Below are 144,179 nucleotides of genomic sequence, written 5' to 3' on the forward strand. Positions count from 1 at the left end.
AGGCCACCAACACTTCTCACAGAAGCTACTAAACAGGCATCAGATAGAAACAACCTTCAGTCTGGAGTCAAACAGACAGCCCAGAGATGAAAGTCTCTGTATTTCATAAAATCATACAAATGTAGAACTGGAAGGGCCCTCAGTACATCATCTAGTCCAGTCCCCTGCAGTGAGGCAGGACTAAGTATTATCTAGAGATTCTAGACCATCCCTGACAGGTAATTTTTTATCCTTAAAAACCTCCAAGGATGGAGATTCCACAGCCTCCCTAGTGCTCCTGAGCCATCTGGTCCCCCTTATGTTTTATGTCCAAGAGCCACAGGCACCGACTTTCTTCTTTCCAGGTGGGCATTCCACCCCTGCTCTGCACCGAGGTCCCACTCTGCCACTTCCCTGAGGCCCAGCCCCCATTCCTCCCCTCGCTCCAGAGCCTCCTGCCCGCCACTGAGCAGCTGATTGGCAGGTAGCATGTGGGTGCTGAGCACCCACTATTTTTTTTCCATGGGTGCTCCAGCCCCAGAGCACCCGTGGAGTCGGCGCCTATGGTCACACCTAGTGTATTACTGGGAGGATAAAGCTGTTGGAACCAGTGAGTCAAGCTGTCAGAAGCACAAACCACTGAACACAAACTACCTCTCGGGGAAGAGTTCTCTATTTGACGAGGTTCTCGGGGTTTTCAGGATTGCATTGTCAGCTTGGGCGGAGCTGGCATTGCTGTTGGAAAGGAGTTAGCATTTTGGGGTGCATGGGTGCATTAACTGGCACTGCCTTGGCTGGAATTTCATGTGCTCACAGAGAGCTCTAACTCAAACAGGGAGCTGCCAGGTGACTGATATCACAGAGTTATTTCCTGTAAGACAGAGATGAATATTGTAGACTATGGGGGAAGATGCTCACTGGCATACTTCCCCCAGGTGCATGAATTAGGAACAACATTGTAACCAATGAGTCAACATTGCCCAGAAGATGCTAGTAGGAGACTGGGAGTCCGGACTCCTGGGTTCTATTACTGACATGCTGCATGATCTGGGCCAAGTCCCTTAACCAGGGGTGTCTCAGCTTTTCCATCTATAAAGCAGGGATAAGAATACTTCTCTACCTCACAGGGGTGGCGGGACTTCAGTCAAGTCCTGCCTCTGTTACGGTTTTTAACCACTGAGCAGTAGCTACACAGTTAAAACTCAGCTGTGGCAGCAAATTGTTTTCTCACCCTTGCTAAGCTGTACGTAGAGTGAGGAAATGTAGGGGACTCTCCCAGCACTGCCTTAGTCCTACTGTGGCTACCCTGGTGGTAGCAATAGCGAGAGCACTAGTGTAGACAGACTTTCACCACGGTGTGGTCAAGCTCTATTAAGAGCACGCCTAGATGAGATAGGGATTAAACACCAGCAGAGAGTGGTGGGACCTCTGCTGTTGCACTCGCCTAAAGAGCTGCACCAGTGGGCAAATTTAAGAAAAATGCCTAGTGTAGAGAAGACTTGACAAAAGCCATGTGGTAAGTCAGTAGTGGGACCCAGGAGGCAATGGGACCTCAGGACCACATGGCAAGTCAGTAATGGAACCCAGGCATCCTGCTCAGGGGCGGTGAGTTGTATGGGCCCGTGGTGCCCGGGCTCCAGCAATATTCAGGGCCCGGGGGCCCGGCTCCACCAATGTTTGGGGCCGGGTCTCTGCCCCGGCCCTGCCTGCTGCCCCCACATGGCTCCCCCAAGTGTCCCCCGGCCCCAACTTGCTGACCCCGCGCACCTCTTCCCCGGCCCCGGAGCCTGCAGCTCCACGCTGACTCTGTGCTGCACCGGCTCCCAGTATCAACTGCTGCCGCAGGGTCCTAGTGCCACCCATCCACTAGTGGCAAGGCAGGCTGCCCTTACCCTGCCCTTCTGCCTCAGACCCTTCCCTTTTCTGGCGGGACCCTCCACCAGCACAGGGGGTCCCCCTGCCCGTGCTTCTGCCCCACGCTGGGCAAGGGGCAGCCCCATCCCCCACCCCCAGTGAGGCTACAGTGAGGGGCAGCAGCAGGGAAGGAGGTGCACATGTGATGGAAGCCCTCCCCCCCCAGCACCCACCAGAGGAGAGACGAGGGGGCTTCCTAGACCTGAGAGTGGCCCTAGGAGCACGTGCAGTGACAGTGGTGCAGGGTGAGTGTGCTGCCGAGGAGGAGAGGGGGGCCCTCCCCCATAGCTCACTGCTGCCAGCGGAGAGAGGGCTGGGGGGAGTCCTCCTCTCTGGCCCCAGCCCCAGGGCAGCCTGTGTGCACCCCAAACTCATCCCCAGCCCTGTCCCAACCCAGAGCCCGCACCCCCAGCCAGAGCCCTCACCTACTTGCACCCAAACCCTCTGCCCTAGCCCTAAGCCTCTCCAACGTCCCAACCCCCCCAGCCCCAGCCCCAGACAGAGCCCTCACCCCCCCGCACCCCTACCCTCTGCCCTAGCCGTGAGCCCTTCCCAAACCCCTCATCCCCATCCCCAGCCAAAGCCCTCATCCCCCTGCACCCTAACCCTCTGCCCCAGCCCTGAGCCCCCTCCTGCATCATGAACCCCTCATCCCCAGCCTCACCCCACAGCCCTCACCCCTGCACCCCCTCTCATCCCCAAACTCCCTCCCAGAGCCTGCACCTCCTCCCCCTTCCCACACACCCCCTCCCGCCCCCAAACTCCCTCCCAGAGCCTGCCCCCTCACCCCTCCTACGCCCTCACACCAAGCCCAGAGCCTGCACCCAAACTCCCTCCCAGAGCCTGCACCTCCTCCCCCTTCCCACACACTCCCTCCTGCTCCCAAACTCCCTCCCAGAGCCTGCATCCCCTCCCTCCACACCCCCCACACCCCACCCCCAAACTCCCTCCCAGAACCTGCTCCCCTCACCCCTCCTATGCCCCCACCCCCAGCCCAGAGCCTGCACCCAAACTCCATCCCAGAGCCTGCACTCCAGACCCCCTCCCCCACCAAACTCCCTCCCAGAGCCCAACCTCTCACCCCTTCTGCACCCAAACTCCCTCCCAGAGCCTGCACCCCTCCTGCACCCTAATCCCCAGCCCCAGCCCAGGGCCTGCACCCCAGACCTCCTCCCCCTACCCAAACTCCCTCCCAGAGCCTTAGGCAGGTAGGGGGCGGAGTTTGGGGGAGGCAGGTTCTGGGCAACACCAAAATTTCTACAAACCTGCCACCCCTGATCCTGCTATATCCTCTAGGCAACACAGTCTCTCATGAGTTACATTAAGCAGGGTAAGCTGAACATGGTGATCCAAATACCAGCGGCTGCTCTGTGCTAGGGCTGGTTGAGCTGCACCAGTGCTGACGCAATGGTAGGGGGACTTCCCTACATTTCTCTGCATAGCCAAGACCCTGGAGGCCTCGGCTGGCATTCAGCTGTCTCCTGGAATGGGTTCAGCAGACTGGTTTTGTAGTGTGGGCAGGAGCCCACCATGTTTGTTGAACCGGTTTGGCCAACTGTTCTTCCTTCCAGTTCCCTGTGTGGTAGGACATCCCCAAAGTCCCGCTAATGCCGCTCTCTGTGCATGTCCTCCAGGCACTCTGTCATCCTACTGACACATTATGGGGTAGGTGTCCAGCATCTTCCCACAATGCACTCATACACACATGGTTTAGGCAGCATGGTGGGTTCAAACATGCAAACACAGCTGCAATTGCAGACAAGCCATTGTGTGGACACACAGGCTAAGGTTCTCAAAGGTATTTAGCTCTTTGAAATCGATGGGAGCAAGGTGCCTAAATACTTTTGAGGGCCTGGGCCAAACTGACCCATGTTTCTTGTAACTGGTTAAGATGACCGTCCCTGTAACTAGTTACAAAATCACTATGATAGCCGCAATATAGATGGGACCTTGTTGTTTGTAATGAGCTTTGAGCTCCTTGTAGGAAAGGTACCATAGAAATGCAGTGCACAATCCTGCCTACAGAATGTTAACAAACCATGTCTGTATTACATGAGCTTTTGCCTGACTTCTATTTATACTGGGTCTATTCATTCTTTGCCCGGGCAATGATTACACATTCTAATGGATTGCAGACTAATTGTCTTGACATGAAGACCAGTGCTACCCTTTATAAGGGTAGGTCCCATTAGCAGAGTTTATTAAATATGTGCATAGTAACCATCTATATCTGGTGTAGTCCAAATCAGGGGTGCCCAAACTGCCTAACTGAGGGGCCATCATGCCAGGAGCCTGGGGCATTTGCCTAATTTGCAAAAAAATTGAGCAAATTGCAGCTTCCTTACCTTTGCTATGGAAGTGATCTGTTCATCTAGACATGACCTTAGAAAAGCACACTGACGGCAATCATCCCTCACTCTCCTTCTCACAGAAAGACACTCTGCTCCTCACAGAAGATGCTCTGCACTTTACAGGATCAGGTCCTACGAGTGTGACCTCCAATTATCCAAGTTAGACCCAGAGTTAGGGCGTGCCCCTGTATCAACTCCTCTTCCCAGTGCACATTATTAAAGCACTTATGAAAGAAGAACAGAAATTAGTGTGGCAAGAAATCATCAGACTTGGTAACACAGAGGTATGTATGAAACCATTGATAAAGTCAGCAGGCCAGGTCCTCAACTAGTAGAGTTAGGTTTAATCACAAAAGCTGGGGATCTGTAGTGCACATTTCCGACACACTACAGGGTAGGGTGACCAGATCACAACAGTGAAATATAGGGACACATTGGGGTGTCATCAGCCCCGCCCACAGTCCACCCCCACTCCTCCCAGGCTCCGCTCCCACTCTGCCCCAGGTCCTGCCTCCTCCCCGCTTGGCCCCCCACCACCATGCCCTTCCTCATCCCCCGGCCTGCCGCTGGCTTGCTGTGTCTCTTCTCAGACCCCCACTCACCGCTCACCTCCTCACCCCTGCCCTCCCCTGGCTCGCTGCTCGCCTTTTCAGGCCCCCTGCCCACCGCTCACCGGGGTGCTCGCCCACGCCCTCGCCTCTTCCCGCCCCTGCACGACCCTTGCCCCGCCCCCATTCTACCCCCTTCCACCAAGTCCCCGCCCCTGCCCTGCCTCTTCTCCGCCTGAGCGCGCTGTGTCCCCGCTCCTTCCCCTCTCTCCCGGAAAGTCCAAAGCGCCTTCAAACAGCTCTTAGGCGTCGGGAAGCGCTGGGAGGGAGGGGGAGGAGCAGGGACGTGGTGCGCTGGAGAGGGGAGAGGAAGGCGAGGAGGGGGGAGCTTGGCTGCGGGTGGGTGCGGAGCACCTGCTAGTTTTCCCCCGTGGGTGCTCCAGCCCTGGAGCACCCATGGAGTCGGCACCTCCCTTCCGCTCGCCTCCTTACCTGAATATCAGGACAAATGGCATTCCGATCGTACATCGATCGAGACAAAGGGTTAAATATCGGGACAGTCCCGATGTTATTGGGACATCTGGTCACCCTACTACAGGGGAAGGAAAGAGGTTAGGCTAGCATCTTTAGAGGTGCCTTTGTTCTGAAGTACAAACTCACCTCTGTATTTCTTGAGTTTCTAAGATTTGCTATTTGTTCTCCTTTTTACCTCTGACATTCTTGTAAAGAGTATGCACTCAAAACACAGCTATGTATCTGCAACCTTCGATTCAACCTAAAAGTACAGTAATTGGTGCAAGAGTCCATATGTAATAGAGCTATTGGAGATGGTCAGAAGTGGTATTTTTCATGTGGAAAATTTCAATTTTTTTGGCAGAAATTAAAATACTGAAAAGTTTTGGTCAACATCTAAAATTTTTCAGGAATTCCATCTTTCAATGGCAAATCAAAAATTTCAGATGCTTCTTGCAAAAAATGTTGCTGAGTCAAAAATGCAATTTCCCATCCACAGCAGTTAGATGGAAAATGTTCAAGCAGTCCTAATACATACCCACATATTGCGTGTCTGTCTTTTTCATAGGCATCTAGCAACAGAGAAGGAACACAGAGCTTCACAGTGGTCACTTTGAGGGCAAATATAATCTGTATTTTTGGTAGATTAATTTGTTTTTCTGTAATGAAGGTTAATGCTGAATCCAGTGAGTTTTTCCAATTTATAAAGAAGAATTTCTCCCCACCCAACCTCTAACTAAACCTGAAATTCAAATCCAAGCTGAAACTTGCTCTGGAGTGGCACATTTTGTTTCATATCCTGTGGATCACATTCCTCCCTGGTGAAACACCACAGGCTTCAAGAAAGAGAGACCAGGGATTAACATGGCCCTGTGTGTCTGGGTTGATTTATGTCAAAGCTCTCCGTGTTTCAGATAGTGAAATGGGAAATCCATTCACAGAACCACCCGCTGAGCGTCTGACAACAACACACACTAAAAATGTTGAAGGTGTTAATTTTTTTAGACATCTGAGTTAATTGCTTCAATATTAAAGTCCATGTGAAAGGGATTTTGTAAGGAGTATAATGCTTAAAAAGATCAATAGAGGATTTTGGCCAGCTAATCCTGCTATAGACCAATGCCTAAGATGTTGGAATCAGTACTCTGTTGGAGATCTTTTCCTTGCTATTAACAGTTATCCATGTGAGGATGTCTGAAGTTAATGGGAGGCATAAGTCGTATAATGATGATGGGAAGAAAGATCCCTGTTGATAGTAAAAGAGGAGTGGCTCATTACAGGAGGAGGGGTAGTCCCTGGCTACTTGCGATGCCACTGAGATCTCGTGTCCCGCCAGAGATCACTAGGAGCACTACCGATAAGGTCTGCTAATTGCTACAAGATTAGATTTGAGACACTTGGGCCTGATCCTCAGCTGCATTGTTGCTGATCTACATCATGATATGCCAGCGTGGAGGGGTCTTAAAGCCAGCATATTCACCTGCAGGAAGATCACCCCAGTGTAGGGAGATCCTCCAGTGGTGAGGATTTGCCAATCCCTCCCAGCAGGGCCCATAGGAAAAGGGGGCATGGTCAAGGCTTCTGTATGACCTGGTGATCTCCAGTCAAATATCAGCCCAATTCTTAGACTGCTCTAACTTCTACCAGGGAGCCAGCCCTGCACGCAGTCGGCCTAGGATCTTATTGAAGAAGTAAAAAGGCTGCAAAGGCAATCTGTCCCCCACTGATACTGCCCCATTCTGGGCACACTGCACCTTTCCCTGACAGACAGCTGGGTGCTCTGTTTCTCTGTCACCACGGCAGCACTTGCATAGCTTGCCTTGCCTGAGTCTGGGTCCCTGTGTCTCTGGGAGTGGAGTCTGGGAGAGAGGCTGGACTTTAAAAACACCCATGTGGAGGAGATAGAAACAAAGGGAGGGGATTGAGACCACTGTCAGGAGTGGATACAGCTATGGATTATGCCGGGGCAGTCACTAGAGTGGCCAGGCTGCAGAGGGAATCTGTTTTGACATCTTGTCCGAGGGCCTGTAAATCTTGGCTATGGCCCTATAGCCATGCATTCTCCTTTAACTTCAATGTAGTAAAATTCCTTCCCAGGTTAGGGTAAAATTCACCCCTCGTCAAATGGCACAAATGAAGAAGGTTATGGAGAGACATGTAAGTATCAGATGCAACACCTGCCTCCTCCTGGAGATGCTGGCCCAGATCCTCAGTAGGGGTAAATCAGCAAAGCACCCTAGACACCAGTGGATTCACCAGCTGGGGATCTGGGACAAAGTCGTTATTAAACAGGAGGACCTCACTGTAACTGCACTCTTCAGTGCTACCTTTAATTACTGTGAACTTGTCACCAGTGCTCATTATAGGTGAACCTGGTTACCTGACATTTTCCATTACAAGACTCCATTTTCAGGTACTTCTAATTTTGCCAGACTTCAATAGTTTGGGCTGAACTTTTCAATGCTTGGTGCTTCGGGCTGGATTTTTTTGAGGGAACGTTTTAACCAGAATGGTTCAGTCATTTCAGACGTTCCTGTGCTCCTTAATTTGTCCCCCTGGTGCGTACGCATTATAATACAGCCTTTCATTATTTGATCACATTCTGTTTTTCCACAGGCCCCTCCCCCATTCAATGGACAGGCTGGATAGTGTACTGCGGATGAAGCAGGGTTGTGCAGCGAAGGAGTCTGTTGTTTGCCTCGTTTGTGGCAGCATTTGGAAGCCCCCAACCCCTGCAGCTTGAGGGTGTTTTACTAGGCAGCATTCCCCAAGGGGTGCCTGGGATACAGGAGACCTGGGTTCTAGTTAGGGTTGCCAGGTGTCCGGTTTTCGATCGGAATGCCCGGTCGAAAAGGTACTCTGGCGGCTCTGGTTGGCACCGCCGACTGGGCTGTTAAAAGTCCGCTTGGTGGCGCAGTGCGGGCCTGGGGCTAAGGCAGGCTCCCTACCTGCCCTGGCTCAGTGCGGCTCCCAGAAGCGGTCTGCAGGTCCCTGCGACTCTAGGTGCACAGGCAGCCAGCGAGACTCCGCACGCTACCCCCACCCAGAGTGCTGGCTCCGTAGCTCCCATTGGCCAGGAACTGCAACCAATGGGAGCTAGGGGGCGGCACCTGTAGGCACGAGAGCAGCGTGCGGCGCCTCCCTGGCCGCCCATGCGCCTAAGGGCCACAGGGACCTGGCAGCCACTTCCTAGGAGCTGCAGTAAGCGCTGCTGGGACCCCATACCCCAAACCTCTGCCCCAGCCCAGAGTCCCCTCCCACATCCAAACTCCCTCCCGGAGCCCGCACCTCACACATCCCCCATGCCACAACCCCCTTCCCCAGCCCTGAGCCCCCTCCTGCACCCCAAGTACCTCATCCCTGGCCCCAGTCCAGAGCCCCCTCTCCCAACTGAAGCCCTCATCCCCCTCCCGTCAGGAGTGCCGCCAGCTTTTCTGCCACCCTAGGCGGTGGAAGGTCCCGCCTCGAAATGCCGCCCCCCACAGAGGCGGTGGAAGGTCCCGCCGCTGAAATACCCCTGCGGTCGCCGCCCCCCAAATTGTGCCCTAGGCGACCGCTTAGGTCGCCTAATGGGTTGCGCCGGCCCTGCCTCCCGCACTCCAACCCTGTGCCCGGTTAATGTGAGTGAGGAGGGGGGAGAGTGAGCGAGGGGGGGATGGAGCAAACAAGGGACGGGGTCTCTGAGAAGGGGTGGGACAAGATTGTTCAGTTTTGTGCGAATAGAATGTTGGCAACATTAGTTCTATTCCCAGCTCTGCCATTGGTCTGTTGGGTGCCTTTGGGTGACTTGCTGCCCCACTCTGTGCCTCAGTTTTCCCATCTGTAAAATTGGGTTAAAGCATGGGCTGGACTGGGTAAAACATCCCTCAGACCTATGACTAGAACAGCATCAAGGCCCTGGAAAACTACAACTCCCAGCCTGTACCGAGAATCTTGGCCAATGGCTGCCAGCCTGAGGGTTGCAGCGATGCATGCTGGGATTTGTAGTTCTAAATGGGATCCAGCCGAGAGCTACGGTGTCCCGCGGACTCGCTCACCCAACCTATCCTTGGGTCACAAAACCTCTCGCCTTCCCCCCCGCCCATCCTTCGCAAGCCACCCCTTTATTTTGCCCAGGATCAGGAACGTTCACCTTCGGGGACCTCAGCTCCCACCAATCAGGGCTCAGCTTTCTTGGGGCAGCCCCTACAGAAAGCCTGAATATAACTAGGTCAATACTGCTACCAATCGCCTGGAATTTTTTATAATTATTTTGTAACTTATTTCGCGTATCTGTATATTTTTGTTGTCACTTCTATTATTAATTCTTCTAAAGACGCCTAAACCGGTCCTAGCTTTGGGGAGGGCACCCCCAGTTCGCCGCTCTCTGAGAGGGAACGATGCCGAGAGAAGACTACAACTCCCAGGGTGCGAGGGGCTTTTGAAGAGGCCCGTCCGTTTTGTAGTCCAATCACAATGGGAGTTCTGACTGCGGGCCGGGGATTGTATCGAAGTGGCCCCTCTGAGCCAATCACTGTGAGGGGAGGGAGGAAGCCGTCGAATGCGCAGGGCCAATTGTGTTCTGGCGATGGGGGAGGCGTGGTTTATGTGTGGGGGGGTGACGTGACGCGTCTTCTTCCAGCTCAGCGCGTGAAGGGGGGGACTTGGGGGGAGGGTAACGGCTCCGCTGGGTCTGCTCGCACCGCGCTGGAGATCGCCTTGAGACAGGGGCAGCGGCTGTAGCGGCTGGGCGCAGTCTCGGGGCGGCGGCGCGAGGCGGGCGGGAGTGTCTGAACCCCCCGCGAGGCTCCGTCCCCAGCGCTCCGTCCCCCGGCCCGGCCGGCTCCGCCGCTCTCATCCCCCTCGGCAGCAGGCGGGAGGATGCGCCGCCGCCTCCTTGCCGGGGGAGGCAGAAGGGGGAGACGATGAGGAAGCCGCCCCGCCGGCTCTTGGCCCTGGGTTCCTGCCTCCTCTTCTGCTCCCTTCTCTGGTGAGTGGGTCTCTGAGCCCGGGGGGGTGGGGGCTGAGCCGGGCTGGTGGTCTCACACCGACTCCTCTTCACGCCGGACTCTATGGCCACTCCGAGCACTCCCCCATCCCGAGCCCCTTCCCAAATGGAGCATGGGGGTTGCATCTGTTGTGTATGGCGGACTCCCCACTCCAGTGGGGCCCTGGTTATGGGGGGTGACCTCCCCCACCTGTGCTGTGTATGGCAGGCTCCCCACTCCAATGGGGCCCTATAGCCCTTGGTATGGGGGGTGCCTTCCCCCACCCATGCTGTGTATGGCAGGCTCTGCCACTCGCATGAGGCCCTATAGCCCTGTATATGGGGGTCATCCTTCCCCACCTGTGCTATGTGCTGGGCTTTCCCTGCTTCTTCCTGGTCTTATAGCCCTGGGAATTACGGGTGTCTTCCCTTGTGCTGTTTGGTAGAATTCTCCACTCCCATGGGGCCCCGTAGCCTGGGGGGTTGGGGTGGCCTCCCCCCCGTGCTGTGAGTGGTGGGTTCTCCTGCTCTCAGTCACCCAGGTTTCCAGAGGAGGTTTCCTTCCAGTTAGTCTCTCCTTTCTGTGGCGTGGATACCTCTTCCCACAAAGATCCTGTGCTGCCCCCATGACCTCCGGTGACAGGTGTGTTGACTTTCCTTCTCGGGGACACTGTGTTTAAATTGCTGTACCAAAAAGCAAGTCCCAATAATCAACTCCTATGTCTGCTGCATTCACGGTGGCAGGAGGAGCAATGCTAGTGTAGTTTGGAAAGTGCTATGGGGGACTTTTAGGATGGAAGACCTCGTCTAATCACAGAATGGGATTGCGTCCCTGTTACAGCTAGGGCTGAGCTTAATGGGTTACAAAGTGATTTAAGATCCTTGCTTGGGAAATATGCAGTATGCATGGGAAGGTATCTCTTCTCCTCCCACCCATTGTTTGCTTGAGGTGACCAGGAACCATCACCCCTTGTGAAGTAATTGACTGTTCTGTTTTTTAAACTCTGTGGAATTCTGCAAGTGACTTACAGCAATGTTTCTCATCCTTTTTGATACCAGGGACCAGCTTGCTGCCTTCCTAAACTGTCAGGAAAATCTCAGAGACCGGCACCGGTCCACGGGCTGGTTGTTGAGAAACGCTGACTTTCATTTATCTATCTCACTTTTCACTTTGGCTGAATATCATTGTGGTGACCATGTCCTTTGACAGGGCTACCATATTTTCTTCATAGCCTGTTTGTAAAGAGTTTTGTGATCCTATGGCACCACCATCCTCTCAATACCTTAGTGTCATCTTCAACTCTGCTGCCTCTCTAGACCACACATTTAGTCCGTTTCAAATTCTTCCGGTTTCTTTCGCTAACATTTTTGAAATCCAGCTTTTCTTCTAAATTCATATTACTAAAACGCTCATCAAGGTCTGTATCTTCCATCCAGGCTACTGTAGCCTTTTCCCCTCTGGCTTTCCTGACACCCATTTCCCACTGTGTGCCCCCTTACTCTTCAGATACATTGCAGCTAAAATAATCCTGTTTTGTTTTCTGATCGTGTCACCCCCTTCATCACATCAAATGTCTCTTTGTCTTTAAATTTTAAAATTGTGCACAACATAGCCTGTCTGGACTTCAAATCTTTGTGTCACATCCTGACCTGTTTGCTGTCAATTATGCCAGCCTCTATTTTTCCCCACAAGCACTTTTGTGCTTGCTTCTTTATGCATGGAATGTACTTCCTGAACTAGTCTGTAAAGCTTCTTCCATTTCTTTCCAAGTCCTTGAGGTCCACTTCTGCTGTAATGCCTAAAATAAGGTGCCAACCAATAATGACTAGACAACTGACTCACAGGGACTTCTAATTTTTTTTTTTTTTTTTTAAAGCTGTGTATATATGTGGCCTGTTAATGTGATCTTGCTATTTCCTTTGGCCTCTCTTCCGTTGTTCCAACAGTGGCATCTTGTTCTAAATTATTGTAAGCTTTTGAGGCAGGGACTGTCCTTCTGCTTTTTTTTAAGTGCTATTGCTATGTAGAAGATAAAATAATCTTGAAGCTGCAAACAGAAGTAAATAGGAAGCAGCAATACATGTAGAGAGAGAATGGGGTAGACTTCACAGAAACCTGTGGAGAAGGAAGGTGGTAAATGCACACCTCATGTGGGATTTTACTGAATGTTGAGGGAAAGTGAGAGAATTTGGGGACGGGATATTTCCATGTCTTCCTTTCCAGTTTCATAAATAATCACTGGACTGACTTAGTCGCTTGCTTGTCACATTTCACGTATGACTGCCAGAGGAGTGTCACTCTGTAGCCTCCTCCCATTGATGCCCCCAAAACACCCAAAAAGCACACGTTAGAAGTTCTTTAAGAAGTTGCAAACTTACGTTGAAGTAAGATTTTTCTTGGTATATATTTTTGCTGCCAGTCAATCTTGTAGACAGTTACTGTCGGTATGAGCTCTTGGAAGTTATCGCCAGTGGATCATTGCTTTCATTTTCCTCTGAAATCTATTTCATTTTGGTTACTTTTTTGAAGGATAACTGGTGATGCCGGATTCTCTTTTAAAAACAAATTAGTTCTTAAACCACTGAGCTTCACTTTTTGAAAAATCTTAGAATGAAAAAAAATCAATATAGCATTTTTGTACTAAAACTGTAAGGGGGTTCTCTACTTGAACAACCTACAAACATTTAGAGAATTAACAGGGCAATTAACAGGCATTGTTGTAAGAGATCACAGTGCACAGAGTGCTTCATTGTGTAACATTGTAAATATTTTGCTGCTTGTGAAAACAAACATTAAGTATCTGTAAATGGACAATACAGTATGATTAATAGCTGAGGGTCCAATCCTACAGTTAACTCCATATGGGTGGACTCATGGGTAGCTCCTTGAATTGCATTTCCCTGGGGGCATGGGAGTCAGCCTGAGAAGTCAATTGTATGATTGGGGTTCAAGGTTTCTAACTCTACCAGAAAGCATTGAGGCAAACTGTACTAATAGCTTAAAGCATTTCTAGCACAAATCTCTCAGCTCATCCCTTTTTTAAGGTTGTGGGGTGAAATTCAGTAAGAATCTAGCAAATAAGATGAGAATTGTTATAACCCATGTTTAAACATTCAGTTGCCATTAGCTTTTCATACACAGATTTGACCTATCGAGCAAAACTGTAATGGGGTGTTTTAATTGTTTCCACAGGGGTTTTTATCCATTAAACAATTAAGATACTTAATAAAAGTAGAATAATTTCTTTTTCCTTTCTTGCATACGTGCATTAATCTTCTCAGTGTCATGTTTGGAGCTGATAACAAATTAAGTGTTCCAAAGCTGAAATTCGTTAATAATGGAACAGGTTGTCCTCTTAAGTTCCCTGCTCTTCCCAATAAAAGAGCTAGGTTCTTTTATTAGTAACTATTATACAAAAGGTCACAGCAACTTTTTATCTATTCCATGGTAGAGTAAGAAAAGTTAGGATCCCTTCTTCTTGGTTATGAGTGCCAAATTCTGCAGATTATTGAAAAGAAATGTGCTGTTTTTGTAGCATAAGGCAACTATTAAATTCCACTAGATTTTAGTTTGGGGGGAAACTTGCTCTGAGATTTGTTTTGTTACCTTTTATTATCTCTAAAGCATTCGAGGATGGACAAATTCTTCTGTCAGGCAATATGCTGATCAGTCTTGGAGACTGTACTTTAGTTTCTGTCAACTTCAGCTGTAAAATTGCAGACTCTTTACTATCCCAGCTTGCTCCAACACTGTTCTTGGTGTCTCTTTTTAAATAGTCTAGATCAGTGGTTCTCAACCTAATTAGCATTGTGGGCCGCATCCAGTAGTACTTGTATGGCCCTGTGCATGTGACATGGACCACAGCTCTGTGCTGATCAGGCTGCAGGTTGAGAACTGCTGGTCTAGATGTGGTAAGGAAATAAGATTGCATACAATTCTCATTCTTTTAAAATATTTCTCTGAAGTGAACTTTATGTTGGTAGAAGGTGCTTGTTGGGCAACAATAGAGATTAAAATACTCTCTACAGAACGGCAGCACAACTTTCTCCAACTCAGTCTTTCAATAAACCTCTCAGACCTGAAGAGCTGAGAAGTAAATCTCCAGTCCTATTAACTCTGTAGCTTGTCTACTGAAACTACACACTGGCTTTAGTTGTGGTATAGACACTTGATGGGTAAGAAATCCAAGAATACCAACTCTCATTTTCCTACTAGCCACCAAATAATCCTCTGATATTTAAGGGACACCAGTTTTGGCTTCAATAAAATGACTAGATTTCAAGTGTCTGCACACGTGCCCGTGAGTTCTTATGCCAAATCTTGTGGTTCTACAATCACATTTCCTAGTTCATAAAAAAAAAAAAAAAAAATTCTATGAAAAACCTACACTAACAGAGCATGACTGTTTCTACATGGGAAAGTAACAATGAAACGGACTACAACAAATTATCAGATATACAAAGGAAACTAGGAAAGATCTTATTTTATTTCTGTTACCATGGTTATAATACTTTTAGCCCCTATAGATATGGCTTACAGCCATTCAGATTCTAAGTGTCTCACTCTTTAATTGGACTTCCTTAGTTCTCCTGGGTCAGCTAGATAATTCCTGAGTTTGAACCAAATTAAATTTTACTTGAAAGTGTTTTTACCCATTCCCAGCTATGGATTCAAGAAAGCTAAAAGAATCTAGAAAAATTTCAACTTTGGTATTCTCATATTTCTTGTGACTTGGCCATTTGGGTGCTCATTATGCACCTAATTTTACATTTGTGATCCTCCTACAAACTTGTTTATTTATAGGGATAGTTTTTCTTTTAAAGATACAACTATCTTCTGTATTAAAAGTCAGTGGAGCAATAAAGGTCCATAATTTATGGGCCAGCAACTAAAACAGGAGTATCATTAATCCAAAAAATACAAGAAAATTAAAGTGTTATGTTTTGGAATGCCATCTGGGCATAAAACTTTGAGGCAAAATGCACAAAGTACTGCTAAAATATAGAAAAATCTCATCTTTCTAAAAACGAACCTGGATCAAGGGCATACTGTCCCTGGTAACTGATGAGAACAGGATGTTTGGATGGTTTTAGAGAACTGCTTTTGATGCCAGGCTTCCATGTCCCATCAGTAATCAAGGGCAATATTAAGGAACTAAGCTTTAGGAATACATTCCTCTAAAAATATATATGTTGGTATGGGTCACAGTTCCGATTACATGAAGCATTTGTCAGGCAGTCCTAAGGGATGTGGGAAATGTGTAAAGGATGTTGTGTGTTTGCAAAACACTGTTCTTCGGCCCTCTGTGTAACCTCAGAAAGCATTCAAAGTGTGTATCATGCTGAACTTAATGCTTAATGGTTTGGTTTTCTGCAGAGCCAATTAAATGGTGCAGCCCCGGAAGCTTGGAGATCACTTTGGGGTTCTTCGATACTTAATTGTATAGCACTCACTGCTTTGTTTGAATTCAGACTATCTTTGATAGCTATTTAAACACTAAAGAAACTGGTATAAATTGTTTTGAATCCAGCTTTTGTCCACTACTAATAGCATTTTCAGAAGCATTGTTGGACCTCAGGTTGATGAATGAAATGACTGTTGTAATCTGCACTTCTATAGCACCTTCCATCCCAGAATCTGAAAGTGCTTCACATGTCAGTTTAGCTACAAATCCATATGAAGTAGGTATTACCCCATTTCACAGGTGTGGGGAGAGGGAAAATGAAGCACAGAGAGGTTAAAGGCTTTTCCACATTAGGGATTTTGGTCCTAGTGTAGCTATGCTGGTTCAGACATCCCCACTGTAGTTGTGCTACACCAGTTGAAAGCAGGGCTTTCACCCCCTGTGAGTTGTTATTCAGTAGGGAACAATGGAAGCATGTCTACATATCTATGCTGGGGGATTGCACCAGAGAAGCTACATTGGTGCCAAAATCCCTACTGTATACAAGCCTGAAATAACTGGTTCAGGGTCAGTGGCATAGCCAGGAATAGAACCCAGGTGTCCTAACTCCCAGTCCTGTTTACTAAATACAAGATAATTCATCCTTCCCTTCCTGTAACAAATTAATTACATGAAAACTCATTATGAACCTTAATATTCAAGTTGAACTAAAATACTTTCCTCCCTAGTTTTCTTGCCTTTTATACTAACAGTCAGTCTTACTGGCACAAGTATATAAGGTTACATGGATTTGTATGTTTGCTGGTTTATTACAAGCTTTCAGAACTGAAATAACTATTAGGGGGAAAAATCTCAAATCTTGATGGTCTAAATAATAAATGGCAAATTTCCTTCTATTGCTGCCAGTCAGAGGCTACCAGAGATGCTGCACCAAGTCACACTTTCCCAGGAGGATACACTGCAATGCCTGCATAGAAGTTGTTAATTGCTAGTTTTGTCTTGTACAGCAGCTCAAACTTGCCCTCTTGTCACAGATGGAATCAGGCTCTAGCCAAACTAGTTACCACAGTGGTGGGAATTCTTCATTAGTGGGTCAACTGTTGCAAGCTAAATTGTAGGGATGAGGGAAGCCCCTCTTTCTCTCTCTTCCCCCCCCCCCCCCCCGTGTACTATGGATGAAATTATTCCTCATGCATCAGTGATTGGAAGAGAGGCTGGGTAAAGTGGCAGAAGGAGATTTTGCTGCATGTGTTTAGTGAATCCAACTCACATTGATCTTTCCTCTCCTCTCTCATTTGTCCTCTTTCCTTCCCCCCTCAAAAGTCCTGAGTTAGGGATGCGCTCTGTGAGGCTCAGTGACACCCTCTGAATATGTCTACACTGCACTAAAACTGGCCTGTGTCAGCTGACTCTGGCTTGGGATGCAGGGCTATAAAACTGCAGTGTAGATGTTCAGGCTTGGGCCGGTCCCAGAGCCTGGGCTCCAGCCTTAGTCCAAACATTTACACTACAGTTTTATAGCCACACAGCCTGAGTCCCACAAACCCGAGTCAGCTGAAACGGGCCAACCATGCAACCATTGCAGTGTAGACATACCCTATGTGAGACTCGGTGCCACCCTGTATTTGAGGCTCAGTGTATGAGAGGCTGTCAGAAGAAGAGACAGACCAAAGATAGGGGATAGTAGGAAGCTCACTTTCCGGAGTGTTCAAAGCAACTCTACAATTCCCTGTTTCATTGTTGGTTTTTTGTTGGTGAATTGGAATAGGCAGTAATTGCAGCAGGCTGGTCTCTCTTCTGGATAGAGATTGTAACATTTTAAATTGTATTGGGGTTCAGGATTTTTTTTTTTGTATTTCATTTAAATCTGTTCATAAGACTTCTGCTGTAGTACTAAAATGTTTAATAAATCAAAATAAATTACTTCATACCTTTTGTGGAGAAACTTTTTATGAAGAAACAGACTTAGGCACTCAGTTTTATATATTCAAAACCTCTCTTTCCATCTGCTGACTTCTAAAGTGAAATGCATGTTCTGTGTATAGAGAACTTTATTGTGGAGGTGCCAATTGTGGCTCTGTAGCTAAAGATGAGTATTTTTTAATTAAAGCAGGGATTTGCATACTATTAGAATCTGAATTTACCTCTTGATGCCTACTTTGGCGTATGTTTTTGGAAAAAAGTCATGCAGGTTTCCATTTTAAGCCCTATTTTTATTCCACTCTAAATCCCTCAAGGAGGTCCTTTGAGTTGAAATGTTGCCTATGTTTCCTGTGGGTTTTTATGGTAACTTGAAATGAATTGAACAAGCAGTTTCTGATGTATTGTGTGTTTTTTTGTTTTTTGTTTTTTTTAATTTTTTTTGTAAGTTGTCTTTGAAAATTATTCAACTACATCTTTGTCATGTAATATCTCAAAAGTGGCTTGTCCTAGAAACTTCAAATTTGTTTATTCAAGGTATGAGAGAATCCTACTTAAATGGAAATGCAACCCTGTAATTATAGTCACTGCCATTACTCTGAGACCCTGCCTGTTGCAAAGACATGTCACCTTCCAATTCCTGGCTTTTTACTCTTCTTTAGCCTTCCCTGCAGGTGGTCTATTGCTCCTCAATTCTTTAAACTGCTGTTTATTCTGCCTATTGTAATCTTTTCCTTTCCCCCCCCCCCCTTTGGTTTTGTTTCAATGAAAACACATAATGGCTAAGGAAAAATACTTCATCTTTATTCTTACTCCTAATCTGTCCTTCAGTAAAGCCATGTTTCTTTTGAAATGGGCAAGATATTATAACTATTAGTCTGGAGTAAAATATTCCAAATTCTGCTCTTGGTGGTCTGCTTGGAGAGATTAGTGGCTTTTGGAGAATGCAGGCTAGAACACTTTTTAGTTTAAAACAAGGTATTATAGAACCTGAGATCAGTGAAAACATTCCCATGTTTTTAAAATCTAATGAAAATAGTTAATTAGGATTTGAACACTTCAGCATTGTGTTAGTGCAGGAGAACTAGGAACATGAAACTGAGTACAAACAAAAATGAAACTCACTAATTAATCTTAATTTTCCAGGATGCAAAAGTCAGAAAAATCAGCATTAATGGTAAACATATTAAAAATATTTATCTAGGAGTGTTTTAATAAAAAGATAACAATTTTTAACTTGACATTGTCCCTTCAAACTATTTTCTGTCTAAGCTTGCATCACTTAAAAAGGACTTTTTTAGCCTAAAAGCTTTTCTACTTTTAGCCCCATAAGATATCATAAACTTCCTATCCTGAAATGACCTATTATAAATGAGAGGTGGGCAAACTACGGCCCACATCCAGCCTGCCAGCCGATTTAATCTGGCCCTCAAGCTTCCACCTGGGAGCAGGGTCTGGGGCTTGCCCTGCTCCCATGCTCCAGCTGAGGAGCGGAGTCGGGGGCTGCTCCGTGCGTGCGTGCCACAGCTCCCGGAAGCAGTGGCATGTCCTCCCTCTGACTCCTATGTTTAGGGGCTGCCAGGGGGCTCTGCGCGCTGCCCTGTCCGCAGGTGCCGCCCTCACAGCTCCCATTTGCTGTGCACTGCGGCCAATGGGAGCTGCAGGGGCGGTGCCTGTGGACAGGGCAGCACGCAGAGCCATCTGGCCGCACCTCTGTGTAGGAGCCGGAGGGGGGACATGCTGCTGCTTCCGGGAGCTGCTTGAGGTAAGCGCCGCCTGGAGCTTGCACCCCTGAGCCTCTCCCCACGCCCCAACCCCCTGCTCAAGCCCTGATCCCCCCCCTCCTGCCCTCCGAACCCCTCAGTCCCAGCCCAGAGCCTGCACCCCCAGTCGAAGCCCTCACCCCCCCCTGCCCCCTGAACTCTTTGTTTCTGGCCCCACCCCCCATGCCCCAACCCTGATCTCCCACCCGCCATCCGAACCCTTCTGTCCCAGCCTGGAGCATCCTCCTACACCCCAAATCCCTCATTCCCAGCCCCATCCCAGAGCCCGCACCTCCAGCCAGAACCCTCACCCCCCTTCTGCACTCCAACCCCAATTTAGTGAACATTCATGGCCCACTGTCCAATTTCCATACCCAGATGTGGCCCTCGGGCCAAAAAATTTGCCCACCCCTGTTATAAATCCATTATATAAAGTGTCTGGCTGTTATACAGCATAGTTTTATAATGATTTTCAGACAAAAATTCTTATTCACACAGGTCTATGGTAGAATCCTGATAATAACCATGTTTTAACATTGCTGCTGTTTGCCATTTCTGCTTCCCGTGTGGACAGCACTGAACAGATAATGGCTGTTCTACCCTTGTTCTAGAATAACTTCCCCCAGGTAAGGGAACTGTTTTTAATATAGGTGTGAACTTTCTGCCACCACAGCTATGCTGGCTGGTATGAATGAAGCATAACTTTAACTTTTTAAAGAGAAACTCTGTTCTTTGCTTGATTTCAAGAGTTTTTAAAAATATTTGTTATCCACAGCTAATGGCACACCTGGTGTTTGCACAGACTTGTGTTTAAAAACTCCAGTGTGGGAGATGTGGGGGAGTAAGCATCAAAGCCATGTGCTTCATTACCTTCCTGTATTCTGCACAGTCCACATAAGGCTTTGCTGTTTATTTTTTCCAGCCAGAATGCATTAGTAGTATTTATGTATTTTTAATTTAATCCATCCACAAACTGTTCTATTAAGATGGTAAGATGATCGGGTAGAGCCTCTTTACAGTGTCACATTTAGTGTCAGGACACTGTGGTAAAGACCTGTGAAGACTAGGGTCTATATATTTAAGGAGTGCCCCAATTCAAACACTTTAAAGGGAGACCTGGTTTTCAGAGCATCCGTGGTCTGCACTTTCTGAAAATGTGGCCCATTTAAGGTGTGTGAAGTGGGACACCGAAACACTATAGACACTCTTGAAAGCTTAGGTACAGGGCTTTAGTATTATTTCATAACAGGGTTCTAATTTTGTATTGGTTTAGTCCACACAGGAGACAAGCCCACTCAACAGACAATTACATCACAGTAAATTTTGCTGTGTTGGACAAGGATGATTAAACTAGATAGTAGTAGTGAATGAAGACTGATTATTTCTATGTTTCCTTTGCAGACCTTTGTTTTGTTTTTATCATTTATATGCACTCTAATTTGTCTAGTAACTTTCTGTATTTTTTTTTTTTAATTTTAAGCTACACTAAGATTGAGAGTTCTTGATGCAAACTTACCTGATTTGCAAGATCTGATCTGCAGAAACAGGATATGCTCACTATTTTTGTGCATATGAATCCAGTTCTGTAAATGAAATGAAGAAATTCCTTTCTTTCTGAAGAACATTCTGGATGGCAGGATTTAAAATATGAAAACTTTTTGCAAAAGAAAAGCATAGTTGAGCGACACCGCAGAAAGTATATTCTGCTTTGACCTATTTTTCATCAGTTCCAAGCTAGAAAGTAATGAAATATTTTTGTGTTCTCAAAACAAACAGTGAAATGCATTGTGGTAAAGAACAGAGATTTTACTTCAAGCAATATGTGTAGATTCTTATCTTGTAGCATCCTTACTCATTTTGATTCTGTATATTTTGTGCTTACTGTTTTCTCTCAAAGGCATAGTCATTTAAACTGATTCTCTTGTTGTAGCATCCTGCTCTGTAATAGTAGCAACTAGCTTTCTAAATCATTCAAAATTGTTTAATCAGTCAAAAAGTTAGCTTTAACATTTCTCCATTGTGTGGTAGAAATGAAGTGTGGATAAACCCAAAACACTTCTGTAGGAATAAGAGAATGCTGTGTCTCATTGTATTTGGGTGAGATGGGATGATGATGATAATGGCCATTTATAGTACCAGAGGTCTTTTTTTTTTTTTCTCCTCTGGGAGTATCTGCCTTTGTTCCATGCTTCAGAGGGAAGCAGAGTACCTCTTACATTTTTAAAATTGATTGCTGTCTTTCTTTGCTGGCACACTAGAAGTGCTACAGCCACATTGAGAGCCCAGTCTTCTGCCTCTGTGTAGGCAGATGTAGGTTCCTCAGGGCTCTTTCTGGAGGGCCTCCTTTCTGGGTGGAATTTTATGACATTCTTCTCCCTCTGCCAAACAACTTTAATAAAGATATGGTCCATTTGACAGGACTAAAGGGGAACCAGGGAATTTCCCTATTTAGTGTCTTGTCAATACACTAAAATGGAATGTTGAGCTCATGGGGACCTCTGTTGTTTGGCCTGCTTAGCTCATCGCTCCTGTAGACTCTCCCCTCTAACAATGGAGCTGGTAATGGTAGCTTGTGGAGTTTTGGGGGCCAATTTAAAGCAGAATTTGGCTTTACAGTTTTTCCACATCGATTTCCTGCTGCTTCTAAGCAAGGCTGAGCATGGTTTCAAGATTCAAGTAACAGATGAGTCAAATTGTAAGGAAATCTCCAATTTTTGAGACTCCTGCTCCCTCTCTCTGCTTCTGTGATTGTTATAGAAGTTAGAAATCTAGTTTGTTGCTGCCTTTCCCAGTCACTCTTTTCAGGGCTTAGCCAGGGATTTTCTCCTTTGAATAAGTGCTGTCTGCCACTCAACCAGGAAGTCCCAGGTAATTCTATATTTAAGCAGTGTTTTTGACTCTGAGGGACCCATCTTTTCCAGTTCCTCAGGCAAAAATCTTAATGTCCAGAAACCTCGTAGAAAATCCAGACCCTGTTCCTTGTCTTCCACCCCTCACCCCCGAGTAAAGCTCCAAAATGGTGATCACTCCTTTCTTTTTAGACACCTTAATCCTCCAAGACCACATCAGAAGTAGAGAGCTTTAAATAGCCTCTTTTTCTGAGGAGTTGACTAATCATCACAAACATTACTCCAAGTCATTGTCATTGGAAGAGGGCAAACTCTCTGAATCAGATTGATCTTACTCGACTTCCTTCCAGATTAGGACCATTTCAAAATGAAGGAAGAAACAGTGTTTTCCCCTCATTCTAGAATCTCTGGAGAAGATTGTGTTGGACTACTCGGAGTCCACAGACACACATAGGTCCACTGGTAAGGCCATTAATGTCAATTTGAGCACTAACCATGGGTTGAAATGGAGTGAAAGATATTTATAGGTCAAGATGACTGTATCATGTTATATAAAACTAAATACAAGCTGTAGTGAAAGTATACCAACTAGATTAATTCAGACTAAAAACTATTTAATTTTAAGGCTTCTGGTGAAGTCACAGAATTGTATGGCAATAGGATAAGAGGATGTTATATGGTGCCTATCTCATCATCCTTAACAATGGGTGGGTTTAGATTGAACTGATGCTAAGTTTAGGGGCTTATGCCTTTATCTAGTATGTGGGAAGACCCTGGAAATAAGTTTTCTGATGGCTATCCTTGATTATACTCTGTGCTTCATGGCCTACTGCTTGGAGTTGCCTCTGTACATAGGTCTGATTTTAAATTGTGTTGAACAAGTTCATGCTTTAAGTTCCAAATCTGATATGCTTCTAAAAATGAAGCCATTTTATTATGGGGAAAGTCGAGAAAATTTGTCCGCAACAAGGTGTAGTGGTTCATGTTTTATGGGTAGATATCAGAATGTATTGGCGTAAGAAAATATCCCTTAAAAAGCAGTTTCGGTTTTCTTTGCAGAGGAGGTCCCTGTAGTATAATTAATAGATTCATCTCCATGGTGCCATCATGGATGCTGCCATCAGATAATTATGTTTATGTGGGTTCCATTTACTTCTGGTTAACTTGTAACTTATCAAATTCACTTCCACTGGCTGCTCACTTGGTGCTAACTCCATTCATTATTCTAATGGTGTCTTCAGATAATAGTCTTCTGTATCAAGAATAACTGCTACCTTTTAAAGGACTTTAAATAATGAGGAACTTATTAAGAGCTACGTTTAAAAAACAAAACTGTACAGTCTACTAGATCAACATCAGTTTCAAAGTCACTCAGATTTTACAAACATAACATTCTAATACATTCTTGGTTTGTTATGGATGCCAAGCTGTCAATGGAACACTGCTAAATTACAACATCACACATACTATTTTATTCAGAAGTGATGAGCAGATGTTTTTTTCCTTCCCCTTCAGTAAAGGAGAACAGCACATGCCTATCGTATGAAGGGTAAAGTTTTTGTCTTGTAAGCTTGGGCTAGCAGCCAAGACTTGGATGTGTATCTCTTCTTAACCTTAGGAATCCAGTGGGGCATCCAAGAAAGTCATGTGTAGAAATATACCAATGAAAATGCCAGATCATTCTTTATCAGATTTAAATAGCTTCTGTTGCTGTCGCCATTGAACCATCTGTAGCAAACTTGAATTATCACATTAAAAACTTCTGCAAGGTCGGAGACTCTCTTAGAAACAGTGACTTATTCAGAGAGAGAGGGTAAATCTTGGTGCAACAAGAGAAGTATATAATAAGGACAGGGAATGATAAAATCTGAATATTGACTAGAAAGCCTTAATGTCCAGATAATCTGAAAAAGACTGGTAGTTGTTTTAGCTGTTTTGTTACTCATCAATCAGTGTGGAAATACATGTTTGAAACTATCTGCACGCTAATACATAATAAACAATAGTGTGGCATGTTTGGCCTGAGGCAAAGGAAGTACTGACATTTGAAGAGGCATTTGCATTATGGAACTACTTAAATGGGCTTGCTGTGTCTTGGACTGGTAGAGCTGCAAATATTATACGAGTTAGCATCTTGGATTTTATTGATTTTTATATTCTGTGTATAAAGACTTGACAAATATGCATCCATATATGTAGTATTTTACTGATAGGCTGTAGTGTTTGGCAATAACAAAATGCTATGAGAAGTCTGTTCTATGTGGAAAGCACTGAAATAGAGTAGAAGGAAAAATGGAATCATGGTGCGGATGAGAAGAGTAATAGAAATGGGACAGGGTCAAACCTGTAACTAAATTAATTGCCTAACTTTAGCGTGGGTTGGTTTTTTCTTTTTCTTTTTCTTTTTTTTTTCCAGCTGCCAGTCTGGTTAACTGTACTAATAGCTGCACGGAACTCAAACTCAAACTACTTCCCTAGAATAGAATTCCTCTCTCCTTTAAAAAGAATCCCTTTTGGTCAAACAAAACAAATAACTCCCTGCAGAAATGGATTCTATAAAATTTTGCTACTGATTACTAGAGCAGAAGGGGACTCTCAGTATAAGATTGTATGCCAAATATACTCTCTCTTCAAGTCTAACATCTGTTAACCAATGTTTAGAAATATCTGCTTAGTTTTCTTTATATGAACATTGTTTAGTGGCATATTGTACTAAATCAACAGGAAGCAGACTTTACTTTGCCCTGTTCTTGAGTGGATGTTTAAAATTAGGGGGGAGGGATACTACAGTGGTTTGAGCATTGGCCCACTAAACCCAGGGTTGAGAGTTCAATCCTTGAGGGGGCCGTTTAGGGATCTGGGGCAAAAATCTGTCTGGGGATTGGTCCTGCTTTGAGCAGGGGATTGGACTAGATCTCCTGAGGTCCCTTCAAACCCTGATATTCTATGAATTAGAGATTTTATAGAGAGCAATAGGTTAGAATTTTGGGTAAGAGGAGAAAGGTAACAGATGAAGACTTGTGCCAAGAAGGGGCTAGAGACAGGCGGAGGGTAGAATAGCTGCCCCATTTCAAAACTCTCTTCTGCATGTCTTTTTAGGTGGTCTTCTTTAGAATCTTGTGTGTGTGTGGGGGGGTAGATTGGAAGTAGGGGATATCTGCAGCATAAAGGCAAGATTACTTAGAATTTCAAATTAGAAGAATGATTCTGCCTGTTTGATGTGCCTGAATTATAATATTGTAATGTTAGTAGAACTGAAATGTCAAAACTGCAGAGGTTGATGATTGTATATAGTGAAGCAATAGTTGGGAACATAAATATTTTACAAATTGTTTCTTTTAGATCTTTGCATTTCTGTAAATTACTTTAACTTAAACACCACTTGTGTCAATAATTTACTCTCTTGTCTATTGTATTGTTGAAGATTTTAGTACTATTTTTAGAATAAACTTAATCCTCAACCACACAATCATGTTAATTTAAAAACAAATGAAAACTTGTAAAACTTGTTTTGATGGTTGTCACACATCTATATACACCTTTCTATGGTTTTTAGCTTCTCTAGCTTATGGGTGTCAAAGCTGTGGCTTATATGCATGTGGGGTGTTTATATATATAAAAAAAAAAAAATTCCCCCTACCTCTTGTGGAGGGGGGGAAAAAAGTAGGTTGTGATTTGTATTTTAATAAGTTAAATCAAGCTGCCTAGTTTAGGAATTTAAAATGTCCAGCCCCTGGTTAGTAAAGCTGATTGCACATTATTAACTATCTGTTCCATAGATGCAGTACTCATGGGGGAATTCTGCGCTACTGTGTTCATAATTAATGAGCCATGCACATTTTTAATTTTTTGTGCAGAAAAACGCTTCTGCTGAAATGTTGTTGCAGTTCCGTCTTTTGCCCACCAGAGGGCACTGTGGCAACAGAATGCAGCAACTGATCCCAGTCCGATAAGGAAGGGAAAGAGCCTGCCTTCTTCACAGCACCTGTCAGGCCAGGTTAGAGGGGGACAAAAAACTGTTCCATGCTTTTCCCACTCATACCCAACAACCCTCCAAGTTCACACCCAGGCTCCTTCCCAGCCAGCAATTTACTTCCCTCTCCCTCAGCTCCTCCGTTATCCCTGACTCTTCCAAGCCTTTGCACTGGTTCTGAGGGGTGCGGGAAATACGGTTCTGTTTTGTAGTTTAAATGAATTATTACTCAGAGTTCTATATTAATATATTAAGGACTCTATTTGTCAAAAAACATTTCCTCAATCTTTTTTGTTGTCTATATTGTTACAGACATACTTGCTGACAGATGTTTTGAAATAAATGACCAAAAATAATTGAAACTGGTGTGATTATATTATTGTTTTGACAAATAAAATATGCAGAATTTTAAAATATTGTGTGCAGAATTTTTATTTTTTTGTTGCAGAATTCCCCCAGGGATAATGCATTTACATTGCTATGCATTGTCTATTTTGTTAAGCACAAGCCATCATGGACACTACTTTTATTACTACACCCTATTTTAAAAGACATAGTCCACAAATGTAGTAGGAAAATTGCTGCTTTTCATTCTGACAGGTCACAGAAGACCTCAGCTGAGTCTGCAACTGCAGTCAAAAAAACAAACAATGTTGGAATGTCTAAGAAATTAGATGGAAAATACAGAATATGTGATTATATAGATCAGTAGTTCACCCTTACCTAGTGTATTGGGTGAAGTACTGGTCAACCCATCACAGGAAGGACGTGGCAAAATTGGAGGGGGTTCAGAGGAAGGCAACCATGATTAGGATTCTGGGAGAAAATGTCTTGAGTACTTAATTCAAAAAAGAGAAGAAATAAGGGACTTGATTAACAGATCGATTTTTCAACTTCAGATTGTTTTAAACAGGTTAGGAAATGCGAGACATACAGTGCAACCTTAATTCTTCTCCCTTGCATATTGATCCGGTGCCTAGAATGAGGCAAGGGTCCTGTGGAAAGAATATGATTGTGTAATTAAGCCTGTATTATAATTTTATGTACATAAGAAGTCAGAACAAAGTTTGTGTGGGCAACTGTAAATCTTGCATTTCCTATCTTTTGACTTTGCAGTTTAAAAAACTTAACGTTTTTGTATGTAACTTCCTTTTTTATAGGACAAAACAAACTGTTCTGTGGAAATGTCACAACCCCCTGTTAACGCATCATAAGCAGAGTTTGAATCCTGAACCTTCATCTCTGCAGTGCAGATTACCACAGTTTGAGCAAAAGAACTAACTGAATTAGCTGGCAGGAGGGGAAGGTTATTCCCAGAAGTGTGGTGGTGCGAACAGACTGCTGGGTTTTGGATGTGATTGGGTGCGAGATTCTAACCTGGCCCAGTTCTCCCTCTCTCCCACCATGCACACACACATACTATGGCAGCTTCCACAAGTTTGCCAGTACTATATCTGCTACTGCTTTAGCAGTAAGGTGAGCCTGGCCTTAGAATGTCTATTATTCTGATACAGTGCCAACATTTTCTTTAGGAGTGCAAGGGGAAGAAAAGTGATAGTGATGTTAGCAGTTTCTGTCACAGCAAAAAACAAAATTTCAATAAGTCAAAGAAAAGCCACTTCTGTGGTACCAGGGCATTTTCCCTGCCAAATATCAAAGATCTGCTACAAACAGTAGAGGTGTGAAGTTTGTCAAAGATCACACAAATCTTTTATAATTGAAAGTGTTAGGCAACCTAAATATAGGGATCACTTGCTGCTCACCTTACAATAATGAATAGTATAGAGGAGCTATAAGTGATCTTCCATTCTCTCCCTCTCACCACAAGAATAAGGGGGAGGGATTCAATGAAATTGAGGGTAGCAAATAGAAAACTAATTGCATATTGTGTAGACTTATTCTTTATCTGTCTGTAGAATTAATTGCCACATTGGGAGTATAAACTGTTTAATAAAACTAATATTGTTCTAAAAAGTGCTATTTTTAAAAAATCATTTGAAACAATGTTAGCCAACTTTTAAAAAGAAATTTCTATTATAACATGGAAACTGAGCTCTCATTACATATGGCTTGTAGGCCCTGCTTGGTTTCCAGGCAGCTCTCATTCCCACTACCACTTCAGAACATTTTTCACTCTGTTTAGGCATTTATATAGCCACCTTCACCTTTGAGTGCCTCAATTCTTTCTGAGCTAATAGGTTCTCCATCTAGCTCCTGAGTTTGTCCCTCAAATATAGAATTTTATGTAAACCAAATCCTATCATCTACCTTTTGGTATCCAAGCCTAAATATCTTTTTTTACCAAGCATGTTAAAGGGAAATTTGCATTTATACATCTAGAAGATATAGCACAAAGGGCTCATCAAATTTTCTCTATCTACTTGGATCAGAACAGCTATTGAGATATCGTCAACTAACAAAATTCCTCCTGTAGGAGCCGAAGGTGCAACTCCCTCATGAACCAACCCCCCCCCCCCCCAAAGCCTTATACAAGCACATATGTGAAGCCACTATCTGGTTTACCATATATTGGTTCACTAAGCTCTATAAAGCTTGGGCTTTTCTTTACCTGACAGAGCTTTGTTAGCATCCTTCAGTTTGCTCTAAACTTACAATATATACTTTAAATACATTTATTTATATTTTCAGTTTGTGTGGGACAACAGAGCCTGTTTTTATGTATGGTAGTTATCCTCTTTATTGATCATTAGTGTTTGCTACTGCCCAAGGGTATGTATTGTCAGTTGATCTGTGCATAGGAAAACTTCAGTTTCTGACCTGTGACTAAAAGGTAAAGTTATCCTCTTTATTGATCATTAGTGTTTGCTACTGCCCAAGGGTATGTATTGTCAGTTGATCTGTGCATAGGAAAACTTCAGTTTCTGACCTGTGACTAAAAGGTAAAGAAATTTCAAATTTTAGAGAGGAGTGTATCCTTTTAATGATAGCTAGTCAGTATCTTGTCAACTTCCATTCTGTGCTTTTTGTTTTCCAGTGTTCAGCTCTGGAGGCATCTCCTTAGGCTGTTATTTCATTCAGTTGGTGTGCTAAGGGAGTTTTTTTTCTGTGAAGTATTAAAAAATATCAGGTTTCAGAGTAGCAGCTGTGTTAGTCTGTATCAACAGAAAGAACAGGAGTACTTGTGGTACCTTAGAGACTAACAAATTTATTTGAGCATAAGCTTTCGTGGGCTACAGCCCACTTCTTCGGATGCATCCGAAGAAGTGGGCTGTAGCCCACGAAAGCTTATGCTCAAATAAATTTGTTAGTCTCCAAGGTGCCACAAGTACTCCTGTTGTTTTTTTTTTATTTTTTAAATATCAGATGCCTTTATAGTCAGGTGTGTAGGAGTTCCCTACTGCACAAATGCCCATAATCACTGGATTTACCATTTTGACAAAGTTACAGATAAGAAACTAAAATGTTCTTTTGAGAACTACTTATCAAAAAATCTGAACTTTCTGACGAGAGGCTTTTTATCTCTTGATCAGAAAAATTCTGCATGTTCTGTTCAGGCCAGTACTCTGTACTACTATGAGATTGCATCTGTCAATGCCACATTGTTTGACTACAATCCTGAAGGTCATGGGTTCAAATCTCACTCGATCTCATACCGAAAAGCCACCTCCAGTTTACCCAACTGCAGAGTGGATACCTGATCCATTGGGTTAGGGCAGTCAAAGGTGGTCGGACATGATGCTCGCCACATCACTCCCTTGTGTACTGTTGGCTATGAAATTAACTGTTTTAGCCCGATGGGCCAGTGGCTTGGGGGAACTTAGACTTTGACTATTGTCAGTCTAGTTTAGAATGTAATATTGTAGGTGCCCAAGTATTGTACACTTCTAAGAGGAATAGAACACCCTGAGCCACTAAGCACACTGATGGCACTGCACAAGAAATGAGTGGATTTTGGTCTATAGACTCCACTTCTTAATTTACAAATCAGTCAGTAAAAAGTCTGAGTATATTTCAGAGCTAACTTCCCAGTCCATCATGCTATGAGATTAGTTCTTAAAACTGAAGTGAGATTCCTAGCACTGCTTGCAAAGGTGGTGTGTTCTTTTTTGTGTGTGGTGTTGTTTTTTTTTTTTTTATAAATATATCCAGGTATTTTATAGGAACAAACAAAAATAAGGTTGAGGGAGATAATCTGTGTATTTATGTATGTAAAGTGAGACTTAGATTTTTAGTTCCTGTTTTGTCTGTGTTTTGTTTAACAGGCTTCCCAGCTGGCATGTTTTTTGTAAAGAGAACCCTTCATCTACATTGCAGTACTCTCCAGATAACTATGCCCTGGCAAATGAGGATGAGAACATCCAGGAAAAGGTACAGTGGAGATTTGCATATTTTTCAGTAGATGGGCTTGATATCACATGACTAATTGCAAAGCTAGTGGTGGTCCTCATTTTAAGATTGGTTCTCAATCAGTGATTTAAAAAATATGTACTGAATGCTCCAATTAGCTAAGGTGCTAGGGCTAGTCATCTAGAAAATCTACTTTAACTTCCACCATGTCCCTGTCTCTTAGATCATGTAATGTCCAGGCTCACTGTAGTTTTGCCAGCTTGTGCTCTAAGTGATGCACAATCAGGGTGGATTTGATTTAAATCATGATTTAAATCACTAGTCAGGAAGACTCGGTTTTCTACATAAGTGCATTCTTGTTGGTTGTTATAACCTTAATACATAGTCTTCACAACTCACAGATAGATGTAGATTTCATTTTTAGAAGGTACACACTATACATTTTTAAACAGTGATTTATTTTGAAAACATTTCAGATTAGTTTTACAGCTATATCAGAAAATGAATGATTGTTTGGTTATTTCATTTACCAAAGGTAATTGAAGCAGATATTTATGAAGTCATTGGGAGGTGAACTATCTCCAATTCAACAGGTTAATCATTAATATTTGGAGGATTTTCTTGCCATGACGTATTAGGAGGAGAACATCACCAGACAACATTTAAATTGTCTTATTTAACTAAAACAACAACGTTAAGTATTCTGGATTTTTTTCTTCAACAGCAAACATATAATATTTTAACAAAACAAGCATATGTCCCTCACTTCTCTCATTTATCTCCAGACTTCTTCTCCTTGTCCAGATCTATTCCGCCCCCAGCAATTTTCTATTCATTGAACTTTTTGAAACTTTTCACTTTTAGAGAGAGGTAAGGGATTGACTCTGTGTACACAAATTAAGAGGGACATTAGAATTGAGGTCTGTTATTTCTCACCTCTACATATGTATGTATGTATTTATTTATTTTTGCTGTTAATAAGCATGTTACCCCTGGAGGCGCACATCTACAGTTTGAAAACTGCAAAACTAAGCATCTCTGATGGTATCTTCTAGACTGAGCACTGAGTCCCACTGGGTAGATAGAAAGATTAACCTAAATCTATACAGAAGCCTGTGGAACCCCATAAAATTGGGTCCCTAATCCATGAACTATTGGAACTCATTTACAAAACTTTTCTTAAACATTACATGAATATATTGTCTCATACTATAGAATTAAAATTTATAATCACTATTACATTACAGCTCAAAGATATCTCATCATGGATCTTAATTAAAACTATCTTTAGATTTTTTCCTCAAAAAGCATTTTATCAAAAAAAATCCGATTTAAATAAAATCTGTTTTTTAAATCATTGATTTTTATCCACCCTGTGCACAATCCTGCAGTTCTGATGACCTCAGCTGGAAGAATACAAGATCAATTTTAAAATGAGCAAAACTACACAATCATAAAAAATGGGACTTGTTACTAATCTTTCATACCCCAGTTTGATTTTATGGCTAATGTAATATGCCCACATCACTCAAAGAAGAAGCCAAGTGATCTGTAGTGGGGCTTGAGTTTGTGAAACCACCCTTGTACACTTTGTACTGATTTTTCTGATAACCACCTTCCCCCTCATTAGGATGCTTATTTGTTTCAGAAGCAGATGTCTAAAATTTAAACCTAGAGATTAAACTCATTCCACCAGATCCAAAGTATCTTTTGTAGCTTGTTTAAGAAATTTGTGTGTGTGTGTGTGTGTGTGTGTGTGTGTGTAATTTAGAGCTGTTGATTTTTTAGCATATTACTCTTGACTGGGTCTCAAGAACTCCTCAGTTCAGGAGGGCAATCTTGCAGTGTTTGACTAGCCCTCCTTTTAGAGGAATTTCTGCTAGTTAATCTTTCAGGAGTGGGGATCTGAGTGGCTAATACTTGAGAGAGGTCACTTACCTGAAAGTGTGCAAGATTAATTTCATATGCAGATCCATACTTATTTTCCTCCTTTTCTGGAGTCTGTCTTAACCAACTGAGGGTTAGTTAGGAGCTACAGTTCATTATATAGCCTTGCTTCTCCTTGTGTATTCAGACATTTAGCACGTTTAGCCTTCAGAATCACTGATTTTTCAAATGGGTCTTATACAATGAGGGGCATGCATTTCCCAAGCTTGTGAATATGTACAGACTATATTTCAAAGAACTGCAACTATAGGTAAACAATTTCTCAGATATGGTTCACCGATCCAGCCAAGAGTGTAACTTCCCGCATATATAGTCTCTAAATTATTTTCTGTATGAGAAGTTGTACCAGTTTAAATCTATCTAGTTGAACTGACACAGACCCCTAACAGACACACTTAAGCAGTCTTAACAGTTTCTTAAATCTGTTTATCTTGTGTCAAATTAAGCTAAACAGATTTAGGCCACATTATAGTGGCATGTCTATGGCACCATAGCTGTGCCAGCATAACTCCATAGTGTAAATGTAGCCTACAGCAGCAAATAGGGTTTTTCCATCACTGTAGAAACACCACCTCCCTAAGTGATGGTAGCTAGATCAACAGAAGCATTTTTCTGTCAGCCTGGCTGCATCTACACCAGGATTAGGTTGGCATGGTTACAGTGCTCAGATGTGAATTTTTCACACCTCTGAGTGCTGTAGCTATATCAACCTAAATCTTAAGTGTAGACCAGGCCTTAAGGAAATGTTAAATTGGTTTGTGTTTTTTAGTGTAAACCCCTTAATTGAACTAAAATGATTTAAACTGGTGTGACTTTTCTTGTACAGACAAGGATTTAAGAGCATTTAGCTTATATACATTAGCGTGTAAGACATGTCTCTGGATGTTCCATAACTCAGCTTGTTTTCTTTTGTTGGATCTAGAATTCAGGTCTAGAAAGGTAAAATACTCCAAGGTTTGTCTCAAGACCAATAGTGGGAAAGTGCTTTTAGTAGAATTAAATTGATTAAATTCAAGCATGGTATGAATATTTATTATCCAATTGTTTTTTTTACTTTATAATGTACTAGGAGGAAACAGGCAGACCCATTGGAACAGAGTCTTTAGAACATGTGGACTCAAATATACACAGTTATCCTGGAGAAACTGATTTACTTGATGACTGCACAAAAGATGACCAGGCAAGCTTTTTCATTCGTTTGTCATTTGGTGCATTTTTCAAACATTTTATGGCTTTGAGCTTTTCATTTGTGTGTAGAGGTTTTATAACGATTTATATTGTATTTTACTTGCATGGAGATATTGGGCACAGAGCTGCTGGAGGTGTCATTTTTCAGATGGGAGAAAAAAACAAGGACCAACACATTTTATTAAAGTCCAGCATGTATAATTTTTAACAGTGAGGGTAATTGACTGTTGCACAACTTACCAAGGATGTGGTGGATTCTCCATCACTAGAAGCTTTTAAATCAAGATTGGATGTCTTTCTAAAAGATGCTCAAGCACATAACTACTTGTTTGGCTAGAAACAGGAGTCACTTGGTGATATTCTATTGCCTGTGTTATGTAGCAGCTCAGACTAGATGATTGTGCCGGTCCCTTCTGGCCTTGAAATCTATGAATCTGTAGTACTTTCTGCCTACCTAAATTCCCTCTGCACTTTCAATTAGATGCAGTATTCTTCATTTTCTAAACAGCTTTTACATTCCATCTTTCAGGTGGCTGCATTTCAGTGGAGAGTGCAGGATTGTGTGTAATAAAGTACTTTGAGAACTTTGTATAAAAATTACAGTTTAGAGAGAAGTTATTTGATTTCTGTTGAAACATACCTCATACTTTCTAGGGGTCAAAAGACAAAGTATACTAAAATATTTAACTCTGCGTTCCAGGTTATAGATATAATTCCATCATAAATCCTTCCCAGCCTCTTTGTGTTTAGAGTAATGACTCAAGCTAATCCAATTGATGAGTAGGGGCACTTGGTTAAGAGTACTATCTATTCCTGAAGGAAATACTCTGGTCTGTTTTGCACTTACCACATGCACACCTACAAATGTATTTTACAGTTTATAGTTTTGCATGGTGTAGTCAATGTGATCGGGTAGCTAAAGGACTAGGAGTTAAAACCAATGGAAAGCTATTTATTTGAACCTCATTTTGTTTGTTTTCCTGTATGAAAAATGTGGCTAAAATACTTGCATCTCAACTGGGATGTTGTCAAGGTGAATGTTTGTAATATGTGTTGAAACCTTGGGATGAAAGCTTTAGGTAGTATAAATTATTTTTGCACTTAATGTGAGACCTCAAACATATTCCTGTTCCAATATAATTAAATTCAATTGCTTAAACATTTATTTATTTTGTAATGGCATTATTGGTGTAAACAAAGTGGTATAAATTCTTGTTTTGGTGAAATGTATTACGTTTTTTAGAAATATAGCATTATTAGGAAAAATTTCCTAATTGTATTGTTGGGTATAAAACAAAAATTGCAAATATGTCCCAAAGTAGCATTTAGTATCATGTATGTTGCTTATGAATGAAAGCATGCAATGTTTCTTTATGGCAGGGGTCGGCAACCTTTCAGAAGTGGTGTGCCGAGTCTTCATTTATTCACTCTAATTTAAGGTTTTGCGTGCCAGTAATACATTTTAACGTTTTTAGAAGGTCTCTTTCTATAAGTCTATAATATATAACTAAATGAATGTTGTATGTAAAGTAAATAAGGTTTTTAAAATGTTTAAGAAGCTTCATTTAAAATTAAATTAAAATGCAGAGCCCCCCGACAGGTGGCCAGAACCCGGGCAGTGTGAGTGCCACTGAAAATCAGCTTGTGTGCCGCCTTTGGCATGCGTGCCATAGGTTACCTACCCCTGCTTTATGGTGTCAGATTCTCACGTGTGTGTGTGTGTGTGTATATATTTGGTTTTTGAAGAGATCAGTAATTCAGATGTCTGTTTTATGTAAATACAGGAGAAATGTACATTACATCTCACTTATCAGAAGTCATTCAAATTTTGCACTGATTTCTAATATTTTAAACAGACTACAGAAATGGGTGAATTAAGTCTGCCTCAGGTTGAGACACTACCTTCAGTAGACTTAAATGAAGCTTCTTCTAGCATAACTGCAAGCATTGAAAACATTTCCAGTTCATCTACCTCAGAGATCTCTCCAGTCTCGCAGCCTGAGTAAGCTTTTTATTTTGTTACCATTTTGGTCTTTATTGCAAATAAGTAGTATTTCCCCAAATAGGTGGCCCTTCTAAATTGTTAGGCATGAGGAATTGGTTGTAATACTGTGTAGGTGTTGGGATTTTGCTTGCCAAGAGTACCATAGCATTCTCATAGCTATATATTTTTGTTAGAGAATGCCACCTGAAAGTATTTAATCAGTTCTTCAAAATCTCCATGGCAACAGCTTTCTCATTGATTTACAGTGGGGGAAACTATTGTTGCTACTATGCAAACTTCAGCCTACCACACTCTTATTAGTTTTGCTACATACTGATTTATGATAGCAAGGCTACTCCAATATACTGTACCACTTCTGCAGTGCATCTTTCCTGCATTGTTTGCCTGAAGTGTCAATGTTGATTATAGTGATATATACTGAGAACTGAAATATTTTTTTCCTTTCACAGTAGTAATCTTCCTAACTGTATTCTATATACATTGCATAGTATATCTGAAAAATACAGGTCTTTATCTGTTCCCTGTTAAAGGCCACTAGCCCTCACAAATAGGCTTTCATGTCTTTGCCAGAACTGTTTCACAGCTGGGCTGGGCTTTGTCCCTTAAGGAGATAAGCCTCTAAGAATTCTGTTATTCCCAGCAGCATCAACAGGGCTGTCCTAAACTCTCTGCTCTGACAGCAGGAGACTTTCCCCCCCTTAAATGGGGTCTCAAAACATCTTCATTTAAAAGAATTCAGCAGTGCCTGTACTGCTTCTGAGGCTCCCAGTGGATCATAGTCTAGGTTATCAGTGGCTGGGTGGCTCTGAAGCAGTCTCTTCAAAGGGCACCTCTGGAACACAAAGGCATCACTCTGCTGCCCCCTCTATGATGACACAACATGCAGGAAAATAACAAGAAAAAGTTGAAGGTAACTATAGAATTCAAGTTGTGTAAAATTACAGAACACCAACCCCTAGCATAAGAATTTAGACTTCTCTTGCAAAGTTCCCCTCAGTCCCCTCAGACACATCAGGATCTTAAAACAATGCTCAGCTAATCATTTTGCTGGAAAATCTCTGCTGCAGTACTTAGGCAGAACAGAACCAATTAAGCCTGACTCACTATCATTAAATTGACAGATTAAAGGAAAATCAGAATAAATTGGACTCATTAAATGTAGCCAGTTAAAAAAATTATTTAAAGTCTGAGGATACATCTGCACTGCAATAAAAAAGCCCCAGCACTGAGTCTCAGAGCCTGTGTCAATTTATTTGGGCTGTGGGGCTACAAATTGCAGTGTAGCCACTGGGGCTGAGGCTGGAGCTCGGGCTCCAACATCCACCCCCCTCGTGGGGTTTCAGAGCATATGCTCTATCCTAAACACAAATGCCTCCATTACAGTTTTTGTCCCCTAATTGGCCTATTTATCCTGATGCATTCATGGATATTCTTCTATGCCAGTGATGTTCGAGACTCATGGTAAAAATCACAAGAGCTGGTAGCACTCTTAGTGGGCTTCTTAAACCCTTAGTTCATGGAGCCATATAACTTCATGAGACTTTCACCTTCCATTAAAAAAGTTTCTAGCCCTCATGGCTGGGGAAAAGCTGGAAAAAGTGAGCCCTAAAGGCTGGAACGAGAAGGCAAATTTAAAACGTTTTTTAAAATCTTCTCATTTTTCGGGCTAGTCAATGATAGTATGGGTCCTGATTCATGATTTTCAAATGGTTTGGATTGGCTTCCCTGAATAAATAAGGGAAGAAGGAACAGGGTGACCAGAGAAGGTGAATGTTTCTTTACACTTAAAAACCTTTTTAATCAAAAGAAAAATATTTATACCTATTTTAATTTCTTTCTATATGGACACTTATTTAAAGTGGCAATGACTTTTAACAAGTGTGTTCAATCAAAGACAACATATGGAAGTTTAGCAAACACTTTTATAGTCCAAGATGTTAAAGAAAAAGTTGTATAGCTATCTTATTTTGCTGTTGTGAGCTTTGAGTTGTGAACTGCCTGTTTAGCTGCCTTTTCTGTTAGTATGAGACATTAGAACCACCACAAACATACTTGAATCATTCCATCTAAACTCCTGTTTTTACTCTATAATAACTTAAAAGTTGTTCCTTTTGGACATGAAACTGCTCATGAGTCATCTCTGCCAAAAGACGAATATTTTTGGAAACCTTTCAGAAAAAATCAGTTGCCATCTGAGTAAGATGAGAGATTTTGATTATATAAACTTTCTTTATTTTCTGACTTGCATTTCAGTTAGTACTCAATGTGAACAAATGATGTGCACATGTTTTGTAGTAATTTTTTTTTTAACAATTTACATTTGCAAATGACTAAACAGGACAAAATACATGTGCTTAGTGTTTGTGCTACTCTTTCATATATGTAAACTACACATGTATATCTTCTGTGGAAAAAAAAATCTCATTTGTGGCTAATAAAGTTAAGGTATACCCTAAGATTTTTTCAGTTAATATTTGCACCATATTTTATTGAATTACTGATTATTCATATTCACATTGTTTCTGTTCATTCATCTTCTCAGTCTTGTAGGGTCAAGAATGTGCAGAGCAATTTAATATTAATACGTTCAAGTTAGGTTTTACACCTTGGCATCTGAATTTGAGGTTTAATGCAAAGGTGTGATTCACCTGGCTCTGCAACGGAAAGGGATTTAAAGGAAATAGCTATTAATATAATGGACTGAATAACTTGTAATTATAACCACTGGTTTTAAGGATTCGTATTTAACACAAATCCTAAATGAACCTGTCTGGTAAAATCAATCTCTTAAACAAGATAATTAGTAGTCTCCTTTTGTACTCGTAGGGATAGACAGATCTCTTTGCTGCATGGCCAAGAATAAGTTTTTGAATGTCTGGGTTTTTTCTCCCATTTAGCATTTTCATTTGAAAGGTGCCAAAATTAGTTCCTTAATTTTTTTTTTCCCCCTATTGCTGCTTCTGTTGTAGGAGTAGCACCAGGTGGCAAACTGAAAGATTCAGCCTGTAGGTTGCTAACCTGCTGTTATGCTTTGGAGGAGAGGGGGTAGGGGAGGGGACAGCATTTTGCAGCCCAGTGTCAGAATATTAGTGAGACAAGGTTTGTATTGCCCCAGGTGAAGATTGCTAGTGCTGAGATATGAGAGGCCGAGCAAAGGCTTTTCTTAGTTCTGATTTATCACCCTTATAGATAATGTTCCCTCTAATTTTTCCCATCCATTGTGGAATGAATTTTATGTGCACTAATATGGAGGTGATGTGTGGCAGGAGTGGGGCTGAGGGGTTCGCTGTGTGTGGGGGGAGAGGGCTCAGGGCTGGAGTAGAGGGTTGTGGTAAAGGGGGGGAGGGCTCTGGGGTGGGGCTGGGGATGAGGAGTTTCGGGTGCAGGCTGCCTTGGGTTTGCGGCAGGGAGAGAGGACTCCCCCCAGCCATCTCTCTCCACAACAGCACCTTGGCTGGGGGAGAGGCGTCTTGCCCTTCAGCCATCTTCCAGGCCCACCTATGGCCACGCCCGAGTGCAGTGTGCACACCTGCACGGCTCTGCTAATTTTGTGTGCGGCCCTTGGTTGTCTCCTGCATGGCAATGCAGGCGTACACCTTAGCGGGAATATAGCTTATAGACCACTGGTTCTCAAACTATTGTACTGGTGACCCCTTTCACACAGCAAGCCTCTGGGTGCAACCCCCTTATAAATTAAAAACACTTGTTTATATATTTAACTCCATTATAAATTGCTGGAAGAAAAGTGGGGTTTGGGGTGGAGGCTGTCAGCTTTTGACCTCCCATGTAATAAACTTGCGACCCCCTGAGGGGTCCTGACCCCCAGTTTGAGAACCCCTGTGTTAGACCATTGTGTACTTTTACCCTGTATGAATGTAGGCAGAAAAGGAACAAATCAAAAATTCATTTGTTCCATCTTCTCTCTCCATTTTTTTTTCTGCTTCATCTCTGATGAAAGGCAGCTATGGCCTTTTGTTGCTTTAGGATCTATGTGACCCAGCAAGTTCAAGTTTTCTTCCTGAAGACCGAAATGAAATAATCAAGATACAAGGACAGATTCTGTAGCCCAGTTGTGGCCCCTTTACACAGTGGCCCAAAGGGGCTGTAATGCAGCATCATTTGGTCAGCAGAGAATTCCCGTGGTATAGGAGAATGGCCTGCTAGCACACATGTGCTGCTGCCAGGCCCTGTGTCTTTTCATGCCACCCCCTCCTGGCTTAAGAGGCATGACAGTGCTCTGTTCAGCTGTACATATCCTCCTCTGATGTACGGTCTATGAAGAATCCTACACCAGTGGTGAAACTAACAGCCAGTCAGGCAGCTCTAAGTTGCGTTGGTTAAGGCTCACCCTGAGAATCTCACAAATGAGCTGGTTACAGCTCCCTTTCCTGCAGCCCAAGCAAAGCAAAGTTTGGACAGAAGAGCCAATTTCCCCCTTTATTTTGTAATAGTAATGGAAAATTCACTATAGCAAGAGTGATGAGATGTCTTAATTGAGACTTTTGAGAGCTGGCGACTGGGCCTTCTATAAAACCCATGTTGTGTGCTGCTACTTGTACCATGGCAAATGGAATAGATGGGAAATAGATCATCCTTGATGTGAGCGATATGAGAATACACTTCCAAAATAGTGACATAACATTACATATTTCTCTTCATCCACTTACAAGATCTATGACTGACATTTCCATGGTACTGTATTATATATGTATTCTCTCTTTTTCTCTATCAAAATAGCTTCATTAACTTACCTCTTTGATTAGCAGGGTACTTCTTAATACCAGAAGGGTAAAAAGCATGTTATTTCTTTCCCTTCAGTGCAATAGAAAATTCCCGTGCTGATATCCCTGTAGTCAGCTCTAGTGAAGCTGAGCAGTCAGAACCTGACTGTGATATTGGTGGGGCACTTGAGGCTGACCCTCAGAGTGAGCCTTCCTCTTTTGTCAGTCCACCAGAGAGGTGAGTGTTGTGAGCCTAAAATAACTTCAATGTGTTTTGCTATGCTGGCTTTGCAACATGGTCATTCACCTGCTCTGCTTGCTTCTGTATCCGTTGTTTGTGTACAAGTTCATATGTAGTATATTAAATGTAGTGTTATGAAGATTATAAAACTGCTTAATGTGTTCGTTATAGCTTCTAATATTCTTGTGTATTTTTCAGCCTTGTGGGTCAGCATATAGAGAACATCTCTTCTTCACATGGCAAGGGAAAGATGACTAAATCTGACTTTGAGTCAAAGGTTGCAGCAACTGAAAATGGGCCAGAGAAGGCGAAATCTGCTTTGAATGCTTCAGATAACTTGAAAAGGGAGGTATGTAATATAACTTGAAATATTCTGCCAGGACACACACAATTAAGGAACTATCCAGGAATTGTTTAAATTGCAAAATTATCTTTTTGCCTTTTCCTCTGCTTTGATATGTATATTGCCTCAAAGATTTCTTCAAAAACTCATTTCCCCTCTTGCTTTATTCAGTTTTAAGTATCAGGTTTTCATTTCCCTCTTTGCTTTAAGAATTAGTATTCCCTTCATTTGGGGGATTGAGCTGTAGTTCAGATTACTGCCTTGTGTGATGTGATTTCACTAGTTAGGTCATTGAATGATCTTGCCAAGATCCTTCATCACAGAGGACGAAGGACTGATATTAATGATGATTCAAATCTAAAAAAATTGTAGAAAGCTGCCCAGGATGGTGGCAAACGAGGGTCTTGTATCTCATAGTGGGGAGAACAGTAAAGGGAAAAAACAAATTTTATTTGCAGCAGAAAAAGCACTTTTTTTTCAATATTAAAAAAAAAAATGGTTTCTCTTCCCTGTACTGCCCCATTCTTCTATGTAAAATGGGCAGATACTGTTGGAAGAGAAAAAGTCACAAAACTTACTTGGAAATAATGCAAGAAAACCAAAACAACTATTTAAAAAAAAAAAAAAAAAAAAAAAAAAAAAACCCTGATGACAGCCATCCAACACAAAAAGTGGAATCGGCTACAATTCCACAGCCCACACAATGCCGTCTCTGGGAGAAACCATGGCACGAGGACCTGCCACATGGGCACTACACAACACCCCAACATCATGAATTTATGAAGATTATCTCTAACCAGAGCTGAACTATCTGTACACTCCAAGGGACTGAACTTCTGCGATGCCACAGAACCTAATACCACACTAAACATGGGGAGAACTATAAGAGTTCTTCCACTGACTTTCCCTCAAAGAATTTTTTCACAACAATGGCAACACCACCCACAATTACCATGTCCCGACTGACAGTCATAAGAAAAAAGAATTATCTGACTGGACATCACAGAGAAGACAAAATCACACTCTTGATCATTGTGTTGCTTAAGGAAAAAAATTGACTGTGAAATCCTTAACAAACATCACATCCACCACAATCTCTCCACTGCCGAGAGGACAGCTATACAGACCCTGAAATCCAGCCACCAAATAGCAATCAAATGAACAGACAAAGGAGGCATCATCGTAGTCCTCAACCATGATTATGTTAACGAGGCCAAGTGACATCTGTCCGACACCACCTACTACAAAGAATTCAAAGAAGACCGCACACCACAATTTACCCAGGAAATTGAGGATATCATGAAATCCTTCCCCAAACCACTCCAAGAGAAACTCTACAACTTCATCCTCCACAAATCCAACCCAGACCCCTTTTACACGTTCCCAAGATACACAAACCAGGGAATCCAGGCAGACCCATAGAAACCATCCTCAGACTATTCACCACACAAAGGGCAACTTTCCTCTATGACACAACTGATTCTTCCAGAAACTCCACAACATTAACAACCTCCCTCAGAACACTGTCCTTTGCACCATGGATGTCACCTCCCTATACACCAGCATACCTCACAACGATGGCATAGCTGCCTTCCTCAGAATTTTACAAGATAATGGACAACCCTCAGATATCCACCTCCAGCACATCGCCAAATTCACTCATTTTCATCCTCACCTGCAACAGTTTTACATTCAACAACAAACACTTTGCCCACACCATGGGAACAGCACCAGGTACTAGGATGGCTCCCCAATGTGTCAACATCTTCATGGGTCACCTTGAAGAAGAATTTCTGGAAAAATGCACCACAAAATCAATGATATACTTCACATATATCAATGATGTTTTCATCCTCTGGACAGATGATCTAAATTCCCTCAAACTTCAACCACCATGATCCAGCCATTAAACTTTCTGTAGAACACTTCCACACTAGCATCAACTTCCTGGACACCACAATCAGCTTCAACAATGAAACCCTCCAGACTACTATATATGAGAAATCCACAGATCGCCACCTCTGCCTTCATAGATCCAGTAGCCACCTCAAACAGATCAAGAAATCTGCTATCTACAGCCAGGCATTCAGATACTACAGAATATGCTTCAAGGTGAAAGTGTGGAATATATAACTTCACACTTAAAACCGTCTTCACTGAACAAGGACATTCCAACAGAGAAGTACATTGCATCATGGAACAGGCCACCCAAATACCCTGAGAGAATCTGCTTCAATACAGAAATAAAAACTATATACCTCTAGCTGTCACCTACCACACACTGGAACATTTACAGGGTATCATAAACTGCAACCCATTTTTGATGGGGACCCCATCCTGAAAGATCTTTCCTGAACCCCCTCTTCTGGCCTTCAAATAACCCTCCAGCCTCTCCAAGCTCATCATCTGAAGCAAGCTCCCCACAGACCAGGACACACCAACTCAAAGTGGCACCAGACCCTGCCAGAACAGATGCGCAACCTGCAGAAATATTTTCATTCTGCTATAATCCATATCTCCATAATACACTTTTCAAGATCCATGTGTGACGGGTTTGATTACAGAAACCCCCTTGGGAGCCACCACCCGATGTGCCAAGACCACTTCTACCCCTGCTTTCCCTGCCAGCTCAAGACTCCAGCACCCTGTCTTGCAGAGCCAGACGCACCCGTCTGCTCCAACAAAGACCCAGGGTCTGAATTACTTGCCCCCAAAGCTGCAGGCTTCACTGAAAGCAGCTAACAGAAGTGTTCTTGTCTTTAACACCCAGATGCCCAACTCCCAATGGGGTCTAAACCCAAATAAATCCGTTTTACCCTGTATAAAGCTTATGCACGGTAAACTCATAAATTGTTCGACCTCTGTAACACTGATAGAGAGAATGCATGGCTGTTTGCTCCGCTGGGTATTAATACATACTCTGAGTCAATTAATAAGTAAAAAGTGATTTTTATTAAATACAGAAAGTAGGATTTAAGTGGTTCCAAGTAATAACAGACAGAACAAAGTAAGTCACCAAGCAAAATAAAATAAAATGCGCAAATCTATGTCTAATCAAACTGAATACAGATAAGATCCTTACCAGTTCCAGAATGCTCCCTTTTACAGACTAATCTCCTTTTAGCCTGGGTCCAGCAATCACTCACACCCCTTGTACACTGTCCTTTTGTTCCAGTTTCTTTCAAGTATCCTGGGGGGTGGAGAGGCTCTCTCTTTAGCCAGCTGAAGACAAAAATGGAGGGGTCTCCCAGGAGTTTAAATAGACTATGGGTCCCACATATGTCTATTACAACATGTGGGGTACCTCATCCAGTGCACAAAATGACCCAATAACTGTGGGTGAAACAAGTCAATTGTTACACTCTCAAATGAACTCTCATAGAAAAATAAGACAAACACTTTATCACCCATGGGTGAATAAAGTGATCCATCTGTCTGACCTCTCAGTTCTCCTCCTCAAAGGAAAACTTCACAATAGCTTCAAAAGACAGACCTGGGAGCTTAAATTCAAAACTTTGCTAGGTACTAAAAATCATGGACTGGATTTATGGTTTATCACCACAATCTATAACCCCACTTAACATTCCCTCCAGCTTTTTTCCCCCCCTATGACTGAAGAGGTGTTAACTGGCCACTTCACCTTGAATGTGTTAACTACTTATGCTGAACGGTCTGTTCTACCTTGTATTTAGCTGGGATATTTACAAAGATCATTTGATTACCTATTCGGTTCATTCCCTCTGAAGCACCTGGCTTCTGTCTGAAGACAGGATACTGGGCAAGATGGACCTTTGGTCTGACCCAATATGTACTCCTGGGGGAATTCTGCACCATTGCGCATGCGCCGAATTAATGTCCACCGCAGATTTATTTGCTTCCCCGCAGAAAAATTACTTTGATGGGAAAGCAAAAGGAAGCCACAAGAGGGGTCATACAACCCTCAGCTGCTAGTCCTGGCTGGGCTGGGGAGGACGGGACTTCCTCTTGCCCTGCACGGCATCTGGGGATGGGACAGACCTACCTCCAGATTTCTCCCCCAGCTGTAGGCAAAGCCTCCCCATTTTCCCCCCCTGCCCACTTCTTGCACGCATGGCTCCTCAGCTGCAGGAGGAGGGATCACTGTACAGGATGCTGCTCCCCCATCCACCCGACCTCCGTGCATCCAGATCCCCTCATACCCAGATCCTCCCGCTGAGCCTCATTTCACCCCCCCGCTGAGCCCCACTCTCCCTGCACCTGGAACACCCCAGTGAGGCACCCGGATCCCCACCCTACCAAGCCCCAACCAGCTGCACCTGGTTCCTCAACCCACTGAGCCCCCCCCTCCCCCAGCATCTGGACCCCCCCCCCTGAGCTTCCCATATCCAGACCCCCCTGCCGCGCTCTATCCCACCCCCGCACTGAGCCCCAACCACCTTCACCTGGATCGCCCTGCAGAGTCCCATTACTGTTGCACCCAGAACCTCCCCACAAGCCTCTGTGCATCCAGATCCCCTCTGCACCCGGATCCCCCACTGAGCCGCTCGCATCCAGATTGCCCCACACAGAACCCTCTCATCTGCACCTGGAGCCCCCCACACTAAGCCCTTCCACACTTGGATCCTGCCTTGTTGAGCCTGCCTGCCCACACCTAGTACACCTGGCATGCAGAATTTTAAAATACTGTGTGCAGAATTTTTAATTGTTTGGCGCAGAATGCCCTCAGGAGTAAATATGGCTCTTAAAGAGCTTCTCTTCCCAGACCTGCAGAGAAGCCCTTTGTAAGCTCAAAAGCTCTTATCAACAGAAATTGGTCCAATAAAAGATATTAACTCATCCACCTTGCCCATTTAATATTATGTTGATTTGGAATCTGTTTGGTTTTTAAAAAGCACTGTAGTTCTTCATTGTATTTTCTTGATTTAATGTTGGCTGTCTTAAAAACCTGAATCCTGTATCTTGCTTGATATTTTTTTTTGCAGAAGGACTATAAAAAAGCAGGAGAAATTGACCCTACATCAGTAATAACCCCAAAGGACCCAGGAGACATTCCAACATTTGATGAGTGGAAGAAGAAGGTTATGGAAGTAGAAAAAGAAAAAAGTAATTTCCATGATTAATTCCTTTGGTCTAAATATGAGCCACTTCTATATTTTACAGTGTTTCCTCTTTTATTAACTTTGTCTAAAATTTAAATATAATTTAAATCGTAAAAGTAAATGCATTAGGATACAGCCCAAAAGTCCACTTCTGTACTAAAAATATATAATACAGAAATACAACTGACTTCCTTGTGTGGTTGTCTGTCAAAATATTATCCCCATAGAACATGGCAAGGCATTGGCATTTGACAGTGTTTCATAAACATCAAAATTGCAAGAATTTCAACTTTAATTAAAGCAGCTGGGACTTGTGTGCAGCTATTTCATTGCAAACTGTTAGGCAGACTTCCATTTTGCAGAAGAAAAACTGATGCTGAAGCAGCTAGTCCTGCCCAAGTATCTCCTTAACTGGATATAAAAATGTCAGACTTTAAAGATAGTAATCTCGCAGTCCTATAGAGCTGGGAAAGGGAACATTTTCCCATCTTCCCATTGAACCTGGTTCTTATTTCTAGCCCAGAAATGTCCTACAATGACTGTATTTTAAAGTCATGGCATATATAGTAAATCTAAACAAATTAATATTTAAAGGCTTTTATGGGTTTCCCTAAGATCTGTGCAGTTCTCACTCAGTAATTAAGAAACTTGACATTAGGTGGAGGGCTACAAAAAATAGTCCTAGTGACATTTTTAAAAACCTCAAGTGTTTGTATTTTTGAACTTTGGTAAAAGAGATGGCATATAGAGAAACATGATGGCAAAGTTTTATCAACACTCATTTAGGATGCCCTGCATACCTTCCTTTGGCTTTGTCACCTGTGAGTAGAAGGAAGTTTCTGAATGAATGCTGCTAAAACATGTCTATCACACCATTACGTAGCTGTGTGTGTAAATGTCCAAAAAGTTTTGAAGTGTGTGGCCATTACCTCCATTCAGATACCTACTTTATCTGTCTTGGTTTTTATAATATTTAAAAATTTACTACAAATTACATAAAGAAAAAATTGTTTGTGGCCTAATTCCACAAAAGTCAGGGAATTCTGCGTAATGGTAATCACTGGTGCCTAAGCCTTGCCATACATGCTTCACATCATTCATTTATACAGCTGTCTAGTGGTCAAGAACACAAGGTACATATTACATTGTGTCTTATTTATAGAGCACCAGTCACTGAAATATCTATTTGAAGTATTGTGCTCTTTTCTGATAGAGAAGCGAGAACTAATTAATTGCCAATTTCCCTTTTGGGAGTTTGTCAACAATTTAACACTTTAAAAAAACATGCCCAAATTCTGGGTGCAGGATATTGTTTCATATAGATGAAAGCTTCCCTGCATTGGCAAATTGAAGTGCTAACATGGGAACAAGATACATTATTTAATTAACTATTAAGGTCCACATAAAAAATGAAAGAGGAACCTTAAAAGCAGCTCTATGGAAAGAGCATTATTTTTAGTCTTATCACATACAGTGAATTAATTTGTGCGCTTATGTTGAAGCTTGCAGCTTTGTTACTCAAATGTTGAATAACAATACTTTCTTCAGATCTGAAAAGATTGGGCCCATACATGTCTTTTGTTACCTTGTTAACAATAAAAATTTATCTTGTCTGCAGGTCAATCGATGCACCCATCCTCTAATGGAGGACAGCATGCCACAAAAAAGGTTCAGAAAAACAGAAATAACTATGCCTCGGTAGAGTGTGGTGCCAAAATACTGGCTGCTAATCCAGAAGCAAAGGTAATTTTATTTACTAATTTGGGCTTATGAATGTGTATGTGTGCATATTTTAAATGTGATCTTGTACTGTTCTAGCCACACTTACCTTAAAACAAAACACTGGTTTTCTAAGGCAGTGTTTTCTAACCTTTTTTCAGTAGTTCTTTTTTTGGCTTTTGAAATACTGGAATTCTGTGAAAAGATCTACCTAGCATAGGAATCTATGGAAGCTAGTTATGTTGTGTGGTGTAAAATCTTGCCAGCTTATTTAATAAGCGACTAATCCTCTGGAGGTATATGTGATCTGAGATGTATTATCTTCTGCATGCTGTCCTGTTTAATCAGTTCCATAACTTGGTATTTGACTCCTAGAATTATATGTGCACTCTAAATGCAGAAGTATGGATTGAAAGGTCATTTGTGTTAAAGGAAATAAATGTTGCTTTATTTTAATTCTTTATTACCTGTCATAACTTAAGAATTTTATTATCCATTTAGAGCACATCAGCAATTCTGATAGAAAACATGGACCTCTATATGCTAAATCCATGCAGTACTAAAATCTGGTAAGTTATGTAGCACTGTGCATAGGATTTTTTGGTTTGCCATCCTGCTGGGAATATGTGCAAACTGGTCCATTTACTTGAGATCAGAATCTGCCTGCCTTAAGTGACACTAAACTATTCAGAGTGGGGTAGAGAGGGAAAATACTCAAGAGTTTAGAAGAAGGTGGACCTTCATTTCCTCCATTGCAGAGAAAATCCAATTTGGTGGTAGTACTACTTTCTCTACGGTGTTGAGATATGGTGATAGAGGGATGGCTTCACCTAAGTTTTGAGTTTTGTGCTTGGTCTCTGTAGTTTAGTTGCTCCCATGGCATCTGAAACAAGGAGGTTGCTCTGCAGACTAAACCAAGGAGAGCAGCATAGGGAGAAGGGAAAAGAAAACACAGAAGGCAGCTCTAGCCCTTCCCACCTCAAAGAAAACCGTACCGTGGGGGTTTTTTGGGAGTCAAGTCTCTTCTAAAGTTCCTATATTCTTTTCCTTTCTCCCCTGCTTCAGCCTAACCCTTCTTCTACCATGCCCACTATTGTCATAGGAGCCCTCTCAATTATCAGTTCTTTTGTAATCAGCAAGTTCAGCCTCAGAGTCCAAGAGCTGGTGCCACTTAGCTCAAGATCAAGCTTGGGCAACCAATCTTTTCCATAATTCTGAATCTTCTCCACACATGAACTAGCAGAACATTTAAATGCCATGTTTTTAACAGAGCTGATGTTTTTCATGACACACTATTAATCTAGCTTTTTTCTGTGAAATCTATGATCTTAGGGAAGAAAAAAACCTGTACATCCATTTGACCTTTGTAAAGACTTAAGTGAGACTTCCACAACTGTATAGTTGCTTTTGAAGGTGTTTAAAACACTGGTTTGGATTATATTTGCTTTTTCCAGGTTTGTGATAATTTGTTTGGTCTGTATGTAGGATGGATTACCCTAGGTATGTCAGATGTTGGAGCATATGGCATTTATCAGTATACTATTGAATATATGCTGTAAATCTGTTCCATTTGCATAAAAATTGAAAGTCTGCTTTTAATTCAAATTGTGATTTGTACAGTATTAAATGTACCTCAGGATTATAATTTTGTGAGTAAACTGATGAATATAGTGAGTCACTGTGCTGAAAATCTGAGTTTAGACTGTAACCTGAGTTTAGACTTTAACTCTCCTGGGCTGGGAGCACCATGGAAACAAATGTATTCAAATCCTGGAGAGAGACTAGGACAGCTATTTCTCTTCATTGTTGTGCCATATCTTTTCTGATTAAATCAGTTAGCATATTAAGTCCTTTTCAAATACAGGATAGTTAAGATGAGGCATACTGAAGAAATGAATACAGGGAAATGTTTAACCTGGAATGAGGCCTGAAAGTGGCTAATTGACGGAGTCCTTAGTAGTCAACTTGAAAGTTGAATATTCATAATAAATGTCATCTGAAGAACTTGCATTATTTACACAGTGCTTGTCACTTGACAGGTGATGTGGGCTCTTTTTTGCTAATCCTTTGTGCTTTGAAATTTTCCTATGCATCTTCAGTTGGTGACAGTGCTCTTGTTTAGGAGTATTATTACTAAGTAATGATTAGCAGTCTGCACAAGCCTGCTTCTCCTCTAAATGGATAGCATATGTAAAAATACTCAGGTATCTAGTTAGAATCCTAGAAATATAGAACTGGAAGGGCCCTCAGTAGGTCATCTAGTCCAGTATCCTGCACAGAGGCAGGACTAAGTATTATCTTGTCCCATCCCTGACAGGTTTTTATCTAACCTATTCTTAAAAACCTCCAGTGGTGGAGATTCCACAATCTCCATAGGTAATTTGTTCTAGTGTTTAATTACCCTTACAGTTAGGAAGCTTCCTAATGTCTAACCTGGCTGCAATTTAATTACTGCAATCCATTTCTCCTTGTCCTATCCTCAGTGGATAAGGAGAACAATTGATCACCCTCCTCTTTATAGCAATTTTTTACATGCTTGAAGACTCTTATCATGTCCCTCTTCAGGCTTCTCTTCTCCAGACTAAACAAATGCAGTTTTCACTCTTTCCATGTAGGTCAGATTTTCTAGACCTTTAATGATTTTTGTTGTTCTCCTCTAGACGTTCTGCAGTTTGTCCACGTTTCCTGAAATGTGATGCCTCGAATTGGAAACAGAACTCCAATTGAGGCCTTTTCAGTGCTGAGTAGAGTGCAAGAATTCTTTATCGTATCTTGCTTACAATATTGCTAATACATCCCAGAATGATGTTGGCTTTTTTCCACAGTATTATGTTGTTGACTCATATTTAGTTTGTGATCCACTCTAATCCCCAGATCCTTTTCTGCAGCACTTCCTAGGCTGTCATATGCCATTTGTGGAATTGATTATTCCTTCCAAAGTTAGTGCTTTGCATTTGTCCTTGTTGAATTTCATCCTGTTTATTTCAGACCATTTGTCCAGTTAGTCAAGATCATTTTGAATTCTAAGACGCTTGCAATCCCTCCCAACTTATCATCTGCAGACTTTAAGCGTGTTCTCTATGCCATTGTCCAAACCATTTATGAAGATACTGAATAGAATAGGACACAGGACAGATCCCTGCAGGATTCCATTCAGTATGCCCTTCCAGTTTAACTGTGAACCATTGATAATTACTCTGAGTATGGTTTTCCAACCAGTTGTGCACCCAACCTTATAGTAGATTCATCTAGGCTATATTTCCTCAGTTTGCTTATGAGAAGGTCATGTGAGACCATATAAAAAGCCTTACTAATGTCAAGATATCATATCTGCTGCTTGCCCCCTATCTGCAAGGCTTGTTACCCTGTCAAAGAAGGATATTAGATTGGTTTGACATGATTTGACAAATCTAGGTTGACTGTTATTTGTCACCTTATCGTCTAGGTGCTTACAAACTGATTGTTTGCTCCATTATCTTTCCGGATACTGAAGTTAAGCTAACTGATTTATAATTCCCTCGGTTGTCCTTATTCTCCTAGGGCTTGTCTATATATACAGCAGTGCAGCAGCACCATTGTAGTGCTTTAGTGAAGACACTACTATGCCAATGGGAGAGCTTTTTTTATTGGCATAGTTAATGCACTTCTGTGAGATGCATGGGTAGAGCTCTCCCCTTGACAGTGCTGTCTACACTGGGGGTTAGGTCAGTATAACTATATCGCTCATGGGTGTGGGTTTTTCACACTCCTCAGTGACGTAGTTATACCAACATAAGATTGTAGTATAGACCTGGTAGAAAGCAGTATTGTGGAGTAATTGCAGGTTCCACCGTTTCCTGCATGCTATCTCAACTTTATACACTACATACTCTAGGCTGCATGAACAACTGGAGAAGTTAATATAAAACTTTTAAAATTTCCTGTATGCATTGCATGGAAAGGGGGAGAGGCAATGATTGGGAGTGCTGCTCTATTTTCCTTTGTGATCCTTAGAAATTTGGAGCCTTCTTCAGAAGGACTAGAGAAAAGGTGTTAGGCACTCCTATGCCAATGTGAGACTATAAACTCCAGACAACTTTATGTAGGTTCCCTCTTGAATTCCCTCCATCTTCCTCACTTTTAAACTAGTCATTTAACTCACCACCTTTTTTCTTTTTATTTAATAAATGGTGTGAATTTTTGTTTTAGTTGTTTAGTTCTCAAATTTGTACATAGGGTGGGCACAAGTCCTTAAAGCAATACATTTTCCAAACTACCAAATCCACAAATTGTCCAAAAACACCCTCTAAGTACTTAAGGTATGTCTACACTACAACAGCACAGCTACAGCGCTGCAGCTGTGCTGTTGTAGCGCTGAAGTGTGTAGACGCTTTCTACATTGACAGAAAGTATTTGTCCATCTGTGCAGGTAATCCATCTCTCCAAGAGTTGGTAGCTAGGTCAACGGAAGAATTCTTCTGTTGACTTAGCTACTTCTACAGTGGGGGTTTAATAATTAATTTCTGTTAATAAAGAGCAAGCCAGAATAGAATCTAGTTTGCTCTTCTGGAGTTGGAGTTGTATTGGCTTTGCAATATTATCAGGAATAAAGAGTAGTAGGTACTTACTGAAATAAGTGGATATGACCCTGAATACTCAAAGGGGGCAGATGATGATCTGTGGGATAAGATGTCACTTTTCTGAGTAGAGCTTAATTTGAAAGAAACGAGAGTTGCATTCTTTTACTTTGAGAAAATGGGTGTTTTGAGCTAACATTTTATTCCATTTCCTGTGCATAGAATTTAAAAGCAAAATAATCTGCAACCCACCCACACACCACAGGAGCAGTTTCTTTGACAAATTTTCTAAAGGTATCAGTGAGTGGTGCCTCTGTATTGTTGTACAGCTATCTTGTGGCACATTTACATTGTGAATGAAAGATTTAGTAGCACTAATGGTTTTGAATTGTGTAATGAAATTGTGTGTTTGCTGGAGGTCACTTATTTCCAATATCTCTTTTTTTGTCTTAAAGGTTTGTTATTGAGCTCTGTGAACCAATTCAAGTAAAGCAGCTTGACATTGCAAATCATGAATTATTTTCATCTACTCCTAAAGACTTCCTGGTGTCCATTAGCGACAGGTATGTCATATAATCAGAATTTTGAATTTGTGATCATTTGCATTCAGAAAGCTTAACATAAAGCAGGAATAATACTCAACAATTGCAATGATTTCATAACTAATAGAATTTGAATACCAAATACTACTGTGTGGCTCATTCCTTTGCTTAATGTAAATGTTGTGAAATAACATGGAAGGTTAACTATGCATGTGTATTAGGTATTTTTCAAAATAGGTAGGTATATCAGCCATTTAGCTTTCCCCCAAAAAGCAAAATAATTTAATCTACACTATTACCTTGATGTCCTGTGGTACTTTCTAGATCAGTCTTTGATTTGCCTCCTTAAAAATGGCAGGGGAAAGTATCATTGATCTCTTTTTTTAATTTTATTTCCTCCCTAGATGAGGTTTGTATCCCAGAAGTAATTTTTTTTACCATAGAAGTAAAAAACACTAAAATGTTAAAGAACTTACTTGCAAATCAGGTATCTAATATATTGGCATTTATTTTATCTTTAATTTGTAGTTAAATTTTTAACTCCTTGATTGATTGTCATCCTTAATTGTAAAAAGCAAGTAACATATTTTAAGAGATCCCACATCTTTGCCTTCCAGTGGTATAGAACCAGTTGCCCACATCCTAAACTCCCAACCAATGTTATCATTAGAGTAAAATATTAACTCTTTAGTAGATCCCATATCCCTTTTTTTAATTTTTAGATCGTGTGTGTGTGTGTAATATAAACACATACACAGGGCAGAAAGCCGAAGTCCCACTGCATGGGGATGAAGCCTGGGTCCCTGAGCCCTGCCAACGGGCATTGAAGCTCAAGCCTGAGCAATGTAGTTTCATGGGGGCCCCTGTGGCATGGGACCCCAGGCAATTGCCCTACTTTCTACCCCCTAACGCCACCCTGGCTCTTATATGTAGAAAACCAGTTATTGCGGCATAAGTGGGACCTTAAGTGGAGTTTTTATAGCATATTGCCAAGGGGGGGGACCTCAGAAAGAAAAAGGTTGAGAACCCCTGGCATAGGGGATCTATTGATCACTCCTTCCCAGTAACTTGTGAAGGACTTTATCTTCTCTTGAGCTTTGATGGCTCAAAAACTATGGGTGCATGGTCATGTTTCAAAATTCCAAACTTTGTATCTGTCATGTTCTCTCTCTCCCCTAACCTCCAGCTACTTAAATGAGGGCAACACTTATAGCTATATATGCATCTAAAGCAGTCTGTAGTAAAAAGCAGACGCACACACTTTATTGCAATACTAAAGTAGGTATTAACATGTTTGTAAACTATATATTCAGTTAACTTGTTCTTAAGTTAGCAAGTCCTTAGCCAAAATCATCCCCGAGCATGAAAAAAACTTTGCTATAGACTGTAAGTATTTTGAAATGCTTGGAATCTCAGTAATTTAGTAACTGAACTGGGATTAATTCTGCCATCATTGAGTATGATACTTTAACAGCAGTGTTTTATCTAATGGTTTAGAGTCTCTTTTGCTAAAAGAACAATGATGTTCTGTTGAATTTGGGACTGGCAAACTTCTTTATTTTGCAACATCCAGACCATTTTTCCTTTTCAAAGCAAATACTTCAATATATTTTGTTTGGATTTAAAAATCAGTGCCCAGCAACACAGGCCTTGTGCATAATCCTTTAATAATTGTATCGACATTATGGAAGCAGGATTGATTTCAGTTTAGAGTTTCCTAGAATGGCTAAACAAGGAATATTGAAGTTATGAAAAAAGAATTGGGAAAAATATTATTAAAATGAAATACTGATTTTTTTAAAAGAATTAATTATTCAAAGAATATTAAAATTATGAAAAAAATCTTGATGATTCTCTGCTTTTTTAAAAAAGTCAACATTTTGATATTTTCCAGGTACCCAACAAATAAATGGATTAAATTAGGTACTTTTCATGCTAGAGATGAGAGAATTGTCCAAAGCTTTCCTTTGGATGAACAGATGTATGCAAAATACGTTAAGGTAATATTTTTAATGTGCACTGAATGCAACCATTCTCACTTTTAATGTACAAATTTTTTTTGAAGGATGACTTCCGCATGAGTCACCAATACAATGTTACTTGAGTCTGTTCAAACCTGGGTTGAAAAGTCCTTGCTCAGTTAGCAATCTGAATTTTTGTTTACTGACATACCATGATTAATTCAAATACAAGAGGGTATTAAGGAGGGGTTGATAACTTTAGCATCAATTTTCTCAACTGCAGCTGATTTTGTAACTTTGTTTGGTTTTGGCTGCCAATGTTTTACTTTGCTTTTTAGGTTTAATGAAGCGAAATGTTCTCAGAACTTTTATTTTCTTTATAAGTACAATACATACCAATACACATGTGGTGCATATTTCCACAGGTTCATATTACCTGCGGTAGTTTATTCTGTATCTCTACGGTTTAACCTATACTCTAGCAATTATACACTTCCTCAGCAGTTTTTACTTTATACAGGTCTGTCTCATCTTACGCGGGGGTTCCGTTCCGTGGTTAGCGCGTAAAGCGAAAACCGCGTATAGCCAAAATCCCATTGAGTTCAATGGTGGGCGAAATCGCCCGCACTACAGGTATAGTATTAAAATAGTTTTTCTCTTTTTTGTTTTTTGTTTCTTGTTTTTGCTGACCGCGTAAAGTTGAAATTGCGCATGTTAAATGCGCGTAAGATGCGACAGACCTGTATTGCTACACAACTTCAAACAAAAATAATGATGCATTAAAATCTGAAATTTTAGAACTTCAGTTTTGATATCTAGTATAGTATTCATAGTGGAGTTCTTGAGCTGTAACTGTCACATACGCTAATTCCTTTGAATTATTTAGGCTTACTGTTGCTGGAGCCACAATTTAATAATTGATAAATTCACAGAGGCTTGTTTTGCATTGAGAATACTTTATTTAAGATTTCAGGAAAACATGTGAAATCTAGCCTATTTAGAAATCCTCTCATAGTTAATGAAGAGAATGCATTGGTACAATTGCAAGTTGCTTTTGTTCTGAAAAGGATACTATTGCTTCCAAATACTTGCTTTTTGATTTTGTTTAGAACAGTTTTTTTTCTCTAGTTAACATCTCATCTGAGCATCCAAAACAACATCATTTGATGCATTGGCATGCTTAATGTTTGTTTTCACTAATAAAAGTGAGCATGTAACAATGTCATAAGTAAACATTAAATCTGAGGCCAGCTTTCTATTTTCATTTGATTTTTTTTTTTTTTTTTTCCATTCCCTAACTTCAATTCAAATATACTTGTACTGCAGTGCTTTCTGGAGTAACACAACTTGAATGGAATCAGTGTGGATTTTGATTTGCTAATCTCCCCCGTCCCTCTTTAAAAAAAAATAATTTGAAGCATACTAGCCTTCATTTAGCATTCTCTCTCTCTCTCTCTCTCTCTCTCTCCTTTGAACCTGTGTTTAGATTATAGTTGGTTAAAGTTGTAGTGTATCTTTTTAATGTTATCATGGTAATTTATTTTATACCCTTTTTTAAATTCTATCACAATACTATTAATTTTTTTCCAAAAATTAAACTTTGGCACCGTCCAAGAAAACACAATCACTTGAAATCGCTGAATTTCTGTAAAAATTGGCTTATACTATAAAATTAAGCAATCTATTTTCCTAATGATGTGGGAGTGATTTAACTTGTAATCTATGATAATAACTATCCACATCTTTTACTCTTCAACTGTTAATTGCATAATTACACCCCCAAAAAATCTTGCATGAGTCTGTAAAATGACAAGATAAAGACTTTTTGCTCTGCCTGCTGGCTGAATTAATAGCCTAATCAGTATAGCCAGAACTGTGACTTTATCTGTTAGTAAAGTACCAAAAGTGTGCTAGATGCTATAGAATTTTAAAAATCTCTTGTATGTAATGTTCTGCCTTAAATATTATGGTCCAAAAACCATGAAATCTTAAAAGTACTAATTGTTCTTGGAGTGTATTGGCTTTTATAATATCGAATATAGTTTGCTAGCATGTTACAAATATAGTAGTGGCTAAAACTTTCCCATTGGATCTTCAGCTGTTCTATCACCTATCTTCCCCTAGAAATATTTCTGTAAAACAGAACATGTTATGTTGAAATTAGAACAGTTACAGTATGTATAAAGTACATACTAAATGTTTCTTCTAAAAGTTCTCATCTTTCAGTAGGCTGTTTAATGCTTCCCCCCCACCCCAACTTAATAATCATCACATTTATTTAGCTTAATTCATTTCAATATTCTGTGTCTGGCATATCAAATTTTTTATCATTCTATAACAGAAAATTTGGAATCTGGCTATATCTTTCGATTAATAGAAACAAAGATTTCCGTGCATGTTGTTCCTTTCTGTCTGCAAATTGAGGGCTAAAATAAATCTAGGTTTACCTAAAGCAAACTATGTAGTATTGCAGCTTTATCCTTCGCATCTTATTTCTTTGTGCATTTTATAGTACTTATTTAAAAAAAAAAAATCTAGTTGCCTGTGGCATGGCCTTTGTACTGACATCTTTTTTTTTTTTCTTTTCCTTTCTCTTGCTTCAGATGTTCATCAAGTACATAAAGGTTAGCAACCTCCTTTCTGAATGTTGAATGCATAGGGCTTGGGTATAATCTGTGGCTCGGCATGTTAATGCATGGCAAGAATAAAGCTTTCCAAGAACCTTTCTGTAATGAGCAATCTGCACATCACTTACATAAATCTAACTTGCAGATTGAAAACTGTATGGATATGTTGAATGGAGGTTTAACTTGATGGTTCTTTGCTGTTCTTCCATTTTGAATACTTCTTATTCTTTAGGTGGAGTTGGTATCACATTTTGGATCAGAACACTTTTGTCCTCTAAGCCTTATAAGGTAATATAGAATGAAACACTTCAGCTGAAAGTTTTCTTTAGCTACTTTTGCATCACTGCAATAATGTTTTCTAGTGACAACTGGAAAACGCAAATTTGAGCTTTCAGTAGCTTTATTCTTTTTGAAATTCATTAGTGGAGTGTTTGCTTATAAGATCAACAGGTTACATAGATTAGCTGCTGCATAGTGATGCACCACTCAGGTGCATGTCCTAATCACTGGGCTGTGGGTTATTCTGATATGGGGCTCCCTCAATGTCTCCTGTTGAAGCTGTTCCACTATGGATAAATAATTTTAAAAAGTCATTTGAGCAGGGGGACTGGATTTTGGGTCTTCCACTTCTCAGGTGAGTGTTCTAACCACCAGTCTATAGAGTCAGTCCCATGTTTGCAGGTTCTCTCTTGCCCAATGAATTTTTCTTTGTGAATCTAGCCCTAGATAACTCAAAGGTACAAGCAACAGCCCCTCACACCCCCTTAAAGTCTCCTAATCCTTAGGATTTTCATTTTCCCAATCTTTGAACCTGGGACCTCTGGCACTGTAAGCCAGAACCATACACCATGGCCTTTGAGTTAGCCTTGAACATGAGGACAAGAAACTAGAAGATAGTGTAGGAAAACAAGGAGCCAGTGGAGGGATTCAAAAATCAAATGACATGGTCACTGTTGAGCAAAGAATGTGGTCTTAGAATCTGCATTTTGAATGGAAGTGGGGAAGAGGATGGGACTGTGTGCATCAGGGAGGCCAGAGGAGGAGCATGCAGTAATCAAGACTAAGGATAAGGGTCTGAATGAAAGTTCCAGTTGTATAGATGTGGAAAAGGTATTATTTTTTGGAAATGTTTTGGAGGAGTTAGCGACAGGATTTGGTTCTAAATGCAACACTTGCAGAGTGCTAACAAATTATTTTTTGGAAGTGAGTTTGGTCAGCTTATGGAAGGTGTCAGTTTGCTGACTGGCTAACCAAGGACAAGCATTGCTTACGTAATACATATTTATGGCAGTAAGTACAGCAATTAGATTTTTGCACTCAGTTTTAATTAAATGTTTATAGGGTGTTTGGCACTAGTATGGTTGAAGAATATGAAGAAATTGCTGACTCCCAATACCAATCAGAACGACAAGAGCTGTTTGATGAAGACTATGGTAAGCAAACAGAAGTAACTGATGCTTGTTAGTCATCAAACATACCTTCTGTACTTGGTGATAGCTAGCATTTTTCCCCTACCTGTGCTGAATGTTTTATTCTGAAGTTAAGGATAAAGATAAACTAAAATAATCCTTAAAGTGGTAAAATCTGCCAGAAAATTAGGAATGTGCTAAAGGTTATAAGCCTATTACAGGAGTGGGTGGGTGAGGTACTGTGGTTTGTGATGATACGATGGTTCCTTCCGGCCTTAGTCTATGAATCTGAGTAATGTGCCCATTTTCAAGGCCTGTTCGAACATCCCATTAGGCCTTATACAACCTACTGTTCTTCATTATAAACCTCTGCAGATTGTTCACTTCTGGGCACTACTGTCTGAGTTGGTGAGAATTACAGTAGGCTGGCTGAGCATATATACACCTCCAGCCATCCTCCCCAGACCTGTCACCTTGGATGTTGTGAGCATGCTTCTCCCTTTGTGAATCCTCAAGCCATCCTTCATCCACACATAGATTCACATGGTGACAGACATGCTCTCACTTCAGGTGGTTACTGACCCACTCTGAGCTGGCAACCATACTTGTGATTACCTCTGCTTCAGATGCAAGCCCTGACTTCTTGCAGGACAGAGGGGAACAAAAGTGAGCTTAGTTTTGAAAGGAGGCAAGACACAGGAACGTAAATGAGAAAGATAGAACGGTGAGGGAAGGAAGACACAAAGCTGGTCTTGCACATACAGTGAAGGAAATTAGACAAAGAAAATAACAAGAATGTATTTGGAGTAAACATTGACTACTTTCACTCAGCCTTGTGCTGAAGCATCCCATTTTCATTCTTAAAGGGAAGAGAAGTGTGGAAGAGGTTTTGCTTGGCTGAGGAAGATAGAAATGTGTGGGCATGCTCTTTCTCTTCCTACATCCCGGCTTCCAAAACATTCAGGGAGTAGCTCCGGCTTCTTCACTCCCCTCCCCAATCAGAAATGTTTGTTTTTCACTTTGAAAATCTAGTCAGCTTACTTCATAGGAGTTTCCTGCAAGAGCTTCCTTCTGAACCTGCAGAACTGCCTTAAAAAGCACTATCTGTAGTTTATATAAAGGGACTGCACCCCTCAACTGTCTCAGTTCCTTCTTGGTCGCTGCAGAGAGATAATGGAACTCATCCTGTCGTGTCTTCAGGCTTAGACATTTCCTTAGCCTAGCTTAAGATTTATTGTAAATCGCTAATAGCTTGCTCCCATGTCCCCGGAGTCCACCGTCCCTTGCCAGGACTCTCAGGCCCTGAGGCTTGCAGAGACTTCAAGAGGTGTTTCTCTTGCCTTGCAGTCAGCCCTGAAAGGGATGCCCATGTTTTGTGCTTCCCGTGTCTTGTTGAAACCCATTTTTTAACCAGATTTGTGGTTTGCTGTGCCTTTATTTCCTGGGTTAAGGGGGGGGGGGGCAAGAGAAGAGATCTGAGGTTCTAGACTCCTCTGGCTTCAGTGCCTACAACCTGATACTCCAGTGAGCTCTTTGACAATATCAGTGTCCTTTTAACCCCGATTTACAGTAACTAGGACAAACTAAAATTGAAGTTTATTTTTACTTTGTCAGACTCTTTGCATATAATGCAAACCCTAGACCTTGAGGTGTATTTTCACTGTTCATAAGGCATGTAACTTTCTATTGTTGCAGCAATATTTTCTTTCATTTTAAACAGATTATCCATTGGATTACAATACAGGGGAAGAAAAATCTTCAAAAAATCTCCTTGGCTCTGCTACTAGTGAGTATAATTGCATGTTTCTCAGAACACTTTCATAATGCTGTCTAGTAATAAAATGGTTTATTTTATGTGAAAGTGAGATTCCACTTTATTGTGACACATTTATTTCATTGAATAATGGGAAAAATCATGCTTTTGTAATAATTCAGATTTAGGGCAAAATTTTTCAAACTCCTAAATGCCTTAGGAGCAGACTGAGACGAAGTGCCTCAGTCTCTTTTTTGTAAATAAGACTTAAACTCCTAAAATACTTAAAAGCATTTTTGAAAATTTTACTCAGTCCTTTTCTCTTAGCATCAGAGCAATAAGTATGTTAACTTAAGTAAATGAAAAGTTGAATGTGACTCTTTTTTTAAAGTCTTAATTGTTTTGTTAACAGTGCAGTAGAACCTTGATTATTAAAGAGGATAGAGTTGCCTGAGCACCTGGCTAAAGGGAAAGGATAGAGAACCACTATATGTCTCTGAGCCAAAGTCTTTATCTGCATAGCATAGCTTCTTTATCCGTTCTTAAACCAGTCTGCTTTTGAGGGAGCTGATGGCTCAGGCACTTCTCACATTCTTCCTCTTTAACCAGTTTCATTTAATCTGGGTGACTGTACCTAATCTTCTGAAAATAAGTGAGATTTAGTGAACTAAGGTGACTAGTCATGGCACTACTTCAGTTTTAATGGGAGTCCTCAACTTCAACTGCATTATTTTAAGATAATAGCACCAGTCATCCTACGCTTCTAGAATAATTGTTGCCTCATTGAGCTTGTTCCTGTCTATCAAGGTTAGTGATCTAGCTTCTGCATGCACAATGAATATTACTTCTGCATAGTGCTCAAACAGGTTAGTAGTCTTGTATCTGCATGGGCAAGCATTTTTTTTAATCCCACACTGTACAAGTTTGTAATGCTTGCTTTCAGTTTTTCCTAGAATGTAGCTGTGGCTTAAGTATGAAAAGGTCATGGCCAGGAATGTTGCACAATGTCTTAGTGGGAAGGAATAAATTCCCAAACAAACAGCAGTCTATTAATAAATGTTAAAGTGCCAAATAATGTTGGGCTTTCAACTCAAGAAGCAGCATGTTAGTTTTCCTGATGCTGCCCCGTTTATCCTTTTACCAGTCGTTAGTCTTGAGCTTCCCATACCCAGAATAGTGTTGATAAAGTACTTTAAAATATAATGCTATATATGCAAATACAGGTGTATGTAACTTAATACGACTACAACTTCGATGGTGTGAGAAGTGCAGTGACTTTCTTTAATGGATGTCAGATATGTTTTTAGAGTGTGTTTAGTATGCCAAAGTCTGTTTAGAAACCAGTGACTATATAGCCATTAAGTACTCAGTAACTCTTACTTAGTCTTGGCTAGTAGTCTGTTTTTGAGACTGCCATTTGACCAGTACTCTGGGATAATCTGCATTCCTTTTTTTGAAAACCTTTGTGAGGCTTGCGCTTGGGCAAACGTAAGAGTGACAAAAGCGGCCTCCATTTAGTCAATCTAGTACAATGCCATCTCTAATCTCAAGTAGTGAGGCTAATATCTATGTAACAGTAGAACCCCTAGTTATATGAAGGGTAAGGAGGGAAGCATCAGAAATCTGATTAGGGATTTGGATGATCATAAGAGCTGTCTTGCAGTCTCTCTGGCCATATTGACCAGGGCAGGTAGCTCTTGTGCCCTCACTCCTTCTCTTCTCATCATCTGGAAGATTCACAGAGCAACTTCAGTTGTCTCTCTTTCCTCTGTTTTACATGCCGCAAGGAATCTGGTTCAGATTTCAGATCTGAGCTGACTTATGTTGGTTATGATCTCTTATAAGGCATTTAGCAACTACAGTGGTAAGCATGGAATAAAAACCTTAATGAACAGATAAAATTCATGGTGTTCAGGAGTGTAGATCTCTTGAGCTTTTTAGACTGCAAAAGCACTAGTCTAATCAATCTTACCAAAACCCAAATACTTTTCAGTAATTCTGGTTCTTTAAAGATATCGCTTGATAGGATGGGTAGGCAATCAGAGTAAAAAATGAAAATGCGGTTTTTTTGGTTCTAGCCTACTTGGGCCATTTATTTATGCTTTCACCTCAGGGAACTCTTTCCTTCTATCTCATTGAGCTGAAAATGTTCTAGAGGACATAGAGGCACTGACAGTTGAGCTTAATCTACCATTGACTCAGAGGACTGAATTTTTTTGAGTGCTAGAGGGATTTCCACCTGGAAGCACAAGTTTCAAGAGTAGAAAACCAATTCAATACTAATAATATCACAAAAACTCTTACCTGGAATTCTGCTTCTCTGAACTTTTCTGCAGTCTGTAGTAGATCTCTTATCCATTGTGGACCTGTATTGAATCAATAGATACAAAAAGATCAATAACCTTCCACCAACTTTGATAGTTGCTTTTATGGAAAAAGTGAAGAACAATGTTTCTCAGCTCAGATGGAAGAGGAACATTTTGCCTCAATTGTAGTAGGATCTTTACTGCCACCACCATGTTATTTAGGAAATATGTTAGCAGCATGTTTAGGAAACATTTTAATTGACTTTTCTGCCAACATATATTCTTGAAATAAAACGTATATTTACAACTTCCTATTTTAAATATGGTTGGAAGCCAGGATAAACCTTTTAATTGAGAGCCCCACTGGTAAAGATTTGGCATAATTTTGCAAAATAACCTAGAAACCTATATTTGAAATTATGTCAAGCAGAAAACCCAACCATTTTTTTTAATGATGAGACAAATAAGGCGGGAGTAGGAGGGAATAGATGACTTGTTTGGACTGGAAAAACAAATTGATGGATCCAAGGTTAGTCTATGCAAATGAATGGGTAGATAATAGTACAAATTTCTGTGAGGATTTCTGGTCATGTCCTCTCTGATCAGTCATGTTTTTGTTTAGATGCCATTCTAAATATGGTGAATATTGCTGCTAATATACTTGGAGCAAAAACCGAAGAGATTTCTGAAGCTGAAGGTAAATGTTATTTCCTTAAATGCATAATTTGTTAATTTATTAAAAGATGCAGGATTTTAAACATGTTATAGATTCCTTGTTTCCTACCTTCATTCCTCCTAAGGACTTTGGGTGATCTGAGTGCAGAGTAGTTCAAGAGTGGAATGCACACGTGCAATCACTTAGAGTGCATGTGCCCCATGCACAGTCATCGGAAACTCTTCCCTCAGTGGTATCAGTCAAGGTGGCTTGAGCACCCCTTCCATCGCATGCTGGTATAAAGGGCCCAGCTATCTCAGAGACCCCTCACTTCCTTCTTACTGCCTGTGATGGTTGTTAAAATTGCTTGGCTGCCCTAGCAAATGCTCTGTGTGCTCATTGTAAATTCATTGTACAGTAAATAATTTTCTAGATTTTTATAGTTGATCAGTCCTTTGTAGCGTGGATACGATTAGTTACCTTCAGTTCCCAGTTTTGGGGTTTCCATTTCTCAGTACTAAGGATGCCTCGGTCACCCGGGTTCAAACCCTGTATCTTTTGTGCTAGAACTTAGCCGTCCTGAATCGGCACTGAGTGCTTCGGTGTCAGTTAGGAGTGCACTTCCTATCGTGCCCAAGACCTGGCACTGCTCACCCTCCCCAGTACCTAAAAAGAGGCATAAGACCACTAGACAGACCACTGAGAGAGGAAGATGGCCAGCACCAAATCTTCTAAGTATAGGGAGTAGAGTACAGCTGAAACCTAAGCACTCCTCTGCTCTGGTACGACTGAAACTGGCATCATTGACTCTAGCACCAAGGCAGGTACCATTGAGTCCAGGACCAAAAGGGCCCCTTCTATGTCTGCAGTACCACACAATGACCTAAGACAATCTTAGTATTGATCAGGCCAGAGGTGGTTGTGGCAGCGAGAGATCTGCTGAGCCTATTGATACCATTATCCACGGCAGTGCAGGAGATAGCGCTCCTGGTACTGGCAGATGGAGGGGTGTCAGTGTCATTGGTGCATTACTTGGTACTGCAACAACCTCCTGTGCCTCAGACTTCCTACCCGTCGGTATTGTCGAAGGGGAAGCCTGCAATGTTGACTTCTCTACATTCTTTGCCAACTCAGCACTGGTCTCAGACACCATCACGGGCAGCACCCCTCTTGGTCGGCAGAGGGTGATTCGCTGTCCTCTGAATGAGAGACTGGTTCCTACTTTTCCTAACCTTGGAACCAGTCACTCTATCCCCCACATAGGTGTTACTCCCCTGGGTTGCCTTTGAGATCCTCTGGGTGGAATGGGATTGGGCATCTAGCCAAGGAGTCACTGAGACCCACTACCAGCTCAGTGGTCCTTTCGGAACCTGTGGGGATTTTCCCCAGTTTCTATGTCCTACACAAGTTGTTCCTTCTCTGTGTACTTGGAGATGCATGGGGAGTCTACTTGCCAGGAGCTGCCTGGTCCTCAGTCTGGTATTAGGCCTAGTACCAGGAAAGGCAGAGGCAGTTCACAAGGAGCTGTGGGCTTCTGTGGGTTTTGCAACTCAGGATTGCCAACCAACAATCTCTTTTGGAATATTATGATTTTAACATTTGAGACTTCTTGTTAAAGATTAAGGACATGTTGCTGGTGAATGCTAGACAGATGTTCTCTTTAGTTGATGAGGGGCAATCCATACTGAAGTTTGCTGCAGGCTGAATTAGATGTTACAGACTTGGCTGCTAAGTTTTTTTGCAGTTTCCATGCACAGGAGCTCTTGCCTGCAGTCCTTGGGGTTTCCGTGTGAGGTCCGACAAACAATTCAAGACGTACTTTGAAGGGTCCTCACTTTTTTGGAGCAGACAGACTTTAAGCTCCATCAGTGGAAAGATTCTGGAATTATTTTAAAGTTTTTGGGATTGTATGCTCCTGTCCCACCCAGGAAACTTTCTCCCGCAGCAGACCCACCATTACGCTGCTGCTCATCAGGACCTGCAAAGAGTGAAAAGTAGAGGTTATAGACACAAGCCGCTATGTCCTTTAGCTTCTACATCAATGCTTGCTCCATCTAGACCAGGGGTGGGCAAACTTTTTGGACCGAGGGCCACATCTGGGTGAGGAAATTGTATGCAGGGCTGAGGCAGGGGGTTGGGGTGTGGAGTGTGGGAGGGGGTGCGGTGTGCAGGAAGGGGCTCAGGGCAAGGGATTGGGGCAGAGGAGGGGTGCAGGGTGTGAGGGGGTTCAGGAAAGGGGGTTGGGGTGCAGAGTGCAGGGGGGCTCAGGGCAGGGAGGGGTGCGGACTGTGGGAGGGGGCTCAGGGCAGGGGATTGGGGTGCAGGAGGGGTGCGGCAAGGGGTTGGGGTGCAGGGTGCGGCAGGGAGCTCAGGGCAGGGGGTTGGGGTGCAGGAGGGGTGCAGGGTGTACGAGTGGGCTCAGGACAGGGAATTGGGGTGCACAGGGGTGCAGGATGCAGCAGAGGACTCAGGGCAGGGGGTTGGAGTGCAGGAGGGGTGCGAGGTGCAGGCAGGGAGCTTAGGGCAGGGAGTTGGGGGCAGAGTGCAGGAGGGGTTCGGGCTCTGGCCCGGTGCTGCTTACCTAAAGCGGCTCTGGAGTGGCAGCGGTGCGCACCAGGGCCAAGGCAGGCTCTCTGCACGCCTGCCCTGTCCCCAGCCCCGTGCCGCTCCTGGAAGCTCTGTGGCCCCTGGGGGTGGGGGGGGGCAGAGGTCTCCGTGTGTGGTGCCGTTGCCATGCCTCCAGGTATCTCCCCTGAAGCTCCCATTGGCAGCAGTTCCCAGTTCCTGGCCAATGGGAGCTGCGGGGGGAGGGGGGAAAGGGGGGGCAGTGCCTGGAGGCAAGGGCAACGCATGGAGCCCTCTGCCCTCCCGCCCGGGGTCCGCTTCTGAGAGCAGCGCAGGGGCCAATCCCGCAGGCTGAATCCAAAGCCCTGAGGGACCGGATCCGGCCTGCGGGCCGTAGTTTGCCCACCCCTGATCTAGACACCCAGGGGTTGCTAAACAGGCATTTTGATGGGTGGCTCAAGGACGCCATACCAGTTTACAACTTCTTAGTGCTTGGTCCCTGCCTACTTCAGACCAATGGGTCTTAAGTTCTGTGCAATTTGTTTCTACCCCTCCCTCCCCCTCTCTCTTCAGGGACCACTCTCTCAAGGGTTTCCTCATCCAGTAGGTTGTCTCCTTTGGGTGGGAGCCACAGAGGAGGCGCTGTAGTGTCTCAGGGGGAAGGGGTTCTATTCCTGTTTGTTTCTAATCCTGAAAGCCAAGGGAGGTCTAATTTTAGACCTGCACCCCAACTCAACAGATATCTCAAAAAGCTACAGCTTTACATGGCCACCCTGGCTTCCGTTATTCCCGCCCTGGATCCTGCTATGCAGCCCTTGACTTACGAAGCCTACTCTTATGTGGCAATTTATTGAGATCACAGAAAATATCTGATTCATAATGAAGCACTCTCGTTACCAGTTCACCATGTGGGTACCGCTGAGGGAAAATTTTCGAATGACTCTGTACAGCGTGTACACACACCAAGAGTGGGATGAACATGTGCAACACATTTTGAACAACAGTTACTGTGTTTTCTCTCCTTTTCTGTGATTTCTTTCCCCGTAGTGCTGCCACCATAAACACACCCTCCTGACTAGGGAAAAGATGCTACTGTGATTTCTGTGGCTATTCTTGATAGATTAAATAACATGGGGTTCTGCATACCAGTCCAGATATCAGTTCTTTGTGTCAAAATCTGCCTGATGTGGTCTTTAGCCTGTAGCTTTCCACAACCTTAGTTATAGAGACTAAAAAATCTTTCTTCTCCCCTCCTTCTCCATAGAAATACTTCAGCACATTTTTCATATGCAAAACCACATCAACAGGTGTCCAGTTCATCTAAATGTAAACATAGAGAATCGGTATCTTGTTTATTTAGTGTAGTTTGTTCATTGATGCTACTAAACAAATGTTTATAGGGAAAATAAATATGCCTGGTTAACGAGAATTCAGTTTTTTGAGCATACTGTATTAATGTTTCCTGTTTTCTCACCTATTTTTATGCTTCCTTCCTGTTGACTTTTGTGGTATTCATGCAGCTCTCAGGAAGCTGCTTATACTAATTTGATTGTGGTTCCATATACTTTAATAGGAAATAACAGTATGTCTGAAAATACCACTGTTGCTGCTGCCACTGCCACTTCAACAGATGCACCAAAACTGCCTGAACCAACCCTTCTTCCTTCACCAGAGTAAGTGATTTTGTGTGTTAAATTTAGTTCTAATGAGGTAGACCTTGGCCATGACTAGAAATCTTCTGCATCAGACTGCTAGACTTAGGCCCTTGTTTATACTAGAAAACCCTAATGTAGACACACTTGCATTGGTTGAAACCTTGCCTATACAGGTACTTGGGCTTGACTTTAACATACTTTGAGGTTCAGGTCTCTCATATTTGTTGATAGAGTTTTCAGAATGTAGTTACTGTGTATTGCAATAGTCTTCACTGCATGAAAGTATATGTGTAAAGTGATTGATTTTTCCAGGGAAAGCTAAATTCTTGCTTGACTCAATGAAACCATTGTATTGTACCTTTCTTTTTAAAACAGGAAGTCAAAGGTTCTGGGTCAAACTGTTTTTTGTGACCCCTGAAACAGTTGAACAAAACCATAGGCTGTAATTAGATTGTTTTACAAACAATGGACAATATTCTTAGGAAATATAAAATTTCTAAAAATTCAGCCCAGAGAGTAGACAATACATTAGACTAATTCACTTCCTTTTTTTCTGGGCCCTGGGTTCATATCTTAGCTTATCACAAGTGAATTGCACTCCATACATCTGTGTCATGCTGGCTGTTGTTGCAAAGAAACTTGTATATTTTGGAGGCTAGGAAGGCCATTGTTGAGGGGTTTTAGTTTTGAATATTAAGGAATTTAATACTTGCTTGGCATATTGACACTTCAGATCAGACTCCAGACAACTTATTCTTTCTCCATTAATTACAACAATTTGGAATTGAGGTCTGCTTTGGAACCAAGCCTGGAATTCTTCTCCTCCTCTTTCTTCCCAGCCCTTAGTCAAGTTTCTCTGGATCTGATTTCTGCTCTGCCTTATTGTTGCAGGCTACCTCTACTCAGTCCCATGTAGAACTGGCTCTAATAGGGAGGACGAGGTTCTGTGCAATTGATACACTGTTCTATGGGTCTCCGGTTTGAGGAACCAACCTAGAAAATATGTATCCTGATACACGAAAATAAATTTAGTGATCTCCAAATTGACATTTGTCCATGGTACAAAGCCACTATGTGATTTGGCACAGTTTTCAATTTTTGTTCAAGAGAAGGCTATGTCTGGAATAGTCAGGGATATTAAACCAAGTAGGATTGAGATGTATTGCAGAGATAAATAAGTGATTTATTTAATTGTAATGGCTCCTGCTTATACTATTTCTGACATTTATTAACTGATATTAGTCTTTCCTGAGCATCACTTTCATGCATTCATTTTTTTACAACTACCACCATATCCTACAAAGCTATATCCTGTGCTTATTTTAACTTCTGTTTGTAGGCTTGTAACTACAGAGATACCACAAGTAGATAAGGAACAATTAATCAAGGAACAATTAGTCCTGGAATTAACAAAGGAGAGCCCCATTGTTCAGCTAGTTCAAGAGTATGAAGAGGAGGCAAGTCAGTCAACGGTGACCCTGCTGCCTAGTGATGAACAAGAGGAAGAAACATCAACATGGTTTGAATCTGAGACAGAAATCTATTGCTGTGAGCTGGTGACAGTTTGTTGTATTTCTAGCTTTTCAGAATATCTCTATAAGTGGTGTTCAGCTGCAGAAGCTGTTCATCGGCAACGTAGCAAAACTTCTGAGAGCAAGCCAGGGGATTACTCTGTTACCATTCAGCATTCACAGCCAGTTCCAACAGAATCTTTACATGTTTCAATAGACGAGCCTCTGCCTGAGAAACTAGACAGTGAAATTACAGGGAGAGTACCTGGATCTACTATTGCAAGTGACTTAAGCAGTGTACTCCATGAGGATATCACTAACCAGACTATAGATTCTATTGAATTGGAACCCAGTCATCCTCAGACTGTCTCTCAATCTCTCCCCTTAGAAGTGACTTCTGAAATTAAGCCATTATCTACAATGGAGGTCTCCTTGGAGCCTACAAAACATGAGGCAGCACAGTTAACTTCCCACATAATTTCCCAAGAGGATAGTGTTGAGATACATACTGAAGCAGAAAAGAGAGCTGAGAGTTCTGTTTCTGAGAAACATGCTGTGGTCTCTGAAACAAACATTGTCAGTGAATTCAAGGAGATCAGCACAAGAGAGACAGATTCTGTCCAAATCCTCTCAAAACCTACAGAGACTGTACCACAGCCTGAATACACAATGGCTACAGTAGGCAATGATGTTGGGGAAGCAAAAGTGAGTGCTTCAGAAATGCAGAAGCAAGTACTGTCTCCTGTGGTAGAATCTTCTGCATCAACAGAAATAAAATATGATGAGCAAACAACTGAAGAAGCTTTTCTAGCTATTCCTGTTTCTGGTGGACAGCAGAGAATGGCTACAGACTTCTATGCTGAATTGCAGAATTCCACAGATCTAGGTTATACTAATGGAAATCTTGTTCATGGGTCTAATCAAAAGGAGTCTGTATTTATGAGACTTAATAATCGTATTAAAGCCCTGGAAGTAAACATGTCTCTCAGCAGCCGCTATTTAGAAGAACTTAGTCAAAGGTAAGACTCCTAATAAATTATGAAAATCCACCTTTATCATGTCTAAAATGTGTTTAACACGACTCAGCCGATGATTAGAAAAATCTGTAGGCAACATGCTAACATGTATTTGAGTAACTGATCAGCAATGTAAAGTTTTTTTTTCAGACAATTGAGAAATAACTGACCATTGATAGAAGCTGCCAAAAGTTTAGATTTCTGTATCTGAATTTTTCCCTATTTCAGGCTGCCACTGAATTTTATATTCTACTGCAGAATATACAGTGTTCCGTTTTTAAGGAGTTTATGTATTGCCTGGGGATGTGCACTAATCCTTCTGCAAGCCTTCCAGAGTAGGATCTGATCCTGCTGCCTCTTCAGTCAGTTGCAGAAGCATCCAGGCCTATAGTAATTTCCCTTACTAAGTGCGACAGTTTGGTGGCTTGTAATTCCTTTTTGGTTAATACAATAATGTTAAACTCCTGTGTTTGTGTTTTAAAAAGAGATGGATAGGGAGGGGAACACAACCTGCAGATTTTAATGAAGTTAGTATAACTATTCACACCTCAACTGCTAGCAGAGCACCTCACCCTCCCTGATTGAACTAACCTCGTTATCTCCATACTGATTTATACCTACCTCTGGAGATTTCCATTACTTGCATCTGAAGAAGTGAGGTTCTTACCCACGAAAGCTTATGCTCCCAATACTTCTGTTAGTCTTAAAGGTGCCACAGGACCCTCTGTTGCTTTTTACAGATTCAAACTAACACGGCTACCCCTCTGATACTATTCAATAGTAGTTATTTTTGATGCATGTATGGGAGTAAAGGTTGGTTAATCTTCTTGTCAGACACTAATTACAGAATCCTTTCTTAGTAAAGGCTATAGTTATAAATGTTTGCATTTCTCCTTTTTGCTGCTGCCTCAACACTGAAAGCTTTTTGCAGTGCATTCACCCTAATGTATGAAGGGTGAATGCACTGGGGAGCAGGCTCAGTGGTTTGAGCATTGGGCTGCTAAACCCAGGGTTGTGAGTTCAATCCTTGAGGGGGCCACTTCAGGATCTGGGGCAAAATCAGTACATGGTCCTGCTAATGAAGGCAGGGGGCTGGACTCAATGACCTTTCAGGGTCCCTTCCAGTTCTATGAGATAGGTATATCTCCATATATCATATATTATATATTATATATTATATATTATATATTATATATTATATATTATATATTATATATTATATATTATATTATATTAAAAAAGTGTTACCTGAGAATTAAACGAATAAAGACAGGAAAACAGCAAAGTTGTTCCAGACGGTGGGAAACTTCAAAGGAGAGGGGTTTTCTCCCTAAAACTGGTGAGAGGGCAGAGAGGAAGTTAGTATTAGATGAATGGAGGAAGGTGCTGTGGTGACAGTCTGTGAAATTGTAGTCTTTAATATGGAACCCAATTCATTTTATAGGTACCGAAAGCAAATGGAAGAAATGCAGAAGGCTTTCAATAAGACTATAGTAAAGCTTCAGAACACTTCAAGAATAGCAGAAGAGCAGGTACGAATTGCTTCTTTTTAGGAGTAGGTGACAGTATATCTTAACCAAGAGATTCTCAAGAATGTGTAAAAGCTTACAAGGACAATGTCAGTATTTTTAAACTTTTTGTTTAGTGACTGTATTGAGCACAAATCTTTAGAAATAGTCATGTTTTGTTACTCTAAAACAGTTATGTAAAAGCTGCATATTTGATATTTTTCTATTTAATGTCCTCCCATTTTTCACTTTGTAATTATTGTTCTGTAATTAAACTTTAGGTGATTTTCTTTTTCTGTAAATTAGTGGGAAGCTCAGACTCTTTCCTTTCCATCTTAATTTCTTAAATTTATTTTTCGAGAAAAATAAATAATTGGTATAAGTAATCTGAAGGCGATGGATACCATTTTCCAGAAGGGCCTCCAAGTCCCATTTTCAAAAATTATTTAAGCACTTCTGTTTCTAAATCACATAAGCATTTTTGAAAAATTTACCTTGTGTTTATACAGATCCATACCTGATTACTTGCTTCTTTTGGACTCCTATTTTCAGTCCTTATAAATGTAGGTCACCCTGCTTTGAAAAGGAATGAATTGACAGATGCTGTGAGAGGTGTTTGAGGGGCTGGGAACCCCCTGTAGATAGTCATGGTTGCGTAAGAGTTTCCATTCCAACTCCCTGCTTTCAGTAATTTAAAGCTTCTGAAATGTATTTCAGCTGAAATCTTCCAGGCTAGGTCTTGGTCCAAAAGTGACATTTCTTTTGAGAAAGTTTAAGCAAAAGTTTTGTTTGCTACACTAGTGCCTCCAGAAAGCACAATACACAAGGAAGGTGGATGAAAAAAAGTATACTGGGAAGTCTTATATATCAGCCACATTAGATAAGGCTTTGCCTCAGACTTGTTTTTTTTTTTTTTTTTTTTTTACATATGCTGTACCTTCCTTAATGTATTTAGAGGGTGAAAATTGAAACTGCTTGAGCATGCTTTAAATTGATTCAGTAGTCTCCCTACCCCAAATGTACTAAAGTAGTTTGCAGAGCAATTGGCAATGCAAGGTAATAGAAGCAATTAGACTTCAAACACAAGGTTTTTTTTAAACATCCTATTTCCACTAGGTCCTTAAGCATTTTAAGCATCATCTTGTCAAAATGTAGTTCTTGACAAGTGACTTACCATAGCAATATAAATATCCTATCCCTGATAACTGTTGAAATTCAGGGGGAAAATTAAGAGTTCTAAACAACGTATCACAAGTATTATTGCATTCAGACTTTCACTGGAAGTCTTTTAACTACTGCTATTTGAACACATGTTAAATCCCATTTAATGAACTTATCATAAATAAGATACATTGGTTTCATTTTTGTAATGCACTTTACAGAAGGGAATAGTTAGAAAGCATCATAGTGGGATGTATAGTATAGTATTACAAAAGATTATTGGATGCCGTTAGAACTCTTAGAACTGCTGAAGATTTTCAATAAAGCTTTTCATGCAGAAATCTGACACAGCTAAAATGTTGCTTTTACTCTGTTTCAAGTGCTGTGTAGAGAATAGCTTTCTGCATTATAGAATAAGATCTCCTAACTACTGTAAACGTTTTCTTTGTATTTAGTCAGCATGTAAGCGAATTTTTCATAAGCCTATGGCTCTGTAGTGTCTGTTGCCTTCGTGGATAAAATGGAATTATAATTTGATAAATAGTATGGTACATGTTAGCAGAATCCCACATATTGAACTAAGTGGGGATAAACCAACTTTTTTTAAACACAGGATCAGCGGCAAACAGAAGCCATCCAACTGCTACAAGCACAGCTGACCAACATGACACAGCTAGTTTCCAATTTGTCAACAACTGTGGCTGAACTAAAACATGAGGTAATTAGAATTTAACTATATGGCATGAGAGACTTTTGTATAAAATATTTCTTGGGTTGTTGGTGGCTGAGTCTTGCTGGGGTACAACTGAATCTGCAAGGAGATGCAGGTAGCATTGCTTTCAGCCCCCTTTGGCTGCCAGCCAAGTATTTAGTCAGTGTGAGTTTTCTTGATTGCAGCAGGACTGCTAATAAAATAGCTGCTGAAATATGGGGAAAAGGGGCTGGAGGAGTATAGAATGTAGTAATGGGTGGAAGATTAGGTATTAGGTTGACCTAATACCTGGAGCTCATGCCTTTAATGGTGAGGGCTTTTGGTCAAGTGAGGTGGAGAAGCAGCAGCTCACTCTCTGATGCATGGTGCCTCCAACTAAAATGAGACTAGGCAGCTAATATTTAAATCTTTGTCTTGATGAATACCAACAGATTCAAAGAGAGAAAACAAAAGCAATTAAAAGCCATTTAATAAAAATGTCATAACTAAACGTAAAACCAACACTATCTATTCATTTTTAGTTATTGAGTATCAAGTCATTGATTTGCAGGATCAAAAGAATGAAAGGGACTTTCAGAAGTATGCGTGGTATTTCTTAATCTGCATAGAGACAACTGGAAAAGTGTTAGTTTACCTTTTCATCATAGTGCTGCTAAGGATAAATAAAAGACTAATATTTCAGCTTCAAGGCAAATGAACAAGAAGATAGAGAGGAAATAACCATTTACAGTTATTCTCCAATCTTTGCCAAGAATTCAGGATTATTAATTATTCTGTGGATTCCCATAAATTATAGTGTAGCAGAATTACTGGGCCACATATAAAGTTTCTGTAATGGACCGAAGGAAAAAGTTGAAATTCCATGGAATGCCCCTCAAAGATATTTGTTTAATATTAACAGTCTTCAAGGGCCATATTGCCACAGCTGTGGTCAACAGAGGCACTTGAGCAGGATCCCTGTCGTTAAAGAGTGGGAACAGCAGGCAGGGCATTCTGTGAAGGCTTCAAGATACTGGAACTTGCTTCACTCCCCGGGGTCCAATATAGCTTGAGATTGGTGAATTTCTGCGCATGCTGCCAAAGACATCTTTTAAGGTGTTTGGAAAGGGCTGGGAGTGTTTCCAAAAACAATAAAGGAATAGAAAGGAGTTTCTGTAAGTGGCTGGTTCGCAGTGTTCCTGTTAAAATGATTACTTTAATGCTTCTGGGGTTTATTGTATCAAGGCGTCTAGAGCCTTGGATAGGCATCTTTTTATATTTTAAATCTAAAGAAATATAATTTAAAATAGAATGCATACTGCTTTTTTTCTGATTAGCTGATGACACTTGGCCTTAGGTGGTTGTGCATTCAGTTGGTTGGGAATTGTGAAATAGCTCATTATGCTTTTAATATAATATGAATGGCTTAGCACAAAACTCTAAAAACGTTTTTTAAAATAAACATGGAAAGGGTAACTAGAGCTAGAGCTCTCTTCCCCCCTCCTCCCCCCCCCCCAAAAAAAAACTCCAGCAGGAATAATTCCCCTTTGATTGTAAAGTAATGCCCTTGGATTTCAGATTTTCGGTACGATAATAGCAAGCTTAATAAAGTTTGTCAGCCAGTGATCTTCAGAATCAAGAACTATTTATAATGTGTATACATTTAAAAAAAAAAAAATCCTCCCACATAGATGAGGCATGGTAAGGTACATGCCCCTTCAAAGTTGATGAGTGACCTTTTAAGGGATCGGCTTTATATAAAATAAGATTAACCAGGTTCCGTGGAGTAGAACAGTTTCTTTTTTCTTCAGAGAAGATAGTTTCATATTAAAAATGTTCTTACATATCTTAATTTAGGTTTCAGATACATATTTTGATATGCTCTTCATGGGAGAAACTATAACTCCATCTGTTTAGAAATCACCTAACCTACTATGAGTTCTATTACAATTTGAAAAATAAGCATTTGTTTAGTATAGAAGATAGTGTACATTTCTTTTAATGAGAAGTTGTTGTAATCTGGGCAGTGTACTCAAATATCTCTTCAAAGTTGTCCTGAAATTCATAAGAACATAAGAGTGGCCACACTGGGTCAGACCAAAGAGCTATCTAGCCCAGTATCCTGTCTTCCAACAGTGGCCAATGCCACTTGTCTCAGCGGGAATGAACAGAACAGGTAATCATCAATTGATCGATCCGTGTCGCCCATTCTCAGTTTCTGGCAAACAGAGGCTAGGGACACCATCCCTGCCCATCCTGGCTAATAGCCATTGTTGGACCTATCCTCCATGAATTTATCTAGTTCTTTTTTGAACCCTGTTATAGTCTTGACCTTCACAACATCCTCTGGCAAAGAGTTCCACAGGTTGACTGTGCGTTGTGTGAAAAAATACTTCCTTTTGTTTGTTTTAAGCCTTCTGCCTATTAATTTCATTTGGCGGCCCCTAGTTCTTGTGTTATGAGTAGGAGTAAATAACACTTCCTTATTTACTTCCTCCACACCAGTCATGATTTTATAGACCCCTATCATATCCCCCCTGAGTCGTCTCTTCCGAGCTGAAAAGTCCCAGTTTTATTAATCTCTCCTAATACAGAAGCTGTTCCATACCTTTTCTGAATCATTTCCAATTCCAATATATCTTTTTTGAGATGGGGCGACCACATCTGCACACAGTATTCAAGATGTGGGAATACCATGGATTTCTATAAAGGCAATATGATATTTTCTGTCTTATCTATCCCTTTTCAATGATTCCCAATGTTCTGTTCGCTTTTTTGACTGCCGCTGCACATTGAGTGAATGGTTTCAGAGAACTATCCACAGTGACTCCAAGATCTCTTTCTTGAGTGGTAACAGCTAATTTAGACCCCATCATTTTATATGTATAGTTGGGATTATGTTTTCCTTAGCATTTTGTTTCCCAACATTTACTTCTTGTTGACATCCTGGCAGTTGCCAAACATCTAATAAAGGTACATTGATGAAATATCTTAAGGCCATGTATGAATGTGAATGTGTTTGAACATGTCTTTAATGCAGCTAAACTTTTATCTGATCTTAGTGCTGTAAAATGTACTTTGAAAATGCCGGGTATACTGGCTTTAATGGCTGTCAAACTTCACTGGAAGATACACTTACAGCATATTAAATGCCAGGACTTGACCTGTTGGCTAGATAGCAGACACTTAACGTTGAGAAATGGATATTATGAAGTGAAACAGAGGGAAAAAATCCCTGGAGTTGATTTGAAAACTGATCTATTCATTAAAGTTTACATGAAGCTGAACATGTTCATGATGTAACTGCTAGCTCCATTGTATTTAAACTCCTCTTATTTAATCTTTAGTTTTTATAAATAAATCCAATTATTTTTCAGGTGTCTGACCGACAAAGCTATCTTGTGATTTCTTTGGTTCTCAGTGTCATCCTGGGTTTGATGCTTTGTATGCAGCGTTGCAGAAATACATCTCAGTTCAATGAAGATTACCTCTCAAAAATCCCCAAAAGTAATCACTACCCAAGCCCCAAAAGGTAATCCCTGACATTTTAATCAATTCTTACGTTATATTTACACTTTTTATGTAGCATTTGATAGTTGCTCGCTTTATTTCCATCCAGTTGAATGATGTTTGTCCATTTTAATTATACCAGTCTGTGCTTTTATGTCAATTCAGAAGTTTGGGTTCTGATAAGCAAAAGGCATACCCTTTTACATCTAGACTTCTATAAAAGAATAGTTCCTTTGAAGGAGTTTATACAAAGTAGCACCTTTTATTTGCAATAGGGTCTAACATCACTAATGTAGGAATGGGATCAGATCCTGGATGTGGAGAGAGAGCACTGCATCTCACTCTCCAGCAGCTTTCTTTGGCCATCAGAAAGAGCACCACTGGCAAAATCCAGAGCAGTTTTGAGAAACCTTGCCATGGGGAAGGCTTGCTGCAGTGTGAAGGTGTAACACCGACAGAGCCCAGTCGCCGGCGGGCGGAATCGAACCTGGAACGTCTGGAGCTAAAAGCCACATGGCTGTTGACTAAGGCTGTAGAGCAGTGTCTGTGTGTGTGTGTCTCTCTCTCTCTCTCTCTCAGTGGTCTTGGTGCTATGAGATGGGACAGAGCACCACACCCAGGAGGTGTGTGGGTTACAAAAATATAAGGAGTGGTAATGGGGGAAGGAAGTGGCTCCCAAGAGAACTCTGGGAAACGGAACTTATTGTGTTTTTTGTCATTACAGATGTTTTTCCTCCTATGATGATATGAATCTGAAAAGAAGAACTTCTTTTCCACTTGTCAGGTCCCAATCTTTTCAACTAACTAGCAAAGAAGGTATGTTTCATGTACAGCTAATTCTTCCTAGTGATGGTTGTAATGTCTGTACCATATGAGTTATGCATTGTAGATGTATGATCATGTAGTTTATAAACCAGTTTCAAAAAAGGTAATCAAGAAGCACTTTACTTGTACACTACTGAAGTCTATCACTGTACATTGGGAAATACTGAATTGAAGTAGTTCAGTGGGTAATACTGTTTTTTTTTTAATAGTCTCTAAAACAGAAATTTATAAAAGTTCTCTGAGTTCAGTGCAAAAAATCAATTGTTTAGGGTTACTACAGTGGAATTAACACAAGCTTTCATTTGAAAAAATAATCTTAGAACATTTTACAAATGTAAACAAAATGCTAACTACACAAGGTCAGGCACCTCAAGAGTAAAAGCACTTTATTTTTAATATTTTAAAAGCAAACAGTGATGCTAAACAGATTATTTAGGAAAGAAGAGGAGAATAGCAAGCCATTGAAACTGCAGGGAAACTTTAGATGGGCAAAATGTAATAAAGTTGGAATTTGGTTAAGACAGGGTCTAACACTCTTACAGAAATACTTTGATATTTATAAAGATAAATAGGCAGGACTTTGGTTTTAATGTCTCCTCCATCTTTGTACATTTGGGGCATTAGTTCAAAACTGACTGAGCGCATGCACCGTTTGAAGCCTATAGCACAGTAATCCATTGGCCTGACCTTGTTTAGCTAGAAAGTGGAGGTCAGAGTGCTATGTGATACTACTGCACTATATGCTCACTTTAACATAAGACTCCTCAGCAAACCAAAAAATTTTAACTCCTTAATCTTGGAACTTTTAAAAAGAAATACAAGGAATGCTGCATGCTTTACTTAAAAAATAAATAAATAAAAAGAGAGAGAGAAACCGTTTGGCATGAGTTACACAGCTGAATTTGGAGTTTCAGAAGTAGACAAGCCTATTCTTTAAGGCAGTCATGAAACATTTTTTTCCTGTAAACCCTGACATATAGTACTTAAGTTTTTGCTGTTCTAGATTAACATTGAGTTGGATTTCCATTTTTTGGTAGCAAGTGGATACTCTGATACCAGACTAGTAAAAAAAATTCTCATTTGTCTTGTTCGTTTTTCTATGTCAGCATAGATACTGGCCAGCAACTATATTTCCAGTCTCTTTTTTTTAATCCCCCATTTTAGTGTACATGAACCTATGTGGAAACTACTTCCTGCTTCAGGAGCAGAGTGTCAGAAAAGAGTAAATCAGGAGAGTCCAGTGGTCAATCACCAAGCCTTGAAAATAATCAAGTGGGGGTAGAAATCAGACATTGCAGAGCTGAATTCTTACTCTAAATTAAATGGAGAGCACGTTTATATTTGGGAGTCTTATGAAACTGGGTTCATTTTAGAATAGTATTGTCAACATTGAATAAACGAATTGTGGTTCAAAGAATATTGCCAAATATTTTTAAACTAAATGAGGGCACAGAATATGTAAACTAACCTCCTATATAAAACCTGTGTATAATTATAGACTTAACTTGAATTTGACTATTGTTATACCTAGTGCCTAAATGCTATGGTGGAAGCTTAATTTTTTTTCTCAAAGTTCAAGATTTTCTGAAATGTGAGCCTAAATTTAAGCTCCTAAATAAGTGAGTACACAGCAGCTCCCATTCAATCCATACTTCATCAGAAATGTGCACTTACAGTACTCCATACTCTGCAGAGAAGAATGTGTGTTGTTAAATCAGGCATCTGGTTGAGTTTATATAAACTGGGGGATACTAAATTCAAAAAAGGTAATGTTCTGAGAGATTGCTGTTGAGAGTGTTTTTTCCATTCTTTTGGAGGTCCTTGATGATACTGAGTATACATTTACAAACCCCTCCATTACTCCCCACCAGCAACGGCCAAGCAAAAATATTGTAAACATGTTTTATTTGATATGTTCAATAATATAATATTAAATACCAAGGACTCTACCGTAGTTAGATTTACACTTCATATCTCCTAAATTTGGGGTCACTGTCTTTAAGGAGCTAACATCATCTGCACCTAGCTGTGGAATCTGCTGGTATGTTGCTATTTTTGGAGGATCACTTCCCCAGATCATGTATCTTCACTCTCTAGCACTCCAAAAGCGGGGGGAATTAGCTCATAACTAAGCCATATTATTCTAAGGGGAGCTCTGGAAGGAAAAATCTGAGCCTGATAGAATGTTGACCTTAACTTTAATTTACACTTGTCAGTATCCACAACTCTCTATGTACTGGCATGTTTACAGTTTGTGTGTGTGTATCTGAAAAAAATAAATCCAATATAAAATATAGCATTCTATAATATGTTGATTTGTAACAACCCTGAAGGAGTTTAGGTTCCGAAAACATTTTCCTCAATGTTTTGGCTGCCCAGCTTGAGACCATTTAAAAAGATCATAACTCTCGGTGGTGCTGAACACGTCTTAAAATGGCACAAGCTGAGCAACCAAAATATTAAGGCATCCAAATTCACTAGTGACTTTGCCTCTTTCACAGATGAAATCTTTTTTCCAGCTTTCATGTTAAAGGAAAATGGAATCCAATTTCCTCAGATCAGCGCCCTGCTAAAATAAATGAAGTGCTGCTAATCGCCAATTAACGAAGAAATTGTGCTTTTTTTCCCCCCCTTGTGCTTATGGTGTGAGCCAAAAGAAACCACACAAACAAAAGTGAGAGTGAATTTCGAAAGTGTAGTTATGGAGACCACCTAACGCCCAAATTACTTCCTTTACTAATATCCTACCTGTTTGGTGTTCTACACCTTCGTGCTTGGCAGCATGATAATGAAAATATTGAAGGCATGGTATGCTGCTGTCGTGTCAGTCTGTTTCTTACAGCCCTAGGTACACATTGTGATGCCTCCAATTATACCCTGCTACACACACATGCTTTCTGTTACGTAGCATTAACTCTTATTTGTCATGTGACCTTTTCCAAAATATTTCTGCAGAAGAAACAAACAAGCAAGTTTGTTTAATACTGAGCTTCTTAGGAAGATGATCAGTGAACTTCTAAGGAGAATTGTGCAAGGAAGCCAGAAAAAAGCACCTTTATTTAATAAAGAAATGCTTAAATCTGCCCCAAATACAGGGTACTTGAACACTCCCCTCTCTTCCCTCTGAAAATATATTCTGCAAATCTTGCCTATGGTCTAATCCTTCAAATGAGATCTGCAATTGCAAAATTATATAATTGGGTAGAAATTAGCTACTCTGGAGAGAGAACTTTATACTGAACGTTTTGGAGTTTACTTTCCATGCACATGCATCTTGTTAATATCTAATATCTAATCCATAGTATTAAGATATTTGCATGGAAAGCAGAGTAATAGTCCTTGGGAGGAGGAATGAAATCTTCTATATAGTTTCATGGTTTTAGAAATTAGCGTCTGTGGTTTCAGTTAAATTTTATTGCCCTTTCATATGTAGCCTTTCTTTTCTTATAGTGGATCCAGATGACTTCTACATTGTAGAACCTCTGAAGTTTTCACCAGAAAAAAAGGTATAGTAGCTTCCTTCCAGTTTTTGCAAGAAAAAAGTGTTTTGAAAACACTACCAGTAGATGGTGCTTTTGTCGGTCACTTATCTACAATCAGGCTTGAAAGAATTAGGCTTTTATCGGTAAATGTCAGTAAATACTGATTTCACCATACACACACAAGCTGATAATAAACATTTACATCAATGATAATAAAAATTTACAGATAGGCATAGCAAGAAAAATGCTGCCTGAGAACTTCAGTTTGATTTAAAGATATTTACTTTGTGTATTTTGCCATGTGATGTTGATGATTTGTTTTACAGTTAAAGCTTTAACTTTTTGAATTTCAGCATCTACAATTATTAAAAAATTCTGGCCCCTCCCCATAATTTACTGCAACTGTGAAAATAAAAATAAAAATTTAAAAATGCTTAAAAATAAACATCAGTATTATCTATCAATTACAAGAGTTCTGCCAAGCCTATGTATGGCCTACCAGTATTCATACTTGATATTAACAGGAGTACTTGTGGCACCTTAGAGACTAACAAAGGTGCCACAAGTACTCCTGTTATTTTTGCGGATACAGACTAACACGGCTGCTACTCTGATACTTGATATTATTTCCTGTTTGCGTTGCACAATCTAATTGTTTCCTTTTTTTCTGCTTTAGAAGAAACGTTGCAAATATAAAAGTGAAAAGATTGAGACTATCAAACCAGCATCAGAGCCTCTGCATCCATTAGCCAATGGGGAAATAAAAGGAAGGAAACCCTTTACGAACCAGAGAGATTTCTCTAATATTGGAGAGGTATATCACTCCTCATATAAGGGTCCTCCATCTGAAGGAAGCTCAGAAACCTCATCACAATCTGAGGAATCCTATTTTTGTGGCATTTCAGCATGCACAACTCTGTGCAATGGACAGACCCAAAAGACAAAAACTGAGAAGAGGGCTTTAAAACGAAGGCGGTCTAAGGTTCCAGACCAAGGGAAGTTCATAAAAACTCTAATACAGACTAAGACAGGATCAATGCCAAGCCTGCATGACATAATCAAAGGAAACAAGGATATAACAGTAGGAACACTTGGTGTCACAGCAGTTTCTGGACAAATCTAAAACTAGTCGAACTTCTCATACAGGAGATTTTTTGTTCATCTGAGAACAGTCTGTATCTTGTGGGAGAGTGGTGGGAGAAGAGATGAACTAACTGGAAAGTATTCAGAAATTATGGTTTCTGCCTCTTTTAAATAGATGGGATTGTGTCAATCTTGGTTATGAGTTTCAGCTTTACAAGGCTGACGACTTCCTATGTGGACAGCTTAGGGGTGGGAGGGATCATTTTATAAAGCTTTTTTCACAATTACTGGGGCAAAGATTGTTGAAGCCCAGTTTGTTGGGTGGAATAGGGATAAAAGCTTAATCCTCTTCCTTTAGCTTTGTTCCTATTTCTTGCACCTTCCCGTATTTATGTGCCTTTTGTCTATTTATAATGCCACTGGAAGAGGGAGAAAGATAAAACTGTCATTTGATTTCTTTTGTAACTTCTCTCGCTTTTTTGAGGATGCAACACTACAGTGCTGTAAAAGGACGTGTTGGCGTTCAGCTGGACTCAGTAATGTGGGCTGGATACTGTAGAAATACTAACATGGTAGACTTGCTGATTTAGATCTCTGTTTTGAAAACTCACTTGGGGAAAATATCTTGTTAGAAGGAATTGTAATGCCATTAATTGCATTTTTAATCAATTTCAGATGTGTATTTTATTTAGATGCGTTAAATTAATGACAGCTGTACAGTAACACTCACTGTATGTGAAGGATCTCATACTGACAAACATGCCTTTGTTTCCCAGACTGACTTTTGGAATTCTCTGTTACGATATTTAACCAAAAAGGATTGATGCTTTATTTTGGTCACTCTGTTTTCTGTTCTAAGAATTTGGAAATTGGGGTCTATCTACAAGGGGAAATGTAAGGGTGACTAGGTACAGCTGAAGATATAACTATCCTAACCAGTGCTGGGTACAAGTGCACATGACAAATGAAAGTGAGTTTGCCAAGCCTTGAAGTCTAACAGCTCAAGTCTATTTAAAAGTGGATATTTCCATAAAGTTTGCTTTTGTATTGGCTAACACATGTGCAGTGTGTGTGTGTGTGTGTATGTATGTATGTATGTATGTATGTTTTGGTACTTTCATATGAGTTTTTTTATTTTGACCATGATTGTATATTTGGATAAAATAGAATGTGTGACTGCATAAAATGTTGTGAATGTGTAGCTGAGTGAATGGGACAAAAGGTTATTCCTTTTTGAGAGGAGTTATAGGTTCATGTTGTAAAACTAAGTTAACTTATTAAGCACTTTTAGTGGTACCCTTTTTTAAACAGATCGAATGCCTTTTCTGGGTATTGTATGTAATGTGACTTATTTAAAGCCTTTGTTTTTGCTGCTTTCATGTTAGTTTATAAATACTTTAAAGTGATGTACTTTTAGAGTCGGTCTGCACAATTAGCCATTCAGAGCACATGGATCTGATTTATAGAACATGTAATCAGAAAGAGCTCCAAACAAGAATGAAGAAAAAATGTTTATACTATCTGAGTGCAGCATACAACATTGTGGAACAAGAATATGTAACTACAGAGCTGTAGTGCCATTAGAAACTGTGAATTTCCAAATAAATCTGAACACTTGTCTTATAAATTTAGTGGCTTTTCTTTTCTTTTATAAATCACATGTTAATGGGTTGAAGCTCAAACTCATGAAGCAGTGTGGTTTAGTTCATAGGGCACTGGACTGCGGCCCTAGGAAACCTGGTTCTTCGAGTGCTTGCTCAGGTCGATTCCATTCTAGGGGTGTGCGCGTGCACAGTTGTCAGAGACTTTTGTCTTAGCGGTATCAGTAGGGCTGGCTGTGGCGCTCCTTTGAGTGCCATGCTCATGTGTCAGTATATTAGGCACCACCGACCCTACGCCCTCTTAGTTCCTTCTTACCGCCCATGATGGTGGGTTGGAGTGCCTTGTCTTGCCTTTAGCAAGAGCATTAGCAGTTCTTCATAGTCTTTTGTTCTACCTAATGTGTACATAGTTAATAGTAGTCAGAGGAGGAACGTAGACTGCATGCCTTGGATGTTAAGCGGGCGCTAGCCTTCTACATCAACAGGACCAAGCCCTTCCATAAGTCTACGTAATTGTTCGTTGCGGTGGCTGACAGGATGAAAGTCACCCTGTATCCGCCCAAAGAATTTCTTCTTGGATCACTGCCTGCATTCGCTTCTGCTACGATCAAGTGAAGGTGCCGCCCCCAGCAACTGTCACCACCCACTCGACCAGGGCGCAGGCCTCTTCCGCAACTTTTCTGGCCCAGGTGCCTATCCAGGACATCTGCAGGGCGGCCACCTGGTCGTCCGTCCATGCGTTTATGTCCCATACGTGCTTACCCAGCAGGCCCGGGCTGATGCTGGCTTTGGCAGAGCAGTACTGCAAGCCGCAAAACTGAACTCCAAGCCCACCTCCATAGATACTGCTTGTGAGTCACCTAGAATGGAATCGACATGAGCAAGCACTCGTAGAAAAAAGTTACCTTTCATAACTGTTGTTCTTCAAGATGTGTTGCTCATGTCCATTCCATTACCCACCCTCCTACCCCTCTGTCGGAGTTGTCAGCAAGAAGGAACCGAGGGGGCATAGGGTCGGTGGCGCCTAATATACCGACGCATGAGCGTGGCACTCAAGGGTGGGTGCCACAGCCAACCCTACGGATACTGCTAAGAAAAAGTCTCCAACAACTGTGAACTTGGGTGCGCACACAGCTAGAATGGAATGGACATGAGCAACGCATCTCGAAGAACAACAGTTATGAAAGGTAACCGTCTTTTCTAATCCTGGCTCGGCCACTGATATGCTATGTGATCGTGGACAAGTCACTTTACTGCTCTGTGCTTTGGTTTTCCCTCCCATCATCTGAGTTCTCTATTTAGATCCTAAACTCTTAGGGCAAGGACTTTTTCTTATTATTTGTTTGAAGAGCACCATGCAACAGGGAGCCCTGATCTCAGGGTCTTTAGATGTTGCTGTAATATTAATAAGCTATTTTACCATTTCTGTCAGATATAAATGTTGTTTTACCATTTCAACTTCACTGGTAAGAAACTTAATTTGTGCAACTTTTTCTTGTTCCGGTGTCTTTAATTATAATTTACCCAGAGCATCATTTGAAGACAAAGTGGGCATACTGTCACAGTTCCTCAGGCAAGAGGTTGTTAGGCCTGTGTTTAGCAAGATGTCAGGATCAAGAATTTTTTTTAATTATTGCCCTGTCTCCTATAGCCTTCTCTTTTTTTGTAAGATTATTGAAGTTGTGATGAAGCAATTGGAGCCTTGAACTTTTGACGCCTTTCAGTTCGGCTTTAGGTGTGAATACAGTACAGGCAGTGCACTGGTTGCATTGGTCATTCTCCACAGTGGTCTACAGAAGATAGGTGACCATACTGACTTTTACAGGTGTTGAATTTTGATAATGTTTTTACCATACAATGGTTTTGACTCTATGGACTCTGATGGAGTGTTTGGAGTCAGTTATCTCTTTGAGGTTCCAGTGGGTGGGTTTTAGGTTGTTTGCCACAAGGGCTTTTATTTATGGGTTACCATAAGATTCTATTTGTCATTCTCTGTTCAGTGGGTAAGTAAGGCAATTAGGGAAGTGTGACCAATATCACTGCCAACTCTTGATTCCTGCTTGGGCCTTTGGCGTCTCCCCTTCTGTTCTCCCTGTGCCGGTTTCTCTGGGATAGGACACCTTTGTGCAGGGTACTTAACCAAGACTACATAGGGGTATGTAGCTTCCTGAAACTTTTTACCATTCAGTTCTTCTCCTTCAAGGTTATGAATATCTCTCTTCTCCGGGGATGTCTGCATGACATTATTCATACAACAGTAACTTTAATAAATCTTTCTTTTGGTTAAAAACAAGGAATGGGATTTAAAAAACCTGTTTCTTAGGAGCAGCAAAGAGTCCTGTGGCACCTTTTAGACTAACAGACGTATTGGAGCATGAGCTTTCATGGGTGAATACCCACTTCGTCGGACATCCGACGAAGTGGGTATTCACCCACGAAAGCTCATGCTCCAATGCGTCTGTCTAAAAGGTGCCACAGGACTCTTTGCTGCTTTTACAGATCCAGACTAACACGGCTACCCCTCTGATACTGTTTCTTAGGATATGTCTACACTAGCATTTTTGTTGGTAAAACTTTTGTTGGTCGGGGAGGTGAAAAAACACACTCCTGACTGACAAGTTTCACTGACAAAAGCGCCGGTGTGGACAGAGCTATGTTATTGGGAGATGCTCTCCTGCCAACATAGCTACCGCCGCTTGTTGGGGGTGGCTTAATTATGCCAGTGGGTGAGCTCATGAGGCCATTTGAGATGTAGTTCAATCAGTATGCAGCGGGAAAACACATTTTTGTCTCTAATCAGAAGCACATACTTTATTCTTCCTTAGGCCTAGCTGAGACAGAGACCTGGAATGAAATCAAACTGGTTGGAGTTCAAGACAGGTGATCCTGGTTGTAAGGAGACGTTTCTAGAGCATATAGCAACAATAGGTTCTGCCCCATTGATTGAGGTGGTATGCCCATATTTCCACAGTAGTGCTTTTGTATCATGGACTGCTTCCAGAATCTTTTATAGCACAAATGGCCACCAGCACCTTTTCATCATAAGTTTGTCTTGATAGTAGTGACTGTTTTTACTTTGCCATAGTTGTGTGCCTTTATCTCCAGATAGGATTACTGCCAGGTTATCCTTGAACTTGGAAACTACAGCTAGGGAAGAATATTGCTAATTGCTTGCTTAATTGTTTTGGCCATGTGGAGCATATTACACCTGTTCTCCAAAGGCAGAACTAGCTATTTCTGGTTGCATTTCAAGTTATCAATAAATTCCTTATGACTCGAATCCAAGAAGCCCAATCTCTCCCTCTGTGCTATCATGATAAGTGAGACCAGTGGGGGCTGTTTTATTTATAGACTCTCTACATCAGGGACAGGACATTCTTTCATGAGAATAGAATTGCGAGGAATGCAGTGACCTTTACTCTTGAGTGGAAGTCTTTATCGCTTCTCAATAAGTGGTATATACTGTCTTAGCTCTTGTCTATACTAAGAGTGTGCAGCAAGCTGGGGTGTAAATATACATGTACTAGAATGCTGTGAACTCTCTGTATGGATCCTGCAACTTCACACTAAAAGTTCCCTAGTGCATAGTGACCTACTCTTGTTTCAAAGCAGAGTAGATCAAATCGCACTAGAGAACTTGTAGTGCGTGGCAGCGGGGTCCACATGGACAGATGGTGCATTGTAGATTTACACCCTAGCTTACCGTGCACTAACTGTTCATCTTAAATAAGTCCTTAAATTTCTACGCATCTCTAGAGACTGTGATAGCTTACCTGGATATTTATAAGATGTGCCTAAGTATTGCATGCCACGCTGTGGAGTCTTCTATGATAAGATCCTTGCCTTCCTGGTAAGTTTAAAATGAGCAGTATTTGAATATTTTATGAAGTCACTGTGCATACTACTGGTTGTACTGTACTAGTAGCAGCAGCAGAATTTGTCCTGCCATTGTGGTTGTTCCGTGAGCACAGGCGTCAAAGGTAATACACAACTTGATAGCTCTGTTCCCTCCCCATTGTTAACTTGGATGTAGGAAACTTCTTAAAGACAGTGTGGCTCTTAAAATTCCCCACTGCAGCCTAAAGCCGAAGGCGATGAGAGAGAACTGTTCTATACAATAACTTTTGGGAGTGCTCAGATACCATAGTGATGGGTGCCATATCTAAACCTAGAGCAATAGAACAAAATCCTTCATAAAAGTAAGATTTTTAAAATTCCATTAAACTTCTTATAAAAGGGCATCTTTGACTGAATGAAATTTGACCGCTCTGATTAAAAGAACCAAAGAGAATGGCAGCTTAGTGACTTTCCACTGGAAGAGAGCTCACATAACCACAACATCATCTTCAAGTAGTGTCTGTGATTGCTCCACTTCAGATGCACATGCGCCTCTCGCCCTTGATTGGAGATTTATAGCTAGCAACATCTGTTCGGCCCACACCTGTGACCTCTGCCTCCTCATGGCAGAGACAGGCTACGTGGGGGTTGTGATGGGTTCCCTTTGGGGTGCCACCTGGAACTGGGGTACCACTGAGCCCTCTGACCCATCAGCCTGGGCTCCCTCTTGCACTGTGCTGCTGTGACAAGCTGCAGACCTACTCCCGGTCTTACACTTCCATCAGCATTCACACAGGCAGGGACAAACCCAGATGCAGTTACATGCAAGCTCTCTGACCAGCCACTGCATGAACCAACAATAGAGAGGCTACAGCCAAAATAGCCACCAGCTTCCCAGCCTAGGACCTCAGAGCTGTACCATCCTGCCCTGGTCCATATCCCAACCAGTATGAATTTATTATCCAGTTCGCCTCCCCCTCAATGGGCAGAGGAAATGCAACAAGCCTGTGTTAAAGCAAGCTGCGACTTCCCCCCCACCCCACCCCCAAAGACTTCACTTAAAGGCACACTGGGTTTAAATTAAAACATAAAAAAGTTTATTAACTACAAAAGATAGATTTTAAGTGATTATAAGGGATAACAAACAGATCAAAGCAGATTACCTAGCAAATAAACAAAAACGCAAACTAAGCTTAACATACTACTTAGATTGGATATGAATTAGCAATTTCTCACCCTGAGAGATGGTACAAGCAGGCTTGCAGATTCTTAAGGGACAAGCAGCATTTGCTTTGCGTCTTGGAATCCCCAGATTTTCATAGACAGGATAGAAATCCCTTTAGCCTGGGTCCAACACTTCCCCCAGTTCAGTCTTTGTTCCTCAGGTGTTTCCTGGAGTTGTCTTGTATGGGGAGAGAACAACAGATGTCACTCACAGCCTTATCTAGTTTTAGCATATGGCAGGAACCCTTTGTTTCAAAACAAGTTTCCAGACCAATGTGTGGAAAAATACAGACTATCCCCAAATGGAGTCCAGAGTCATGTGGCCTGGTCACATGCCCTTGCATACTTTGCTGAGTCATAGCAGCCGTTACTTACAAGCTTTCTGGAACATTTACAGGAAGGTTAAGATCTTCCAGGGTCCATTGTCTTTGCTGATGGGCCATCAGCACTGATTGCTTTCTTCATTGTTGTACCTGAAAGGCTAGTTGTGGGTGTCATCCAGAGTAAGCACATTTGAATACAGATTATATTGTCAATATTCATAACTTTAGATACAAAAATGATACATGCGTACAAATAGGATAATCGTATTCAGCAAATCATAACTTTTCTGATGACACCTCACATGACCCATCTTGTACAAAATACATCATAATTATGCCATAATCATCATATAATATCACTGTGAAGAATATGGGGTGCAGTGTCACAGGGATTTATGGGCAAACCACCTTCAGTTACTTCTCGATTGCTTCACCTGAGACAGAACACTAGCATGTCTTCCTAGAGCATACTCTGCCTTTTCTCTTTCTCAAAGTTAGTTTGTAGTTTTAGTTTTCTGTTTAGTATAGTTAGTTTTAGATGACAGGACTGTTTTTCCCTCATTTCCCCAGGGAGACCTGTCTTCTCCTGGCAGAGTGTGCCTGGTTCATCAGTCTTCAAATGTTGCCTCTCTTGCCAGGAGGCTGTAATGGTAAGCCTCAGGCACTCCAAATGTGTAATACACCGCTACATCAATATAACACGACCTGATATAACACGAATTCAGATATAACACGGTAAAGCAGTGCTCCGGGGGGGCGGGGCTGCCCACTCTGATGGATCAAAGCAAGTTCAATATAACGCGGTTTCACCTATAACGCGGTAAGATTTTTTGGCTCATGAGGACAGCGTTATATCGAGGTAGAGGTGTATTTCTCAAGAACTAGACCATATGACAAGGACCAAAAATCACTTCTTTTTGGACAACAGTCTTACTCATCCACAACCCTGCAATTCCAGATGGTGAACTATCAGGTGGTCATGGCCAAACACAATTTTACTAATCACAACAAACTCTCAGCCTTTATTGAACAGCTGCCACATGACTGCTGGGAGCAATTCCAGTCCATAGCTGGAGGGTCAGCTCTTGGCCAGCGTGCTCTCCAGGCATCCCTAGATTCTGCAGACACTGCTGCCAGATCCATCTCTGCAGCGGTAGTTATGCACAGGGTGTCATGGTTCCAACTTTTGGGGTTTCCAAGAGATGTTCAAAACACTGTAGAGGACCTCTCCTTTCATGGTCATAAGATTTTCTCGGAGATCACAAATGACTCCCTGAACGCTTTGAAGGACTCCGGGGGTACCCTAAGTTATTTGGGCATTTATACACCTTTGAGTAAGAGATGTTTCAGTAGGTCACAGACTGCCCAGAGATCTCACCCAGCTCAGTTTGGAGTACCATCAACTCTCAAAACCCTAAGGAAAGATTTCAGAGGAAGAGGACCACCCAGGTGTCATCTAAACCACAGTTCTGTTAGGTTGGTTGAAGGTTCAAATCCTCTCTCCTCTGATTTCACAGTTGTGCCCCTTAGCCCACCTCCCTCCCTTTGGGGACTGCCTTGTCCATTTCCACCAGGCTTGGGAATGGATCACCATGGAGCAATGGATCTTGGATGTCATAACTTTGGACTACGCCCTCCCTTTCCTGTCCCTCTTTAGGGATCCCTCTTATGAGCTTCTACTGAGTGAAGAGGGTGACTCTCTCCTCTGGCCAGAAGCAATAGAACTGGTCCCTTCCCCTTACAGGAGTAGGGGGTTCTACTCAAAATACTTCCTAGTACTGAAAAGGGATGGATGTTGGAGGCCAATCTTAAATCTAAGACAGCTCAACAAGTTTGTGAAACCTCAAAAGTTCAGGATGGTGACTCTGGCAACTCTTAATTTCTTCACTAGAGGAAGGGGATTGGTTTTCGTCCCTCAACCTACAAGATGCCTACTTCTGTATAACTATACACCCATTGCACAAGAAATACCGATGATTCATGATAGGCCAAGACCGTTTCCAGTATCAAGTGCTCCCCTTCAGCCTATCCTCTGCCTCAAACGTGTTTTTGAAGGTTCTAGTAGTAGTGGCAGCTCACCTTCAGCAGGAAACGATTCTCAGACCTCAGTGACTGGCTACTCAAGGGCTGCTCTTTTGAGGCAGTTTTCGACCCAGAAGGCCCTGGCTCTGTTCTGGGAGTTGGGCCTACAGTTAAATGTAAAGAAATCCTGACCATTCCTCATTCCCTGTCTCAGGATATGGGCCGTGCACTTCACCCCAACCTGGCAGTTCTATGCCTCACAGCCTGGCTCCTGGATAGTTGTCAGGAATAGAGGTTTCCTGCTCTATGGAGGTGCAGCAGGTGTTATTAAACAGTAGAAAAACATGAATGCACATTACATACCTGCAGAAATGGAAGAGATTCATCTATTGGTGCACTCGTTCCCTCTGTCCAGAATCCGTTCCCCTTTCCCTCATGCTAGATTACCTGCTAGATCGGAAGACACCTGGGTTATCCATCAAGGTACACCTGGCTGCCATATCAGCCTTTCATCCATGGTTGATGGATTCTCTATTTTTGCTCACACGGTATAGTCCAGTTTTATTAAGGGTCTGGGGAATCTCTTCCCACACATTGGACACCCCCCGCCATCCTGATTCTCAGCCACCTCATGAGACCTCCATTTGAACCAATGGTTCATTTATCTATGAAGATGGCCGCCTTAGTTGCCATCATGTTGGATGGTGGGGTCAAGGAGATTGGAGCCTTGAGGGCAGATTCCCCACCACCTTTTTTGCCATGTTTTTATAACGCTAACGTCTCTACATTCACATCGTAAGCTCCTCCCAATGGCTAAATTGGATTTTCATCTTAACCTATCTATCCATCTACCAGTTATTTTCCCCCAAAATCTCATAGTTCTCAGCATGAATCCTATTTCTATACTCTGGCCTTTTACCTGAGTGGGATTAAGCAGTTCAGGAGATCTAGACTCTTTGGATCTTTCACAAATAGTTCTAGGGAAGCTTCTATTTCTGCTCAAAGGCTTTCAAAATGGATATGCAGCAGACCCCCTTTCCTCCCCTCCCCCCCACTGGTCAGAGCACATTCAACCAGATGGCAGGCATCTGGTACATTTTTGAAGCATGTCCCAGTATATCTGAGCAATGTAGAACTGAACCTGTAGACTAAGGTCCATGTAGTTCAATGCATTATGCCCTGCTCTGTGCCGTCAGATCTGATGCGACATTTGGCTCTGCAGTACTGTCTTCAGTTCTGGAACCTGTTCTGAAGTGCCCTCCTCCTCCTAGGGATACTGCTCGGAAGTCACGGACCCTACTCAAAGGAAATGTTACCCTGTACTGTAACTAATTCTTTGAGATGCGTGTCCCTATGGGTGCTCCACTACTTGTCGTCTTTCCCCTCTGCTTTGGTTGTTCCCTAGGCCGAGGGGATGACTGAGTAGAGAAGGAACTGAGGGTGGTTCACCCGTGCACCCATATATAGCCTCGGTGTCTGCCCCGAGGAGGGTGCATACACAGGCCAAACAGACACTGCTAGCTAGAAATCTCTGATGAAGGGCTCCAGAGGAGGGGACACATCTCGAAGAACCACAGTTACTGTACAGGGTGAGTAACGGTTCCTTACGTGGTTTAAAAAACAGCTGTTAAACTCATTCTGCTATTCTCAACTGGTGTCCAAGTGAAAATGTAGAATGTTCTAATTAAATAGTACAAGCAGGATAGAAATCTGAATTTCCCAATATGTGGGTAGATCACTTCTGATATGGTCAGGATTTCAGTTCCTAAATGTTGCAGACACTGGGCCAGATCCAGAAAAACTGGCATCAGGCACACATTCTAGGTCTGTGTGCCTGCTAAAACCACCTGTGTCAGAGGGAATTTATCCAGGGGAGGTTAAGTGGTTTGTCACCACTGCTAACAGATCTCCCCCATTTTTTCCACCAATAGGAGGGGGATGGTTCAGGTGTTCCATCAGGTCTCATTTGGAGTTTCACCACCAAGATGTCTTGGGTGTGCCCCCTTTCAGGTCAGTGTCACTATTTTGCAGGCTGCACTGGTCTGACTGTTCAGCAGTGTGGATTGTTTTAAATCAAAACAATTTTAATCAGCGAGCAAGAAACCTTGATTTACATCATTGCTTTTAATCTTATTTTGCATTTGTACTTTTTGGTTATTTTCGTAAAGAAAAGTTGATTCTGATTGGTTAGTAACCATTAAAATGTTGATTTGCAACTAAATAATTTAGCCTTTATGCTAAGTTTGGTACTACTTTTTGCTAACTGGGGAATACGCTCTATCTGTACATATGTAACTAATGATATAGCTTAACGTACATTCAGATCTTGGTTTTTACATTTTTATTATGTTAGAAAAAGGTGAATGATGCATTTCTTACCAGCAACGATTAATTTTTTATTTGTGATTTGTGTCAAGCTCTCTTTGGATGGAAATTCAAATAAATTAAAAATCCAGAAAAACAGCATTTTAATTCTATTAAATAAAACTACTCTGAAATGTGCTGAATACACAAGAAAAATGTTTATCGAAATATGTTTTTTATTTAAAACTGATTTAATAAAAGAAGTGTTAGCTGTAGTCAGGGAATTGAACTGGTTGTTTCTGGTTGCCTTGTCCTTCAAGATTTTAGAAGTAGTAGGTCTCATAATCTCTCACCTAGTTTTTATTCATAAATTGGAAGAGGAAAATAAGTGTTCCTGCTTGTTCAGCTCCCAGCTGGCTTCTTAACTTTGAATGAACTAGGCATTGAACTGAACAGGTTGAATAAACTGAAATTAAGAAAATACTCTTGCTGAACCTGCAGAAAAGGCCACTGCTTCAAAAGCTGATTTAGGACTCTGGTTTCAGGTGCTTGGCCAGTGACTTGCACTGTTTTCAGTGGTTTGATTTTTCTTTAAAAATTTTGGAAGCAAACATAGTGTGTAATAATTTTTTTATGTAAATAGTCAATTTAGGCCTTATCATAGGGTTGTCATAATTTTAAAATTATTTTTAAATGGGTTTACTTTTAAAAACAAAAACTTATTTAATTTAAATAAAAATTCAATTTAAATAAAGCTTGTTAAATTTTGTTAATCATTGATTTTTATCTACCCTGCTGTTCGCCTGTGTAGGAGGTTGGAGTCTTTATGCCAGCACCTGGTTGTCTACCCACCACAAGGGCTTCAGCAGAGTTCATACCAACATCCTTGGGAGAATTTGGTCCACAATCTTTGTTCTGAATTCTGATTTAGTTCTGATCAACTAACCCTGATTTCGCATATGACCAACAGGCTCATCACTGGATTACTTACGCTACAATTGAATTCCTTCATTTAAAATTATCTCCTATCATGGTCTTTCAAGGTTTGTTCCTGGCAAGTTCATAGTATAGCGGAGCACCAGCTCCACTATATTTAAAGTTGAGAAGCCATCACTACGTAAAAGTTGACTCTTTCAAGTGCTCTAAAATCTGCATGTCTACTCAGAATGTTTACTTGCCTTGAAATTTGGGGTGCCATGCGGGGTCAAATTAGTGATCCACTAGCAAGGGATTCACTAGGGTTCCCCCCAACCCCAACCCCCCCAGCTTTTCTTAAAGTTGACACAATCTATCACCATTTATTTACTTATTTAATTTTATTGCATTCACCTGGAGCTCAAACCATGGCTTGGATCATCCCCAACTGATCTGTTACTCAACATTTATCCCAGCTAGTGCATCCTTTTGGGGACGCAATATTGAAAATGTGATTTTTAAAAATTAGGCGCTCTGAATTGGTGCGTGCCAGATGGATTACAGTGCACATGTGCAGAAAGGCTAGCCAACAGGGTTTCTAGCCAGCCAGTTGTCCGTGACCTGGATGGCTCGAGAGTTCTTGCTGTGGCTATTGAACATGAGCTACAGCCATGCAAATAGAAGTTCAAACACTACCTTTAGCAGAAATCTGAGACAGATCTACAGGTCTGTTGCTCCAATTTGCCTCTGTCAGGGTCAGTTTTTATTTTAGGGCAGTGTAATCTGAATATTGCAGATAATTTGGAGGCATGCAAACTATTTTTGAAAAGAAAATAAATGACATATGTGAAGGCTTGCTGGGAAGGGTTGGGGGCTAGGGACAGAAGGGTGTGAGGCTGCAGCGAGTGGGATAAATGGGAGTAGGCGGTGACACGAAGGGAGGGTGGTAGAACCTGTCAGCTCCACATTCTTCACACCCATATGTGCTGGGATCTGTGGGATCTGATATCCTCTCCCTGCCCCCAGGTGAGCCAGGTAGCAGAAATTTAAACGTGAAAACCAGGAAATAAGGTATACGCCTGGCTGGAGTGGGGGCAGGAGCCAGCTTGGAGTGGGGTGGACTGGGGAAGACCAGCAGGGGGCAGGAGGACGTATGGGGCTCAGCTCAGTGCACAGGTCAGGCTGCAGAACCAAGCAGGTATGCAACCCTCCGGTAAGCTGCTGCCAATAATGTGTATGCAGCAGAAGAGGATGCCAGATAACCAAGCACAACTCTTCACATGCCAATAGCTTAATGGGAGAGGAAGAGGAGAGCAAGCTGGAAATGTTGGCAAGTGGCAGGAGGGGCTATATGTTTTGGGCAATGGTGAGGGAGGAGGTGAAGGAGAGACATACCAGTCTTCTCGGATGTGCTTAGTTATAGTACCTACTTTGTCAGGATTCTGTGCCATAGACCATGTCTGGAGGCTTCTCTTCGGCCCATTAGCAATGACACATTCCGGACATTTCGAAGCATGACCATTATCTCTGTTCCACTACAACAGGTTACAGGACGGGGGAGGAGTGCTTAGGAATCACTTAGCAGCCATGGGGCCTGGGTGGAGAGAATACTGGATGGGGACTCAGGAGATCTGCATTCTATTCCTGGGGTAAGTCATTTTACTTCTCTGTGCCTCAGTTTCCCCATCTGTTAAATGGGGATAATGATGGTTACCTCCTGTGTAAAGTGCTCTGAGAAGGACTAATAAAAAGTGCTATATTAAGAGCTAGGTTTGATTACCTCTCCTCAGCAGTATCTCAACCACAAACCTATGTGATAACTATAACAGCCTAAATGGCCACGAACGCCTACAGAAAACATCTTTGTTTAAAAACAAAAACAAAAACCACCAAACAAATCGGCCAATTCACTGATGCAAAGCATTGTTAATGCGGAATTAAGTTTGCCCTGCGGTGTCCTGTGCCTTTCCAGAACTCTAACTTCTAAAAACCAGGAAATAAGGGTATGTCTACACTACGGGATTATTCCGATTTTACAGAAACCGGTTTTTGGCAACAGATTGTATAAAGTCGAATGTATGCGGCCACACTAAGCACATTAATTCGGCGGTGTGCATCCATGTACCGGGGCTAGTGTCAATTTCCGGAGCGTTGCACTGTGGGTAGCTATCCCATAGCTATCCCATAGTTCCCGCAGTCTCCTCCGCCCATTGGAATTCTGGGTTGAGATCCCAATGCCTGATGGGGCCAAAAACATTGTCGCGGGTGGTTCTGGGTACATCCTCCTCCTCCTCCCTCCGGGAAAGCAACGGCAGACAACCGTTTCGCGCCTTTTTCCTGGGTGAACAGTGCAGACGCCATACCGCGGCAAGCATGGAGCCCGCTCAGTTCAAGACAGCAGTCATGAACATTGTAAACACCTCGCGCGTTATCGTGCAGTTTATGCTGAACCAGAACCTGCAAAACCAGGTGACGAGGAGTAGGCTACGGCAGCGCGGCGACGAGAGTGATGAGGACATGGACATGGAATTCTCTCAAACTGCGGGCCCCGGCGCTTTGGAGATCATGCTGTTGATGGGGCAGGTTATAGCTGTGGAACGCCGATTCTGGGCCCGGGAAACAAGCACAGACTGGTGGGACCGCATAGTGTTGTAGGTGTGGGACGATTCCCAGTGGCTGCGAAACTTTTGCATGTGTAAGGGCACTTTCTTGGAACTTTGTGACTTGCTTTCCCCTGCCCTGAAGCGCCAGAATACCAAGATGAGAGCAGCCCTCACAGTTGAGAAGTGAGTGGCGACAGCCCTGTGGAAGCTTGCAACGCCAGACAGCTACCGGTCAGTCGGGAATCAATTTGGAGTGGGCAAATCTACTGTGGGGGCTGCTGTGATGCAAGTAGCCAAAGCAATCACTGAGCTGCTGCTAACAAAGGTAGTGACTCTGGGAAACGTGCAGGTCATAGTGGATGGCTTTGCTGCAATGGGATTCCCTAACTGTGGTGGGGCGATAGATGGAACTCATATCTCTATCTTGGCACCGGAGCACCAGGGCAGCCAGTACATAAACTGCAAGGGGTACTTTTCAATGGTGCTGCAAGCACTGGTGGATCACAAGGGACATTTCACCAACATCAACGTGGGATGGCCGGGAAGGGTTCATGACGCTCGCGTCTTCAGGAACACTATTCTGTTTAAACGGCTGCAGCAAGGGACTTACTTCCCAGACCAGAAAATAACAGTTGGGGATGTTGAAATGCCTATAGTTATCCTTGGGGACCCAACCTACCCCTTAATGCCATGGCTCATGAAGCCATACACAGGCAGCCTGGACAGTAGTCAGGAGCAGTTCAACTACAGGTTGAGCAAGTGCAGAATGGTGGTAGAATGTGCATTTGGATGTTTAAAAGGTCGCTGGCGCACTTTACTGACTCGCTCAGACCTCAGCCAAGCCAATATTCCCATTGTTGTTCCTGCTTGCTGTGTGCTCCCCAATCTCTGTGAGAGTAAGGGGGAGACCTTTATGGCGGGGTGGAGGCTGAGTCAAATCGCCTGGCCACTGATTACGCACAGCCAGACACCAGGGCGATTAGAAGAGCACACCAGGAAGTGCTGCACATCAGAGAAGCTTTGAAAACCAGTTTCATGACTGGCCAGGCTACCGTGTGAAAGTTCTGTTTGTTTCTCCTTGATGAAAACCCACCCCCTTGATTGACTCGTTCTCTGTAAGCAACCCACCCTCCCCCTTCGATCCCAGCTTGCTTTGAAAGGGAATAAAGTCACTATCGTTTAAAAATCATGCATTCTTTATTAATTGATTATAAACTGACAAAGTAGCCCAGGTGGGGTTTGGGAGGAGGATAGGAGGGAAGGAAAAGGCCACTAAAAAAGTTCAATATAATGACAGCCTTTTGGTTGGGCTGTCCACTGAGGTGGAGTGGGAGGGTGCATGGAGCCTCCCCCCCCCCCCCCCCCCGCGTTCTTACACATCTGGGTGAGGAGGCTATGGAACATGGTGAGGGGGGAGGGAGGTTATACAGCAGCTGCAGCGGCACTCTGTGCTCCTGCTGCCGTTCCTGAAGCTCCACCAGACGCCGGAGCATGTCCGTTTGATCACGCAGCAGCCCCAGCGTTGCAGCCTGCCACCTCTCATCTCGAGCGTCCCTCATGACCTCACGTTCACTGACATCTTTCCTGTACTTTGATACCGTGTCCTTCCACTCATTCAGATGAGCTCTTTCATTGCGGGTGGATTCCATGATTTCCGAGAACATTTCTTCTCGCGTCCTTCTTTTTCGACGCCTTATCTGAGATAGCCTTCGGGATGGAGGAGGGAGGCTTGAAAAATTTGCAGCTGCGGGAGGAGGGGAAAAAAGGGAGAGAAGTATTTAAAAAGATACATTTTACAGAACAATGCTTATACTCTTTCATGGTGAACAACACTATTCACATTACATAGCACATGTGATTTCGGTACAAGGTCGCATTTTGCATCTTAATATTGAGTGCCTGCGGCTTTGGTGTTAGAGAGCACAGACGCAGGTCCGGGCAACAGAATTTGGCTTGCATGCGGCCATGGTAAGCCATTGTCTTTCGGCTTCTGCAGCTTTCCTACAAGCAGCTCCCTCCTTTCCCACATACCAAGCAAAGCCCGTTGAGTGCTGCGGTTTTCCTGTTAACGTGCAGCAGCAGAAACCAAACTAACCCCCCCCCCATCCAATTCTCTGGGATGATCGCTTTATTCCTCCCTCCCACCGCGTGGCTGGTATCAGGGAAGATTCCCACCCCCGCACCCCCACCGCTTGGCTAACTGCAGGGAAGGATTTCTTTTCAGCCACAGGCAAACAGCCCAGTAGGAACGGCCACCTCTGTCCCCTTAATTAAATTCCCGTATTTCAACCAGGTTACCATGAACGATATCACTCTCCTGAGAATAACACAGCGAGATAAAGAACAGATGTTGCTTGAATGCCAGCAAACACTGGGACCATACGCTGCCAGGCTTTGTCATGCAATGATACCAGATTACTTGCTACTAGCATGGCGTGGTCAAGTGTCCTACCATGGAGGACGGAATAAGGCTGCACTGCCAAGAAACCTTGTGGAAAGGCTTTTGGAGTACCTCCAGGAGAGCTTCATGGAGATGTCACTGGAGGATTTCTGCTCCATCACCAGACACGTTAACAGACTTTTCCAGTAGCTGCACTGGCCGCGAATGCATCCTAAGTCCTCAGGGCAAATTAATAATTAAAAAACGCTTGCTTTTAAACCATGTTTTATATTTTAAAAGGTAAACTCACCTGAGGTCCCTTCCATGGGGTCATGGTCTTGGATACTGCCTTGGGAGGGTACTTCAGTCAGGCTGAGAAAAAGGTCCTGGTTTTTGGGGAGAACGGAGTACTGTGTGCTCTCCACAAGCTTGTCGTCGTCCTCCTCCTCTTCCCCGTCCGCAGAATCCTCAGGTGTGACTGAGATTACCCCCGCCTCGGAATCCACGGTCAGAGGTGGGGTAGTGGTGGCGGCCCCCCCTAGAATTGCATGCAGCTCAGCGTAGAAGCGGCATGTCTGCGGCTCTGACCCGGAGCGACCGTTTGCCTCCTTTGTTTTTTGATAGGCTTGTCTGAGCTCCTTAACTTTCACGTGGCACTGTAGTGAGTCCCTATTGTGGCCTCTCTCCATCATGCCCTTGGAGATTTTTTCAAATGTTTTGGCATTTCGTCTTTTAGAACGTAGTTCTGCTAGCACGGAATCCTCTCCCCATATAGCGATCAGATCCAGTACCTCCCGTATGGTCCATGCTGGTGCTCTTTTTTGATTCTCGGACTGTATGGTTACCTGTGCTGATGAGCTCTGCATGGTCACCTGTGCTCTGCACGCTGGGCAAACAGGAAATGTAATTCAAAAGTTCGCAGGGCTTTTCCTGTCTACCTGGCCAGTGCCTCCGAGTTCAGATTGCTGTCCAGAGAGGTCACAATGGTGCACTGTGGGATAGCTCCCGGAGCCAATACCGTCGAATTGCGGCCACCTTAACCCTAATCCGAAATGGCAATACCGATTTCAGCACTACTCCCCTCGTCGGGGAGGAGTACAGCTATCGATATTAAGAGCCCTTTATATCAAAGTAAAGGGCTTCGTTGTGTGGACGGGTGCAGGGTTAATTCGGTTTAACGCTGCTAAATTCGGGATAAACTCCTAGTGTAGACCAGGCCTAAGAGTTAAGGCACCTGCCCACAGAACCTTAATTCTGCCTTCTTTGAGCAATGCCCCAGTACACCCATAACACAGCAATAACCCCCCGCTTGCTAAATTTGACAGCCCCATTGCTCTTACCCAGGAGATTCCCTCTAACACTGTACTACTGCTTTCACAGCCCTCTCTCGTTTCCTACCTCACTGCTGACAATCTCCAAGGCCAGAAGACTCCTGTGCTCCGTTAATGAGACAACCTACAGGATTCACCACTGAGATGAGGCAGCTTGGCTCTCACATGCACCTCTGTCCTCTGGTCACACGAGGAGGGGTTCAACCCACCCAGAGGGGAAAGGCCCCACAGATGTCATCAGACTCCAATCAAAACTCGGACAAGCTGCTCCAACTAATCCCCCCCACCCTTCAGTACAGCTACATCTAACGCAGTGAAAGCAGCTGGAGCGTACGCAGGTAATTCCCAATGGCTGTTCCCAGCTCCAGGGGGGGCAGAGTTAAGGTTGCATTGGCAGGTATCTTAACTCTTCATTTCCTGTTTTTCTAGAAGCTTAGGTGTCATTTAAACTTTGTGCTAGAAGGGCCCAGGATACAATCAGGCTACTTTAGCTCTGCCTTAATGAAGCGTTGTCAGTGAGTTGTCTATGCCGGGCTAGAAAAGATAATGGGTTTTAGCTCTTGCCTCTCTCCACCAACTGAGAGTCAGGTGATCAAATTATTTGATGGGAGTCTCAGCCCATTGAAACAGGGAAGCAGAGGCCTGCAGCCTCGTTCGAGAGTTCAATAACTATTGACCACATGATGTACTTGAGTGGGTGTGTGTTGAACAACTGGTGCCATGTAAGAACAAAGGCCTTGGCTACACAAGAAAGAGGTTGCTATACCAGCAAACCCTCCTAGTGGAGACACATTTTATACCAATAAGAGAGTCCTTTTTTCCAGTGTAGCTTATACCAGGTCTCCAAACAAAATAAGTTCTGCTGGCAAGGTTGTCTACATGAGGACTTTTCCATGAAGTTTTATATCAGTTAGGAGGGGTGTTCCTCCCCCCCACACACACACACACTACTAATCAACAGAATTATGCCAGAGTTATGCTAGCAAAACTTTGAAATGTAGACCCCTTTATCCCTTGGGTGTAGCTTGCATCTGGTTTGGCTGGAAGGACCAGCATTCGAAGAACTTCCAAATGTGAGACCACTTTGCTGAGAATTGTTCAGTGCCTTCTCTCAGCGAAAGCTAGGACAGAGCAAACCACAGCTTCCTCTTTTGCTGTGCTGGTAGTTTTTTTTTATTATTAGCAACACCTCTTTGATGAAAAACCTCTTCGAATTTCAAGCTCCCTCATTGCGTAGTTTTTCTCTTCATGTGGGCTCTCCAGTCATCTTTCATTTCCTATTTCACAGTTTTATTAACATGATGCTGTATTTCAAAATGTCTGTTTCTTTCCAGGCCTCTTTCTCAAATTGATCATAACTCGAGTTTAGAGGTTATAGATCTTTTATTCAAAGTGCTCAACAGAGTCTTGCCTGAAATGACTTTAAAAGAAGGGTCTCATTTCATCTGGGGATGTCTCACAAACTAAGTAGGGTCAGGCTTGGATGTGATGCCCAGCAATGCCAATATGCTGCATTCGGGTGAGCTCTAACTTCATGTTGCCAATTCTTGTGATTTTTTTTTATCACGAGTCTTGCAATATTTAGTGTTGTTTGTAAAGTCCTAGACCCTGGAGTCATATGGATACTTCAGAATCACAGCTTTTATTTATAACCTCCCACCCCCACCCCTCCCAATTTCTAGCCCTCATGGTTACAGAAAAATTCTGGAAAACCTAAAGGTGCAAAATCCAGAATTATTTAATTCTTGTGCTGAGGACAACCAGTCATGGCTCAGTACCCTGCTGTGCTAGCCACTGTACAAGCAGACATCTCTGGCGCCCCCCCTTTCCCCCCAATTCCAAATGTTTTATTTCTTATAATCCTGTGATCTTTAAGCCAGTGTCATGATTTGTGGGGGCTGAGTTGTGATTGTGAACACTTGGGGGTGGCGATCCCACATTCCTTCCCTCCCCATTGTATCTCGTCAAGAGGGAGGATTAGTAAGTAGTTAATTTCCAGAGAGCTGGCTGATCTGCTGTCTGGGAGTGAATTTTTATCCACTTGAACACGAGACACTTTGGAAGTGAAGTTGCATGTGCCTTGCTGCTTTCCCTGGGCTTAGCAAGGGCTGCCAAGATGGGTTTGGAGTGAGGGGCTGAAGGTCAGAAAATGCTCTTCAGAAGGAGCGAGGTTTTATGGCATTTTTTCTGCAGCCCTCTGTTTGGTAACAAGTGGTTTGAGCACTTGGCACTCTACCTTGTGTCATGGAAAACTGGGCCCACACGGGAGAGCTTTGGGTGCAGGAGGGGGGTGGGAAACCAGCCACTTCCTTTCTTGCCAACACACTCTGTGCCTGTATCTGATTCAGACTCTCTCACTCAGAAATCATTCTGTACATAGAATCACACAAAGGTAGGGCTGAAGGGGACCTCAAAAGGCCATCTAGTCCCATCCGCTCCCCCCCACGCTGAGACAGGACCTGTAAATCTAGCCCATCCCTGACAGGTGTTTGTCCAACCTGTTCTTAAAACCCTCCAATGACAGATTCCACAACCTCCCTTGGAAACCTGTTCTAGAGTTTAACTAACTATCCCTACAGTTAGAAAACTTTCCTAATACAATACCTAACCTAAATCTCCCTTGCTGCAGATTAAGCCCATTACTACTTCTCTGACCTTCAGGGGACATGGAGAACAATTGCTCTCTGTCATCTTTATAACAGCCCTTAAAATATTTGAAAATTATCAGGTCCCCCTTTTCCCCAGTCTTATTTTCTCAACACTAAACAGGGCCAGTTTCTTTAACCTTTCCTCACAGGTCAGGTTTTCTAAACTTTTGATCAGTTTTGTTGCTCTCCTCCGGATTCACTCCAATTTGCCCACATCCTTCCCAAAGTGTGGTGCCCAGAACTGGACACAGGACTCCAGATGATGCCTTCCCCAGTGCCAAACCGAGTGGGACAATTCTCTCCTGTTAATACACCCCAGAATATTAGCCTTGTTTGCAGCTGCATCATAGTGTTGATTCATGTTCAGTTTGTGATTCACTATAACCCCCAGATCTTTGTCTGCTGTATGACCACCTAGCCAGTTCTTCCCCGTTGTGTAGTTGTGCATTTGATTTTTCCTTCCTAAGTGAAGTACTTTGCACTTGTCTTTATTAAAATTCCTCCTGTTGCCAGACCAATTCTCCAATTTGTCAAGGTCATTTCGAATTCTAATTCTGTCCTCCAAACGCCTTACAATCCCTCCCAGCTTGTTGTCATCCAGAAAGTATGTAAGCATCCTCTCCACTCCATTATCCAAGTCATTTATAGAAAAATTAAATAATACTGGACCCAGGACAGATCCCTGTGGAGCCCCAGTAGATGTGTCCCTCCAGTTTGACAATGCACCACTGATAACTACGCTTTGAGTACGGTCTTTCAATCAGTCGTGTACCCACCATATAGTAATTTCACATAGACCACATTTCCCTAGTTTGCTTATGAGAATGTCATATGAGACAGTGTCAAAAGCCTTCCTAAAATCAAGATATATCATGTCTACTGCTTTTCCCCTTTCCACTAGGTCATTAACCCTGTCGAAGAAGGCAATTAGTTTGGTTTGGCATGATTTCTTCTTGACAAATCCGTGCTGACTATTCCTTAAAACCCTATTATCCTCTAGGTGCTTACAAAGTGATTGTTTAATAATTTGTTCCAGTGTCTTTCCGGGCTGCAAAGTTAGGCTGACTGGTCTATAATTCCCCGGGCCCTCTTTGTTCCCATTTTTCAAAGGTACAATACCTGGCCGCCTCCAGTGCTTTTAGACCTCACCCCTCGAGTGTCTTTGGTGGCCCCAAGCATCTGGTGTGGCACAAAGCAAAGAAAATTAGAAGTGTCCCACCTGACTGCCTATTTTTAAGATGTTCTATCCCACCCCATAGAGTTTAAGGGGCCATTAATCATCTCGTCTGACCTCGTGCATATCACAACCCCTGGACTCCCTCCACATTCAGGTTAGCATCTTTGTACGTCTCTTTCCAATTCCTTTTTCAAACATATGGGTTTTCAGGTTGTTATTCAGGTCTAATGTGGGGTTTTCAACATCTTTGACTGATGCCAGTGACCCAGCAACCCTCTTTTTGGTAAGGGAATCACGTCCGCACCCTAATTCCATGTACTGTAGCCTAGTGGATAGAGCAGTGGACTGGGACTCAGGAGATCTGAGTTTTAGTTCTGGCTCTGCTGGGTAACCCAGGGCAGTCACTTCACCCCTCTCTGCCTCAGTTTCCCCATCTGTAAAATGAGGCTAGTGATGCTCACTTCCCTGGTAAAGCACTTTGGGATCTGCTGATGAAACGTGTTACGTAGAGCTAGGTATTTATTTCTCTGTTTACTATCTTCATATGTAGCACTGAGGAGCTAACTCAAGCAGCTGTGGACTAGTGCAGAAGATCTCAGAGAAAATGAATGGAGAGGAAAAAATTCCCACTATTTAGCTGGGAAACAGAGTTGCGAGGGGACTTGAGTATGAAGTATTCAAAATGAACCAAGGATACAGTGGAAACTGATCAACCCCACTTTTAGCCAGTACTGTAATAGAACAAGAACGCACTGATGAAATTAAATGATAGTAAATGACAGTAGACTGCAAACCCCCCACCCCAAAACACAGCATCAAGTCTCAGAGCCAGGGTCAACTCACTGGGGATCAAAATAACAGTGTAGGCGTTCCCGCTTGGGCTGGAGGCCGTGCTCTGAAACCCCCCTCCCTTTCCAGGTTTCAGAGCCTTATTAGCCGGGATGGTGTCCCTAGTCTCTGTTTACCAGAACCCGGAAATGGGCAACAGGGGATGGATCACTTGATCATTACCTGTTCTGTTCATTCCCTCTGGGGCACCTGGCATCGGCCACTGTCGGAAGACAGGACACTGGGCTAAATGGACCTTTGGTCTGACCTAGTATGGCTGTTCTTATGGTTTCCAGCCTGAGCAGGGGCATCTACATGGCTATTTTTATATGTAGATGCCATGTAGATGCCCCTATTTTTAGCCATGTAGCATGACCCTGAATCAATTGATCTGGGCTCTTAGACTCACTGCGGTAGGGTTTTTTGCAGTGTAAACGTACCCTAGAGCCACTGAAATGCAGCATGTAGCCAAGCTGTGGAATTCACCATACCAGGCAGTAATACAGACACTGCTTTGCTGTACTGTAAAAGTACTGGATGATTTTAATTTGTTCATTAATGTTTGTACGTAGGTGAGCAAGGGTAAAGTAACCAAGTCTTATGAGTCTGAGCCTATGCTGTTCACAGCTGGAGTTCAGGTAGGAAGGAATTCCCCACTGACAGAGGCTAGCTGCTTGTGGAAGTGGAAGGAGGAGGGTCCCCTTTGATGCACTGAGTATTGGCTGTTGTCAAAGGCAGGGCACTAGACAGTAGTATCATATGTCCATGCTGTATATGCATAGGAATACAAGTGTACTGCTGGTGGTATTTTTCTCCATTCACAATCACATGCACCCTACATCTGTGTATTTTAATCATCCGATGTGTAGACCCAAATATCCAATTTCCACTGTGCAGAAATATTGAAAATATCAGAAGCGAAGCAAACCATCCAGACAGTGGGTGTTGCTGTGAATTGAGACTACTGCATCTGAAATATCAACTAGTTTTGCAGTGGGTTCTGCTGATTATTTCACTGTGCACAGTGAAATAATATGGAACAGCTTAATATCTGTTTCACTGGGTTAAGTATAAATATGTTCCACTTCGCTTGGAACACTTGAAGGGTAGAGCTCAGACCACAAAATGCTGTGGGCAGATCATCAAGAAAAGTCTCTCTCATCTGGAAACCCTGAGTTTCAAGTTGTGTCAGCTCATCAGTGCGGTGTGATGAAGTGACAGCTGTCCTTCCAGCTGCAGAAGAACTTGGAAAGCTCACAGAGTTTGGGCTGGATTAAATCCTTTGCCTCATTGAGGGCAAGTGCAAGTTGAACGATGCCTTCTTAAGTTTTCCCACTGCATGCATTTTTTAAAAAAATAAGGACACTAGCAAAGATTCCTTGTCATCTCTATGCCTTGGGCAATGCTCCATAATTAAGGGTTTTAGCCTGTCTTCTTTTAACACCCCCCGTAGAATGTAGGCAGCCTGGAAGCTGTGGGTACACAGTGTGGTTATGATAGTAGGCAAGCTGTTTGTAGTATATAGTTTATTAAATAAAGCCAGCAAACCCTGCCCTCCCCCCACATCTCATTTTAGGGACCAAGATATGGAAATAAGAATCCTGTCTTCCACTGTTTTAATGGAAGCTCCTGGCTTATTGCACTGCTCTACAGCCAAAATGCTTCTGAAATAAATGTAGTCAAACTTTACTAATTCTGGGTCACTGAGAACGAAAATGATGCCTAAAATTGTTGATTGGCTCTAGTTTTCAAGATATGCTATTGGGTCAGTATATACGACCCTTGACTTGGGAATGGCGGAGGATAAGTGAGTTATAAAGGGAAGGGATCTCAATTTAAACCAGAAATGACTAAAATACATCTTTGACTGGATCTATGAATAAATCTATGACTGGGTTTGGACAGTACTTGCTTTTTAGGCAAAACAATGAATGATGCAATCTGAAGCTGGTATTGCGTCATACATGATATGAATTGCATCATGTTATTCCTAGAAGTCATGGATGATGCAATCATAATGAAGCTTACATCACTCTGCTGAACAAATTGCCCTATATCCGCTCTAGAAATCATACAGTGTCGTGCTCTCTTATTTGTCAGTGTTTGATTTTGCAAAGGGACACATTTCTGTTTAGCCAAAGTGAGCAGAGATGCCTCGTACTTGTGTGAACAGTGCAGATAACTTCTGCTATGTTTGTGGTGAAGTGACTTTTGCATCACAAAAGCGCAGTATAACCACTATGGTTAAGAAAGCCTATCACCTTTATTTTGGCTGCAAAATGGGAGATCAGGACAAGAGGTGGGCCCCACACATATGCTGCAACACTTGTGCAATAAATCTTCGCCAGTGGTTGAACAGGAAAAGGAAATCTATGCCTTTTGCAGTGCCAATGATTTGGAGAGAGCCAACAGATCATACCAGCAATTGTTACTTCTGCATGGTGCCTCCAGTTGGGAAAGGTGTGTCAAAGAAGAAAAAGTGGACTGTGCATTATCCAAACATTCCATCAGCTATACGCCCAGTACCCCACGGAGAAGGACTGCCGGTTCCTGATGCACCAGAATCATTCTCACTTGAGTCAGACGAGGAAGAGGAAGAGGATGAAACTTCTGGTCCTGAACCATCAATGTCACAGGACCCACATTTTCTCCCATCCTCCTCCTCTGAACCACACCTCATAACACAAGGTGAACTGAATGAGCTTGTCAGGGATTTGGAACTACCCAAGAGTAAGGCAGAGCTGTTGGGCTCCAGACTACAGCAGTGGAATCTCCTGGCAGGTGATGTTAGGGTTTCCATTTTCCGTGACCGTCAAAAGGATCTTGTCCCATTCTTCTTCATAGAAGGTGATCTTGTAGCCTGCAACAACATCGATGGTGTGATGGCAGCCCTCAACATCGTTCACAATCCAGATGAGTGGAGACTGTTCATTGATTCATCGAAGACGAGTCTTAAAGCTGTTTTACTGCATAATGGCAATGTTTTGCCATCAATTCCAGTTGGTCATGCAGTCCATATGAAGGAAACCTATGACAACATGAAACAACTTTTGAGGTGCATAAACTATGACCAACATCAGTGGCAGCTTTGTGGCGATTTGAAGGTTGTTGCTCTTTTGCTTGGTCTGCAGACTGGATACACAAAGTACTGCTGTTTTCTCTGCAAATGGGATAATCGTGCAAGAGATTCCCACTACATCAAGAAAGATTGGCCACTCTGACAGTTATTGGAGCCTGGGAGGAAAAGTGTTCAGCATCCACCACTTGTTGAATCAAGGAAGATTTTGTTACCACCCTTACACATCAAGCTGGGTCTGATGAAGAACTTTGTCAAGGCCAGTGACAAAACACAAGCAGCTTTCGAGTACCTCCGTGGAAAATTTCCAAGGTTAAGTGAAGCTAAGATAAAGGAAGGTGTCTTTGTTGGTCCTCAGATTCGTGAACTTCTTCGAGATGATGCATTTGACCATGCACTGCGTGGCAAGGAAAAGACGGCATGGAAAGCCTTCCAGTTAGTGGCAATAAATGTTCTTGGAAACAAGGCAGACAACTACAGGTTGTTGGTGGAAAACCTCCTCAAGGCATACAAAAGCCTTGGTTGCAACATGCACTCTCATCTAGATTTTTTTCCACCGAACTGCGGAGCAGTGAGCGACGAGCACGGCGAGCGATTTCACCAGGACATTGCAACAATGGAGAAACGCTATCAGGGCAAATGGAGCCCATCAATGCTTGCAGACTATTGCTGGACAGTGACAAGAGATGCTCCATTTAATGAATACAAGAGACAAGCCAAGAAGCGCCGAGTAGACACTGAATAGTACTAAACTATGTACATAATTTTTTGCCATTTGTTTCATAATAAATTTTATTTATATAACCCTTTTGCTGATTTTTAAAGTGTTACATAAACAGGACAGGTGAAATATTATCATGTAAAGCAACCATAAACACATGAAAAGACCTAGGTTTCCAATTTATGATTAAAACTCTACTATCTACACAATATACATAGACATAAAATGTAAAAACTTAAATATCTTAGAAACAGTAGCCAATCAGTTGTTTTAATTGTCATATTTGAATTCAGCACATCAAAATACATAATAAATAGCACATTTTATCTCTGAAGCAGACGACTTCTCAAAAATTGTAGACCAGTGTTGTTAATCATTTATATTGAAGTAAGTGGTGGCTGTAGGTTTCAAACTGGAGATGGGCACTTTACAACCCACAGCAAAGCATAGTCCCTGACTCCAATCTGGCAAAGGCAGGGTAGGGGCTGCAAACAATGACTGAGCTTGTAATCGTGTTACAGACCCTAGCTGAGGTTATGTGCATTTCCCTTGGAACCACACACAGCTGTGCTGTGAGGGCCAGAAACATCAGAGCTGTGGGGCCCTTGACACTTCGGGAAGTCGGTGGCTGATCAAGCTCACGGTTGGGAGAAGTGCCAGTGATAGCACTAGGGCTGCCCCAAGCTCCCTGCTGGGGAGCTGCCTGTGGCTGTGTGAGCTCCTCTGCTGAGCAGCTAGCGTGATCTCTGGCCATGGAGCATGGCGCAGAAGAAAGCACAGGGACCTGTTTCGGCAGAACATCAAAGGTGCCAAAGTCCTGTTTACTTTCCATGAGACTTGGGTGCCTAATTCACTTCAAAATGGGACTTAGGCACCTCGGAAAATGTCATGCTCCTACTAGGAGCTGATGAAGGAGCGGTCAAGTCTGTACTGAACCACACACCTCCACCACCACCAGAAAACCTGGTTGTATTGTGCAGCAGAGAGCCCTGCTGATTTACCAACCTGCAGAGCTCTGCATGTAGTCTTGCCCTGGCCTGTGGCTTCAGAACAGAGCTCCGTGACTATGCTGGAGCTCCTGGAAACTGATCAAGGCCTTTGACTTGAGGGAGACCCTTGGGCTGTGTGGTGGCTGCCAGAGGAAATGAAGCGTGAGAGAACCTGATGGGGGAGCAGTATCCGCTTGCACCTGGAGGGGGTCCTGCTGAGTTGCCTGTTGCCTTGCCACTTGCAGCAGTGGCCAGCGTCTGCGGCACCAGTTGGGGGGGCTCAGCCAGGGGCAACGCTATTGTATGACAGCTGTGGGGGTGCGTGTGTGCACCTAGCCTGCTGGTAGCATTACCAACCCAGCTCTGTCTTGGGGCCTCGAGAGAGCCAGTCTGCAGGGCTCACAACATCCAGGGCAAACACCTGTTTTCTCTCCGACAGGTCCTGAAACGAGAGCAATTCCTGCCCTTCCGGGAGACATGGCCACTCCCTTTATTTAACACAGAGATAACTGGGTCCTTTCTGATCCAGGGGGCAGGTTTCATTTTAGGGGGTGGGGGGAGTGGGCAAGAGTCAGGCATTTAAATTTTTTTAGGCGCGGGGGCATAAATAGTTGCCTGGCCTGGCAAAGCCTGCTAAGACCAGCCCTGCCCGGTGAATTCCCACAGGCCAACGAAGAGTCGAGCTGGCAACAGCGTCCCATTCCTGCTGAGCTAGACTGGATTGGAATCGCCAAGCTGGAGAAAAGGGCCTGTAGCCCACCGCTGAATCTCCGAGCTGGCCTAGCTCAGCAATGCCACTTAGTCTGCAGGTTAGCCACGAAGTTTAATTAGCGGATAAACTTCTTTTCTTATGCAGCTTATGAGTGCCCCTTTCTGCAGCCCCTCAATTCCTTCTGGCAATTCCGTACGTTGCTGAGCTGTTCTGCAATGCCTAAAGGATCTATTTGCTCCCCGTGCTTTCAAGCTGTGGGTCCCTGCAAAGAATTCCTTTCCCCTGATTGTTACTACCTGCATGTGAGCAGATCTCCAATCCCCACCCCCAGTTCTGCTTTTCTTCTAAGTAGCTAAATGTAACCTTTCCTCATGGGCCCTGCTGCCTAGTCCTTTACCCTCTTCCCCACCCTTGCCTGGAGTCTCTCTTGTTCTTTTATCGTTTATAAAGTGGTCTAAACTGGAGGGCAGCAGGCAGGCGATTGAGCTGTAAAGCGGCACTGATAGCTGCAGGTGCCGCCGCTCGATAGCCCTCCCAGTAAAGGGGAGCCAGCACTGGCTAGTGGCCATTGTGTAAGCTTGGTAGTTGTTGGTTCTGGGTTCATCGTAGCTCTGCCACTTGCTGGGTGTGTGACCTTGGGTAGGCATTACACCTTTCTCTCCCTCAGTTTCCCTCTCTGTAAAATAGGGATACCATTAAGCGAACTGCCTGGGGGCGGTGTAAGGGAAGGGCTTGGTGCTTGCAGCAATGAAGGTGCTATGGGAAGGCAAAGTGCCCCTGCTGTTGTTTAAAAGAGCTTCACAATTGAGTCAAGAGTGTGACTTCCCGGAGGGCTGCTGATTCAGGGGGTCATGTTCCCCCTACACACGTCACTTCTGCTCAGGTTAATATGTCTCGATGATCAGTAGTTCAGGAAACAAAGTGCCGTTGCCAAGGCAAAGTGAAGTGTTAAAACCCCTGTAATTACGAAACAAAACCTAACCTGTGGTGCTTACCACAGAGTTAGACGCTGGAGCACAAGCTCAGTGCTACGTCAGAAATAGGGCAGGCCAGTTTGGTGCTTTGTTTTCCCGCCCTGGTTCTTTCCAAGATTTAGGTCTGAGTGTTCTCTGCAAGGGACACGCAGCCACATCTCCTGGCATCTATCCATAAACAAGAGGGGGGACAGGTAGAGAGACTACCAGAGAGAGTGAGGGGGGGAAAGTCTCATGTGTCAGAGGAATAAATTCTACACTACAGAATCTACCACATTGGATGACCTAGTTACAACATGTCGCACCCCCATTAGTACCCCAGAACAGACCATTACAATAATCTAGTCTGATAACACAGACCAGAGAATGCTGCCCAGTAACCCCAGCATCAATCCCATAACTTCTGACTGAGTTAGAGGATATATTTTAAGACATCCGGTCTTGAGTTAAAGACATCAGGTGATAGTGACTCTACTCCTAGATAAGTTGTTCCAATGGTGAATCACCCTCACTGTTAAAAATGTGTGCCCCTATTTCTAGTCTGAATGTGTCTAGCTTTAACTTCCAACTGTTGGATCGTGGTCTGGCTTTTTCTGCTACAGTAAAGAGCTGTTCGAAATCTCTTCCCCCTACAGGTACTTCTACACCAGGTTAAAAGGCACCTCTTTACCTTCTCTTGGATAAACTAAATAGACTGAGCATCTTTGATCTCTCACTATATGGATTGTTTTCCAGCCCTCAGATCATTCTTGTGGCTCTTCTCTGAACCCTTTCCAATTCGTCAACTCCCTTGTTGAAGTGTGGATATCAGAACTGGACACAATATTCCAGTAACTGTCTCACTAATGCTGTGCATAGAGAGAAAACCCACCTCCCCGCTCCTACTTGATATTCTCCTGCTCATACATCCAAGGAGCACATTGGCCCTCGTAGCTACAGATACTGTGTACAGATGTGGTCTCCTCATCTCAAAAAAGATATACTGGCACTAGAAAAGGTTCAGAGAAGGGCAACTAAAATGATAAGGGGTTTGGAACGGGTCCCATATGAAGTGAGATTAAAGAGGCTAGGACTCTTCAGCTTGGAAAAGAGGAGACTAAGGGGGGATATAATAGAGGTATATAAAATCATGAGTAATGTGGAGAAAGTAGATAAGGAAAAAGTTATTTACTTATTCCCATAATACAAGAACTAGGGGCCACCAAATGAAATTAATGGGCAGCAGGTTTAAAACAAATAAAAGGAAGTTCTTCGCACAGCGCACAGTCAACTTGTGGAACTCCTTGCCTGAGGAGGTTGTGAAGACTAGGACTATAACAGCGTTTAAAAGAGAACTGGATAAATTCATGGAGGTTAAGTCCATTAATGGCTATTAGCTAGGATGGGTAAGGAATTATGTCCCTAGCCTCTGTTTGTCGGAGGGTGGAGATGGATGTCAGGAGAGAGATCACTTGATCATTACCTGTTAGGTTCACTCACTCTGGGGCACCTGGCATTGGCCACTGTTGGTAGACAGGATACTGGACTAGATGGACCTTTGGTCTGACCCAGTACGGCCGTTCTTATGTTATGTTCTTACAGCATCACACCGGGGGCTCAGGTTCGATTGGTTTCAGAGCCACAGTTTTTCAAGATACAGCTCGCCAGCCTCGAAGTGTGACCTACATACTTTGTTCTTAAATGTATGTTCTGGCTGTGTTAAATGCACGTTTTCCTGATGAACCCACCTCACCAAGCAGGTCGTTGTGTATACCTAATCTGTCCCCATCATTATTTACCATTCTACCGATTTGTGTCACCTGCCAATTTTATCAGCAATGATTTGATCTTTGCTTCCAAATCATTGACAAAGCTATTTAACAGCAATCAGCTGAGAACAGAGCCCTGCAGGACTCCACTAGCAACACCCCCGGCAGATAATGATTTCCCCTTTTACTCTTACTTTTTGTACTCTATCAGTTAGCCAGTTGTGAATCCATGGGCTGCACTGATTTTTCTATACAGCTATTTTTATCAGAATGTTATGTAGGACTAAGTCAAATGCCTTATAGAAGTCCAAGTAGATTGTCACCAGCGTTGCTTTTATTAACGAAACTTCAAGTATGAAAAGACCAATCTTCCATAAAACCATATTGATTGGCATGAATTACATTACCTTCTTTTAATTCTTCACTGATTGTATCCTACTTTAGTCTTTCCATGATTTTGCCTGGGAGTGAGGTCAGGCTAGCTGGCCTATAGTCTCCTGGGACATCCCATTTCATGTTTTTAAACAGCGGTACAACATTGGTTTTTTCCCCCATTCTTCTAGAACTTCCCCAGTGTTCCAAGATTTGTTAAAAACCAACATGAATGATTCAGAGAGTGCGTCTGCTGGTTCTTTCATGCAGATTTAAAAATATTTATCTTTAATGGTTGCTGTTTAACATCACCCCTAGTTACTGATGGAATAGAAAATATATAATTGTCACTGTAAGGTATGAATACATCATCCTGCTTCTTTCCACTCACAGAAGAGAAATATTTGTTGGCTTTTCTCCATCATGATTAATAATTTCATCGTCTTTATCTAGAACTGGACCTATCCCATTGCTATGACTTTGTTGCTGATATATTTGAAGAATTCCTTTTAGTTGTCCTTAACCCTATTGGTCTAGAGTTTTTGTTGATACCTTTAGCTTCCTTTATCAGTTGTCTGCATTTCCCAGCTGCTGAGGTGTACTCCTGGCTATCTGCATCCCCATTTTTTCCATTTGATAATTTTTTTAAAAAATATTTTATATTGCAGCCTTTACCTTTCCTCTTAACCAGGATGGTTTTTAACCAAATAATCCTCCTTTCTTATTTATGGAATGTTGCGTTCTTTTTGGAGCATCTAATAAAGCATAGTTAAACAATTGCCAACTATCATTCACATTTTTATATTTAAATATTTCCTTCCATTCAATTTTGCATTTCATACTCAATATCACTGGGTCCCCCAGCACAGGCAGATGTTCAAATGTAGGTGGGACCTTATGAAGGATGAGAGAGGAGAGACCTCCCATTTTTATCTTTATATCCCCACTTCTGCCTGGCAGCTGTGGGTCTGCCGCACATGAGAGGAGTTTGCATCCAGAACCAGTCTGGTATTTGGCCTGTTTCTAATGGCTCCAAATCAGAAAATATTCAGCTCTGCGCTTTTGAATCTCATGGCTCAGCCTCGTCTTCAGTAGCTCAGTCTACTGTTATTTAAGGCTGTGTGTACTACCGCTGTGTGTAGTCGATGCAGAACAGGATGCCAGTGAAGCTCACAGCCAGAAGGCATCATGACGCGCAGGGCCGGCTTTAGGCCAATTCCACCAATTCCCCCGAATCGGGCCCCGCGCCTAAGAGGGCCCCGCGCCCAGTGGCAGGGCCGCCCAGAGTGGGGGGCAAGTGGCAGAGAATCCCTTCCCTGGCTAGAGGCGTCTTTTTAATTTTTACTCACCCGGCGGCGCTCTGGGTCTTTGGTGGCACTTTGGCGGCGGGTCCTTCATTCGCTCCGAGACTTTGGCGGCGGGTCCTTCAGTGCTGCCAAAGACCTGGAGCAAGTGAAGGACCCGCCGCCGAAGACTAGGAGCGCGGCCCGGTGAGTACAAGCCCCACTTGTTTTTTTTACGTGTGGTTTTTTTTTTTTTTTTTTTTTTTAAAGTCGTCCCTGTCGGGGCCCCGTCGAAACAGTTCGAATCGGGCCCCGCACTTCCTAAAGCTGGCCCTGATGACACGGTACCTTGGAGTAGCCATGCTGCCATTGTTCTCCAGAATCTCTCATCTCAGGGGTGTGATCCTTATGGCAGTGTGTGCCCAGAAGAGAGGGTAATGTTCACTGCAAACAGCTTCCCTGATGCTAAAACAATCAGCTGATTTAGCTAGCCACATTGCGTGTTGTTTGCTACAGTGCTTCTCGTTTGCAACTGCAGATCAAGAGCCCACTAAGGGCTTAGCTGCAGCAGCTTTCATCCGCTTATCACTGTCGCCCCACCGAAACCAAATCAGATGTGTACTAATAGGAAGCAGTGGGTGACAAACAAACAATTTTCTGACATTTAAGATAGGCTCTTGGTGCTTTTGTCCTGCCCACAAACTCACCCAAACGAGCACCGTTGCACTAAGCACAGTACCTAGCACTGAAAAAAGGGATAGCTGCACATGCTCTTTAGCCTCCGTTGTGCAACTGCTGACTGTCTGAAGGTTTATGAAGTAATACTGGCTGCCAGTTATACATTCAGTAGTGTGCCACCCGACCTGGTAACATCCAACATGTGGGGTTAAAACATAGGTTATAGAATGAGGGGTAGAAGAACAATATTAATGCAGGAAGCTTAAACCACGGTGTGTGGTTTTGATTATAAATGATCAATAATAAATATGAGTGACAGCCTAGTTCACCCGGGGATCTCAGAGCACTTTCCAGGCATCCTGGAAGGAAGGTAAATATTGGAATATCCGTTTTACTCACGGGTGAGGTGATTCACAGACAATGTGAAGGACTTGTCCCAGGAACCCCACACAATCATTGGCAGACAGAAATAGCCCCTTTGTCTCCTGCTCCAACCCCCCCCCCTCATAACACCTACTAACATTTTCTCTCCCCTCCTTCCTGAGTCTAGGGTTCTCTTGTACTTTAGTAACAATTAAACAAATGAAAACTGTCATATCAATGGGAGCTGGAAGTAATGCGTCTAACCTGGGAGGCTCGGCTGATAGGAAATCTGCGGCACTGTCCCAGTTGGTTGTAAGTAGGCAGCTGGCTTTGACATAGGTGAGAAATTGAGCCTTTCCATTGTACTGATAGCCAGGATATGGACATGACACTCCAAAAGTTTGAGATGATTTTTCCTGCTCCATTTGGTACAGCTAGGTGGGTCAAGGCATCATCTCCCAGCTGTTTTATTCATCTCCTCCTTCCGGGCTGTTAGTAACATTTCATATCTTGATGGGCATGCGCTATATTTAGGGATAGGTGGTGTCCAACAGTGAAGCCAATGGCCAAATAAAGTATAACTCAGGTGGAGGAGGGATGGCCTCCGATCAGGCTGGGCGCTTTGGGGGATGGGAGGTTTGATACAGTTTTGTAGGCCCAAGAAAATAGCTTTTAATCCACTTGTCCCTCTTCAGTGACAGATCTTATTGTTTCAGCCTAGGGGTATTGGCAGAACAGGGTGTGCTTTAGACCCTGTCTACAATGGCTGACCAGCTGAGCTTAAAAACTTGGTATAAACAGAGCCAAACTACTAGCTGTGGACCCAAGCCAGAACATCAGCTCCAAACCACCTGGAACTGCTAGGAAGTTAAGACTTGGGACAAACTGTTCTCTAGTTCAAACAGCGTAATAAAGTCATGCAGTAATGAGGCCCATACCTAGACTAGAACACAGTCCTGACATGATTGACCTCAGCTTGGCTGGCCATTGTGGGCAGCATCAGAACTCCACTGGGACACAACCAAGTTGAACAGCGTAGATAGGACCTCCGTGATCGGGGTGGTTGGGGCGGGGGAACTTGGAGGAGCTTAAGGAAACAGCGCTGGGTTCTGGTGGTTTTATGTCTTTATATATAAAGAAACATAGGTTATGAGGGGTTCCTGCATGGGTTTCCAAAACCTCATTCACTGCAAAGCATTGCTTCAGTGAACGACTGTGGTGAGCATCTTCAAAAGGCAGGCGGGTTGCTGGGGTTGGCGTCAGGGTTTTGAGGACAAGTCTGACAACCATTCAAGTGGTAGGAAGTAGAACTGAGCCAGAAGGCTGGGAAAAGCCTGCTTGCATCCGCTGCTCAAATATATTTTACTCCGCAGCTGGAGAACTGGCATGGCTTTTCCCATCACGCTCTGTGTGTGTTTTTGGACCATTTTGATCCCTGCAACGTGTTGAATGCCTAAAAGTCTAATGAATCACTTAGATATGCTGCAGTCATTTTTACCTTTGAGGGTTCAGGCATTATAGAGCAGGGGGGGTGAAAGTTTAGGCTGCGAACTGTGCAGATCAGTAGGATTCAAGAGGGAGCCTGCTCAGCCATCTTGGCTGACTCCTGATGTTCAGCTGGGGTCATGCTGAGTACCCTGGTGACAATAAGCATCCTAGCTGTTGGCTGCCCATGCAACCCAACCCTGATTCTTTGGGGTTCTCTCATCGCTAGTTAGTTAATGAAAGGAGTCGCATGGGGTGGGAGTGGAAGGACGGTTTGAGAGGAGACTTTGGATCTCTGTTCCAGGGGATGTGTATTCCCTGCCTCAAAATTCACTGCTTCTCTGCTCTCTCACCCACTGGCTGTGCTCGCATTATGTAGGTGGAATGATGGCACCAGTGATCTACGTAGCAAGCCAGCAAAATGGCGAGCTGCTTATTCCATGTGTATTGATCTTATTAGCACTGGGGTAGCCCTGAGAGGCCCCAGCTGAGACTAGGGCTCCATTGTGCTTGCCATTGTACAGAGACATGTCCCCAGCGTTCACAGTAGGCAAGCCAATGGAGGTGCTGTTATCCCCGTTTTACAGCTGGGGGAGTTGAGGCACAGGGCAGTTAAGTGACTTGCCCAAGGTCACATCGGCATTGAACCAAGCTCTGCGGGTCCCAGTGCCTTAAACCCCAGACCATCCTGCCTTTCTTTTGCTCCTGCTCCATGGCCAGGCCCATGTCTAGCTTTCAAAGACGACAGCTGCCAAGGTGGGACGGCGCAGTGCTGCCAGCGTAGGCTGTTGGAAATTGGTGGCGGAGGAGCAGGCAGGTTCGTGCTCTAATGTGGTTACTCAGCACCCAGCTAAATGGAGGATGGGAACCCTCCCCTCTTCCACCCTCTTAACCCTTTCCTAACTCAGGGCACCTGCTCTCTTGGCCTGGCCAGCGGGTCTGGATCACGGGCACGGCCTGTGGAGGTTACAGTTGCAGCCCATGGCTGAGCTTCTAACTGCTCACTTAGAAGCACCTAATGTGCCTGCTCCCTTCATGTGGGAGGAGCAGTCTTGCATCAGAGAGGGTGGGCGGAAGCTCTTTGAGGTTTGCTGATTCTGGCTCAGGGTTTTCAGATTCAGGCACGTATGAGTAGATCTCTCACTGCTAGGGTGATGCAGGCGTATAAAGGCAGATCCGGCTTCCCTCCTGGGACTCAGTCTGCGGCTGGCACAGCCAGATTTAGCTGCCGCATGAAAGAGGAGTTCCATAGCCAGGGCGGCCCAGCCATTCCACTGCCCACCATGCAGCAGAACCTGAATTATGTCTACCCCCAGATCTTTTGGGTGGACAGCTGTGCCAGTCCCACTTGCGCTCCATCGGCGCCCATTGCCACCTGCCCGCCACCCGTGCCGGAGAGGAGGAGGAGAAAACAGAGCAACAAGAGGGATGGCACATGCCTCTGTTTCTTGGTGGTGTTTTTGCTGGTCCTGCTGGCCCTCGCTGGAGTGGGGCTGGGGATGTTTCAGATTGTCCAGCTGCAGAAGGAACTGGCTGAGCTCCGAGAGGTAACATCTGTCTGGTTATTAATAGATATAGAAGTGTCCAGCAATGAGACCCTTAGTGGATGTAAATTGGTGGAACTGGATTGAAGTCAATGTCCACTTGCCCCAGCTGAGGATCTGTCCCTATTACTGATGGTTATTTTACATGCTGTGGTCACTTACTAGGTGTGAACTTCTCTCTCCTGTTTTGACAGTTAACCAGCACCGGACATGTTCCTTCGTCTATGGAGAAGCGCATAGGTGAGCCATCCTTACCCAGCGAGTCAGTGTGTGGGGGAGAACCCGGGTCAGGAATTCTGCGAATGGCAGCATCTCTGCACTTTCCCCCTTCCTGTCCCCCACCGTGCCTTCAATTTGGGTGGCAGATGGCGGAGTTACATCAGTGAGGCTCTGATGCTTTTTAGATGACATGTTCACTCCTTTGGCTGTAGCAGTAACTGTGCATGTCATGGGCTTGGGGGGCCGGTAGGGGTCTCCCTTCTGCTTGAGGGCTAGAAGAAAGCTGGCCTAATGCAGGCAGCCTGTGGGGAACATTGATTAGAGATGGGCCCAGCCCTAGATCTGAACACACACAAACATTTCGAAAATTCAGATTCCCTTGGATTCCAACTCTGCAGCCAGGGTCCCTCCTTCTCCTTTCTTGGATGATGCATGTGATGGCCTGAGCTTCACTGTAAAGGTGGGATTCTGGTTTTCTTGCCATGCTGTGAGAAACAGATATAGGGAGAGAGGAGGAGAAAGGAAAATGGTAGCAGATGGGTTTCCAACATTACTATATTATTATTTCCTCTTGATTACCTTGACTTTTTGCCTCTTTTAAAGTGCAACTTGAGTTTTTTGAATGTCTAGTGTACAAGCTGTATTGTGGTAACTAAAACTGGCTGAGCATTCTCTGACCAAATGTTTTCCCATCTGGAAAATGTTACCTCAAAATCACAACTTTCTGGATGAATGTGTCAATTTCAATGCAGTTTTGTTTAGAAAACAGTTTGAAAGGAAGTATCTTGGGAAATCATTCTGCCTCTGTCTTAAAATTGTAACTGAGTTAAAACGGATGCATTTTACTTCCATTTGTCCAAAGATTTGATTTTTAAGTTCAACAGAATCACTGTTAGTCTTCAGTGGCCTTCTACATTTAGATGTTGCAAGGCTCCTACTCTCTAGGGACATGGAAATGGTCTTATCAGAAAAGACCAATGATCTGCAGCTGATTGTGCAAAGCTGGATTATACCATATGGAGGGAGAAAGAAATTTCTACTTGAGCCCATCTGGGAATCAGTTTGACATCTTAAAGTGATCTGATAGCCCTTGTATTTTTTCCTAGCTATTCTAGGTACAGATGTTGCTCTGAGTCTTATATATTAACTACCCAATCCTCTTTTTTTTTTTTAAAAAATTTACCAAGCTATGGTGTATACCTGAATGCTGTCCTGCAGCAGGTAGTGTCACAGGTTAATTATGCCTGCCTGATGAAGTATATCCCCTGATCCATTATATCTGTCTCTCTCTCTCTAATTCCCCGGAGGGGACCCCCTTCCTAGTCTTAATTTCCTCACCGTGTTTTCTCCACAAAGCCTGAAGCTGTCTCCTTTCTCCGTTTTAACCCAGGACTTCCGAATGTAACAGCAGAGAAGAAGGTGATCAGGAAGGCAGCACATTTAACAGGTATGTGACACAGTGTAAAGAGTCAGCATGCCAGGGAAAGAAATGGCCACAAGAAGCCGGATGTGGATGGGGAAAGTGGTAGCTGGGTTACTTTCTAGCTAGTCATCTGGCTATCGAGCAGCAGAGTTCCCTTTGCATCATTCGCCTTCCAGGATTGATATGTGAGACTCCAGGGTTCTGATTTACTCCCACTTCTTTCCCCATTCATTTCATCTGGTACTTTTACCTTTATATGGGTTTTTTACTTCACTTTTGGGCTGAGTAACCATGTGGCCTGGAGACTGCAGAGCATTTGACATACATGAATGAACAGTCCCCTGGCTCTGAGTTTGGCAGGCATCATGCCTGCTTTACAGGAAGAAGTTGAGGTTAAGTGACTTGCCAATGACTGGTGTGACTTGAAAACTGTTAGCATGCACGTGCCTCTGTCTAAATGCTTCTTGTTAATCTTTATTACTAGGCAAAGCTGATCAGAAAGCCCTTCCTCTGGAATGGGTGGCCACCCTTGGGCACGCCTTCACCTCCAACATTCAATACAGACACCGCAGCCTGGTGATCAATGAAACGGGCCTGTACTTTGTGTACTCCAAGGTGTTCTTCCGAGGCAAGATCTGCAACAATCTGCCCTTAGACCACATGGTTTTCAAACAAAATCCAGCCTACCCAGCTAGCCAGGTGCTGATGGAGGACAGAAAGATGAACTACTGTGCGGCTGGAAAGATGTGGGCCAGGGGCAGCTACCTGGGGGCATTGTTCAACCTCACCAAATCAGACAGCTTGTATGTCAACGTCTCCGAAACGGCTCTGGTTAATTTTGAGGAATCCAAGACATTTTTTGGTTTATATAAACTTTAGAGCTGGCCACCAAAGCATTGCTTTCAGCAAATATGCACTCAGGACTGATATTAACATGAGTTGGGTACTGTACGGTATAAGAAATATTCTGTCCATAGGACTAGTCTAATACTGTGCTGGGCTAGCAAGGATCTAGCTGGAAGAAACCCACCAAGCATCCCTTGTTTGGCCTTTGACATGTGACAGCCAAACTGACTTGGAAACGGATCTCCAAGGATTAAAACTTTCACCTTGTGAACTACTTGGATCACCCTAGGAGAACCTTAAGTGTAGCTGAAAAAATCTAGCATGCCAAAGGCCTCCTTTAAACTCACTACTCACTCAAGGAGAGTGTTTACTACCTGAGAAGAAGCTGATGCATTGGGCTCAATTCTGCTCTGTTACATCTATGAAAATCCCGTTTGCCCTACTAAGGACAGCATTTGGGCCCCTGCAGAGATGGTGTTTGGGTGGATCTCCACAGGACTGGGGAGTTCACTGCCTGGCGCTGGATGCGATCATTGCTGGGGTGGGGGGAGATTTATATTATGTATGGCCATTTAGCACCTTAACTCTTTGCTTTTGCAGGTGCTCCAAGTGTCTGCAGGATATGTCAGAGTAGTAGGGTTTTTTAAAGTTATTTGCCATTTTTATCCTCAAATGTATCCCCCTCCCCTCCCCACATTTGACTTAGAAATTGGCGTAATTCCCAGGACCAGATTTTATTCCCAGGGCTCATCTGGGCCGTGTTCTATAGAGGATAACAAGCACTAATTACATGGATAATTTGGTATACAGAAGTGTGGAGGGAGGGAAGACCCTGTCTTTAACTGCTTCTCTGCCAAACAACACGCGGTGGGTATCCGGCATCCCAGCACAGCTGACTCAGGCAAGGTCCAGCAGCAAGGAAGAGTGCTGGAGAGAATTTAGAGCACAGCATGGTGGGGTTACACCCAGAACTCCCACATAATCCCGGGTGGGGACTCCATTGAGGTCTGTAGTTTAGGAACCAGGAATGAATGTGTCTGAAAAAATCCAAAATTGTTCCTGGGGATTGTGAAAGTCCCTGTATCCCCTTCCCCCAGCAGCTGGGACGGGAGGTGCTCTGAGCACAGCCCTTGTCCTGCTCTGCACTCAGGAACTTTGAGGTGACCATCCAGAGATGGGTTTGGATCTGAGCTCTCCCTGCCTCCCCCGAGGTGGGTGATGTTTGCAGCTGGGGAGCTGGTTTAGGCCCATCTCTAAAATAGCCCAGGACACCCCTCACTGCAGAGTCCCTGGAGATCCTGGGTGATGGAGGGGAATTCCAGCAACCCCTGAGTGATGGGGCAGGTTGCAAGGGCCATGCATCCATCTGGGCGACCTCATAAGGCTCCTCCTGGGCCCTGGGGTTGCTGTGGTGCATGCTGGGCAGCCTCTGCCTCCCCTGGGGGGTTCTCCCTGCAGGCTTTGCTCCTTGGGACCAGGCAACAGCTGTCAGGGAACGAGGCAAGGATGGGAGCTTCCAGAGAAAGGTGAGGAGAGAGCAGCCCCCTCTCCCAAACCCAGCCCTCCTGGCTCCCCTGCCCATCCCCCTGGCTCCAGGCCACCCCAAACCCAGCCCTTCCTCCAGTAGCCCCTGGTACTCCCAATAGATCTCAGCACCTTCCCCTGAGCTCCCCAGCCTCCCCAAACCACCTCAACACATCCCTCACCCACAACATGGCTCCCTTACCCCCTCCTCGCACCTCCCCAACTCACCCCAGCAGCCCCTCAGCCTTCCATGGCTCAACCAGCTGCCACATAACCACCCCAGACTTTCTCCCACCCCCATGGCTCCCCAGCCCACCACAACCCACCCCCGGCTCCCCAGCTCACCCAGACCCCACCCCCGGCTCCTCAGCTCACCTTCCTCCGGCTTCCCAATCTCCCCCAGCCCACCCCAGCACCTCCTACAGCCTCCCACGGCTCCTCAACACACGTAGCCCAACCTAGCACCTCCGCTGGCTTCCCAGCACAACCCATCCCCCACATAACACCCCAGAACTTCGCCCACCCCCACAGCTCCACAGCCCACCCAGACCCTGTCCCCAGCCTCCCACGGCTCCCCAACCTACCTTAGCACCTCCCCTGGCTTCCCAGCACAACCCAGCTCTCACGTAACCCGCCCCAGAACGTCCCCCACCTCCACAGCTCCTCAGCCCACCCTAGCACCTCCCCTGGCTTCCAGCCCCCCCCATAGCCTCCCAGCCTCTGCACCTCCCCAGTCTCCCCAATCTACCCTGCACTTATCCCCCCTACAGCACCTCCCCCAGGCTTCACCTCCGCAGCTCCCTAGCACTCCAACCCATCCCAGCACCTCTCCTTGGCCTCCTCTCACTCCCCAGTGCAACTCAGCTCCCACATGACCCCCAGATCCTCTCCTAGCCTTCCACAGCTCCCCAAAACACCCCACTGCCTTCCCTAGTCTCACCAACTTCTCCCAGCCTCCCATGGCTCCCCAACTGTATCTCCAGCCCTCCCCCCCAAAAAAACTCAGTCTAGCCTCTCCACTGTTACCCACCACTCTCTGCTACCTTCCAGCATCCACCCAGCTCCCCGGGCCCCATCTTCCAGGTCCCCAAGCCTCCCAACCTTCCTTGACTCCCCAGGTCCCCCTCAGCCCTCCATGGCCCTTCATCCCTCTTTATCTATCCCCTCACCCCTTTCGTCCTTCACAAGGACCAGGTGTCCCCTGCACTCCCTGGGGAGGGTAGGTAGCCAGGCTGCCTCTACCCCACACTGACTTACTATCAGGTGAGACCAGCTAGTCGTGGGGGAGGAAGGGGACAGGGCGGGACCACACTTGGGGAGCGGGGTATTGCGTGGAGGAGGAGAGAACTGAGGACAGTATAGTGGGGGAAGGGAACAAAATTACTATTTCCTCTCTGGGGGTCCTCCCGATCTGGGTCTCCTAACAAACCCACTCCTGCCACAAACGTCCCTGGGAGAGCACCTCCAAAACCTGGCAGTTGTGTGAAGGTTGGTCCCCATCCAGGGAGCCCTAGTATTCAGCAAACCAGCTGAGTGCTCACCCCTGCTTTTTCTAACCCCAGGGGCGTGCTGGAGGAGCCATTGCATTGACATAGGATGGCTGTTGTGAGTACGAGGGAGGGCCCAGAGTTTGCAGGATTTGTCCAGGTGTCTGTCCAGTTAGTGCTTAGTCTGGGAACAGGGGCAATATTAGTATACCCAGGAGAAGCAGAGTGCAGAGCTGCTCAGAAGCTGTGATCAGAGTCAATGTACAGCAGTGGGTACAGACCAGACTGCATCTGAAATCAAAATGGGCCAAGCCAACCATTCTTCCCCTGACTAACCTCCACTGACCATACCTGAGATAAAAGCCCGGCTTGTATTTATGCCCCAAGTACTATGTCTCAAATGCCCTTCCCGGAATGAGAACATAGTCTCAGTTAGTTTTCATTGGTTGACTCCATGTTCCATCACTTGGCTGTACTGGTTTTTACTGGCACCGCCACAAAGGACGGGACATGTTGGCGAGCACTATGTGTTCACTACCAGAAGTGCTATTTTTGGGCTAGGTAGTAACTGAAAACCAGGACTTGAAGCTTGCTGAACAGGTTGCAGCATAACCCCAGACTGTGAGTAATTAATGTGACACAAAGCAATGTAGCAGTCAAGCAGGCAATCGTTTAAACTATTGATGTATTATTCCCTATAATATATATCTATATGTACAGTATAAATAATGTTATTTTTATAAGTGTGATTGGCTTCATCTCATTCATGTGACTAGGAATGTGGATTTCATGAGAGCTAAGCACTAAACCTTCTCTCCTCAACAGTCTTCATTATACATAGGGCAGAGAGGCGTTCTTCCAAATGCCAGGATGTTCAGATCCAGATTTTTTTTTTTATGGGCTATTAGAAAGATTGGATCCAGCCATGGAGTCCAGATCTCAGTTCAAATTCCAGTCCCCCTCCAATCCTGCCAAACACACCCCATTGGGTGTTCTGGTGTGGTCTGGCTCATGGCAGAAGTATGGGGCAGGCGTGAAATTGGGAATTGAGCCCCTCACAGGCTGAGCGAGTTCCGAGCTTGGGATTTATTTCAGTCTTTGCCAGCTGTAAGTGTTTAGGTGGGTGGGGGATGGGCGCATGATTTTAATTGTTGGAAGAAGCCACATGGCATCAAGGTCTGAATTGGGCACATCGGCTATCAGGTGGCTGTGCACCACTCCTCAGGGCAGCGTGACTACGGAGGCTCATCTCCTGGTGATTGTTTGAGCGGGGAAGGAGAGCGAAAGTGGGTAAAACAATAAGGAAGAGATGAGCCCAAGCCACAAAATATGGCTCCAGATCTGGTTTTTGAACACCGTGCCATTTGGGAGAGGAGTGGAGATAGGGTTTGCTCTGGGGACCTTGGGGAAAGCAGTGCGGTCTAGTTAGTTAAGACACTGGGAAGGGTGGCGGGGGGAGGCTCAGGTAGACCTAAGTTCTAGTCCTAGCTCTGCTATTGACCTGCTTTGTGATCTGGGGCAAGTTGTCTTTCCTCCCTGTCCTCTCCCCTTTCATCTCTTTCGAGTATAAACTCTTTGGGGGCAAGGACTGTCTCCTACAGCACTTAGCATAGTGGGGTCTTGATCTCATGTGATGTTATAATACAAATAATAACAACTGGGCTCCAGGGACCCAGGCAGATTTCCTCTGACTCTGGTCCTTTTAATGCCCTAGTCTGCAATCAGCTGAACAGCCCTTTAATTTCCTGAAGTCATCACATCATTGGCAGTGTCTGTACTGGGGGGCTGCTGATTTCTCACTCTCCCCCCACGGGCGAGGCCAAGAGCAGCAGTTCCCGCACCAGGGGCTGTCGGTGGCGGGTGGTCCATGGAACACTTGCTGGTGGTCAGTAGTGAGCTGGGTGGTGATGTGGTCCTGGCTCCTTCTCTTTGCACCACATTCAGAGACAGCTAGAATTACACCAAGGGCTAGATTCACAAGGGAGACTTAGGCGCTAAGGCCAACGGTCAGGTGTCGCTGGCAATCACAAAGCTATCGCTCAGCAGCCATTTAAACCCAAGTGCCTGAGTTTCTGCTGGTGAAGTCACCGAGACACCTGAATTTCTGCCCATGGACATGGGCACAGCTACTGAAGTCCTGACAGCACTGAGCTGCTTGGCATCTAATTCACTCCTAAGCCCTGGTAGGATCCATCAGCTAGACGGTCCCCTGCCTAGCTCCCCGGTGGGGCCTGATGTGGGAGGTGTTCTAAGAGCACATCTGAAAGCAGGCCTACAGGATCAGGCCCTATACAAAGCACAGCTAAGGAGGGGATGGGGATGGTGTTCCCTCCCCCCATCCTCAGTTCAAACATTCACCTGGGATGTGGGAGAACCAGGTTCAAATCCCCCCTCTGCCTGATTAGGAGCAGAGGCATGAAGGTGGGTCTCCTGCATTGCAGGTGAGTGTAATAACTGCTGGGCTGGAGGGTAGTGAGATGGGGTGCTGCTCCTTTCTCTGCTAGCAACTGTTCCACTTTGTATAAACAATTCAATAGTCACTGAGCCAGCGAGAAGGAGAAACTGCAGCCGACCGGTCAGGGCAGTGAGATGGGAGATCTGCTCTGAAGTTGGCAGAGGCGGGATTTGAACCCCCACATCTCAGGTGTGTCCTGTAACCAGTATGCTATGAGGGTTCATGGGAAAGGGCTGCCTTAGACACCTAATTCCAGGAGGGGGGTCAGAGACGTGACTCCTGAGCAGTGACAGGTGCCTAACTGCTTTTAAATGGTGGGGCCTAGGCTAAGAACATAAGAGTGGCCATACCAGGTCAGACCAAAGGTCCATCTAGCCCAGTGTCCTGTCTTCCAACAGTGGCCAGTGCCAGGTGCCCCAGAGGGAATGGACAGAACAAGCAATCATCAAGTGATCCATCCCCTGTCGCCCATTCCCAGCTTCTGGCAAACAGAGGCTAGGGATACCATCCCTTTCCTTCCTGGCTAATAGCCATTGTTGGACCTATCCTCCATGAATGTATCTAGTTCTTTTTTGAACCCTGTTATAGTCTTGCCCTTCACAACATCCTCTGGCAAGGAGGCTATCCCCCTTTCCTCTGCATTTCCAACAGGACAGATTAGGCATGTCCTTGCTCAACAGCAGGCTGGCTTTGGGGAATCCCTTCTGTCAGCACCTCTCTCCCCGTGGGCTGTCTGGGGAGCTGGGGCGCCTCACTCAGGGTTGTGAATTCCACTAGGCGGCAGAGCCCCTAAATGTTGAGTGTTGCAGCACCAAAGTCTCCCTGGTGACTCTAGCCCTAGCTAGCTTCCTAACATCACTGGTTGGGGTGGGGAATTATTCAAGTGGCCACAGGGAACACGTCTGTGGAATACTACATTAAGATATGGCCTACTCTCTGAGAAAGTTTGTGATTGCCCGGGTTAGTCAGGTCCTCCCCCCCCCCCCCACCCCCCCATGAGCAAAACTCAAGTTCAGCTCAGTGACATGTGAAGGGTGGTTTCCTTTTGCTTGATTCTGGGAAGTGCACTTCTGTGAAAGTGGACTGGCTAGTAAAGTGCAGCGGCTGCACTGGGGCCAGAGCTGATTGGGCCGGCCCTGGTTTAGCAGCTGAGACTGTGAAATAGAGAGTTCCACTTTTTTTTTTTCTCATGACAGAATTGACCACCATAGTGTGGGAAATCACGTGTCCTATCTATGCCCTACCATCTCCCCTTATGTTATGCTATAGAGCAGGGGTAGGCAACCTATGGCATGGGTGCCAAAGGTGGCACGCGAGCTGATTTTCAGTGGCATTCACACTGCCCGGGTCCTGGCCACTGGTTCGGGGGGCTCTGCATTTTAATTTAATTTTAAATGAAGCTTCTTAAACATTTAAAAAACCTTGTTTATTTTACATACCACAATAGTTTAGTTATATATTATAGACTTATAGAAAGAGACCTTCTGAAAACATTAAAATGTATTACTGGCACGTGAAACCTTAAATTAGCGTGAATAAATGAAGACTCGGCACATCACTTCTGAAAGGTTGCCGACCCCTGGTCTAGAGGAATCGGAGAGCTCAGGGCATGACATGATGTTTATCACTTGTAGATGGAGCAGGTGGCTGCTTTGAATCCAGCCTTGGCTAGTAGGGAGTAAACATTGTTACCAGCTGCTGAGTGATCTGCTGAAGTTGGTGGCCTCAACTATGTTCCCAGTGGACAAGTATCCAAATGAAAAAAATCCCCCAAATTGTAAGAAGGGCCGGCTCCAGGGTTTTTGCTGCCCCAAGTAGAAAGGGGGGAAAAAAAAAAAAAAAAAAAAAAAAAAGCCGCGATCATAATCTGCTCTACCACCGCTGCTTCAGTTTTCGGGGGCAATTCGGCAGCTGGTCCTTCGCTCCGAGAGGGACTGAGGGATCCGCCGTGGAACTGCCGCCGAAGAGCCGGACATGCCGCCCCTCTCCGTTGGCCGCCCCAAGCACCTGCTTGCTGGGCTGCTGCCTGGAGCTGGCCCTGTGCCTGGAGCCGGCCCTGATTATAAGTTTAGGCATTTCTGCAGAGAATGCAAGGGTTGAATGGCCCATGCAGAGCAAACTCTTTCCCCATCCCTAGAGGTGGTCTTTCTAGGACAGGACTGAATCATGTTGCTGAGATATAGGTTATGAGGCACAAATTTACACTGTTATATGGCTTACTTACCTCTTCTGTGGATTTAATCCTCCAGCTTGCATCAGCACCCTATTCATACACATGTGTAACAAAAATCTTATCGCACTTTTCATCTGGAAGGCTCCCAAAGGTTTTTGACAAAATGCCACACATTCATGGACCAGTTCACCCAAACCTGTCATGCAGCCACTTCTGGTGCAGAATGTTCCAGCTGCTATTACAACATACAACAACAGTGTGAGAGAAGAAGTGATGAAAGATAAAGCCCTTTTCCAGCTGAAATTGCTAGGGGAATGTAGACAGGGAGATTCTAATTAGGATGGGTCACTGGGTCTAACAGGCCTATATTTGCAGAAAATACTATGAGATCTTCAATTACCATGAATGGCAGGACTTAGTGTTTCCAACTGATCCAAAGGCTCCCTCCCCAGTAGTGTAATTCCAATTAACGCTATGCGGAGTACTGGATTAAAGGGAAGAATGTCACCTGTTGAATCACAAGCATCACTTCTTACAGCTGCCTGGGATCTCTAGCACAGCCGTGGTCAGACAGAGCCCAAACCCTCACTTAGCTGATGAGATCTGATTAAAGTGTCAGTGTTATTTCCTGATGTGATCAGCCCTCTTTCCAATCAAGCGGTGTTCGTTTTCCTGGATAGCAGGACCCATAATGGTTTTGAAAAGAAGTAGAGCAGAATTACCCCTTTAAGAGCTCTGTGCTGGAATATGGCCCTTAGAAACCGAGGGAGATCTCTAGATGGGTGAGAAATCCCAATTCCCTGGGTGTTCAGATGGGCTGTGGGCACGGGCAGATTACCATATGGGCCCATGAGCCCCTGGAAAAATCTCCCCCTGCCGTGGCCCTGGGGCTGGAGGAGCTCTCGCTCCCTGCCATGGGGCTCAGGCTGCAGCAGGGGCACAGAGCTTCTCCAGTCTCAGGGCCACAGGGGGGTGTGGGTGGGTGGGGGAACTGGGCAGGGCCGTGGGTAGAATGGGGATGGGGCTGCAGGTGAAGAGGTGGGGCAGGGCCATGGCCCCCCCACTTGCTTCAGCCCAAGGCCCCAAGAGACCTTAATCCACCTTTGGCTATGGGCATGGACGCTCCTCCCCCACCAGATGGAAGCTTGGTAGTGGATTACAGGAACCCTGCCAAACTCAAGCCTGCCCTATAACGGACTGACTGCTCTGCTCCTCACTGGGACTGTGGGAACGTTGCCTTGACTGTGGAAGAAATTAGCTTCCAAAAGGAGCCTTAGCCCAAATTTTTGGGAGGAAGTGCTTAAAGTTAGTGGACTAATTTTCAGAAGTACAGAGCTCCCATAACTCCCGCCTCTGAAAATCAGGCCATTGAGGGAGCTAAATACAGATTTAGGTGCCCAGGTTTAACCCCCCACTTTTCCAAACGTTGGCTCTTGCTGTTTGCTGCAAAGCCGAGCTAAGGTTTACGCACCAGCAATAAAGATGAAATGTGGGAGGAGGAAGCCGGGAATGGTGCATCCAGTCTTAGAGGCTGGAGGATCTGCCCTTATGTTCCTGTCTCACATTGTGGGGGCATAGAGCAGGCTAACGGTCATCAAGTGCCATTTCCCCAAGGGCTTCTGCTACGTTAATGTGTTAGACAATAACTCTGACTGCTCGTGAGATCAAGCACGAGTAGAGGGATTGTGCCAGGTGCAAGCTCACACTTGTAGTGATGACAAAATCCAGTGTGGTCACTTGCCCAGCAGAGAAGATGGATCTTGAGTAATGATAAAAGAACCTCAGAAATGTCCGAGGCTTGATTCAGATATTGGCCCAAACCTGAACTGGACTACCAAATCTCTAGGGGCCCTATGCCACCTCCTCATCCCTTAAAACCACTGCCACAGAACCTCTTCTTTTGCCTTTCACCATGGCAGGAGCCATCCTGTCTTTCCCATGTGAGCCAGCCTGGGGGCCTCTGTTGTCCTCTACCTTTGAAGAAGTGCTGCGGTGTCATGATGGGTATCTGCTGAGTCTTGGTGCCTCAGGGTTGAATTCTGGGATTTTGTGACTCGTGGTGCATTGTGGGACATACCCAATGCACACCAGACTTGAAAGGGTGGGAGGACAGGCCCAAGAGAGAGCCAGCCTGGCCCCACAACAAATCTTGGTGGTTGAAAAGGAAGGCAGGGGTCCAGGGACAGGGTACAAGAAACTCAGAGCAGAGAGATGGAGCTAGAAGGGTGGGTTTCTCCTTAGCTGTGCTGATCCCAAAGTATTAAAAGTAGGGTTGGAGAAAGGATGGAGTTCGGTTAGTTTTTAATCTGACAAGGGTCAGTTGTCCACCATTAATTGAGGCACAAGTGGCAGATTGGGGGTGGGGGCAAGACTACCCAAACAGCTCACGTGCATTGGGGTAGCTTGTACCAATCTTGCATGCTCTCTGCACACTGCCTGTGGGTGCAATCAGTTACCTCTTCCCAAGGGCATCAGGTTTGCACTCCCACTGATTAAAATAAAAACCAAGTGACTGGTTGGCCCAGGGTTAAACAGACTTTTCGGCCCCAGCGAGACTCTCTGAAAGCAGCTCCTGCCAGCAAAGGCTTGTCTGAGCCATGCAGCAGCCCATCAGTGTGAGGCTAACCCTGACCCAGAAAAGGTGCTACATAGTGAAGGCTGTAGTGAGTAATATCACCGAGGTCTGAGCCCTTTTGTGGTTGATTTGTATCAAGTCTCTGCCCTAGCAGAGAAAGAGGGGATGGGGGAGGGGTGGGGCGCCTGCGGAGTTCTTAGAAACACTGGACACGTAACGCTGCAGTGGGCCTGTTTCCTGGCAGTGAGGGGCCAGGAGGGAGCACTATGTCAAACGGGCGACGGAGAGGTTTTTTCCATCATGACAAGAAACCCTTTGTGCATCATGGGGTTTGAAGAAGATGTTGAGTGTAGAGTAAGGTGCAGTTCTAGAGGAAGGAGATGCACAGCCCTAGAGGCTAGATGGGCCCACTACAATGGGCATCATTACATAACCCCCTCTAACTGGAGGCAGTATAGCATAGAGGGTAGGGCACTGGACTGGGACTTAGGAGACCTGAATTCAATTCTTCGGTCTGCTGCTAGCCTGCTGTGTGGCTTTGGGCAAATCACCTTCACTTTTTTTGTGCCTCTAGTTTCCCGATCTGTAAAATGGGGATGATGACACTGACTTTTGTAAAGTGCTTTGAGGTCTGAGAGCTGGGTATTAAAGATTGCTGCCAATATTATCCCACAAAGCAGTGGGCTCCTTTCAGACTCAGTGGGAGGGGGCTGGAGGGAGCTGATTGCGGCTACTTGGTCTAGTGCTTCCTGGAGCCAGGGGAAGCTAGAGCTGGCTGCTAGCCGCTCTAACCTACGTCAGTGGTGCATAGGTGTAGTGAAGCTCTGCTTTGCCATGCCTCCTTCCCAGCCCCTCTCCTGGGGACGTGGGGCCTGGCTGTGTGCTGTCTATATCAGCCATACATCAGTGGACAGTTCCCCTGCATAAGCTGCAGTGGGAACCCATCCACTTTGCACTGCCTGAGGAGTGTAAAGTGGGCAGAGCCAATGGGAGAATCTGGGCTATTCCACTGAATTCTGCCCTGCCGTAGGTGGAGGTCAGACAAGTGGAGAGCCTTAATGTTGGCCATGAACGCTGTTAAACCAGGGGAAATTTTCATGCTTCTGGATGTCGTCTCAAAGCCGAAACTCAAGCCAGGTTCTCCAGCGAGCCTGAGGTGAGCTCGCCTGGGCTGATGGACATATAGAGGTGGGAACAGTGCCAAACTCCTGAGTGTGATGGAAGCTGAAATGAAAGGCCAGTGTGCTGGCTGATTGTCACGAAGCACAATGATTCCTGTGCTATGAACCTCCACAGAGCAAAAGAGGAGGAAGAAAAGGCTCTGCCCGTTCTCCAGCCCAGAATGCACTGTGGGGCCAGATGGCTGGAGATGTGAACTCTCTGAGCTGCCACTTTGTAGCCAGCAGCTCAGGTGTACCTCTGTGACTCAGCCCACCCGCAGTTTCACACTGCTTGGCTAACACTGTTAGCCTTAACGAATCATAGATGAAATGTGTTATGCAAGGGACTGTTTCTGCAGCCCTGACAGAGAGACAATGAGACAAAACCGAAACTTTAATGTTTCTAAAGCAGCTGCAGGTACCATCTTGGGTTCAGAGGGTTCCTCCTCATAGTTGCTACTTTGATTATCTGCTCAGACAGGCTATCTGAAGCTAAAACAACACTTTTTAAGAGTCTACAGTGACATCCTGAACTTCCCTTGTCACTATGGGGCTGTGAAGAGGGCATGTGTCTGTGAGCCAGACTCTTAACTGATGAGCAAGGAGTATTGCCTAATGGCTAGAGCAGGGGACTCATTATTATTAATGCTGTTCTTTTTATAGCACTCAAAATTGTGGGGGGTGTTTTACAGCATGGATGGGCCCTGCCACAAAGAACTTAGGCCTAAATCCTCAAAGGTATTTAGTCTGTTAATACCCATTCATTCCATACCTTTAGGTGCTGACATACCTTTGAGGATCTGGGGTTTAGAATCTACTTTTACATAGGACTCTCTGAATGAGGTTAAGCAATAGGGAGGGGGAATGTGGTGAGGAAGGACAACTGGTTTGGCTGCAAGTTCTTGCAGATGCTCAGCTTAGGTATGTGAGTAACTTGATGATCAGGTAACCTCTACCCAAAAGAAAGCCAGCAACCTGTTGTTGAGTGATTTCTTGTAGGTGTCATGAAAATAATGAACCAGGACTCAACTTTCTATTCCTGGCATTGCCACTGACTTGCTGTGTGACCTCAGGCAAACCACTTCACCTCTGTCTGCACCTTGCTTTCTCTCCATCTGCAAAATGGGGTTAATAATGCTGCCTGACAGTGCAGGGGGCTGAGGTTTAATTTAATTGATTGCACTGCATGTACTTTCCTTACCCCACAGTTAAACATCAAGGAGTATGTTTTAAGCAAATGTATGTTAAACAGCTTCCAGCCAATGGTTCAATTAAAAACTCAGTTACTTGATCCTGCTAGTAAAGGCAGGGGGCTGGACTCGATGACCTTTCAAGGTCCCTTCCAGTTCTAGGAGATAGGATATCTCCATTAATTTAATTTAATTCTTCCTTTCTGCTGGCTCCCTTTCGTGGCTTGCCTGATGATTGCTGGACAGACACTGGCTGTCCTCTGCTTCGTCAGTCTGATCCTGCTATAGTTCATCTAGGGCAGAACGTCTGTTGCTGGTGCCCATGTTCTTCGCTGGTTTGTTACTATTTTCCTTTGTCTTCCTCCACCCTTCTCATCTATCCCATAAATGATCTCAAATTTGCTGCGCCACTCCAGAGGATGCCTCCTTAATGGGGTTTATCTGATTCAGCTTCCTGGGTTTCTCAGAACAACTTCAGCTTCTGCTTGAATTCCCTCTGCCTCTTCATTCAGAATGGAGCCAGTGCTGGGCAGATACTGCCAACAGCAGAGGTTCATAATGCAACATCAATCAGAATTCATAAGCTGTACAGCTATAGCCTCAGTCAATCATACTGGGCAAGTCACTTAGTTCCTCTGTGCTGCAGCTCCCCATCTGTAAAATGGGTCAGTACTTCCCTACTTCATAGATGTGCTTGCACTGATATGAGGTGCTCATATGCTTATAAAATCAGGACAAGGGATATCACTTTCTTTCCTCTAGTTGTGAACTTGAGTCACTAGAAAAGACTCGACCACGAGGCTGTTTCCCCAAAATAAGAAACCATAGACAACTGAATGGTTTAGGTGATTGGCAGCAGAGCCTGTCCACCAATGGTACAAATCTGCTTCGTCTGGTTGTAAATGAAAGATGTGGATGGAGCACTGGACTTCTGTGTTCTGTGATGGGGCTCGGAGACATAGATTCTATTCTTGACTCTGCCATTGGCCTGCGGGTCACCTTGGGCAAGCCAGGACACACCTCTGTGCCTCAGGTTCCCCATCTGTAAAATGGCGATGATGATCACGACCTCCTTGGTAATGTGCTTGGAGATCCATTGGTGAAAAGTGCTAGGTAAGGACTAGGTATTCTGTATTATTTGACGTCTGCTCAGTGGAGTAGGTGAATCAGTGCGAAGTCTCAGTACAGGTTCTAGCTGAGCAAACCACTTTCCCAATTAGCACCAATTCTTCTTACCAAGCTTAGCCCAGAGTCCGAGGAGTGGCAGGCTGATGGAGACCAAACTCCCCTCACACCGTGCTAAGTGCTCTTCCAGGTCAGGGCTGGGATTGCCACCTGTGCTGTGGTTAAAATGGAGAATTTGGGACTTGATTCTCCTGGACGCTGCTTTACACTGTTTAAAAAGCCCTTACTGTCTCATCCCTGTGGCTTTCTCTTTCCTTTGCATGACATAAAACCCAGCAATGTGAGATGTCCTAGTCCCATTCTGTGCCAGATTAAGCGTTCAGAGTGCGATAATGTGCAGACCTATCTAGGTCACATTGTGGTGGTCCGCCTGGGGGTGCTGGGCAGTGATCCCCTGGAGGAGTGCCTAGCAGCAAAGGCTGTGAGTGTAATTGAGCCCAACTATTTCCCCTTTTGTGTCGGATAGCTGAGGGATAAGGCCATGCTGCGTTGAGCTGCGAGACCAAAGGCAAACCACACTGTTGAGAACTGAGTCTGGTGACTGTACTGGAAGATAAAATTAGAATGGTTTCTAGATATGGTCTGTCGAATTAAACACGTTGTGGGCCATTTGGTTTCTGTCATTTCTACCCATTAGCTGATCAGTCAAGTGGAAATAACAAATCAGAAAGCATGACAGACAGCATGAAACCCAGGCTTGGAACCATGGGAAAGCAGTGTTCCTTCTGCAGGGATGCTGATGCAAGCAACATTCACCACCACACCGCAGAGCTAGTCAGTCTATTGAAGTGTGTGTGTGCGCAACAGCCCTTTGTACAGTAATTCATGAATAGACTTATCCCTCTCCTTTGCAGGACCCTTATCTGAAAGGTTTAATTGTTAGTTCAGTCAGAATGATCTTTTATTCTGTATTTCGCTGGAGAGCAAAGTAATCAGTTGAGGATCAGACCCAAGGCCCAGTGAAACCAGTGGAAAACTTTCCATTGATTTCAGTGGCCATTGGACTGAACTCTGAGTGCCTCAAGGAATACTGAGAAGGCAGCTGCTCTTTTTCTTTTTACATGACACACACACACAACAACTAACTTAGCTGAATGTTCAGGTGGCAAAATGAAGCAGGCAAAAGTTAGGAAATGCCAGACTTAAGGTTTTTCTGTACAATTGGAATCCAGCCCCCTTGTGTGTATGCATTATGATGCAGTCTCCCCAGACATTCAGTGCACAGGATGGACCTGCTCTGGGGAGGAGGCAGGGCTGTGTAGTGGAGGACGCAGTTGTCTGGAGGATCCCTGTCTTATTTGTTGCAGCATTTGGAAGGTGTGTGGTGAAGAAGGAAGGGGATGAAAGAAGACAAAGGATGGTCTCATGGGTAAGGCAGTTGAATGACACCTGGAGAGTTGAATTCTATCCCTACCCCTGCCACGGAGTTCCTGTGTGAGCCTAAGAAAGTCACTTGAATCAAACTGTTCTCAGGCAGTTTTTACCATTTTGGGTTTAACCTCTCTGTGCCTCCACTTCCCATCTATAAAATGGGGCAAATAACATCACCTAATGTCACAGGGGTGTTGTGAAGATAAAATCCATCAATATTTCTGAAGCACCTAGAAATTACGTAAACGCTCACTAGAGACAAAGCCTCTGAGGAAATGAACACTTATGTATTAGGTGGTGGAGGTGATTTTTCCCCTACTAGCCACAAAAATCATTCAGCATAATAACAGAACATGTGTGGCTTTAATAAGAAAGAGGAAAATTAGGTTACATGAGGGAAATGACTTAGAATGATGACGGGACTGGCTATTGTCATGAGTCAGTGACCTGCGATATCCTCATTTAGCCAGGACGCGCTTCTTATCACTAGGAGCATCCCTGTAACTTGTGCTCCTTTTCCAGTTAGTTAGTTCCCCTCCGTTGTTTGCTGACAGTTTGCTTTGGGGACTGTGAGTGCTCCCCCTTTGTGCATTAAAGTGAGAAAACCTCTTGCAAAGCCGTTGAATTGCGTCTGTTGGCAACATGCTTTGCATAGCCAGTTTGGAAAATTGCTCTTCTTTTTTTTTTGTTCTTTTTTACCCCTTCCTCTTCCTCTCCACCTCCCTCAGATGCGTTCTCTCGAATTTCCTCTGCAAATAAGAGAATGTCACATCGACCACCATGGCCCCACATTCTGAAGCTGCTACTTCCTGTGGTCTTTGTTCGGCTCGTGTTGATTACAGAGAAGAATCAGATCACGAATGCCTTTTAGTGTCTGTTGCTGAGTGCAAAAGGGTGTAGGTGGGCGGGCAGAGCCCCATAACCGCTCCCAATAACGACCAGCCTCACCCATAACCGCTGAGTCAGCAGCTCACGCCTCGTTATTCAGGGATCTCATTCCTGCACTGCCCAAAGAAGGGAATGTTTCAAGGACTTGTCTGCACCAAAGCAATGTTGCAAAATTGTTCCAGCCATTGCTACCATGTGAAACTCTGTGCCCCAGTTTCCCCTCTGGGGTTAAATAAGAACTGCGGCCCAGCTCCTCAAAGGTATGTAGGTGCCTAACTCCCATTGAAATAAGCGGAAGTTAGGCCCCTACATACCTTTGAGGATCTGGACCTACCTACCTCTCTCGGGGGGTTGTGAGGCTGGTTTCATTAGTGGCTTTTCAAGGGCTGTGAGATCTTCAGATGGAATATACTATAGAAGTGGAAAGGGCTATTACGCGTATTTGACCAGCTGTGTGGGGCTTTAATCATGTTAGACAAATGCCTCACAGCTCTTTGAATATTTACCCCATAATATCAATCTGGACATAGCGACATATTAGTAGAATGATTATAGGATATAAAAATAGGTATGCGTTGCAGGGGATTAATGAGGGATCAAAGAGAAGAAATTCCTTAAATGCTCACATATTGATGCTAGGAGTCTGGGTAATAAACAGGACCAACTGGAAACACTCTTGAAGAAGCAATGTGATGTAGTTGGTGTTACAGAAAACTGGTGGGAAGATGCACATGACTGGAATGTTAAGTTTGTTTAGGAAGGAAAAAAGGAAGGGCTGGGCGGCATTCTAGATCAAATCCTATTCCCTGTTTTAGAGCTACCGACAACTCAGAAGCACAGGCTCTTGAATGCTTATGGATCAGTGTTCTAGCTAACAAAGTGCCAGATGAGTTACTAGTGGGCGGGTTTGCTACAGACCATCAAAGCAGACTAGAGAACAGGATGAATGCCTTCTTAAGCAACTATCTATTATGTGTGGAAAGAAAAACTGTTATCCTGGGGAATTTCAATCTGGGGGATATATGCTGGAGGTTTTATGCTGCCACTAGTAAAACATCCTTGGAGTTTGTAAAAATTATACAAGATAAATTTCTAACACAAAATATTGCAATCAATGCAGGGTAATTCTATATTAGACTCATTCTTGTTCAATCTGATCAGCTAGTCAAAGTTCAGGGCACTAGAGATGTTCCAGTTGGAAGTAGAAATTGATTTGCTTTGATGCCATCTTGTTTATTTACAAGGAATATGCAAAGTTCTGCTTCTCTGAATGGAGAAGAAACCAAGAACAAGAGAAGCAGTTTCTTAGACCCAAGCCTCTTTAGCCAACAGACCGAAAAACTCTCTCTAGTTTTCCCAGAGTCACATTGTGCTCACCGGCTACTACTGGGCTTTCTTGTTTTTTCCCCTCGGCCTCTCTTTGGTCTGTCTGTTCTTATTTTTTGTGTGTTCTATCTTTCCTAAAACACACTCTAAAAATCTGCTGGGTGGGTTCACATACTCCTTTAGTTATAGGTGGGGGGCTTATCCTTACAGTTATATTAATTGGTAGGTGTGAACGCACCCTTCAATCTTAATGAGGTTTTAACTCAACCCATAAGAAGGTTTCACCCAACTTATATCATTATAAAGAGGAATTGATCACTGAACTAAAAAAATGAGTGGTTTCTTAGCTATAAGTGATTATGACCTGATTACATTTTTTATGTGCAAGCAGAGTATAGTTCCAGCCATAAATAAGGACTAATACTTAGGGTACGTCTATACTTACCTCTGGGTTCGGCGGTAAGCAATCGATCTTCTGGGATCGATTTATCGCGTCTTGTCTAGACGCGATAAATCGATCCCGGAAGTGCTCGCCGTCGACACCGGTACACCTGCTCCGCGAGAGGAGTAGGTGGAGTCGACGGGGGAGCCTGCCTACCGCATGTGGACCCGCGGTAAGTACCTTGTAGTTCGAACTAAGATACTTCGACTTCAGCTACATTATTCACGTAGCTGAAGTTGCGTATCTTAGTTCGAACTGGGGGGTTAGTGTGGACCAGCCCTTAGTCCTGCCATGAGTGCAGGGGACTGGACTAGATGACATCTCGAGGTCCCTTCCTATGATTCTAAGTATACTTGGTAATTTAAAAGGGTCAGTTTCCCAAAGCTGAAAATAATGATGAGCAAAATTGACTGGGAGTGAAAATTTAACAGGAAAACATGAACTGTTGTTGTAAGCTGTTTAAGAGTATTTTGTTTGTTGCTTAAAAAGCCATGATCATGTAAGAAGGCTATGATTAATTAAAATCCCTCTGGTTTAGAAGGGAAATGAAAGCCGTCACAACAAGTACAAGACAGTATATAATAAGATGGAACAAAGGGGAAGTTTGTACCAATGAATATAAATTACAAGTCAAGAAATGCAAACATAAAGGGTTAAGGATACTAAGGGGGATTTTTAAAAATACATCACAAACAAACAGAATGTTAACAATTCTATAGTGTGATTGAGTGCACCCTTGTATTCATACCCTACCTGGTAATGTAATAATCTTTGTACAAGGCATGCTTGGTGAGGTGGTATTGGAAAACTTGTAACTTGCTGATCAGTAATATCATGGTAAAATGCATATTGCAAAATGATGTGTAAAGTTATGAGCGTAAGCTGAAACGTTGACTGAAGTGTTTCCCAGATAAACCACAAAAACAAACAAACAAACAAAAAAACAAAAAACACCCCCCTCCCGAAAAAAAAACAAAACAAAAAACCCAACCAAACAAAAAAATGCCACCATGGCTAAACAGCAGAAGAAAAGAGGTGATTAGAGACATAGTGACATCTTTTAAAAATTGGAAGTCAAATCCTGCTGAGGAAAAAGAAAGGCACATAAGCTCTGGCAAGTGAAGTGTAAAAGGACAATTAGGCAGGCCAAAAATAAATCTGAAGAGTGACTAGCAAAAGACTTAAAAATTAACAGCATTTTTAAAAAAAATACATTAGAAGCTGGAAACCTGCTAAACAATCAGTGGGGCCGCTGGATGATAAAGGTGCTAAAGCAGCACACAAGGAAGATAAGGCCATTGCAGAGAAGCTAAATGAATTCTTTACATCAGTCTTCACTGCAGAAGATATGAGAAAGATTCCAACAACTGAGCCAATCTTTTTTGGTGACAAATCTGAGAAACAGTCCAAGACTGAGGTGTCAATAGAAGGGGTTTAGGAACAAACTGATAAATTCAACAGTAACAAGTCACCAGGACCAGATGGTATTCACCCAAGAGTTCTGAAGGAACTCAAATATGAAATTGCAGAACTACAAAGTGTGGTATGTAGCTCATCGCTTAAATCAGCCTCTGTACCAGCTGGCTGGGAAGAATTGGTAGGGGAAGGAGAAGTGGGTGGCAATCTGGGCAGCAGTGACCATGAGATGGTCGAGTTCAGGATCCTGAAGAAAAGGAAGAAAGGAGAGTAGCAGAATATGGACCCTGGACTTCAGAAAAGCAGACTTAGACTCCCTTAGGGAACTGATGGGCAGGATCCCTGGGAGGCTAATATGAGTGGGAAAGGAGTTCAGGAGAGCTAGCTGTATTTTAAAGAAGTCTTATTGAGGGAGCAGGAACAAACCATCCTGATGTGCAGAAAGAATAGCAAATATGGCAGGCGACCAGCTTAGCTTAATAGAGAAATCTTCGATGTGCTTAAACTCAAAAAGGAAACTTACAAGAAGTGGAAATTTGGACAGATGACTAGGGAGGAGTATAAAAATATTGCTCGAGCGTGCAGGGGTGTAATCAGGAAGGACAAAGCACAATTGGAGTTGCAGCTAGCAAGGGATGTGAAGGGTAACAAGAAGGGTTTCTACAGGTATGTTAGCAACAAGAAGGAAGGTCAGGGAAAGTGTGGGACCCTTATTGAATGGGGGAGGCAACCTAGTGATAGATGATGTGGAAAAAGCTGAAGTACTCAAAGCTTTTTTTTGCCTCGGACTTCACAGGCAAGGTCAGCTCCCAGACTGCTGCACTGGGCAGCAGAGTATGGGGAGGAGGTGAGCAGCCCTCAGTGGTGAAAGAACAGTTTAAGGACTATTTAGAAAAGCTGGATATGCACAAGTCCATGGGGCCAGATGCTATGCATCCGAGGGTGCTGAGAGAGTTGGCTGATGTGATTGCAGAGCCATTGGCCATTATCTTTGAAAAGTCATGGCAATCAGGGGAGGTCCTGGACGACTAGAAAAAGGCAAATATAGTGTCCATCTTTAAAAAAGGGAAGAAGGACAATCTGGGGAACTACAGATTGGTCAGCCTCACCTCAGTCCCCGGAAAAAAGATGGAGCAGGTCCTCAAGGAATCCATTTTGAAGCACTTGGAGGAGAGGAAAGTGATCAGGAACAGTCAACATGGATTCACCAAGGGCAAGTCATGCCTGACCAACCTGATTGCTTTCTAGGATGAGATAACTGGCTCTATGGATATGGGGAAAGCAGTGGACCTGATATAGCTTGACTTTAGCAAAGCTTTTGATATCGTCTCCCACAGTATTCTTGCCAGCAAGTTAAAGAAATATGGATTGGATGAATGGACTATAAGGTGGATAGAAAGCTGGCTAGATCATCGGGCTCAACGGGTAGTGATCAACGGCTCAGTGTCTAGTTGGCAGCCAGTATCAAGCGGAGTGCCCTGGGGGTGGGTCCTGGGGCCGGTTTTGTTCAACATCTTTATTAATGATCTGGATGATGGGATAGATTGCACCCTCAGCAAGTTCGCAGATGACACTAAGCTGGGGGGAGAGGTAGATATGCTGGAGAGTAGGGATACGGTCCAGAGTGACCTAGACAAATTGAAGGATTGGGCCAAAAGAAATCTGATGAGGTTCAACAAGGACAAGTGCAGAGTACTGCACTTAGGACGGAAGAATCCCATGCACTGCTACAGACTGAGGACCGACTGGCTAAGCGGCAGTTCTGCAGAAAAGGACTTGGGGATTACAATGGACGAGAAGCTGGATATGAGTCAACACTATGCCCATTTTGCCAAGAAGGCTAACAGCATATTGGGCTGCATTAGTAGGAGCATTGCCAGCAGATCAAGGGAAGTGATTATTTCCCTCTATTCGGCACTGGTGAGTCCACATCTGGAGTATTGCGTCCAGTTTTGGGCCCCCCACTACAGAAAGAATGTGAACAAATTAGAGAGAGTCCAGCAACAAAAATGATTAGGGGGCTGGGGCACATGACTTATGAAGAGAGGCTGAGAGAACTGGGCTTATTTAGTCTGGAGAAGAGAAGGATGAGGGGGGATTTGATAGCAGCTTTCAACTACCTGAAGGGGGGTTCCAAAGAGGATGGAGCTAGGCTGTTCTCAGTGGTGGCAGATGACAGAACAAGAAGCAATAGTCTAAAGTTGCAGTGGGGGAGGTCTAGGTTGGATATTAGGAGACACTATTTCACTAGGAGGGTGGTGAAGCACTGGAATGGGTTACCTAGGGAGGTGGTGTAATCTCCATCCTTAGAGGTTTTTAAGGCCTGGCTTGACAAAGCCCTGGCTGGAATGATTTAATTGGTGTTGGTCCTGCTTTGAGCAGGGGGTTGGACTAGATGACCTCCTGAGGTCTCTTCCAAACTTAAGCTTCTATGATTCTTTGACTGGAGGACAGCTAATGCAATGCTGATTTTTAGAAAAGGCACCAGAGGTGATCCTGGCAATTACAGGCCAATAAGCCTAATTTCAGTATCAGGCAAATTGGTTGAAACTATAGTAAAGAACACACTTCTCAGACACATAGATGAAGATGATATGTTGGGGAGAGTCAACACAACTTTTATAAAGGGAAGTCATGCCTCAGTAATCTATTAGAATTCTTTGTGGGGGTCAACAAACATGTGAACCAGGGTGATCTAATGGATATAGTGTACTTGGACTTTTGACAAGGTCCCTCACCAAAGGCTCAGAGTCATGAGCAGTCCTGGGGTTAGAGGGAAGGTTCTCTTGTGGATCAGTAACTAGTTAAAAGATA

The 144,179-nt window shown here is 43.4% G+C and overlaps 2 protein-coding genes across 2 annotated transcripts; both read left to right on the top strand.

Moving 5' to 3' along the window:
• The first annotated feature begins 10,209 nt into the window (after window positions 1-10,209).
• Window positions 10,210-82,587, top strand: SUCO (SUN domain containing ossification factor). The gene is made up of 24 exons (XM_065409617.1): window positions 10,210-10,274; window positions 30,405-30,510; window positions 33,506-33,616; window positions 35,481-35,626; window positions 40,448-40,588; window positions 40,790-40,940; window positions 45,896-46,016; window positions 47,631-47,755; window positions 48,233-48,300; window positions 52,743-52,850; window positions 54,724-54,829; window positions 57,394-57,414; window positions 57,650-57,705; window positions 58,759-58,850; window positions 60,547-60,612; window positions 63,508-63,582; window positions 67,679-67,778; window positions 69,100-70,290; window positions 71,732-71,819; window positions 73,570-73,674; window positions 77,025-77,179; window positions 77,882-77,973; window positions 81,433-81,488; window positions 82,141-82,587. The coding sequence occupies exons 1-24, from the start codon at window positions 10,210-10,212 to the stop codon at window positions 82,585-82,587; spliced, it is 3,792 nt and encodes a 1,263-aa protein (XP_065265689.1).
• A 36,837-nt stretch (window positions 82,588-119,424) lies between these two features.
• FASLG (Fas ligand) lies at window positions 119,425-122,206 on the top strand. The gene is made up of 4 exons (XM_065410111.1): window positions 119,425-119,688; window positions 119,880-119,943; window positions 121,313-121,351; window positions 121,812-122,206. Exons 1-4 carry the CDS (start codon window positions 119,425-119,427, stop codon window positions 122,204-122,206), a joined length of 762 nt encoding a protein of 253 aa, XP_065266183.1.
• Window positions 122,207-144,179: the final 21,973 nt, after the last annotated feature.

Source organism: Emys orbicularis, chromosome 8, assembly GCF_028017835.1.
Source record: "Emys orbicularis isolate rEmyOrb1 chromosome 8, rEmyOrb1.hap1, whole genome shotgun sequence".
NCBI lineage: Eukaryota > Metazoa > Chordata > Testudines > Emydidae > Emys > Emys orbicularis.

Coding starts and splice junctions, on each gene's coding strand:
- SUCO (XM_065409617.1), top strand. CDS start 10,210: ATGAGGAAGCCGCCCCGCCGGCTCTTGGCCCTGGGTTCCTGCCTCCTC. Junction 63,583..67,678: donor AGAGATTTCTGAAGCTGAAG/GTAAATGTTATT, acceptor ATACTTTAATAG/GAAATAACAGTATGTCTGAA. Junction 73,675..77,024: donor TGGCTGAACTAAAACATGAG/GTAATTAGAATT, acceptor ATTATTTTTCAG/GTGTCTGACCGACAAAGCTA.
- FASLG (XM_065410111.1), top strand. CDS start 119,425: ATGCAGCAGAACCTGAATTATGTCTACCCCCAGATCTTTTGGGTGGAC. Junction 119,689..119,879: donor AACTGGCTGAGCTCCGAGAG/GTAACATCTGTC, acceptor CTGTTTTGACAG/TTAACCAGCACCGGACATGT. Junction 119,944..121,312: donor AGGTGAGCCATCCTTACCCA/GCGAGTCAGTGT, acceptor CGAATGTAACAG/CAGAGAAGAAGGTGATCAGG.